The sequence below is a fragment of the Xenopus tropicalis genome, chromosome 7 (genome assembly GCF_000004195.4).
Source record: "Xenopus tropicalis strain Nigerian chromosome 7, UCB_Xtro_10.0, whole genome shotgun sequence".
NCBI lineage: Eukaryota > Metazoa > Chordata > Amphibia > Anura > Pipidae > Xenopus > Xenopus tropicalis.
In genome coordinates this window covers 26,876,599-27,020,777 of record NC_030683.2, presented here as the reverse complement: position 1 = coordinate 27,020,777, position 144,179 = coordinate 26,876,599, and the positions used below count along the sequence as shown (strand labels likewise).

The following is a 144,179-nucleotide window of genomic DNA, read 5'->3' as shown; positions in this document are numbered from 1 at the left end:
CTAAGGTAATACAATCCCACTAGTTTGTCTCCATATAAAGCCTAAGGGGGTCCTCTGGAACATCTCAGGCACCCCTTCCCTTCTTACTATCTGCCCTCTTGTCCTAGATACATGCGTGGAGATAGTTACAACTATATTTATTAATAACATTGGGGTCCATACACATACTGTGGTGCCCAACCAACCGTAACCGGCACACCCTTCAATACTTTGTCAAAAATTTAATGAAAACATATTGTTTTTAAAAACCATATGTTTTCAATAAATTTTTGACAAAGTATTGAAGGGTGTGCCGGCTACAGACGATTATTATTTTTATTTATATATATATATATATATATATATATATATATATATATAGTTAGAATTTTCTTTGGAACTTTAGGTCTCTGAGGAACATACTAATGGGATTCATAGCCTAAAAAATAGTTATGTAACTAGAAATAATTAGGCTCCATGGAAAATCAGTTTTGGGTCCCGATGCTTAGAACAATTTTCATATACTGAACTGTTAATTAGTCAGTGCCCCACTGGGCCACCTTTGTGCCCTCCAGCAGTTACAGGGTCTGCTATATCTTTAGCTCTGCCCCTGCCAACAAACTCAGTCCTACAAAGCAATCATTATGGGCCTGTAGTTACAATGATAGTAAGTCAGTTTGGTAGAAACAATACAGATTTGTTTAACCGTTATCCCTCTGCTGATTTGCATTTTACATTAATTAACTGATACTCCTATGGCAGCAGTAGGTGGTAGACAGACACCCATTTAAAGCAGAGTTTGCACATTTCATTCCCTTTCAGGAGAAGACATTAAGTCATATTGATTTCCCCATTATTCTTTCCTATAAACTGAGTGTGAGAATAAAAATAGCTGAATTGGAAGAATGCATATTTCCTAACTGGCCTTTTGTTAAACGTTGACCTTCATAAAGAATTCAATTAATACAATGAAAAATCTGGATTTATAGATGACATGGCTAGTTAGTGTTTTTTTTTTTCTTTTCTCTGCACTGATAGCCTCAGATGTTGTCATTTCCTGAAGGAAACTGTAAAAGAACATAATGTATTGTGCCAGCTAAGGCAGAGGCAACCTTCTTACTCCCTGGTACAAGACACAAGGAGCAATAAACTTGAAAATTCATGACTTGTAAAATAGATCTAGATCTTGCTTTCACGGCAGTGCCTTGCGAGTAGGTTATCTCTATCGTACGTCTCTGCTTTGAAGCCATAAGTCATAATATTTTCCCAGGATAAAGATGGCTAATTTTACAAAGAAAATACATCTTCCGTCTGAAGTTCATCATTTTCCATTAAAGTGCTGTTTCGAATGTCCCTGTGGAGAATTTATATCAGTCTTCTGTCCGTTGTGTATTAAACCTAACCAGTTCTGATTTGTATGGCTTCATGGTCTGAATATGCTCTGTTATTAAATCTCTTGCTGGGCCTTCAGCACATTGCTTTGTCCCTCTGAAGCTCATGGCGAATACGACGCCTTTTAAAAAAAGTGACTTCTAGGTTATGTTTCTTCATAGCCTGGAGCAGTTACAGTTTTTATCTTCGCCAGTCACACGAATTAGAATACATTGCTACTAGATAATTAGCTGATCTAGAAAATATATTAAAACGCTATCTGCATTGATTGCTTTGCTCGTTTTAATTTCTGACAAAATAGCATGAATGCAATTTTGTTTTACAGTTATCTTGCTCTGCGTTGGAGATAAACGAATAATATATATTTAAACAGTCATGTTTCAGATTTGCTTAAATTGGCTTCATTTAATCAAATGCAGGGAAAATAGAAGGCCGTGATTATTTTGTGGGAAAGGTCCGCCAGGTACCCTTGATGACATTTTTTCAGATGTGAAGCTGCCAAATCTTCTGATAGCCCATACACTTTCCAAGAACTGTAATCAATAGAGTACTTTGTACAGACTATCTTGTCCTTTATTAGGGCTGCCATCTTTGGACTTCTGGAAATCCAGTCGGGGGGCAGGCAGTGAAATCATAGGGGTGGTCACCGTGTCAATCAAGTAGAGTCCTGTCTGAATTGCCAAATTTGGAAAACCAGACAGGCCTTTTGAAAATCAGGCTGTCTAGGTAAAAACTGGACAGTTGGCAACCCTTATACTTATGGAAAACTGACCCCTGAAGTGATCCATATAAATATACAAATATACAATCAGATCATAACAACAGGGATAAAGGCCATCATGGCAAGGACCATATCAATGAGCCAATGTGGTCATCACTCTGATGACAACCTTTTTAAACTGGCCAGATATCGGTCAGGTAGGCCCATCAGAGTTCCCCAAATGTGGGCAGATAATCGACAGACTTGGACTGAAGAAGCTGAATCAGCAGCTAAAATCTGCCCGCTGTACGGCCACCTTTAGATTCTAATGCTTGATGAGAAGGACGCTGTCACAGATTCTTCAGAGGTACTCTGGGTACACAAAAACACTGAAAAAATAATAAAAAACTAACTGTGGTCTGATTAAGCCCCAATTCCTATGTAGATGTATACAAAAAAGATAAAATGGCTCATGTATATCTGCAAGCGTAGTGGGCAACTTTTCCCCACAGTCAGTTATACCTAAAGCCACCTACATTAAAAGTTACTCAAAATGTGCTCTTTGCACTTCTGATCTGAACCAGTGGCTGCTGTGACTACTGACACAGGGAAGCTTTAGAGCTACCAGCACCTCAAGGCCAGGTGGTAGCTCCAGGGTTCCCTCAACTCCCTGTAACAGGTGCATCACTATCGCACTGAAAGAAAAGGGTGCACACATCATAAATAATGCCAGGCAGATAATATTTGGCGCAACTGCACTTGATTTACAACGATGCACATGCACTTGTGTCCATTTTGGCAAATTGGATGCAACTGTGGTAGGAGCAGCACAATTGCATCAAGAGACTCGTCCATTTGCAGAATTTTGTGAATAAACACTGCATTGTGGGAAAAAAATTGCCCTTTGCTCACTGGGTCTAGGTAAGTGAATGTGCCCTATAGTTGACTTTCTATGGCCCTAATGAACAAACCAGATAACATTAGCCATATGAGAGAGTGCTCATCTCTGCTGATGGGTTGCACTGTCCAATCCTACAGAAGTGGCTGTAGCACATCACAACCAGCATGTCCCAGGGTAAACTACATGGATCATCAAATGGCACAACCTTGACATTGTACCTTTGGCTACCAATGGGAACTAAACTTCAACTTCACTGTGAAGTGGCTAAAGGCTGTACTTGGAGGCATATTTAGTATTAGGGATGCACCGAAGCTAGGATTCGGTACGGTATTCAGCCAGGATTTGGCCTTTTTCGAGTTTGAATTCGTCCGAATCCACAGTCCTGGCCAAACCAAATCTGAATATGCTAATTAGGATTTGGAAGGGTTAAATATTGCCACGTGAACACAGAAGTGGAAAATTTTTTGCACCTTTCAAATTTGGTTCGGTATTTGGGCGAATCCCTTACGATGGATTAGGGGGTTCGGCTGAACCTGAAAAACTGGGTTTATTATAGTGTGCAAGCCAACATCACCAGTGATGTTGGCTTACAAACTATAATAAATATGTTCACAAACATGCATAGAGCACAGCATATATTGCTTGAGATCCACACTATCTGGGTATGAAGGTCCACTGCAATCCCCTGTTCTATAAATCCCCTTTCAAATTTCCCTAACAAATCAGAATTCGAGTAGCCCTGCATAAATCAGGTTCCAATAGAAAAACACTGCTGAAGCCATTTAAAGCATCCAGCCATAGACCTTTTTAATTTAAATTCTTTTTAACAAAAATAATTTCTACAGAAATCCGCATAGAATTAATGTTGCAAGGCAGCCCATGTCAGCTGTTACCAAGCGAGGAGTCAGCTTTTCTCAGACCGCAACAGAAATCGTTAATTTTATGACTACAATGAAGTGCATTCTATCATATTTAAATTAATTACATTTTGTCGTTTGTAATGTTGTTTGAGCGATGCATCCAGTTTAATTAGCCCTTGTGCAGAAGCAAATAGAACTAGATTTCTTTAATAGGAATCTAGTCAGCTTTATTGGCAGTCCCAAAGGCAATTCCTTATAAAACAAAACAGGCATACATGGGGCTTTCTGGATAAGGGAGCACTCTTACTAAATGCATACAATTATCCAAAGCTTAGTTTATAAGGGGCTCACTGAGATAAATCTACAGACAGAGTAGGCCTTATCCAGTATGTGCCGCACTCTATAGAACACTGATCTCCAACCAGTGGCTCGAGAGCAAAATGTTGCTCATCTCCCCCTTTGATGTTGCTCCCAGCGGCCACAAAGTAGGTGTTTATTTTTACATTTGTGGCTTGGAGGCAAGTTTTGGAAGCACAGAGACACAGTTTTACTCCAAGCAGAGCCTCCTGCAGGCCAGCAGTCCAAATGGGGCTACCAAATAGCCAATCACAGTCCTTATTTGGCACCCCCAAAGAACTTCTTCATGTTAGTGTTGCTCCCCAACACTTTTTACATTTGAGTGTGGCTCACGAGTAGAAAAGGTTGGGGATCCCTGCCATAGAATGTACACGGCTGGCATATAAGTACCATCATGTTGAGAATAAATTTTATAGTTCCAGGTTTCTCATGCACTGGTGCCATGTACATATTTGCTGGCAGTATCTCGAGTGGTAAGATCAAAGATCTGTGCCACAGAAATGATTAATGGAGACATAATACTACAACAATGCTCTCTTATGTGCCACCTTCTTCTCCAAAGGAAGCAGCTTAAACGTAAATGCAGATGCTCAAATGAGAATCCTGCCTACCTAAAAAGACTCCACAGAATGGTTTTATATGTTTCTAGCAAGTCTGGGAGTTGGGAAGTAAAGCTAAAGTTGATTTATTTATTGTCTGGTAGGGATGCTCTCTTATAAGGGGATTATGGTTTCAGTTTTAAAACTGGTGTGTGCCAATATGCAAAAGTATTTAAGTATAAATAAATCCACCCCTCCCCTGGTTTGGATGTGGTTATATTGCTAGTTCTGTTGTTGGACTACTCTGCTTCTGCTACGAATGAACAGGTTTATGTCTTTCTCAAAATCATTAAATATATTAATATGTAAACCATCTATGGCAGATTTAAATTATACATGAATAGAATGTTCGGAATATTACGTGTTTGAAGAGTGTAGGATATAACGTGATACGTGCGTAATACTTCAAATAGGTTAGAATGCCACATCAAATACTTACATCAAAAGGGATTAGTTCTTGATTAGTGGTGAATGTGCTTGTTTGAGCAGGGAACGGAGGAAATATATGGTATTTAATGAAATCCAGTCTTTTAATGCTCAGCTGTCCATGTCCCTGTCTTCAAGAAATTAAACCCATTTTCTGAGTAAGAAGAAATAATCAGTTTAGTGTAAGATCATTTTTTCTCAAGCAGAAAGAACAATTGCAGAAGGCACAGACCAGGGCTAAGCGCCTAATAGGGAGAATACAAGGCAATTATTAGCTGTATTAGGCAGGTAAATCAGCACTTGATTGTTTTAGAAAAAGCAAAATGACATTTAAAAAAGAGTTTTGTATTTTGTTTACAGTGCCTCACAGAAGAAGCATTCAGAGCGGTACACGCGAATGACGCGAATAGTCATCTATTATTACTGCCCCAATTACTCCTTTTCTTCACATACAACTAAAACAGCAAACCACAAAGAGAGGAAATATGACTTCCAATATATATTTATATAAAGGCTTTTTTGTCTCTAATGTTTTTTCTATTTTAGAATGTTCTTGGGGGTGTTTAGGTAATTCCTTACATTTTAAAGAACAGTAACACCAAAAAGAAAAGTGTTTTAAATATAATGTAGTGTTGCCCTACACTGGTAAAACTGGTATTTTTTGCTTCAGAACACTACTACAGGTATGGGTTCTGTTATACAGAAACCCCTTATCCAGAATGTTACAAATTATGGGAAGGCCATCTCCCATAGACTCCATTATAACCAAATAATTCAGATTTTTAAAAATGATTTTCTTTTTCTCTGTAAAAATAAACCAGTGCCCTGTACATAAAACCAACTAAGACACAATTAATCCTTATTGGAGGCAAAACAATCCTATTGGGTTTAATTAATGTTTACGTTATTTTTTAGTAGACTTAAGGTATGGTGATCCAAATTATGGAAAGATCCCTTATCCAGAAAACCCCAGGTCCCAAGCATTCTGGATAATAAGCTGTGTGGAGCCAAAGGGGCAGTCATCTAAGCTTAAAAAAAAGACACAGGTTTCATAGCTGATAACAGATAGCTCTGTACTATACAATGGTGTTACAGAGGTTATCCTTTACCTATCCAGTGATCCTAAAGTTTTTGGATTCCACTTCACCAAAGCTAGGAAAAGTCCCCGACCACCCTGGCCAAAAGGACCATATGAAGAAAGGTTCTTCAGGCAAGTCTAGGGGGGGTTTACAAAGGGGTCAGGTTGAACCAACTGACCTCCGAAAAGCTCCCAACAATGTAATGTGCCCAGGTTTCAGTGGGGGAAGGAGCCTAATGGCCACACATTCCCTTGATCCATGCTTTTAACCCAACTATTGCACCAGATCCAAAAAGTACAAAAGTGTGTAAGTGCCGACTTAAGGATTTTTCTTTAATATCTGCTCTATATCTCCAAAATGCACTTCAGTACAAAAATAGGATTCTATAATAAAATAAATCATGAAATCTTCTGAGTAAATGAATACATTCACAGGATATTTGGCTTTTAGAGACCTCCAAATCTGCTGTCTATAAAGGGACAGGAAAGTACTGATTTCAACAGCAATTACATTTACAAACGATGCACAACTGTTAAAAAATGTTCAATAGATTTATATTGAAAAGTTGCTTCAAATCTGTTTTCATTGATTATGCAGCAAACTCTTTTGGTTGTGGTTTCCCTTTAACTCTATACAAGTGTTTTAGTAGAAAGTTTTGTAAAAATAAGCATGTTTTGTTCTGTCAACAACAGTTTTTATTTTCTATTTTTAATAACAAGATATAAAGGAGATAAAACAGAGAAAGAAAGAGAAACAAACAATTTAGTACAGAAAGTGGATGGCTTATTCAATAAAAATGGCAGGGGATTGCAATATGTTATTGAACTTTTTATGACAACCTCTGGCTAAAAATTGAATCTACTGGATGGTCCCAAACCCCACCTACACTCTCAAGATTGATCAAGTAAATCACAGTTATATAACTGTAGTCACCAGTGTATTTACTTGATCAATCTTGAGAGCGTAGGTGGGGTTTGGGCCCAGTGGAGGGCAATTGGCATTTTTAGCACAAAAATGAAGTATTTCTATGAGAGATGGGGGAGGCTTTTTTAATCAGTTTTCAAGTTTGTGAATTTTAGAGTTTTTTTTTCCAATTCGAATAAACTTGAAATTTTACCAAACTCGAATATTTGCTTACTTTAAATTTAATTAAAAAATTGTAAGATAAAAAAAGTTGCACCCCAAAAGAACAGACAGCTACTACTCTCTGTTTGGCAGGTCAAGGAACAGGAGGAATATAGAGTGATGAACTTTACCTGGAGTGAAAATAAAGATTCTTGAGTACAGTATTGTCGAGAACTAGGGCTAGAGATAAGCATCTTATCCTTTGCTGAGTAGGTATGCTTCAGTTAATAAGGCCAGTGACACATTAGGTGGTTTCTCTCCAGGTCATGTCTAATAGCATTAGAAATATCTCCCCTGGAATTTTTTCACTGGTTGATAAAACTCCTAGAGGCACATTTTCTAAAATTCATTTTTTTCTGCCCGTGAAAGTTGTATAAACTCAACATGGTATAAATTTGAATTAAACCCGATCATTGCTGTATTTATAAAATGTTACGATACTTCTTGAATCGTTCATATGAAAATTTTGAGTTTACCTTCGAAAATCCAACCAATTTTTTAGATGAAAGTATTAAGACTCTAAAAATTTTAGTTTAAATGGACGTTCGTTTCCATGAATCCTCTTTATTTTTCCAAAACAGGAATTGCTCCAGCAGCCATTTTAGTAGCATCGCACTCTTGGAAAACAATAATGTGTTTAAGTTTCACTTGAAACTGGGTGAAACTGAAATCAATGATTAACTTCCCCTTGAAAAACATGTGAAATAAAAAACAATGAAGGGAATAAGTTCCCCTTGAAGCTGGACGAAACTGAAAACAATGAGGGGATTAATTTGGCATAAAAAATGTCTCTACTATTTCAAGCCTCCATAGGACTCAATGGTACTCGACAGATCAAACCTGTTGATTTTTGTTTCTACAAAAAAAAGTTAACTAGACATTAATAAATCACAAATTATTGGAGTTATTTTCGAAAACCTCGAAACAATAACGAAAAAATCGAGTTCTGGCAAAAACCCATTCATAAATCTCAAAGTTATAGTAAATGTGCCCCCTAGTGTGACTTTGTGTTTGTTTTTAATTAGTGTGGCTACACAAATAATTCACATTTGCACAAAAACCACAGGTAGGTTCCACCGGTAGAATGCATTAGAAATGTATTAGCCATAAATACTGATTCCAGCAACTTGGTCAATAAAAGTCATCTAGGAAACATGTCCAAGCAATATTTGACATAGAACATCTAAATTTAAAAAAAAAAAAAATGCTTGCAGTTCATTAGGCAACAATAAAAGATGTTTGCTGTTACCAAAGCAGTCATAAATTCGTCACTTACATAGACGTAGGTACCAGCTGTCAAATTGTGTTGAGCAGGTTACCATGGAAACATCATTCGCAAGCAGACTTGAATTATGAACCATAGCAAGCTAAACATGAGGAAAACAGAAGGGTAATTGGCATATTTAAACCACTATAGAATATTTGTCACTTTCTGCTTCAGTGCAGACAGATATCATTTATATTTGGTCTAGTACTTATCAGCGGCCAAGGTAGCTGATTACTTTGCAACCCTAACACTTTTCTTAAAAGTTCATCGCATAATTTCTCTTTTTTGATACACTTATAAATAGTGCCGTATTCTGTAGTGTGCATAGGACTTAGATAAGCACTCATTATTAGGTAATTACTCATGCTGCTGAGCAATACCAGTCGGAACCTGATCCTACCTCAAATTTATAAATAGTCCATCTTAATCAAAAAGAGATGGAACAAAGGTTCATAACTCAAGAAATATGAAAATGTGAAGACTAATGCAACAGCCAGTTTGGTTACACTAAAATGAACCCAAATGTTGCACTTATTGATACCATTCATTAAAGGAGAAAGAAAGGTAAAAACTAAGTTAGCTTTATCAGAAAGGTCTATGTAAATACAGCCATAAGCACTCACAGAAACACTGCATTGACTTCTCCGTCAAAAGATTTATTGTGTCTGTAATTCATGTGCCAGAGACACGCAGCTCTTTGCTTTCTCCCCTCTCCTGTTCCCCCCTCCCTCAAGAATGCTAAGAACTCCCTCCCCCCCCCTTAGGAATGTGGATCTGAGCCAATCAGCAGGAAGCTGACTCATAGGGGCTGATTTACTAACCCACGAATCCGACCCGAATTGGAAAAGTTCCGACTTGAAAACGAACATTTTGCGACTTTTTCGTATTTGTTGCGATTTTTTCGGCTTCTTTACGAATTTTTCGTTACCAATACGATTTTTGCGTAAAAACGCGAGTTTTTCGTAGCCATTACGAAAGTTGCGTAAAAAGTTGCGCTTTTTGCGTAGCGTTAAAACTTACGCGAAAAGTTGCGCCTTTTTCGTAGCGTTAAAACTTAAATGGTGCAAAGTTTCACGTAAGTTTTAACGCTACGAAAAAAGCGCAACTTTTTGTGCAAGTTTTAACGCTACGAAAAATCGCCAGATTTTACGCAACTTTCGTAATGGCTACGAAAAACTCGCGTTTTTACGCAAAAATCGTATTGGTAACGAAAAATTCGTAAAGAAGCCGAAAAAATCGCAAAATACCGATCAATACGAAAAAAACGCAATCGGACTCATTTCGACCCGTTCGTGGGTTAGTAAATGTGCCCCATAGTCTTACAAACTGAGCATGTTCACTTGGTCTCGGTCTTGGTGCAGGAATGAGGCATTATGGGAACTTTCTTTACACAGCTCAGCATTTTTTCTTCCTGTTTGGATTCTGATGATCTGAACAGGTGAAATATGGAGAGACTTAAGGGCACTATTAAGACAACTGAAGGTATGCCTGCAGCTTGAGATTTATTAGCCTTTCCTCTCCTGCTCCTCCCACTTCCATTCAGTTGTGCTTCATGGCATTGTATTCATCTTGCCTCTTCTGCTGAATCATGAGCAGGTGATGGGACTTCCAATAGCATTTGAGTCCAACTTCTATTCCCATGAATTTCCAACTGAAACCTATGAAAACAAATGATTTGTCATGTAGAACAAAAACATACATGTCAGCAAATGACCCTGAAATGTTTATATTACACAACCTAATTCAATATCGTACAATGTTTACAGCTACAAATGTTTTGTACCTGCAAGTGTCCCTTTAAATTATTGGTAGCATATCATCTAGATGAAAATATGAAATTATAAAGGATGAACCTTTCTAAACCTGAAAAAAATAGCATGAAGCTAAACACAAAGGGATAATTTTAACAAAAATGACATTTTGAGAGCTGTAACTTCAAGTGGAATGCCCTAGAGTCAGACAATAAACTAGTAAACTATGCACTATCATTTATAACTCTGACAGCCTGTCCACCTAATATCATTTTGCTCATGTACCAAAATACAATCCGTCTCACTGTAGACAACCTAAGACAGTCTGTCTTATGGACATTAAAACTTTTGTCAGACAGCTGAGCCAAAGCTGCTAAAAGCTACCTTTATTAAAGCTAATAAGTAACAAATAATATAAACAGCGGTGCTTGAAAGTTTGTAAACCTTTTAAAAGTGTCTGTATTTTTCTATGAATGTGACCTAAAACATCATCTGATTTTCAAATAAGTCATCTATTTATTGAAAAAAAATGATCAAGTAACATATCTCTCTCTGAATGTGCAATGAGACAGATGTGGAGGATTAGAGGCTATGTTCACTCAGGATGAAAAGCCAGTACAGGTGCTGACACAGGAGTCATCACCTATTAAGTGGAACAATCTGGGGCCGCTTAAAGAGAGCTGTGGAGGGTAAAAAATATTTGAATTTGCTGGCCAGAATTGCCCTAATGGCAGCTGAGCAGGTTTCTTAGATATTCAGACTTCCAGAGGACAAGTCTGCTCAGGTATCAGAAGAATAAACTTTCATTTGCTTTTTGCATATCCAAGATAAAACTGAAAAGTGCCTTGTTTAGTGGAAAACCCTGCTGTGAGTAAAACACAGACACACACCCTGGTGTTATGTGCTATCTATTAAGCCTTCTGTTTGTCTTTTTGCCATCAATATGGGCAGTCATTTGTTTAATCCAGAACTGCAGGGCTGAAGTGAGGGTCATTTTTATTGAACAGGACCACACCCCCAGACAATATTGATCCAACATAAATTATATAAGAGAATACCACTAAACCAAGACATTGCCATTTTAGAGAATACAAACCTTGAACATACAAATGACTGGTCTCTACATTAAACAGACATTTTTATGGACATTTATACTGTATATGGCTGCATAATAGGTAAATTCAAATTCTTCAAGAAATCAAAGACCAACAACTCTCCAGCCTAGGGAAGGACAAGGGATACCTAGGAGCAGATCAAAGGGATGGCAGTGAGGTACTCTGCAAGAAAATTCCCTGGACCAGTTTGTTTTTTTAAAAGGAGGAGAAGCAGACCCAGTATAATAGTGTAACCAGTTTTAATTGCTTGGGTGTAACCAACAAACTGGCAACCAAACCAAGTTTTTTTTACACGTAATTTTTCCTGCTTGCAGGTATTCTTTCACATTGTACAGGTGAGGCTGCTATTCTGGTTCCCAAGAGAAAAGAGCTAGAGTATGAACATTTCTGTTGTTACGCTGAGCAGCCTTTTTTCAGTCTCCTTTAGTAAGCAGGGCAACTAATAGCTAACTCTTAGCTAACTGAACATGTTCCTGTTTGATTCTTATAGTTCAACTTGGCCTTTTCTTTATTTTACCTGTTTGGAGCCCACTCTAACCTCAACCCTTGAATTTGGGATCTCAACTTTCACTGGCTGCACAGATCTCAGCTTTAAAGGATAAGTAAACCTTTAAAAGAAGTGGATGCATTTCTTGTTGCTTCTCTTATTCCAGTTATTGAATTAGACATGACTCATTAAAACAGCCATCATTTAATACAATGTCAGTAAGACTGAAATAAAAATATCTTAATAAATATAAAAGATATTTGAAAAGTAAATGTTAAACTGATCAGAGTGCTATTCTAAGCACTTTTGCAATATACACAATTTTTTTTTAAGATTTAAAGATATTAAGGGGAACATGTACTGTTAATATGATTTAATTTTGTTACAACAGTGCCAACTTAAAGCCTGTTTCCGACTATGATGTAGTTGAGGAACTTATCAGGAGAAAGAAAGAGGGATAATCCGGTGTACTGGTTAGGAAATGTGTGAAAAAAAGTTATCTGAGGTTTCTGATTTTTTTTATAGTTCCAGCAGAACATCAGACCAGCCCTCTTTCATTTTCTTGGCAATTTCCTTGACTATATCACAGAAACAGACCAGACGGTGGCACTGGTGGCACAAGCTCTTGGCTTGTTTGATGTCATTTTTCAGTACTTCTACCCCTTGGCTCTGCTTCTAAGATGCTACTACTTGTATGAGCTCTAGGAGAGTAAAATCCTCACTTTATAGCAATAAACCTGCATACCTCCCAAATGTTCTGATTTTCACAGGACAGATCCTCTTTTGACAGCTCAGCCCACAGTCCCGGATTCTCACTAAAAAGTCCCTCATTTCCCTTTCATCTCCTGCATTAAACACTAAAAATGTGGATTTTGGCAAAGAGCCCAGAAATCCTAACAAGCTATAGCTGCACTTAGATGCATTGTTTCTCAGACTTAATTAAATAAGTGGATTTTTGGCAGAGAGTCCAGAAAGTTAACAAACCACATCTCAACTGAGATACAATTGTAACTAATAAACTAAACAGGTCTCTTGGGGGAACTGAAACTTGCAGCTTAAAGGGCAATTTCACCTGCATTAGCAAAACTGTAATAACACATAATAAAAAACCCCAAACCCCCAGAAATGTGTTCAAACAAATTTTGTAAAATGGGAGTGTTATTTAGTGGGTGTGGCTGCAAAAAAGGGCGTCCAGAGTTATTCAGCTTCCCTTCCATAGAGTATTCCATGCCTTGTCTTGTACTGTCATGTTTAAGTTACATAATGATATATCTCCAGCTTGCTTGCACTACTGACGACACTTTTCTAATATACATGCAGGTATATTCTTTTTACCCCATGTACATCATATCCTATGTAGTCAAAGATTCTGGGCTATCGTCCTGACTGATGCATTACAGACAGATGAGGAATCTATCAGATAGGTGTAATAACACTCAATTCTGAAAAAAAACTAAAACATATACTTTTCAGGGTTAGTTATCCTTGACAAAACAGAATACAATGTAAGCATACTAGTATACACTACTATGTTAATCAACAGATGGGATCTCCCCAGCCTGCCATAACACTGGCTATAAATGTAATTCTCTGACTGATAATACACCTTTATTATGGCACCTGTGTAATGTTTACATAAGAATTTTCAACAAGCACTTTCCCAAATGGCTGCACATCCCCAACTTGCTAATGCAGAACAGGCTTTTCCCTAATTGTAAATGAAGAACATTCAAAATAAACAAGCCTTCTGTTCAAACCCGGTAAAATAACTGGGTAAATATTAGGAGAGCGTTCTCTAAAATTGTAAAATAGTCATTGAAGTGAAAGAGTAATCAAATGGTTAACAGACTGATGGCTACACAACAACCGCTAAAGCTTGAGGCAAATATCTTAGCAGTTTGTTATACAGATAGCACCTTGGAGTAATGATATTTTTGATAGTTCCTGAAAAAAACATAATGAAGTAAAAATGCCTTTATGAAGATTCCACAGTGGAACAGAGATCTAATGTTATTTTGATTTAGACCAAGGTTTCAATTTACTTGTAACTTCAGCAAGAGCTGACTATTTATTGCTATAGAGGAGATAAAGATGGTGTGACTCTAGGCTGTGGCTTTATATCTTATCTGTAACCTACTAACAAATAGATGGTCTGAAATAGATATACATATATATTACAAAAGCCATTCAAATGCATAAAGATGAATAAGGTTTATTGGTATTATTTGCTTAAAGGAGAACTAAACCCCTTACACATTTTCCTAGAAAACACTATAACTACATTGGTAATAACTCTCTCAACCGATAAACAGATACCTGCTTTGTTTGTATAAAATGCTGCAGCTCTTTGGGGGCGCCATCTTTGTTGCCTTTACTACCTGTGCTCCTTGTGCCCACAATCTCCTGTACTTTTTTGTATAATAATTTGCAAAATAATCAGGAGCGGAGCTAGAGGAAGGAGAATAAGTAATGGGCAGATACTTATGACCCAGTCAGTAGCTTATTGGCTTGTGTATAGGGTCGAAATGCCAACTAATATCAATCACAAGAGGCTGTAAGATCCCATTGGTTCATGGATGCTGCCCTCATAAAACAGGTCTGTGTGGGTCCCACCTATACACCAGTCATTGGTTTGGGGGATAAATTATTGCATCAGTCCCTATTGGGCACATGTGCTTTATGGCCACATAATAAGTTTCCCTTTGTGAGTTGTGGGAAAAAGGGGTTTGCCCTTCCAACCACAGCCAATCATCAATGGCTTTGAATTGCCGAGGGGCATTTTCTGTTCATAGCATCAAATGCTTCTAACAGCTTGCTAGCTGCTTACTTTAGGTCATCATGAAGTTGTTGATTATAGTGTCATTTAATCCTACAAAAGACAATAAAATGAATTCAAAACAAAACTAAGGGGCAGATTTATCAACCTTTGTAGGTTAATTTTTGCCAGGATTTAAGTTTATTTGCACTAAAACTTACAAACTCAAATTATAACTTCAAATCAAGTATTTATTAAGTTAAAGCTCGAAAAACATAGATGTAGAAGTCAGTGGGAGCTGTGCTAGGCAAATTGTAGCAATCTTTATTTCATTTGTGGTTTTAAAGGTTTTTGTGATTTTGTAAGTGCACGAAAATTGTTACAAAAACACAAAAAAGATTTCAAGGTTTTCGTATTCGTTCTTTTTCCTACTTTTCATTTGCGTTTTTTATACGTGGTTCTTATAATAAATGAGTAGACATCCATGGTTTTTTAAAATTGAGTTTAATGATGGTAGAAAAAGGAGCACATTTACTAAGCAATTTTGAGATTAAGTCGGATTTTTTTCTTACTTAATTTCGAGATTTACGAAGGGGTTTTCACCAGAACTTGATTTTTTTCATTATTGTTCCCTGAAAAATTTCAAAAATAACTCCCATAATTCATGATTTATTAATGTTTAACTTTTTTGTAAAATGAAAATTCGATAGGTTTGATCTGTCGAGTACCATTGAGTCCTATGGAGGCTTGGAATAGTAGAGGAATAGAATAGTTAGTGACAGCCTGTCCTTAATCTTTCAAGGGGAAGTTAATCCCATCATTGTTTTCAGTTTCACCCAGTTTCAAGTGAAACTTAAACACATTATTGTTTTCCACGAATGAGTGCTAGTGTATAAATACAGCAATGATAGAGTTTAATTTGAATTAATACCATGTCGAGTTTACACGACTTTCAAGGCCAGAAAAAAAAAACACATTTTTGTAAATGTGCCCCTAAAATTACACATATTGGAACTTTGACAAATGGGCTTCTAAGGGTCCCAGAAACATTATGGGGCAGATTTACTAATCCACGAAAGGTCCGAAGGCGTCCAAATGCGTTTTTTTGTAATGATCGGTATTTTTACGACTTTTCCGTATGTTCCGCAACTTTTTCGTCACCGCCGTGAAAAAATCGGATTGGTTTTTCCGCCGTTTACAATCGCTCAATACGAAAAATCGCGACGGCGGCGAAATAGTTGCGCAAAATACAATAAAGTCACGATGGCAACGAAAAAGTCGCAACAAATACGAAAAATCGCAACGGCAACGAAAAAGTCGCAAAATCTTCGTTTCCAATACGTTTTTTTCTCTTTCGGGATTCGGATTTGTGGATTAGTAAATCTGCCCCTATGAAACCCTGAAAACTAAAAGTGGCATTTACCAACATTTGTATTTCCTTTTTTTCCTGATACTAAAACGCAATTTTTTGTGTGAAAAAAACAAACAATTTACCCCATTTATTATGTGTCAAAAATAAGAAAAACGCAAATGTAAAAATACGCCATCCAAAAGCTGTCGAGGTCCCGTGGAAGTCAATGAGAGTTATATGCAATTTGTAACAATCCTTATTTAATTTGTGGTGTTTCTTCATTTTAATTTGTTTGTGCTTTTTCAATTCAAATCTTTTAATAAATGACAAGGTATTTGTGGTTTTCATGGAAATGGGTTTCAAAACCCTCTAAAAGCACAAAAATCAGAATGTTGATAAATCTGCCCCACAGTATCACTTTATGTAGCGTTCACTATGAATGATTTTTGTCTTCTCTTTCTGTACTTCTTTGACGAGGGTTGGACTGGGCCGCTGGCCCAGACCCGATCCCTGTGGCAGCTTCCCCTGGCCTCTGATGTCCTCTCCTGACGCGATTCACTTACACACGCTCAGGGGAGGACATCGGGCATGTGGCAGGGGCCCCTGCAGGGGGTTATGGGGGCGTGTGGGTGCGGGTGACGCGTCAGGCGAGGGCACCTTGGGGGGGTGCAGGGCCCCTGGGGCTGCAGCCCCAGTGGCGCCCACACCCCCAAGTCCGACCCTGCAAGTGGAAATGACTGCAAGTATTTTAAATGCATTCTTCTTAGAATTTGAATTTATGCTTTAAGATGTCTCATTTCTGTTTTTATACATAGCCTTTCATTAGGAGGCATTGTAATTACAGTTCATTAGGAGACCGTAATAAAGTTTAATTCACATAATCAAGGCATAATTCTTGCTAGATTTGAAATACTGAGCCTATTGTAAAAGGAATATTAATGGTTTTGATACTATTATATAACTTGTAGTTTCAGGTTATAAAAACCACAGAGCTATTTATTACATTTCTATAGCACTCATAGCTCATTGGAGATTTTCATGTGTCAAATTAAATATTTGTGCATGTATTTATTATTGTTTAATTATATTTTTCTTTATTATATTTCACTGACACATTGTGCTTAAAGGAGTTGTTCACCTTTACATTAACTTTAGTATGGCGTAGACAATGATATTCTGAGAAAATTTGCAGGTGGTTTTCATTTTTTATCATTTGTGTTTTTTGTTATTTAGATTTTTGTTCAGCAGCTCTCCAGTTTGGCGTTTTAGAAGCTATCTGGTTGCTAATGTCTTGTTTACCTTAGCAACCAGGCATTGGTTTGAATGAGAGACTGAAAAATGAATAAAAGAGGGCCTGAGTAAAAAGATAAGTAATAAAAAGTAATAATAACAATAAAATTGTAGCCTTACAAAGCAACTGTTTTTTAGCTGCTGGGGTCAGTGACCCCCAGTTAAAAGTTGGAAAGATCTAGAAGGCAAATGATGTAAAAAACCCCATAAAACCTAAATATTGAAGGCCAATTGCAAAGGTATAGGACTTTCTGTAACAAATTAAAAGTTTATTTAAAGGAGAAGCGCCCCTTTACCTTGTTAGGTGCTACAGGGATGGGGGGAGTGCTTGAATAAAAAAAATCTGACATATACTGCTTTAAAGGGGTAGTTGACTTCTAAATTAACTTTTATTATGATGTAAACTATGATATTTAGTGATGAGCAAATTTTTTCGCCAGGCATGGATTTGCAGCGTATTTCCACATTTCGCCATTGGCGAATTGTTTAGAGAAAGTTCCGTGAAAATTCGTCGCGGAAAAATTCATAGCGCGTAATTTTTTTTTTTTGCGTGTCAAATTGGGCACAGTCGTGTCAAAAAAGGGTGCGGGTGACAAAAAAAAAATCACGCGACAAATGCGCTTTACGAATTTTTCGCCGTTTCGCAAATTCAGATTCACTCATCACTAATGATATTCTGAGAAAATTTGCAACTGGTCTTGATTTTTAGCTCTCCAGTTTGGTAATTCAGCAGCTATATGGTTGCTAGGAATAAAGGAGAGGTCGTTAGTAAATGCCACGTTTAGTTTTCAGGGTTTCTTAGACCATTTTGCTTGGGACCCAGAATGTTTCCCAGAATGAAGCCCATTTGTCAAAGTTCCAATTTGTGTAATTTGTGCGGCACATTTGACCCTAGCAACCATATTTCAAGCTGAATTTAGAAGTGAACCACCCCTTTAAAGAAATATATGTGTGTGGTAACTATCTACCGTATTTTTCGGACCATAAGACGCACTTTTTTTCCCCCAGAAGTGGGGGGAAAAAGTCCCTGCGTCTTATGGTCCGAATATAGCCTACAGATATACTTTAAAAAAATGTTTTTACTTGCCCGTGTGGTCTCCGTGCAGGGCCCTCCTCTATTTACCGGCGCTTAGCTCTGGCGCTGTGCGCATGCACAATGACACGCATGCGTATGGGCATGCGCGTCATTGTGCATGCGCACAGCGCCAGAGCTAAGCGCCGGTAAATAGAGGAGGGCCCTGCACGGAGACCACACGGGCAAGTAAAAAACCTTTTCTTAAAGTATATCTGTAGGCTATATGCTGGTACAGATGGGGGCAATATGTTGGGTGCTGCTGGTACAGGTGGGGGGCAATATGTTGGGTGCTGCTGGTACAGGTTGGGTTTTAATGCACATAAAATATTTTAGGACACTATTTGTTTCAGAATCTTTTTTTCTTCATTTCCCTTCTCTAAAAACTGGTGCGTCTTATTGTCCGGTGCGTCTTATGGTCTGAAAAATACGGTACATTATAAATCTATAGTAACCTGCCAGGTCCCATACATTTACAAATAACCATCACAATAGGCAAAGAATAATCATGTCAGCAGCATTCTGATTGGAGGAATTTTTTATATTTGAAATTAACTTTGGACAGCTTTTTTTGCAGAGCTAGGGGCACAAAGGGGCCACAAAGGGGCAGGTTTAGTATGGCTATATCCAATCTAAGAAGGTGATAAACTGAATTTTGGAATCAGAAATAGATTCATCAAACTGAAAAGGAATGTGGTTTCCACAAATCAAAGAATTAACTATGTTTCTATGTCACATGACAAGGGTTGCAATGATAGCAATAAAAAACTCAAACATACTGTGTATAAATACCTATAGTATTTTAGAGCCAGAGGGAAATTGTCCTCTGTCTCCCTAACAAAAACTAGAAAACACAAATCAGTGAGCGTTTAATAAACTTTAGATCTATAAATTCTTTCCTGCATCTTTGGAAAATGCTCGCTTTGCCAGGATATATTAGCACACAGTTACAGCTGCAATTACACCCTCGGCACCAGAAAATGTGCATAAGAAATGCTGGATTCATACAGTGCTAGAATGAATTGCACTAAGCACATAACAACTCTAAACCAAAATGAATTACAATGCAATGCAATGGGGTCCAACATTTAAGCACCCCCAATGAAAAAGCCTTTCCTTGTCCTTTAAAAGTGTGACTTGCCATTCAGGGGAGATGCTGACTGATACTATAGTAGGATATGAAGCCTGCCACTACGTCAAGGTAGACTCACTGAGCAGGTCCCTAACTTATCCTAGCCGGTGGAAGGGGATGCAGTCAGAGGCCGATGGAGTGAGCCAGTGGAAATTGGGCGGTGGCATACCCCAGAGATAGCAGCAGCGGGTGGAATGGGCTGCAGGCAGAGGCCGATGAAGTGGGCCAGTGGAAAGGGGCGGTGGCGTGCCCCAGAGATAGCAGCCGGTGGAATGGGCTGCAGGCAGAGGCTGATGGAGTGGGCCAGTGGAAAGGGGAGGTGGTGTGGCCCAGAGATAGCAGCAGCCGGTGGAATGGGCTGCAGGCAGAGGCCGATGAAGTGGGCCAGTGGAAAGGGGCGGTGGTGTGCCCCAGAGATAGCAGCCGGTAGAATGGGCTGCAGGCAGAGGCTGATGGAGTGGGCCAGTGGAAAGGGGAGGTGGTGTGGCCCAGAGACAGCAGCCGGTTGAATGGGCTGAAGGCAGAGGCTGATGAAATGGGCCAGTGTTGGGGGCCCACTTCAATTTAAGGCCCAAAAACATTGGTAAATTGACCTATTCTACCAAGATATATTGGAATTGCTCACTTATTATTACAGGGTACTCTACACTTCTGGGGCCCCCTGCAATTGCAGGGTCTGCTTACTCTGTAGTTACGCCCTGTAGGTAGAAGTAAAGATCTTGTATGGGAGCCCGAATATCAGATTCAACCAGCCTGAGAGGAGACACATACATTAGTGTCCTAGAAATACATGAGGGAAGCACTGCCTGGGAACCTTAAATGTGCTTTGTTTTTTGAAGCATCATTTCAATACATTGGCTGTATGCATGTAGATATGGTTAAATCAAAATCATAGAGTATTAAACAGATAATTTTCTAGTTGCTTTATTATTGAGTTGTTCCATTGCCATCACTGGCATAACAGTAATTTCTGAATAAACTGAACAACAAAAGGAAGAGTTTAGGTAGAGTTATGGCCTAGGTAAGGCCAGAGGGGCTGCTATATGATGCCATAGACAGTCACTATTTATTGGGCTGGTGCGGAGGCTGTTTGTGCATCTGTGTAGTTGAAATGCCATGGCCTATTTTGAATACCAGTCTGGACCTGGCTAAGGTAGCTTGGGTGATGCCAGCTGTAGGGCATGTGTGCAATATTGATTAATTTTGTTGTCTTCCATCTGTTTTCCATTACATAGTTTGTATGACTGCATCAGTTTGCATTATAGAGATAGTTTCTGTTATGGCTGATTTGGCACAATCCTGTTGACCACTGTTATTCTCTAATGGCAAACACAAAAACTTGTCCTTGTCCATGAATATGCAAAGTTCTAATTTTCTGTATGCTGGGAACAATGCGGATTGCTGTCACAATTTGCAAAAGGGGGGTTAAATATTTCTTGTAGACTGACAAAAGAAACAGCTTGTTGCTATGTCTCCTGCATCTATTCCTTTGTGGGCTTCTATTAATCAAGATGGCATTTTTGCAGAGGTTGGCAGTAACTCTTCAGAAGTAAATAAATCAATTATTTTAAATCTTTGGCTTCTCTGTGTAGAACTTGGAATATTCTTGAAAACATCTACTTAAGATATTGCCTAATGGGTTAGGCAGACAATTCATGAGAAGATACAGATTATTTGGTTGTCCAATAAATTAATCTCTCAAAAATGTGATTGTTTGGTGCCTAGACAAGAGCACCATCCAAGTCCTAATCAGGGCACCACCAATGAAATTCACCAACTTTCCTGACTGATATACAAATAAGCAGCAGATATTAATCAGGAAGGCCATTATTTTGGCTATAGGGGCTGCAGTAAGATGCCATAGACACTCACTATTTACTGGGCTTGTGAGGGGTTGTTTGGGCCTCTGTGTGTTTGAAATGCTAGAACCTATTCTGAATCCCATTCTATGCATGGGTCAGTTGGCTGCAAACTTTATTAAGGGTGCCAGAGACATCAGATGACCACCTTTGTATTTTTAAGAGAAAGGTCAATAGTAAATTGGGGAAAAAAACTCAACCCAAGCATACCAGCTGAATTCTAAGATGATTTATATTACAGTTGTGGACCTTTCCATTTCTCTTAATAGGAAACGGCCTCATTGGCTTAGTGTAAAACTCCTATATAAAAGGATATTGTGCAAGTGATCACATTAGGACAGATTAAAAATAAAATGAAAAAAAAAAAAATTACCTATGCGATTAATGTTATTTTTTTCCACAAAGAATCACGCCAGGTGTTAATTTGTAGGCATCTCATATTCTGACAATTTATTTTCAGGTGTAAAAATTCCCCTACAATAGGTGAGAAAATGTGACTGAAGCATGAAAAAACAAGGTGAGAAAACATTTCCTTAGCCTTAGCACATTATAAAAAAATAACTAAAAAAAGTCAAGAGTGGTTCTATAACAAGAGTAATAAGACCAATCTAAAATAACAAAAAATCTAGCATGAAGTAAAGGGGGAAAAATGAAATCATAAAACAGTAATATATAAAGCAGCAAATAAAAACCCATAATAACAAAATGAAAGATGAAGAAACAAATGGAGATGATCGATGATAAAGTCTACACACCCAAACATTACAAATATTCCCTTATTGGTGGAAAAATAAACTAAATTTCTCCTAAAAATAGGACTATTTAGAAGTAATTGAACAAAAGGCACACATTTTCATAAAATGGGGAATAAAATTCATATTTAAATGGGGAATAAAAATAAAATTAAACCAAAATTCTAAGTTCATCTTCGGGCCTGAGAAGGTTGTTGTGCTCTAGGTCATCTAGGATGTTGCGCCCATGGGAGACCCACAAATTCAACAGGATAACTTGGACCTGGTGCATTTTGAAACAACCCATCCAATAAAATATAGAACCTATAGGCCTTAAACAAACCTTGATTGTCAATATGCTTCATTACAGCATGGAACCCGTTATCCAGAATGCTTGGCACCTGGGCTTTTCTGAAAACCACAGAGCGGTTTTCAGTGACCATCATTTGAAAGTTGGAAAGAGTCACAAGAAGAAGGCAAATAATCCAAAAAACATGGTCATTCTATAACATACTAAAAGTTAACTTAAAGGTAAACCACCCCTTTAAAGGTTTGTGCCCCTCCTCCACATTTCCATTGCTTAAAACTCATAGATTCTGCATAGTCCATTGTACGCAAGAATAGCCCAGTTACATTTGATTCAGGGTATGTTCCAATCAGACAATCACATACAAGTGAATATCCACTGTTTTTATTTAATATGATGCACAAATATTTGAACTGCACATTGTTATGCCTGCCATTTATTTCCTTATTAGAACAATCAGACGGAGGATGAAATGTGAAGGTGTGGCTTTGGAGGGGGCTAGTTACACCGCTGCCCGGGCGGAACTGAACCTGGTCTACACAACAGGGGTCATTACTTTTGGGCAGTGCGCAAACTGCAAAAAAAAATATATTCTGAATAACATCATAGGGTCCTATTTAATAATGAATCAATATTTAATAATTCATTTAGTGATTAATAATAAGGCAGTGCATTTTACTTGATGGCAACCAAATTAGCATTAATTCTTGCTGGTGGCAAACCTAAGTTTACATGGGTTTTTTTTCATTATGGTGATCCAAATTACAGAAAGATCCTTTTTCTCAGGGGTCCCCAACCGCCGGGCCGCGGACCAGTTCCGGGCCGTGGACAGCAGGGCAGTGGGCCGCAGCGCACCCCCCCCTCCCCAGCGCGTCGCATGTATTACGCGGCGCGCACCGCCCCCCTCGGTCCATGGGAAAAAAAATTTGCCTCCTACCGGGCCGTGCTGCTGAAAAGGTTGGGAAGCCCTGCTTTATCTTGAAGACTCCAGACACCAAGCACTTCAGTTAATAGTTTCCATACCTGTGTATTTAACCTTTTATTTCTTGCTCTGTACAAAGTGGGTAATAAATACACAAGTACATAAGCATCGTCCTAGATTTCCTAGTCCTAGTAACGTCCTAGAATAACTCATATGGGTAGGGTTGCCACATTTTGGTCAATAGATCACTGGCCAGGGTGGGGGGGGGTCCATGCTGTAAGAAGTGAGGTTAAAGATGCAAATAAAGCGGGACCCTTGCCATCAGGATCACTATCAGAGGGTAATATGTGGGCCTGATTTATCAACACTAGGCAATTTTGCCCATGGGCAGTAACCAATAGCAACCTATCAGTGATTGGCTTTCCTCAGCCAGCTGCAGGTAGAACAATGAATGCAAGAATCTGATTGGTTGCCATGGTTGCCCAGTGTTGACTTATGACCCCCAACTTAATTGTGTAGAGGGAGTGCTTGGATAGGTGATTTTGAGTGAACTGGAGGGGATTTGGAGCAGATTAGCGACGTGCCTTGGATGGAGGACTAGTTATTACAATTTAACCGGCAAGTACATTGCCGGGTCTGAATTACTGGCCACTTAACAACCCTACATATGTGTTATATTATTCAGTAGCATAGCTATAGAAGGAGCAGGGGACAGCTGGGTCTGCTACCTCTATAGTTATAAATAAGTTCCCTTCACAACCTCTCTCCTACCTGAAAGCAGGCAGGGAATGGGGGACGGAAGAGGGCAGGAGGGTGGGTCATGCCAGGTTGGCTGTGTACAATGGCCCCTCTGCAGAGATACGCAAGTGCATGAACTGGGTTTAATATGATTTGCTACTAGATTCCCTTCAGCCCAAACGCCAAAGATAACTCCATATTGGCCAGATTTAAATTTCCTATGAATCAGGGTGCCCATAAACAGAGCGGACTTCCTTTAGCTCCTATGTGATTCCAGTGCATATAAAGAGGAGTACATGACCGCTGAAAGATTTTACCCGCATGCAAAGGTCATTTCGTTGCCATTCTTAGATTTAACTTGTTGCTTTGCCTTGAGATTTTTTCATTGCACTAAATTGTTTTCCACCGTTAGTGCATGATATAAACACAGGGTACGACGCAAGTACTACAGACTGACCACCACTGCACCTGGCTATTAAGTGCTGTTACATTCTACTATCACCTGGGCAACATCATATTTTTCTGTTAGTCATGAGCACCAGTTCAGTGTGTTTGAAGGGGGGGGGGGAGTGTAAAATAATGGGTTTTTGATTTACAGAGCCCTTTACGACAGACTTTGATGAGACAGTGTTGCTCCTTGAGCTTAGTCGAGAGGATTAAAGAAATACATAAATCAGAACCCTGTTTATAGATGCATTAAAATTCTCTCAGCCGTCCAGGAATTCAGAAAATCCATTTATCTTGTACATCCGGAAATCCGCTATTATACTGTACCTGTTCCACACTGTCCCTGAAATCATTACCTTTATGCTGCTCTAAAACCACATCATGTGTATATTTAGCCCTGAAAAAAATAGCACAGAATTCTTTTATTCAGAAAAAAAAAGGTTTCTTATTCCTACTTCAGTATTAAGACTTCATATATACATATATATACAACAGCAGCCATAGCATTGGCAATTAGACAGAATAAAAGTTACATATTCATATATCAAATGTGCAGAAAACCCACTCTTGTAGAATGTAAAAAAAAAAAAACAGAATGCATAAAAATATATTTACTTGCTATAAACCTTTACTGCCATCTGCCTGTAACACAAAGTAATGCAGTATATATGCGAGTAAAATATTAACTAAATAAAATTTTTACACTGTGGATATGAAAAATATTGTAATTTGAAACCCCAGACTTTGACATTTATTTGAAGAAAATATCATTTGTATTGATTATTTACATTTTTTAAAAGAGTCATTTTTAATAATTTTACTTTAAATAACACACCTCATATGCCTATCCCTAGGCGGGCTCTCTTGCCCCATCACCACTTGGCTGCCTCTTAGTGGAACAGCTAATTAAGGCAGGAAACTATAGGGCTCATTTACCAATTCACATTGTGCAAAGTGCAAGTTTTGCCATGTTTTTTACTCACAATACAGTGGTTTTTCCCCAAAATCCTATTGGTCACAATGGAGCTGTGTGCCTGACGCAGTTGTGGTTGATGTATTACAATAAGGGTATTTGCATGTGAGCTTTGCTGTGAATTGGACACAATTGCACTGAAAATGTTCTTCACCATCAAAATGACCTGTGCGTCAGATTTTTTGGATGCAAGTTTGCTGCACCAATTGACACAGGCCCTCAGGATCTTTTCACACAAGGACTGCAGCTAACAGTAAGACCGCAACTGTACTTGCACCTTTTATTCCATCTCAAAACCAACCATAGCACATCCAAAGTGCTTATATAAATGTGTTTGTGCACAGAAAACCCATAGCAGAAAGACTGGGTAACTAAATAAATACAAAAAAACACCATTACTCTTGCACAAATTAAAATGAAATAAAAGTTAAAAACTCTCTTATCTCTGTATCTATCAAAATCTACACTGACTTCACACAATTAATTCATGTTTACCAAGCAGTTAATCTTAAGCCCCTTACAGCATCTTACCATATCCAGCCTATAGGGTTGTCAGTGCCAATGGACTCCTCTACTTAGAGGGCCCATCTGGTAAGGGGGTGCAGTGTGACCCATGTTCTACCTGTTGTAGCTGGAAAGGCACTTTTTAGCCAAGTAAAGCCCCAACTACTACTTGCAGAATCCCCAGCCTGTTATCAAGGGTGAAAGAATGTTGGGGACATATACCTTCCCTAAAACCAGCTAGTTTTGCCCCCTAGCTCTGCAAAGTAGGTATTTTCAATATTATTACAGGTGCAAAAAAGATTCTCCAATATGAGTCATCCCTATTAGAACTATGAAATCCATTACTAAGGTGCGACAGACAGAAATAATGACCTACAGCAACAACAATAACAAAAACTCAAGGGCAGGCTTACTGACTTCTGTAATTATGAATTTTCTCATATATATGTAGGGACCCATAGGGTTAAGCTCCCTATGGTGTTATCCCTTATCTTTTCCTTATCTGTACTGTTATAGGGCAGAGCCCTTTACACTCAGGTTACAGTTCTTAGGCTACCCCTAATAGGTTTAGCCCAGGTTGACCACTCCCCTTGGAGACTATATAGTGTCTTGCAAGGAGGGGTGTCTTCCTCTCTGGCTGCTGTTGTCTCAGGCTTCACACCATTGAGCCTGGAGGCATAAGGCCCCAGTAAAGAGAACCAGCCATTTCTAAAGTCGGGGACAGGGCCCCGTGAATGAGAACGAGCCAGCACAGTCAGAAGTACTTAATAGCACCCTCTAGGAGTGGTGAGCATAGTCAGCTTATTTAGTAAGGGCAGCATTAGCCCCACCAAAGGAGACTTTAAGGGTTTAGTCTAACCCAGGCTCTGTATGCCTTGCTGTAGGGACCATAGTTAAGATGTAGGATTCAGGCAGTACCTCACCCCTGAACCACAGTTGGCTGGAAGGGATCCGTTCCAGTAAAGGGCATCCATCCTGGGCTCTAATACTCTGCACATCCTCAAAGTGGGTTATACTGTTCCTTAAGCGTCACATCTGCTATTATTCACTGTGACCATCCAATCTGCTGTGTCTGTGAGTATATACCCTGTTGCACTATTGCATAAGTGTCTTGTACAATAAACCCGTTAATAGTTCATCACCTTTCTGGCGTCCATTATTGTATCTGCAGCACACAAGCTCTATATAGTTGTAGTTCCACTACACCCTCTGCTCCATTAATACCTCCCACGTAGCGGAGGCCCACTCCTGTGTATTAAGGTCGCATGTAACACATGCTCTATACCAATTACTAGCCTGGGTTTTGCCATATCATAGCCAAACAAGTGTTACATATATATCGCCTATGATTGCATTAATGCTATGCAAGTTTATTGCCAAAATTGTTACACTAAATTGTCACCAATTTTTATCACCACCCATTTTTTAATATCAAAATATCAATATATTATGTGAAACAAAGCCAGAAATTGTATAGTGGGAGAGATATAAAGTCAGTTTTAACATGAGCAGTGGAAGGTAGTGATTGCTCTGGGGATGAATGGTACTGAGAAATATATTACTTGTGAATTCATTAAGAATAATTCATATAATATGAAAATAATTGATTTCTGGTGATATTTCATTGGCCATAATTATTTTTAATATTATATTCATAAATTGCTAATACAAACTATTTATTGGTATGGCCATTGGTGGTGGTGCCAAAAAAATCTGCGAGATTAATACTGCAGAATGTGCAGTTAAAGGAGAAGGAAAAACTAAGGAAAACTAAGTAAGCTTTATGAGAAAGGTCTATGTGAATACAGCCATAAGCACTCACAGAAACTCTGCACAGAATTCTGCAGAAACAGGATTTCTTGTCTTCTTTTTTTGTAAACATGTTCTTAGGGTATCTGACTTCCTCTCTCAGAAAAATCCTTCATTCTTGGGGCAAGAGTCTGCGCAACTATCTCCTGCTCCCCCTCCCATAAGAATTCATAAAACCCACTCCTCCCTCCCTTAGGAATGTGTAAACTGAGCTATAACGGCTAGACTGCAAGCAGGAAGCTATGAAGACCAAGCTAAAATGGCAGCTGCTATCTGCAGAATAAATATAGTGTTCTAAGTGGCACTAATGTGGCGAATCTATTGGCAGTAAAATACCAAAATGCCTTTTCTTTTCCTTTAAAATAAGAGCCAAAAAACTTGCCAAAAATAATGCTGAAACTTATTGTAAAACTAACCTGTCTCATCACACTGTAGTGAACATGGGAGTCGCCTTAATTTTATCGCAAGAACATTCACGGCGATAATGGGCTAAGGTTTACTGACAATTTTTATGGACTTTAGTAAATGGACACCTATATCAGTTCTAACAAAATGGCCTGAGCTTTGTTTGTAATAAAAACTGCAATTTGAATTCTTACAAAATAACATAATCCAATATTGTTTTTCTGTTCTATTTATAAATTCACCCGATAAAGATGTAGTTATTTAGCTATTCAGCTAGCTTGTAATGTCTCTGCCCCACAGAATATCCGTTGGTTTCATTAAATAGTTCATTTCATTAAGAGTCCCCTGCCTCTCAGTTCTGTAACGCGTTTCAACCAAAACTGTCATTTCTAACGCCAGAATACATAACATTTCTAAAATAGCACACTTCTCCACATAACCAAAGTCATTTAATTAACCCCTAGTGGAATTCTGTGTGTATTCAATACAAAAATGAAACCAGCAATAAACACCTTGTTATAACACCTTTTCTCAGCAATTCTTTTCCTTACAGATGGCACAAAATACAAAGGGGAAATATACAGAACTAAACAATATGCATATTTATTAAGCCTTCCCCTGCCTCGCATACTACACCCAACGCAGAACCCAAATTTGCCACTTTTATACACATTATTTGATGTGAGCCTGAGAACAATAGAGTTGTAGGCAAGTATGAATTTCAAGCAAATTCTTTAAACTCTAACAGTATATTTATTACCTGCCTGATGAAACACTGGATTAACTGGTAGCAATTAAATATATTAGTAAATATATGCTTCTTACTGACTTATTGGCCTTCCCTTTATTGAAATATTGATGCATTTGTTTATTGCCACAGACGGATTCACATATAGGCAAATATCTGTGTATGTATTGTGACTTTACAGTGCCACATTGTGGATGAATCAGACAGTGTATGGCATAGAGACATCTCAGTTGTGATTAAGAAATACACATTGAATACCTTGTTATCACAGTTTTCTATACAGATAAAGGACCTGTTATCCAGAATGCTCGGGAGCAAGGGTATTCCAGATAAGGGGTCTTTCCGTAATTTGGATCTCCATACCTTAAGTCTGCTAAAAAATCAATAAAACATTAATTAACCCCAATAGTATTGTTTTGCATCAAATAAGGATTATTTATATCTTAGTTGGGATCAATTACAAGGTACTGTTTTATTATTACAGAGAAAAAGGAAATCAGTTTTAAAATTCTGAATTACTTAATTAAAATGGAGTCTATGGGAGACGGGCTTTCCTTAATTAGGAGCTTTCTGGATAACGGGTCTGGATAAGGGGTCCGATACCTGTACTTGGTTTAGTCTTCATGTAAGATCAAGCCAAACTGCTGAACAAAGGATCCAAATTCTTTACACATACCCAAAAATCCCCTGCCCAGCTACCTCCTTCTGCAAATCACCCCAACAGGCATGGAAAATTCTGGGTACCCTTTGCTTCTCATAAGAGCAATTTTCGAGTGTTAAGCTGTTCATCCATAGACCAACTTTCTTGCCAATCCTGGTCAAGTTGGTTCATATACATGGCTGCTTTATAATAATAAAGAGCCCTGTAAAGCTCTATAAATTATAGCCTTATGAATGGTGCATTGTGATTTCATAAGTTATAATCGGTGCTTGGTGATATAACGTCTGTCACATGACTCACTGAAACTTGTGTATTATAATAAATAAAGTACCCTCTGTTGTGAAAGATGAGGATAAAAGACGTTACCTCAGAGTTCCATGACCTTTTTTAAAAGCACTCAGCCTTCAGCCCCATTCTTTTATCTCCTCATAAACCTCCTCAGTGACTTATAAAATCCTTATAATACAGAAAAAGACATGAATATCCTGTAAGTTATATCCATATAAATGGTGCTAAGTGATGTCATCAGGTATAATCAGTGCTTAGTGATGTCATTTATGTCACATGACACTGAAATTTGGGTATTAGAATAAATAAAGTTGAAAAATATGAGGATATTAGAAGTTACCTTGGAGTTCCGTGACCTGTATAAAGAGCGGTACTTCATTCAATATATATTCTACAATAGGGGGTACACTATTCACTATATCACTGGGGCTTGGTCAGACATCAGGAAGGCTTATCGGTCAATATCAGTAGGCTAAATGAAAACCCACTGAGGAGATTGTACAGCGCTCCGAACCCTTGTGGCGCTTTATAAATAAAGTTATACATACATAAATACTGAGAAGCAACTGCACCCAAGCATAAAAGCTGCCCTGTCCTAATGGGTCTGTATGGCACCCCATGTAATTCCGCATTAGACTGATGACCAAATTAACTGATTTGGTCAGCTACATTGATGCACTACTTTGGTGGCCAACAAGCCTCTTGTCTCAACAAGCAAACAGATTTTTCTGTGTCTGAACATATTGTTATTTATGCAAAACTAGTATTACTCAACATTTTTTGTGTGGGGGGGTGTCTCAGTTAGGATGAGATTCTGGAGCTCTTCTGAACTCCTGGAGGCTTAGCACAAAGCTCCAGTACAGTGGAATTTGGAGGTGAGCATATGTTTACTAAGGTTGCATGGCTAATACACTGTTGTTTTACTGTTTTCATATATCTACCCCTTGTTATGAGCTACGAGCAACCCTAACAAAAGGTTCAACCTTCAATGCCATAAGGCTTTGGGCAGTGGTGTAACAGCAGCATGCCAGGCCCCCCTGCAAACAAATCTTTAGAGGGGCCCGGCACACACAGCAGCCCCTACCCACTCGCCTACTTGTGTCGCTCGCGCCAGTGTAGGTAAGAGAGCAGCTGGGTAGTGGGGATTTCTAAAAACTATAGAGAAAGCAGCCCCTGTGGTCCGGGGCCCCCATTCCTCCAGTTCTTTTTCCTCTTTAGTTATGTCACTGGCTTTAGGTCACAGCAGGATATCTGTAAGGGTTTCCTACCTACCATTTTTCCATCGGCAACAAAATGCTTGGGTTGTCACCAGTCACTTCCTATTATGGACCACTGAACAATCAAAAGTAATTCAATTGCACTGTAAATCATTTTGAACCAGATATTGTTTTTGAGCACCACATGGATTCAGTTTTCTTACCCGTTTCCCTATATAAGTCTACAATGTCTGCTTAGAATATCTCAGACCACTTTATATTCTTGCACAGCCGAGCAATGGCGTACCCATGGGAATTGTTGAGGAGAGCTAGGGCACGTTCCAAAATGAAATGCCATTGTCATTGTGTCAAAACATTTTGAGAATAACACAAGAGTCAACGAGAACCTGCCAGGATAATCAGAAGCCCTGTGCTTGCATCCTTGGAAAATCTGACATCTATTGCACAAACAGAGCATCAAGTATAGCGACTCAGTCACCTTATATCATGGTTCTACGTGGTCTTATAGCTTAACTCACAAACTGACAGCCGGCAAAGGAAGACCCAGACACGACAACTGAATAAGAATTCTGAAACAATAATCATTTTAATTATGGCTATGATTGGCAATAGAGAATTATGGTAGATACAGTTGGAGAATATCTTCCTACGTTATTAAGAATGCTCAGGACCTGGGGTTTTCCAGATAAGGGGTCTTTCGATTATTTGGATCTCCGTACCTTAAGTCTATTAAATAATCATTAATTACACATTAAATAAACCCATAGGATTGTTTTGCCCCTAGTAAAGATTCATTTTATATCTTAGTTGGGGTCAAGTACAAAGGTTCTGTTTTATTAATACAGGGGGAAAAGGAAATCATTTTAATAATCTAAGTTATTTGATTAACATAGAGTCTATGGGAGATGGCCTGCCAATAGGACAGAGCTTTATGGATAATGGGCTTCTGGATAACAGATCCCATACCTGTATATGAAACCAAATAAACACACACGCTGTAAGAGAATTCCATATATAGGTCAGAGTAGGTTCCTCTCTCAGCATTAGTTTGCCCACCTTAAGACAATGAACCCTCTTGATTCAGACACGTGGTTGTTCTGCAGGACTCTTATGTGAATCCTAACAGGACATCATTTGATGGTTCACGAGGCTTTCTAGGCTAAACACATGACTAGCCTTCAGAGCCACTGTTGGTAAGGAATGCACACCTACAGAAAATTCATTATCTCTCTCTATACCCCCATCCTGGCTTTGTATGAATGGGATTAATAAGTGATTAACTCTCTCTATACCCCCATCCTGACTTTGTATAAATGGGATTAATAAGTGATTGCCTAGTAGCCCACTGATCTGCAGGCTACAACTTCTGAGGTTAGTGGCAGCTCAAAGTATTTCTGTTGGAAATAAACATTTGATGAGCTGGAAAAGAACATACCTTGCTGCTTGTTAGTGCTCTGTGCTGCACCCAAAGTAATCGACAGAATCAAGTAGGTAAGATGAAGGACTCCAGCAGTTTAACTGTAGCGAATGTATTGGGGGTAGTGGCACACTTGTTTCCATTTCTGGTAGATACCAAACTTAACTTGCCATTTTCCCAGTAGAGTCTGTGCCAATATGAAGTGCCTAGGAAACCATACTAAAAAGACAAAAGATCTGTAGAGAAGAAGTAAAAAAGTGGTTAGAGGCTGCAAAAGTTGAGATGCAAATGCATCCTAAATAGACTGCCTGCAGTATGGCAGTCGAACAGGGAAGCCAAGGAGAACGGGGTCCCACTGGAAATGAAGAGGGATCGTTTATGACATATGACATGTATGTATATCTTTATTTATAAAGCGCTACTTATGTACGCAGTGCTGTACAGTAGAATGCATGCAAAGTGCAAATCTGCCATGTTTTTCAACTGTGCAACCCTGCCCTCCATGATAGATGAATTGTGGCAGGTTCCTGCATTCCATTTCAGAGCACAGAGACCCGCAGCCTCTGTCATGAATACACCACAGGCAGCACTGTATGCATGAGGTTGGATGGGGGGCATGTAGGTAGCCCCCCTATTGGCCCCTTCCCTAACTTGTGCATCATTCATACAGAAGGAAGTGGGGGCAGACGCATGCTGCAATGGGTCCCTTTTCTTACCATGTGCCCCATGGAAGGCATTAAGGGCAGGGCTGGCCTGCACCCACCCACACTGACCTCTGCAATTCCAACTGGATTTTGTATCCAGTATAAAGTGCAGAGCAGCCAGACTACAGACAGAAGCACTCCCTGAATGAGAACTAGGGGGCCTGCTCTTCCACCTCTGCTCAGAGTCTTTGTAAATAAGGTGTTTACTTCATCTGAGTACATAGGTTCCTTAGGAAATTGTCAGTGATGAGCGAATCTGTCCTATTTTGCTTCACCCAAAAGTTCTGCTGAAAATTTTTCAAAATGTGGCTACCACATGGCTTTTTTAACACATGCAACTTTGACTCGATATTATAGATAATAGATCCTATACCTGTAATTTTATACTGAAAAAGACACCTTTTTGTCTAAATGAAGTCAAACTGCTACTCGATCAAAAGAAGGCAATTAACCCCCAACTAAAAAGATAAGAAATAACCTCAAAATTCCATTTGATATGAAAGCACAAACCACCAATCAACAGGATTCCAACCATCACATACAAATTCATAATAGTAATAAGTACTTGTTTTATTTTTCCTTGCATTGATATGTTACATAAGATTGTTCAGCAGTTGTCCAGTTTGAAGTTGCAGCAGCAATTTTGTTGCTAGTGTCAAATTTACCTAAGTAACCAAGGAGTGGTTTGAATGACAGACTGGGATATGAATAGGAGAGGGCCTTAAATAGAAAGATAAGTAATGAAAAGTAACAATACTAATAAAATTGTAGCTTCACAGAGAAATCAGAATCTATTCTAAAGGGATCCGTACGTACATCTGTAAAATAATTTGTTGTTTGATCTTTGAGCACCATCTTGTGGTTATTTTACTAACTGCAGTCATTTCATTACAAAGTCAATAGGCTTTATTTATGAACTTTAAGTACAGCTGTGGTCACGCAGTCACATGCAGTTGTTGTGCCAAAATATTGTATTTACTAAAGGTACCTGCCTCAAAATGTGCTCCTTGCACTTCCATATAATTGTGCTTGAAAAGCTCGGTCTGTCCTGCCCCTCTTCTGAACTGAGCTCAGTCTGTCTATTGATCCATAGCTTGTTGTCAATTGCCTCAGCATGCTTGTGTCTATGACTAAAGACACACTTGTACATCAATGCTACACAGAAAAGTACAAAGCTATTACTGAACTATGATATGAATATGATGCAGCACATGTAGCGTTATCATAGCTGCACATAGGATCTGGCAATACAAGGAGAGACACTTGTATCCCCACCCCCATAGGTTTGGGAGGGAGGGGAGGCCTTTGGTGGGGGACAAGGGTTGTCAGAAGGCTTTTATTCTCTCAATTTTGCTTTCAGGGTTTCCATTCCCTTTAATTCTACCCTGGTACAATTGAATCTGGGTACGGACATGACAGGTCCCCTATACTCTTTCACCTGCAAATCAAAATAGACAGTGGGAGGGAAACATTAGGTCTTTGCCTATTTTCATTTGTTTCCATGAAGTTGAGGCACCCATATCTACTCTCTTTGAAATCACCCAAACTTTCTTGGCTGGGAGAGCGTTTATTGCAGTGAGAAGATCAGGTATTATACTATATAACAGCATTTCTCCTTTGGCAGTCAGTCTGCATTTAAAGGGATACTGCCATGATTTTATGGTATACATTTTATTTCTAAATTACATTAAATTCACTCTGCCATTTAATATTTTATTGTTGAACCAACAAATGTATTTTTTAGCTGTAATATTGGTGTGTAGGGCCCATCTCAGTGCATTGTGCCCGAGTCTGTGCTTTTAGAAGGAGCCAGCGCTACACATTAGAACTGCTTTCAGGTAACCTATTGTTTCTCCTACTCCCATGTAACTGGAGGAGTCCCAAGCCGGACTTGGATTCCTTACTATTGAGTGCTATTCTGATGAGAATGAGAGCTGCTATCTTGCTCTCTTCCCATTGTTCTGCTGATCGGCTGCTGGGAGGGGGGATATCACTCCAACTTGCAGCTCAGCAGTAAAGTGTAACTGAAGTTTATCAGAGCACAGGTCACATGGCTGTGGCACCCTGGGAAATGAAGAATATGGCTAGCCCCATGTGAAGTTTCAAAATTAAAATTTGTGTTTTTGAAAAACGTATTACAATGCAGGATTGTGCTGGAGAAGCTCTATTAACTGATGTGTTTTGAAAAAAACATGTTTTCCCATGACAGTATTCCTTTAAGAAATGGTGAAGCCTAACGTATAGGACTATGTATCAAGACCATGTATGGCAGTTATATTAAGCCTTTCTCTTGCTATTTGTTCTTTATTGGTAGAGTGCAGAATAATTATGTTTTTCTCATTGGCTCCAGCTCTAGGCAAGAGATTAGGAGACCTGGGTGTATTTAACTAAAGGTATTTGATTCTTAGTTTCGACAGGCAAACTCATACGCCTACTGGCACAATCCCACTCACTTATCATGTGACCGAACTAACAATTTTGTATATTTGAACCATATTGGTTTATGTTACAATAGGATGTAAAGCTTCCATAAAACTGACCTTCATGCCCACAAAATACTAAAAATTAATATGGCTCGAAACGCTGCATATTATATACTGAACTTACTAGCACAGTGGTTCAGGCCTTCAAAGTTGCTTGTGGCACTGCACATGCTCAGTGTGCTCTGGTGTCAGGGCCCTGGATATGTTTCTCATAGGGCACAGGGATATTTACTGCTTGTGGTGCAGCTGCAGGGGCAAAGGGGCACCAGGGCTCCATAGTTCAGTGGGATTCTCACTGGAGGATTCATGGGGCTACTGGCTATGGAGACGTGGAGAAAAGTTTTATCGCATTATATTGCATAGCTCCCAACTGTCCTGATTTTCACGGGACAGTCCCTCTTTTGACAGCTCAACCCGCAGTCCCGGATTCTTACCAAAAAGTCCCTCATTTCCCTTTGATTTCCTGCACTGAAGCTAAAAAAGATACAAATTTAATTAAAAAGTAGCTTTTGGCAGAGAGCCCAGAAATCTTAACCAGCGTCACCTGCACTTAGATACATTGTTTCTCACATTTAATTAAATAAGTGGCTTTTGGCAGAGAGCCCAGAAAGGTAAACCCTCCCCCCCGCACTGAGATTCAATTGTAACTAATAAGATAAACAGATCTCTTAGGCTGATGCCACACGTGGCGTTTTTACGCTGCGTATTTTCTAATTCTCTCAGCGGCTGAAAAACGCACAATATCATCATCCATAGAAATAATAATAAGGAATCCACACAATGTGTAAATACGCTAGAAAACACCTTACCACGGATTTTTCAAGCATTTGCCGAAATACGCCAGTATTTGCACAGCAAGCTATTCCTATGTATACACAAAGGCAGCTGCCAGACCTACCGGAAATACGCGGCGTTTTTTACTGTTTCGCACTATTAGCACCATGGGAAACGGGATTTGCTACGTCACCAGTTCTAGGCTGAAAACGCCATAGTCAGCGGCTGTGTGGCTTGTGCGGCGTTTTTAGGCTGAGAAAATACGCAGCGTAAAAACGCCACGTGTGGCATCAGCCTTAGGGGAACTGAGACTTTCAGCTTAAAGGGCAATTTCACCTTTTTCAGCAAAACTGTAATAGCACATAAACAAGACCCCAAAGCCCCCAGAATTGTGTTCAAACTTAATAACCTGTCAAATTTAGTCAAATGGGAGTGGTATTTTGGGGGTGTGGTTGCAAAAATGGGCGTGGTAAAAAAAATTGCTGCCCTGCGCCCAGCATTTCTTTTTGTCCCTCTTTCCATTTTCCAAGTGTTGGGAGGTATGATATTGCCTCACATTTGTTGTTGGCCTACAGCTCCCAGCATGCTTTACCCAATTACATTATGTTGGAACTTGTAGTCCAGCTCAAATATAAACATAATAGTATAATTCAAGTTTTTGCCAGCCCTTCTATGTGTTGGTAGTAATGCTATTCCTTGCTAGGAAGGTATAAAGCTCACAGCAGCAGCCCAAACACAACACTGCCTTGAAAAGTGCCAAAGGCAACGAGAACTCGGAACGAGGCTTGGCACGCAAGGTGTGTGAGGCAGCGAGCGGCCTAACAAGTCGCGGTCACTTCCGTGTCGTGACGTCACGCTCTGGTGCGTTGCCATGGCATCGCGTAGTGGAGCGAACGCTCTGGAGATCGCAGTGCGAGAGTCGTGGATTCCTATCGCTTCCGAGGCGCAGTAAGTTGCGCTGGGTTGGAAATCACCGACACCTGTATGCCGCCGGGTACTCGGACGCCGATCGTTCCCCTTGCGGCTTGGCGTTGCTGTAGGAGCTACACGGAGCGATCCATGCAGGGCTTTGGCCGCACCGGGGCGTGCGGAGAGGCGACTTACACCTGTGGAGCAGATACCATGAGCCGCCTGTCAGCCACTGCTTAGTGACGGGCTCCGGGCTGCGCTTGGGATGGAGCCAGAGGAGCTGGATGTGCTGGGGTATTATGTGGAGGAAGAAGAGCAGGAGCAGGAGGAGGAAGATGGTGGCGGCGGCGGCAAGGAGTTCTTTGATTTCGAACCCCTTCCAACATTACTGGAAGATGAGGTGGGTGACAGCCTGGCAGCAATCAGAGGGTTCAAGGGTTAAACGTGTCGCATGGAGCCCCCCTCCCCTCTGGGTTTGTTTAGGGGCCAATAGGGCAAATGTCCATAGATTAGAGATATACAGCCTGACCCCTTGCACATAATAGTAAACTATAACTCTCTGCATTGTTGGACAGCCAGAAGTGCTGGGGAGTTATAGTTTTATCAATAGCTGTAGGGCCCCATGTTGGGGAATGTGCAACCCTCTGCCCCCCAGCTGTGCAGCCACTGGCCCCTGGTACTGGATGGGCACAGGGAGTTATAGTTTTATCAATAGCTGTAGGGCCCCATGTTGGGGAATGTGCAACCCTTTGCCCCCCAGCTGTGCAGCCACTGGCCCCTGGTACTGGATGGGCACAGGGAGTTATAGTTTTATCAATAGCTGTAGGGCCCCATGTTGGGGAATGTGCAACCCTCTGCCCCCCAGCTGTGCAGCCACTGGCCCCTGGTACTGGATGGGCACAGGGAGTTATAGTTTTATCAATAGCTGTAGGGCCCCATGTTGGGGAATGTGCAACCCTTTGCCCCCCAGCTGTGCAGCCACTGGCCCCTGGTACTGGATGGGCACAGGGAGTTATAGTTTTATCAATAGCTGTAGGGCCCCATGTTGGGGAATGTGCAACCCTCTGCCCCCCAGCTGTGCAGCCATTGGCCCCTGGTACTGGATGGGCACAGGGAGTTATAGTTTTATCAATAGCTGTAGGGCCCCATGTTGGGGAATGTGCAACCCTCTGCCCCCCAGCTGTGCAGCCATTGGCCCCTGGTACTGGATGGGCACAGGGAGTTATAGTTTTATCAATAGCTGTAGGGCCCCATGTTGGGGAATGTGCAACCCTCTGCCCCCCAGCTGTGCAGCCATTGGCCCCTGGTACTGGATGGGCACAGGGAGTTATAGTTTTATCAATAGCTGTAGGGCCCCATGTTGGGGAATGTGCAACCCTCTGCCCCCCAGCTGTGCAGCCATTGGCCCCTGGTACTGGATGGGCACAGGGAGTTATAGTTTTATCAATAGCTGTAGGGCCCCATGTTGGTACAGGAATGTGCAACCCTCTGCCCCCCAGCTGTGCAGCCACTGGCCCCTGGTACTGGATGGGCACAGGGAGTTATAGTTTTATCAATAGCTGTAGGGCCCCATGTTGGGGAATGTGCAACCCTTTGCCCCCCAGCTGTGCAGCCATTGGCCCCTGGTACTGGATGGGCACAGGGAGTTATAGTTTTATCAATAGCTGTAGGGCCCCATGTTGGGTACTGGAATGTGCAACCCTCTGCCCCCCAGCTGTGCAGCCCCTGGTACTGGATGGGCACAGGGAGTTATAGGTTTATCAGTAGCTGTAGGGCCCCATGTTGGTACAGGAATGTGCAACCCTCTGCCCCCCAGCTGTGCAGCCCCTGGTACTGGATGGGCACAGGGAGTTATAGGTTTATCAATAGCTGTAGGGCCCCATGTTGGGGAATGTGCAACCCTCTGCCCGCCAGCTGTGCAGCCACTGGCCCCTGGTACTGGATGGGCACAGAGAGTTGTAGTTCAGCCAGAGTTGGAGGGCTGCCCATGGGAAATGGAGGCTTTTCTTTATAACAACATTCATGTGGGAAAGGGAGTCTTTTCTCTGGCTTCATAATTAAAAGCAGTTGCAAAGCCTGCGCCTACAATCACTGCTGCCTGTGGCTGCCTAATAGCAGTTTTATCGTCCCTCTCCCTATAAACTGCATCTGGGGCCCCTGGGACCAGTGTCTGACCCATGCAGCACCTGCTTTATACTAGTCATGGAGAGATTATAGGGTGGGAATCTCCACCCAAGTACTTTTTTTTATATATTAACAAGAATAATGTAATTCTAAGCTTTCCAGTGTACGAGCATGATTTGTTTCCAGTTGTTAAAGTTATGTGTAAATGTAATTGCTATCGAAATCAATGTGTTTGTCCCTTTGTTGTTCTCTGGTTCTAACCCTTCTGTCCCCCTTTATATATTTAATTAAGAAGTATTGAATATGAAGTTTACGGTCTAAATTAAAGGGCATACTAGGCTTGCACTGGGATTATATAGCACTGCTTAATATGGGTTAGAATCCAAAGCTCTATATTTCCTATAAGCAATTTTGAGTTTGGATCGGAATCTGTCAGCAGTTCCTCATTGCCGTTAGAGAGAAGGGATGCCATAGGGATTGTTCTACATATTTTTAAATCCCCTAAGATTTTCAGAATTTAGTTTGCAGAACCCGCTCCGGCAAATTTATTGCGCTCATATATCATTCATACCTAGGGAGTTAGCTTGCCTCTGTGTCAGAGTCGCACCTTAGAGATTCTGAGACTGAACAGAGAACTGCAGAGCAGAGTTGGCTTTTATTAATCCTCTTGTCTTTGTCGGTACTATAAACAGTTCATATAGGGCCCTTATATGGGGGGAAGTTGGGCTGCGGGAACTGGTTTTGATATTATCCATTGTGCTTTTGTAACAGAAAGTATTGTAATAACTGTGCGCTTCCACTCCTAGGGTTAATTTGCTACACAGTCATAACTACAAGAACTGTTTGCTCTATTAATCCGTGTATTCAGGGAACAACTTGTTTGATGTGTAACAGCGACAGTGTACATGTATATACACGCATGCACACCTGATTCCAAATAGACTTTTCCTGTGATTTGAGTGTTTCCTTCTGTATCCGGCACCCTGTGTTACATTCACTGCTAATTATCCGCCTTGTTTTGTTTTACAAGTGTTTCCCATGTCTCACAATATAAGTGTAACATTAGTGTAGCTAAGGCTAATGCCACGCAGGCGTATTCTCGGCAAGCTGAAAAACGATTGCCGAGAATACACCCCGCTACTGTAAAATTAGCCTACCTGTGCCTGCACCCGAATGAATGAAATACACTTGGCTGAAGGCACATGTAGCCGATATCCAGCAAAAAAAGTGAGACCTCATATTTTCGGCGGATATCAGGTACATGTGCCTGCACCCGAGTGTATTTCATTCATTCGGGTGCAGGCACAGGTAGGAGCATATGGCGCTATCTTCGGCAAGCGTTTTTCGGCTTGCCGAAAATATACGCTAAGGGGCACATTCATTCAAGTACGACAAGTCCGAATACAAAAAATCCATAGTTTACTACTTTCTGCTATATTTTCGTTAATTTGTACTTTGCGACAATTTGGGCGACAAAACCGTATTTGTCGCAACGAGTGCGAAAGTTTCAGACTTTCGTAACTTTCCTTGGGCCAGGTTGGAGCTGCAGAGTGCCTATGGGAGGCTTCCAAAATCATGCACTGAAGGTTCAGTCAGAAAGGTTTTCCCGCCATTTACGATCATTAGGATACAAAAAATTTGTAACTATCAGATCGCCATTCGCAAACAATCACTTCAATATGAAAATTTCGTATTGTAAGTACGAAATCTTCGTATTCAAACAAACTGAATTTTCGTGACTTTTGCAAACATCTATCGGATTTTGTGATTCGGATTCGTAGTTTAATGAATCTGGCCCTAAGTGTGGCATTAGCCTAAAGGAAAGCATTACAAAGTATACACATGTATGGATTATAGTAGTAGCTCTGTGTCCTACCCAAGGGAGAGGTAGCTATTCCTTAAGGGTGAAGACACACAGAGCTGCTAGTAGCAGCTACTTGTTGTAGCTACTAAAATAGACAGTGCTGATCATTTATATAAGGGCAGTGGCTGACAGGGAGAATAGTCGCCCCAGGACAAATCTCCCCACAATGCGATCCCACTGGCAAGAATGTAAATCGCCGGTGGGATGGCATACGGGTCCCGAAGTTGCCTTGAGAGGAAACTTCGGGCGACTTCAGGAAATTGAAGCAACGCATATGCCATCCAACTGGCAATTTACATTCTTGCCGGTGGGATGGCATATCGGGGAGATTAGTCGCCCGCGGTAGTGAAGATTTATCACGGGTGGCTAATCTTCCCATGTGCCAATTAAAGACTTTTCTTATGAGTAGATCCATTTGGAGAAACGTAAAGGACTGGGAAAGCTGAATTCCCAGTGTGCCAGTATGTTAGGCGAACCCCAGTGAATCCAAATGCTATATTTTTTCTTGAGCCTGTGCTCCACTGTGGACAGTGGCATAACCTGAACAACAACCCCTCATCCTAGCAAATCTTTGGGGGGCAGATTCTGTGGACTGGGCCCACATGGCCCCTGCCCCCCTACTATGGTTTGTGGGGTCTACCGTGTAGTAGTTATACCGCTGTTTGCGGGGGAAAAAATTCACCAGCGTGAGTCTTCACTAGGGACATCAGGGAAAGGCGAGTAAATGGTAATATGGCCATGCATTACTTGGGGTGCAGAGGATATGCCCAATTGATATCTGGCTTTAAGAATCCACCTATTCAAGCTATTATTAGTTTTATTACACTACACACAGCTCACTGTTCTGTAGCATAAGGCACAATGCCAGAGGGGCAGGCTTTCCACCCACAGAATGCCACTGCCTCACCCCGGGCTCTGCCTTCAAGGACACGGCCATACACAGCCCTGGAAAGGATTTTGCACTGTTTGCTTTTGGGTGGGGATTACCAAACGTCCTGGGTATTTGATTGTCATTTTTTTTTCTCCTTTATTTATAAATGGGCCACATTGTGACCCAGAGAGCAGCTGTTCGTGGCGACTAATGGAAGTACAGCCCTATGTTGATATCATTTTTACTTAAATCAAAAAAGTTATTTCTGTCTTAAAGAGGACATAATCCCTTTGTTAGTTCCATAACTAATGATAACATGAAAAAACGTAAGATTATTTCAAAGGGCAAGTAAAGACCCCAAAATCAATATGCAAGGGAGCCCTCTACTTAATATCTGTCTTTGATGGCAATAAGTACGGGGCTTTTGTGTGCCTCGCATCCTCTAGTGCAGGGCTGCCAACTGGAAGCCCATGGGCCGTATGTAGCCCTCCAAAGGATTTTTATGGCCCCAGTCCGCTCAAAGGCTTCATACACTTCATACATAAAGGTGGTTAACCTTTAAATTAACTTTTAATACATTATATAATGGCCAATTCTAAATAACTTTTCAATTGGCCTTTGTTATTTTTTTATATAGTTTATGAATTAATTGCCTTCTTCTTCTGATTCTTTCTAGCTTTCAAATTTCTCTGAGGCTACAATTTTATTGCTATTGTTACATTTTATTACTTAACTTTCTATTCAGGACTTCTATTCATATTCCTGTGTCTCATTCAAACCACTCCATGGTTGCTAAAGTAATTGAGACCCTAGCAACCTGATAGCTTCTAAAATTTCAAACTGGAGAGTTGCTGAACGAAGAGTAAAATAATTAAAAAACTAAAAATAATAAAAAAAATTAAGACCATTTGCAAATTGTCTCAGAATAATACTCTCTTTCATACTTAAAGGTAACTCAAAAGCGAACAACCCCTTTAAAGGAAAACTTACTGGTCATGTTTTCTCTAAACTTGAAATTAACAACTGTATCCCAGTCTCAGACAAAATATTCATTCACACGCTCCTATATGAATGAAAATTTTCTCCTTTCTCCAGTTTTCCTTTAACTGCATCTTCACAAATAGAATTTATTGGGCGGTTATTCTTAAGCAGCCAGAAATAAAGTGATCTCTCAGCAGACAAGGCTTTTAGCAGAGGATTACTTTATCATTCTGTCTGCAGTAGTGTTTCTTCCGGTGGACTCTTGCATTTTGTCTGCTTTTCATTTATTTACATTTATAACAAAAAATACCTTGTAGTAAAGTAACAACATTGCTTGCTATACTATTCTGTCTTAAAGGAACTGTAACACTAAAAAAATGAAAGAGCTTTAAAGTAATAAAAATATAATGCACTGTTGCCCTGCACTGGTAAAACTGGTGTGTTTGCTACAGTAACACTACTATAATTTATATAATAAGCTGCTGTGTAGCCACGGGGGCAGCCATTCAAGCTGGAAAAAAGGAGAAAAGGCACAGGTTACATAGCAGATAACAGATAAGCCTTTTCTCCTTTGAATGGCTGCCTCCATGGCTACATAGCAGCTTATTTATATAAATTATAGTAGCCTTTCTGAAGTAAAAACACAACTTTTACCAGTGCAGGGCAGCAGCATTATATTTTAGTTACTTTTATACACTTTCATTTTTTGGTGTTACTGTTCCTTTAAGGCACAGATGGTGAAAAGCACAGATGCACTTCGATAAAGGCACAAGCATAGGTAGTAACCATTGGGCACAAACGTACACCGCCTGGTATAAAAGTTATATGCTGCATGCACTCTCCCCTGTCAGAAATTTGCCTTCCCTCCTCAGTCATGTGCCCTAGGTACCAGACGGCTGATTGGCCCCTACACTTGCCAATCGGTGCAGTATGCCCTGCACATGTGCTGATCGCAGAAGAGGAGAGTACCCCCCTTCCTCCTCACATCTATTGCCTAAATAAGCTTCAGGTGTCCGATGGTGGGCTGGAGGGAATTTTATTTAGGCACACATTGAAAGTTACTTCTTTATGCATGGGGCCCCCATGTGCCTACATAGAAATACAGCCCTGCTGATGTCAGTAGTCTGTTCTGCTAACATTTTGCTATTCCCCCTCCGCCCTCCCAGTCTGACTTCCTTTTCTGTAACCCTGCACTAGAGACCTGTGTGGGTTTGGTTGGGCAGACCCATGTCCGGCCTAGATCCGCAAACAACCACCACCTGTGTCCCCTACCAAGACCTTTCAACCTGAGGGCAAACGAAACTGACAGCACTGTGGACCGGAAGTGATGTCGCTCCAGGAGGATCAAAAATAGCAAGAGTTAAAAATAGCATTATAATCAGGGGTGGGAGGGAGGGAACACATCTGCATCTTGGCCAGGTTTCCAAGCAGGGGTACTTGTGACCCACCCACGGGATCATAGAATCGGGGACTTTCTGCCCAAACCCCAGTCGCCTTTCAGGTATTCTGTGGGCACCTGACCTGATGCCAGACTCTTCCCTGCCCACTCTACATCAGGGATCCCCAACCTTTCTTACTCGTGAGCCACAGTCAAATATAGAAAGACTTGGAGAGCAACACAAGCACCATAAAAGTTCATGGAGGTGCCAAATAAGGGCTAAGATTGGCTCTTAGCTTACAGGAGGCTTTATTTGGTAGTAAATCTTGTTTTTATTCAACCAAAATTTGCCCCCAAGTCAGGAATTTAAAAATCCAAGGGGTTGGGGAGCAACATGTTGCCCCTGAGCCACTGGTTAGGGATCACTGCTCTACATCTTCCCCCAGAAATACTCCCATCCCCTGTCCCCATCCTCCTTCCTGCACCCTCCTGCTGGAAGTACCACTGACCAGTTTTATAACCTGTGAAAATTTGGTGCCAGTTCATTTGCTTCAGGACTGTGCTGTCACTTTAATTCAGCTCCTTCCAGAGTTAGGCATGTCTTTGTGCATGCACCCAATTCAGCAGGACAGGTAGGCGTGCACGTCACTCCGGTTTCAATATATACAAGGATACCCAACATTTTCTGGCTTCTAGTTGGATATTCGGTCAGTAGTTTACCCTATATCTCCTACTTCTAGTGGTAACTGCAATCCTGTCCTTATTCACAGTCACTGAGCTCATGCAGGGCAGCTTTTGGGTACCAATGGGCTCAGTAGTGACTTATGTGAGCCTATGATTAAACTCTACTAAGTTAACTCTTAGTAAGTTATACAATGGCCAATTCTAAGAAACGTCTCAATTGGTCATCATTTTTTATAGTTTTTCTCCCTCTTTCCAGCTTTTCAAATGGGGGTCACTAAACCTGTCAGCCAAAATAAAAATTGCTCATTGAGACTACAGTTTTATTGATAATGTTAGTTTTTATTACTTATCTTTATGTTCAACCCCTCTCCAATTCATATATCAGTCTTTAAAGGAGAAGGAAAGTCATTTTAGCCTTTTACTGCCAATAGATTTTCCACATAGTGCCACCTAGAATGCTATATTTATTCTGCAGAAAGTTTTACCATACCTGAGTAAAGAGCCCTAGAAACCCAGTGTTTCTTCTTGTTACCTTTACTGTTTTATAGACTTGGGGTTCCAAACTGGATGCTTGTATTAACAACCAATGGGTTCAGGACAAAGGCCTCAATGATGGGCCCTTGTCACCCCAAGAAATTCTTTACTGAAGATTCCAAAAATCTAGATTAAAAAGTTTAGATTAAAAAAAATGGAAACCATTTTGTTGTAGAGCTTCAGTAAAAAGTTGTAACAGAGGAAACGTTTGATGGTGGGGCCAATTGCCATGGTCAGTGCCCCTTTTGTTTGTTTATTAAAACATCCCTGAGCTCATGGTGCGAGGTACTGAAGGCAACTTCTAAATGGGTTACGTTGTATAACATTGGAGTGTAGTAGAATGCGAAGTGCCAACTTCCAGGCCAACCCAGTTCTCTCTGTGAAGACCTAGCACATAGCCCATCTGGCAGAAACATTTGCCTATACATTGGGAGGACAAAGCAACTGCTCATCAAGCAAATTGCTCAGCATAAAAGACGAACTCTAAAGGGCAAGGCTCAGCTGTCTTTATACACATAAAAGACATGGGGCACTCCTTCGAAGACAGCAATGTCCAAATTTTGAACAAAGAAAACTGCTGGTTTGGTGCCGTGTTAAGGTGGAGGAACCATCTCTAAACAGCCGCGGGGGCCTTCGACACCACTTGTTTGCTACATACCATGCTGTTCTAACATCTGTACCCTGGCGGTTTCAGATCACTTCACACATCCATTCATGCAACTCTTACTAGTAACACCTGTTGTTGCACATGAGTTGCATGATACCTATGAAATCCTATCACAGTAAAGTGAAGAGTTAAAATGTGCCATTGTGATTGGATTAGTGGAAGAGTTTATATGCCAAGTACTTCCCATACCAGTCAGTTGAACCGAAGAAGCTGCTCGGATGAGTAATGAAAGTCTTCAACGATTACTCAGCAATTCCAGTTGCTCTAGATTTATACTAGCTATTTTCTCAGATTATTTTCACTTTTTGCTTCTTCTCTGCTTCTTGTACTGCACAGTTTGTGCTTTACATCCACTAAGGAAACCTATATCACTTGAACCAACATCTTCCAGGTTTTACAGCCTAACAGAAAGGTTCATTAAAAAACCCAAAACATCCAAACTAATCTAAAATGGAAAACCCAAAACCTCCTAATATGCACAAGCCTGCCATTTTTCTAATCGGTGTAGAGTTAAAGGGCCCCACTTGCTTCGGTCTGCCTGTCTCAGAGCAGCGTGGAAATGCGTAGAAGGATCCTGTGTGTGTGAAAGGTGCCTGGCCAGGGTGCAGAATATTTTGCTTTCTCCTATCAAATGTGTTTGTGCAGAAGGAACACATTGTATGCACACACCCCGCAACTCAGATGATACCGAGGCATGAACAATGCAGCTCAGAACCCTCTATAGAGGGCAACTGCACATGTGAGAAACCTCAGTATTAATACTGTTAAAATACTAGGCTAATTTGCCAAAGGGTCAGTACCTGGGCAGCAACTCTAGCAGACCTAACTTGAAACAGTAATTTTAAGATATTTTTTGACTGCAAGTGAGAATATCAACTTCCCCCTCAAATACTGTTCTAGTATGGTGAGTAGGTGAGTTTGACCACTCAAACTCATCAAAATGACCTTAGAATCCTACCTACCTAGAGGATTTAATCAAGGTACTGACATACAGTATATGTACATTATTCTGATCAGTGTCCAATGTTCTAAGCAAAACCAAACCGAAATGGATTAAAAATATAATTGGCCTGAAAAATGAAATGTGGGAAGAGTTCCCCAACTGGTTATCTTGGCAGGGGACAAGTACATTCAAATAAAGTTGCAGGGTATGTTTCATCCCACAGAGATTGGCAAGCCTTTATTATTATTATCATTATTTATATAGCACCATAAATTTACACAGCGCTTTATCAAGGGGTTTCGGACCAGTGTCCCACATGCACCGAGTTTGCACAAACTCTGAATCCTTCATTACAGATTTGGCCGAATACCGGAGCGAATTCTAATTTGCAAATGAGGCAATGGAAGGGTTAAAGAGAACTGTGCGTGCAGTGTGCAGTTAAGGGTTGTCAACTTCTTTGTTTGTATGACAACAAGTCAAGTGATTTTAAGGCTCTTGGCTGAGCCAACAACCCCAGCTAGATTGAGCACCCTTTTGATCTTCTCATCCCCAGGCTCCCCCTTCTCTCCCTCTCTATTCACACCTTTTCTTTCATATTTTCTAATCTTTCTTTATTGTTCATAATGTTTATTAGGAAAACTTTAAATAAAACTTATTTAAAAAAAAAATACCAGTTTAAGCCCTGGTATTTTGTTTTTTTTTCCATTTAAATGTGTTTTTTTACCTACAATACAGCATTATCATGGTTGCCAGGGGAGATCCGTCTAATGCATTTATGGCTGATGTGTTAACACAATTTACTCCTACACTACAACATGAATTGTATGCATTTGCCTGATCCTTTTGGTGCATCTGTACTGCGGTGCAGGCCGATCTGGGGACTCTGGAGCTACCCCTGGTTTAGAGGTAGTGGTGCGGCCAGGGTTCCTACAGGGACCTTCATCAGCAGGCACAACAACGGTTGGTTTGGAACAGAAGCGGCACAGAGTGCAACTGTAGTGCAAGGAGGTCATGTTGATGCAAGTAATTAATAAATAGGAACTTTTGTGCAACTGGCTGTAGTCCAGCTGCTGCTGTCCAGTAGGTAAATGACCCCAGGGGGTTTAAATTAATTACTATAGTAGCTACTCATGGTTGATAAAAGCTTCTGACGCCCCTGCAGACTCCAGAGTCAGCAGCAATATCTCGCCACTCATTAGTTCAGTCTGAGGCAGTGTAATGCGTATGTCCAAACTGATTTCTCTACGTACATAAGTCATAACAGGATTCTGGGAACAAATTCCTTTAGGCTCTTAGAAAAGTCCCATTTACATGGGCTTGTCCCATTTACATGGGTTTATCCTATAGACTAATGCTCACCCACTGGGTTCTCAATGCAAAAGCCAGTTTAATAACTGATCAGATTCCCAACTACAGACCGGTTTTCGCTCTTTTTGAGGCTCATCAGTGTAGTGCAGGGTTTTCTGATCAGCTTAGGTAGAGCCAAGAGTGGGGATTCCCGAACAAGCTAAAAGGGTTAAGGAGACCGCCTCATACGTATGCAAATAAGTCATAACAGGATTCTGGGAACAAATTCCTTTAGGCTCTTAGAAAAGTCCCATTTACATGGGTTTATCCTATAGACTAATGCTTACCCACTGGGTTTTCAATGCAAAGCCAGGATAATAGCTGATCAGATTCCCAACTACAGACCGGTTTCGCCCTTCTTGGGGCTCATCAGTGTAGTGCAGGGTTTTCTGATCAGCTTAGGTAAACCTGGCACTACACTGATGAGCCCCAAGAAGGGCGAAACCGGTCTGTAGTTGGGAATCTGATCAGCTATTATCCTGGCTTTTGCATTGAAAACCCAGTGGGTAAGCATTAGTCTATAGCAGAGCTGTCCAACTTCTACGGTGCCGAGGGCCGGAATTTCTCTAGCATACATGGTGGAGGGCCGCTAATGGAAGCCAGTTTTGACCACTTCCCTTTTTGAAACCACACCCACTTCAAACCACACCTATTTTATCACAATGGTGGTAGCACATCAAAATCCCAAATGCTTGGTCCTTACAGTGGGGATATCAACCATCATTCATATGTGAAAGAATTATGTCATATTAAGATATACCCTTAAATTCCATATGCCTCCTCCTCCCCTGTGGATAGCAGAGCAACCCCCAGTACATAATTACACACCTTAGGGACCATTTAATGGCTATTTCCAACTGCTAACAAACTCCCACAACAAACCCCTGCCAGGTTCACCTCCCACAAGCAGCATAGGGCAAGCAGAGTATGGCACACAGAGGCAGCATAGGGAAGGCAGAGTATGGCACACACAGGCAGAGTGCCCTATGCTGCCTATGTGTGCCATACTCTGCCTGCCCTATGCTGCCTGTGTGTGCCATACTCTGCCTGCCCTATGCTGCCTGTGTGTGCCATACTCTGCCTGCCCTACCCTGACTGTGTGTGCCATACTCTGCCTGCCCTACCCTTCCTGTGTGTGCCATACCCTCCCTGACCTATGCTGCCTGTGTGTGCCATACTCTACCTGACCTATGCTGCCTGTATGTGCCATACTCTACCTGCCCTACCCTTCCTGTGTGTGCCATACTCTGCCTGCCCTACCCTGACTGTGTGTGCCATACTCTGCCTGCCCTACCCTTCCTGTGTGTGCCATACCCTCCCTGACCTATGCTGCCTGTATGTGCCATACTCTACCTGCCCTATGCTGGCTGTATGTGCCATACTCTGCCTACAGTACCTATGTCGGAGGTGTGAAGAAGTGAACAATGGGAGTGATTACAGTCTGAGCCTGAGGTGTGAACACTGCAGGGTGGGAACAATGCAGAGATTAAAAGGTGTGAAAAACACAGGGGATTACATTTTTAAACAATACAGAGGGATTACAGCCTGAATCTGAGGTGAGAACCATGCAGGGGGCCAGTTAATCTCGGTACTGATACCATTTAATGCTTACTCAAAGGTAAGCCATCAAAGCAGCCAGACAGGTGGGGGGACAGCACTGGTCTATAGGTTAAACCCATGTAAATGGGGCTTTTCTAAGAGCCTAAAGGAATTTGTTCCCAGAATCCTGTTATGACTTATTTGCATACGTATGAGGCGGTCTCCTTAACCCTTTTAGCTTGTTCGTGAATCTACGTACATACACACCCGCAGTGTTATAACTCCCCTCTTTATTTTCACTCTATAGCTACAGACTAAAAAGTGGTCACTGAATCTGAACGGTATCTGACTAGTGACATGGATATTGACCTATATGACTGTAAACACTCCAAAGGAAATGGGTCAGTGCACAATGGAGGGATCCAACACTGACACTGCCTAAACAGCGTCTGTTCAACTATAACTGTACACTACATGTACAACTATGCAGGGAATACTGTACTGGGGGGGCATATGTTTTCCAGCATTAGTTGCCCATCAAAAGAAATGGTGCAATGTAATATGTATTCCAGTATCAGATTTTGTTTATAATATCACATAGGTCAGCACTGTCTTTCAGACATAGATTAACTGTAGCTAAGACTGTTTAATAAGCTTATGTCTGTTATGATATTATTCTGCATTATCCCTTCATTGCTGTTTCTATATTTTGCTGTTAGGGTGTTTATAAATATATTAACTTGATTAAATATAATCATATTATTAAAAATACCTGACACTTTTTAAGGTTTATTTTAAAGGACCAATGGTAAAGTTAATTTATATTATTTGCATGTAAAGCTTGTATCTGTTGATCCAGTACCTACAAATAAACTATTAATGCAGAAAGCAAGGTTTTTGCACCTTGCCCCCTGCACACAGGCCTTTGCACAAAAAAGCTAAACACAGAGACCTGAGTTTGTCCTATATAAATATTAAGCTGTTTACGTTTGCCCATTTTTGTGTTCATAAACGGGATGCGGTGGGACATAGGTGTCCTCCTTCATCCCACCCTTCCTCTAAAGCTGATGCCACACGGGGCAAATTCTCAGCCTGTGGATAAACACAAGCCAGGAATCCACCCCTAGCCATTTTTTTAGCCCCGATAGCAGGATTGCAGACGCATAAAGCGGAATTAAGTGGAATTTGACGTGAATTCCACTTTGTGTGTCTTCTCCTGGGCTAACAAAATGGCTTCAGGTACAGGCACAATATGATGTTTGATGTGTAGGGGTGAATTCTTGGCTTGTGTTTATCTGCAGACCAAGAATTCACCCCGTGTGAAGCCTAAAGCCGGCCTTACACACACTGATATTCGGTGCGTGTATGGCGGCTCGAAGAGGCGACCAGTATCATAAAAGCCTTGGATATCGGTCGACTCGGCGATCGGGCCAGGTTAAAAGATTTTGAAGGCCATTGAAGGCTCCCAAACAAAATCTACTTTCAGGGCTGAATCGGCAGGTGGAGGTAGAATTTCAATTGTTTGTACCTCCATATCTGACAATTCAGCCCTCAACGTCAGTGGAGGGTGGGAACGATCTTTCGAAATTGCTACGTGTATGGCCACACAGGGCTAATTCTCGGCCTGTAGATAAACAGCACTATCTGATTGATCATTCATGTGTTCATGAAGGATGGAAGAGGTGGGCGTGTAGGTGTTTCCCCCCCCCCCCCTGCACCCTACCCAACCCCTAAGGCTATTACCACATGGTGCTGATTCTTGGCCCGATCCGGAGAATCAGCCCCTACGCTGGCATCAGCCTTTCCTTGTGCCTTTATTAACAGAATCTGCCATCACTGGCAAGGGCATTCCCTAACCTCACTGCCCTCTCTGTGAAAAAACCCCTACACTACTGCTAATGAAACTTCTGTTCCTTAAGTCTAAAGGGCCTCTGGGTTTTTTTTTTTCTATGTTTAGTATAATAGTTTCCCTTTAAGTACCAGACCTAGACTGCAAGTTATTCTGAGGAGTGGCCTGCTGATTAAATAAATTCTGTGTAGCCCTGTGTATAGTTGTATAATAATAATAATAATAATAATAATAGAACTTATTCTGTATTAGTTGAATTTTCTATTCTGAAATGATATTATATACAGCCCGTTTATAGGATCATGTTAGCCTGACCTTCCAGATGTTGTTGAACTAGAGTTTGCAGCATCCAGCTGGCAGGACACCCATTTTGTAAACTCACTTGGACTCTTTTATAAAACATGTGGATGTGTTAGAAACCATTTAGTGTAACATTTCCTCTGTAAGTCGTCTACAAACGACGCCATGTGTTTGTGTGTATTGAATCTTCAGCTTACTAATGAATTATTGTGAAATGTCTTGGCAGGAGAATGTGTCCTTGGCTGATATTCTGTCACTACGTGACAACTGCCTTACTGAGCAGGATATTTGGGCAATCTGCCTGGAGTGCTGCTATTCCATGAAGAGTATAGCCCATTCAGCCATCTTCCAGACACTCTGCATCACTCCAGACACCCTGGCATTCAACACCAACGGCAACGTCTGCTTTATGGAGCAGCTCAGTGGTACGTACAATTTCAAACCGTTTATGTGACAACTTTTCCAAAAGTTTTTGGGCATGGAAATGGCATACACATGTATGATGGGGCTCATTTACTAAACAAATATATGGCACTATTAGCCATGTCTTTTACCCATATTGCAGCCATGTTACCCAGCATTCCAATGTAGTTGCACATATGGTGTCAGCCTGTGAGTGCACACACGGAGTGGATTTCAAGATGAAAAGTCACACTTTCATGTTTATGTGGAAAAATCTGCTAACTGTACATGCTCATAGAATGATGGTATGCCTGTGCATTTGTAAGGGAATGGGTAGGAGTGCATTGGCTGCAGGCAGAGAAAGGCTGATGAATCGCTCTGTGTGCCACTAGCCTTAAAGGAGAAGGAAAGGCTAGTAAAGAGTTAATCTCAAGCTGCAGGCTTACCTTCAGTTGTCTCAATAGCGCCCTTAAGTCTCCCCATATTTCACCTGTTCAGAAGATCAGAAGCCAAACTGGAAGAAAAACCGCTGAGCTGGGTAGAGAAGATTCCCAGAATGCATCGCTCCTGCACAGACACTATGACCAGCTACTCAGGAAGCGCATGCATATTTAACATAGACTGTGAGCGCACTTTCCATCTCACAAAGCAGGAGAGCTCAGGTAGAGTAGGTCGCGCTCGCATCTAGGGGAGGAATAAGGTTTGTGCATGCGCAGTAACTTACGCGGCGCCATGTTGGAATGATTTATATATCCAACATGGCGGCCGCAATAGAAGAAATATAGCATTTTGGAAAATCACAGACTGCAGGCAATATACAGGATATAATATGGTAAGGGGAGCACTCACCGGAGCTTCCAGCTGTATACGGCTCCCGTGCTACAACGTCTGTTGCGCCCCCGGTCCAGGCGTATTCCAACAGTCAGTAACAAAAATATTTAGATGGAGCACTGGGACCATTGCTTCATTTAAAATATCAGAAGCTGCTTCTGATGAAGTGGCACGAGGCCACTGATGTTTTTAACTCTATTAATAAAAGTGATATTTTAAATGAAGCAACGGTCCCAGTGCTCCGTCTAAATATTTTTGTTACTGAATATACAGGATATCCTAGAAAAAAAAGTAAGCGATCTGCTACAGGGACATGGGCCTTTCTGTTTAGGGGGTCGCACTTTACACCCTTTCCTTCTCCTTTAAAGGAGAAGGAACGGTTCTATCACGGGGCAGTGCCAAATGTTAGGCACCCCCATCCCCCCATGAATGTAATCACTTACCTGATACCCTAACCCCCCCCCCCCCCGTGCGATTGAACCTTTCCTTCTCATATAAAGGAATCGTATACCATAATAAAAAAAAAAAAACAGCTTTCACACTGGACTAAAAATGATTGTTATCTTTAAAATGGCCCCTGCCAGAAGCACTGTAGGAAGAGGATAGCCAATCACAGCCCTGCAGTAACAGAAGCAAATGTTTCAGTTCCCCATTAGATCAGTCCAGCTGCTGATTGGTTCCTATTCTTAGTGCAGTGTGCTGAGTGCCGCCCCTACACAGCCTGGAAAAAGAGGCAGCAGGAAGTGAAACAGATGGGGTGGACAAATAGTTGAGTGCACAGATAAGTTTGTATGTACACACATGATTTTGCACTTGCCCAATCTACCCACTGCTCTGCATCACAGATAGGGTTGCCACCTTTTACCTTGGCTAACATCAGGCTAGTGGGGGCAGATGGCATTGTGGAGGTAAACAGTGATGTATAGGGTGGGGCCATGACATGTTGGGGCAGAGCTGAGCCAAGCTGGATGCTCTAGGCAATCTGGCCGGCCACCTTTACCTCCTCTGTGAAGTAGTGTGCTTATGGGGCAGGTAAAGAAAGAAGTATGTGCCTAGCTCCCCCGCCATCGTTGTACCCTAGGCATGTGCCTCTTCTACCTTCCCCCCAGTTGTGGTGTGTTGGGGTGAATTTGTGATGTATGGGGGCGGAGTTGTGACATCAGCGGTGGGTATTGGCTAGATTTTTGTTCATTCTGGAACCCAGACAGCTGTAAACTGAACAGGACCAAGACAAACAGAACTGTTCATTTGTTCAGTTCATAAAGGAACCGGTGGCAGCCCTAATCACAGATGTTACTAAAGTTTATCCAGGTTCTTTTGTACAGAGAATTTTCCTACTTTGTATATTTGCAAGTATACATATGAGGGAGAGCCACAATATTAACTGGGTCAGTAAGCAGAGAGTTCTCAGGTTCTGAAGAGGAAGCAAGCAGCGTTGTGGCTTCTATGAGTCCTTTGCGACTGAGAGACAGGATAGCTCCATCATGCAGCTTAATTAAAGCCATAATTACAGATCAATCATTAAAACACACACACAGGAGAATTGTTGGGAAGATGTGCAATTAAGCTCTTGTTGTTGAGCAAGAGAGAGGCCATTTGTTCAGCTTGGATGTGCAGCAGGCGGTGGAAGCATTTTTTCTGCAAAGCAATAAATTATTTGCCGTGCCTTGATTTTTACGTGGGTAGAATGTACTTTAGCTTTCACCACTTTGCTTTATTTCGGTTTCTCTTAAGATTTTAGCCTGCGCAGTTCAGCTATTCTCTTCAGTCACACTAGGAGCAACAGTGAGTGGTGATTGCAGAACAGTTGGCAGTGCCACCTTCCCTTAGGCTCATTTAACATTGTCTAGATTGCATCACATTAGCAAATATTGCTGTTCCAGAAGGAGCTGTTTCTTGTCCTAAAACCCCCATGATACCCCCGCTGTCTGTCCTGACGCACTCTAAAATCTTTGGCTGTGATCTGACTATGTAGCCATCAGTGTGAGCCTTGACTTCTCTGGCTCATATCCAGTATTGGAGCTGTCTGTAATGCAAAATGCATCTCATTTTGTTTCCCTCTTACTTTTTTCTTTACCTGTCACAAGAGTTATGATATTCATTGAGTCATCCAAGTTTTTACCAGAGCTTTTTTGCAGCTGACTGAGCTAGGCCAGGCCAGTTTCCCATCAGGCTGCTGCTGCTGAAATCTGTTATACAAGTGCGCAGCAACTCCACTTCAACCACAGATAAAAAACAGTTGGGTCTATAAGTTAGGCTGCCTGTACCACCAAAAACAAATATGAAAAAAAAGTTTAAAGGTGCAAAAGGTATAATTGAATCTTAAGATTAGTCAACATAGGTCAGCGTAACTGTAACTGGGTAACTGAAACTTAAAAAAGAATATGGCTAGAAAAGCTATATCTTATATAGTGAACTCAGTGTACCCAGATATTCAGTAGCTGTATACTGGTAATAACAAAGGCCTTCTAAGTTGTGCACAGGAGCTTGCCATCTTGGATTTTGCTTGACGTTCTTTTGAGTGCCAGTGGCACTACACATGCTCAGTGTGGTCTTAGCTGCTTCTGAAGAGCTCAGTGTAGGGGTGAAGACACACTGGGCTACTAGTAGCAGCTACTTTTTCAAGGCTACTAAACTCCAGACAAAAGTGAGAGTTGCCTCTGCTAAAACACACATAGAGACAATTATCAGTAAATAATCAGCATTGTCTATTTTAGTAGCAACGACAAGTAGCTGCTACTAGCAGCTCCATGTGTCTTCACCCTAGAGGAATTTCAAAAATATTATAACATTAGCAGGAAGTGAGGTTACTTCTATCATAGTAGCCAATACTATACAGCTGATAATTCATTCATCGGCAAAATGTACTGATTTATATGCTTCCATTTAATGTGAATCATGTATCTACTAATTCTCCTGTAATCTACAACACATTTTGCCACATTAAAAAGCTGATACAGCTGTTTCCGTTGTACCTAGTAAATAGCAATAACAAGATGGAATTTGCACTGCAGAAGCAAGGGGCTCCCCTGCAAGTCATATAACAATTTTCTTTAAAATGTAATATATAAGTTGTTACTTTGCCTTTAAATGCAACCAAAAATATAAACAGGCATGTTTTCTTTTTAATGTTGGAATTTCCTTTAGTCTTTAGTCTTCACTGAAATGCCACTTATTTGGTTTAATCTGCTTTAAAACATGTGTAGTTTTAAGTTATTTTGCACTACAAAGCACTCAATGAGCCAATTACTGCAACGTCTGTGACACTTTTCCTTCCAGATGATCCAGAAGGAGCGTTTGTACCTCCAGAGTTTGATCTGACTGGCAACACATTGGAGGTAATTATATATCAGTGATGAGGCTCTTTGACTTTTTGGTTATAAATATACGTGTAATTTTGAAAGTAAAGCTACTGATATTCTCAGTGGGTCAGAACTTAGAAAATTATGTGATTGTACTTTATGTTTTTTGAGGTAAGGGCAGAGTTTGCCCATACAATTTGCTTCACTGTCACTATGTATGTATGTATGTATGTATAACTTTATTTATAAAGCGCTACTTATGTACGCAGCGCTGTACAGTAGAATACATTAATATAAACAGGGGTATAAAAATAGATAAATACAAAGTATTACAATAAGCACAAATAAATACAAGGTACAGTTGCAATAAGTTAAGAGTTAGACACAAGAGGATGGAGGTCCCTGCCCCGTAGAGCTTACAATATATATGTGAGGGTAACTTACAGACACAAATAGGCAAATATAAGTGCTGTAGGTCACAGTGGGTGACATTACAATATAAGTGCTATTTCCCAGATCAGGTGCTGGGTGAGTGCTCCAAAAGGTAGTCTTTTAGTTTGGTTTTAAAAAGACTGAGGGAGGATTCTCTCCGGAGGAAATCAGGGAGGGCATTCCCAATGTAAGGGGCAGCAAGGCAGAAAGGTTTAAGGCGGGAAACAGCAGTAGTAGTGCTGCTGCGAGGAATGAAGGAGTCGGCCAGGAACATACAGAGACACAAGGTAAGAGATGTAGTGAGGAGCAGAGGAATGGAGGGCTTTGAAGGTTAAGAGAAGGAGTTTGTAAAATATTCTTTGTTTAATAGGAAGCCACGATAAGGACTTTAGCAGGCGAAGGGCCTGAACTCTCCTGGATGAGAGGAGGAGAATTCTGGCAGCAGTGTTTAATATAGGGGGTAAAGATGGGAGTTAGGGAGGCCGATTAGTAGCAGGTTACAATAGTCAAGTCGGGATAGGATGAGTGCATGCATGAGCAGCCTAGCTTTTGCAGTAGAGAGAAAGGGACGGATTTTGGCAATATTGCGCAGGAAAAAGTGACAGGTTTTGACAGTGGTGTTAATATGGTCAGAGAAGGAGAGACAGGAGTCAAAGATCACCCCCAAACAACGCGCCGAATCGACCGGGTTGATGAGGGTGCCATCAATAGAGATAGAAAAGGGGAGGGTAGGACCAGGCTCATTAGTTCAGTTTTTGTTAGGTTCACTATAGGGATTAATCCCTAATAAATGTGGAGTAAATTATTTATTTTTCGTTTCTTGTATTCATTGTCTCTTTTTGACACTCTTATGTTATTGCAATACAAAACTATTATCACCAGAAACACTGGGGCTCATTTAGGGGCACTGTGCAAACCACCAGATTTTTTGCTGTGTGCCCCATACTTACCAAGTCAGTAGTTTGTAATGAAGATGAGGTTGCAGTAAATATAAAAAGAGATAGCAAAAACAAAAATATGGGTAGAAATATTGTATTTTATATACTAAACCTGCTGTACCAGCCTGAAGGTTTAGCAGCAATCTGGGTTTTCAAAGTTGTCCAATGGAACTCCCAGCCTGTTTAGGGTGATGTTGTGTGCCAGTGGCACTGCACATGCTCAGTATGCTCTGGGCTTTTGTTGGAAAGATAATTTCAGGGACACTGGAAATTAGCAATAGATTAGCAGCAAAGTTACAGTAGCTGACACTATAGAGTGGATTAGTAATAATTTATATGCAGAACACACTGGTTTGTATGATGCCATGTAATGTAAATCTGAAGGAATTACTAATTAGCCTTGTAGTGTATATATATTGTATATTGTGCATCAGGCCCTACACTCAGGTAACTGATAGAAGCCCAGAGCATGTGCTGTAAATCATCAGAAAAGCAGATGGGGGGCACCTATGGTGGCACAGACCTGCACTGCTAAAAGGATTTGTGTTGGGCTGGTTCAGTAACCTAAAATATAAGTGATAGCACGTCTTGACTCGTTCTTTGTTAAGCTTTAGTTTTCCTGTAGGCAACATAGCTTTGCATATAAACTGACCTATAAAACATATAGTTTAGATTTGGTGCCCACCTAAACAAGTATTTCATATTTCTCATCCATTTGCTGCTTTTATTTCAAATGAGCTTGTGTGAATATATTGCCTTGCCTTACACCAGCTTGGTTGGGTTGGCTCCGTGTTTGCGTCCCATAGCGAGACATAGTATCCAATGCCAACAAGTTGACTGAACGCATTGATCGAGCATGTTTCCTAATCGCTCTGAATTTGCCCTCAGTCCTAGAAACACTGCTGTCGTTATGAACCTGACTCAACTGGTTCCACCACATGGATTTGGCATGGTGCTTGAGTCCCTTAGTATTCCATGCTATTGTCTACATAACAATCTGTTGCCTTAATAGACTAATTACTTTATTAACACTTGTCCATTTACCTTGTGCTGTGTTTTGTTGAAGAACCCATTGAAGCTTTAAGCATTCAGTTATAAGAGACTGAGAAAGAGACATTTGCAAATAATTCAGGCAGTTCAAGGTGGAATTATTTTCTGTTTTCTAAACCTGGGCATACATTATAAGATCTGCTTGAGTCTTTCCCCAATATGCCTACCTAAGGTGGGAGATATGGGGCCGATTGGGTCAAAACAATGTGGATAAAGCCTGTCGGGGCGAGGAACACACCAATGAGCCATTGTGGTCCTCCATCCAACCAGAAAATCAAACCTGGCGATCAACATCTGGCCAATTTTTGGGCAGATATTGGTCAGGTAGGCCCTTCAGAGTGCCACATACACAGGCAAATAAGCTGCCGAATTCAGTCAAAACCTGACTCCACCTATTGCATGAAGAGAGGCAGATGCTGAGAGGGGTAGAGTGAATTGTAACTTGGTTATTTTAGAAGCAGGACAGAATTTTTCATTGGTTATATTTAGAAAGTTACTTATTTCAGTCAGATGACAGTTATACTAAATTTTCACTTTCTCAGGAGATCCCATTTAAAGGAACAGTAACACCAAAAAATGAAAGTGTATAAAAGTAGCTAAAATATAATGTGCTGCTGCCCTGCACTGGTAAAAGTTGTGTGTTTAGAGAAAGTCTACTATAATTTATATAAATTAGCTGCTGTGTAGCCATGGAGGCAGCCATTCAAAGGAGAAAGGGCACAGGCACATAGCAGATAAAACACTATTGTATTCTACAGAATTTAACTATTATCTGCTATGTAACCTGTGCCTTTTCTCCTTTTTTCCAGCTTGAATGGCTGCCCCCGTGGCTACACAGCAGCTTATTATATAAATTATAGTAGTGTTACTGTAGCAAACACACCAGTTTTACCAGTGCAGGGCAACAGTGCATTATACATTTTATTACTTTAAAGCTCTTTCATTTTTAGTGTTACTGTTCCTTTAAGTCTGCACTTGCATAGCCATCTTAACTCAACTGCCTTCTCTGTCTTCTAGAATCCCATAGCCAACCTTGAGCAAGAGTATATACATAAGGGTAACCAAACTGAATCCTAACCACATTTACTTTGCCAGTTGCTTGACTTTATTCTTTAAAATAAATATGGGCAATGACTCTGCTTCCTTTCAGTGTTTTCCTTCTAAATTTTGCAGGTTTTAAGAACATTGGCCAATGTATTAGGTCTTCTGTATCTGATTTAAATAGAGGCTCCTCCACATTATGTACATACAGGAGGAACTCTCTGCTCACATACTGGTAGTTTTTTTTAAATGAGTGAATACAATTGGATTTTAATTGACTCCTGTGAATGGTTCTGGTGTATGAGCACAGCTATTTTTACACATACTGGTAGCTACCTTAGCCATTCCAGTCATTCCAGTGGGAGATGGAGAGCCTGTAGAACTACTAGGCCAATGGATATATATGATTGTAATGCCCAATCCCAAAGAAACATAACCAGACTGTTGGAAAGTTGGAAAGTGCTGCATGACAGGGTCGAGTTCAGTTATGTCTCTGCTAGGGCCGACACTGGTATTACAAATTTACCCGCAATGTACTTGCCTGTAAATTTGTAATGACCTCTAAATACCTGGCTTCCCTGATCCGCTCTATTGACGATCATCCTTTATAACCAAGGGCCACCCCCTTGCTCCTCCTATAAACCCACCCAGAATTAGTTCTATGACCTGCACGAACATGAAGGCTGTTATTATTGACAGAAAAAGGTGGCAACCCTAGTGATATCACTGTTTTGACTGTTAAATACAGGTATAGGACCTGTTATACTGAATGCCCGGGACCTCAGGTTTTCCAGGAAAGGGATCTTCAAATTTGTCTACTAAAAAATAAATTAAACATTTAATAAGCCAAACAGGATTGTTTTGCCCCCAATAAGGATTAATTATATCTGTTGGGATCAAGTACAAGGTACTGTTTTATTATTACAGAGAAAAGGGAAATCATTTTTTAAAAAATGGACTCTATTGGACACAAAGCCTTCCTGTATTTCAGAGCTCTCTGGATAAAGTGTTTCCAGATATCGCATCCTATACCTGTACTTCCAAAAAAAATTCACTGAAATATAAATAAATACATATAAATAAAAATATATACATTTATAAATAAATATCCATTTGAAAACATTGGTGCAGTAACATCTTATACACTGCTCTGCAAGTGAAACACATTTGCTCTGCAAATAATACATTATATTCAACCCACTTGGTTAGAAGCAAATATCAAAGAAATGTGGGTGCCCTTCTACTTTCTATAAAGCTATTGATCTATATGTTGTATGTTATGATGCACTGCATTCAGTAATGATGACCACAACAAGGAATACAATATAGATCATTTAAAGTGCTAGCTATGCAGTGAATTAGGCTTCCAGCTGAATGGGAAAACAAAGAGAGCACTGATATAAATCTACAAAAACGTTAGTCAGAGGGATAAAATGCTCTGTGTAGTCCAGTACCATCTAGAGATGCACCAGTTCCACATTTTTTGTACTTATTTATTACTTTTTTGTTTTTACAAGGTGTTTGTAAAGGAATTTAAAAAATAAATTATTTGTATCTCACTAGCAAAAAAAAGTGCAAAAAACAATCCCAAATGGCAACTATTGGTATTCCTAAAATTGCATCTGCCATTGGTATGGGCATCCCTGTATGGTCACCTACAGTATACCATTGGTAAATGAGACCTTACTAGTCCAACTTACCTGTGTATGTGACTGTAAGAATGTGCAGAAATGTCTGTGTGTAACATGTAATGATTCCTTTGCCTAGGCACATGTATATTCCCTGGGCGCGACTCTGAAAGCAGCAATAGAATTTGTCATCGAGCCGGAGTTGGAAACAGAATTATGCCCAGATCTGGATTCTTTGCTGGAACTTATGCAACAGGAAAACCCAGCAGACAGACCAGATATTGAGGTATGGGACCTCTGACATTATAGACATTCCTTTATTCATTTGGAATCTACACTGTAGATTGGTATTAAAGCACCTCTGAATATATATGTGTATCTCCTACTGCTTTTAAGGTCATAAGGCACATTCACTAAAGTGGTGTCTATGAAAAGCATTTGTTTTACCCTCTGTTTTGAGTTTTACCCTGCATTCTAATCATTTTGAGCCAAAAATTGTCTACTACAAAATTTGCACTGAATATGTTAAAATGGAATCAAAATTTGCCTCTGTAAATCTGACACTAGTCACAGTGGCAGTGATGTTGGTGTGCATGCGTGTGTGGCATCAATTACAGGTATGGGACCTGTTATCCACAATGCTCAGGACCTGAGGATTTCTGGATAAGGGGTCTGTAATTTGGGTCACCATACAATAGTGTGCTAAAAAGCATTTATACATTAAACATTGTTTTGCCACCAATATGAATCCATGCAGCTTAGTTGGGGTCAAGTACAAGGTACTGTTTTATTTATTATTTAATATTATAAGGCAGGTGTAAACCATAGGGCATGATGACCCTCAGAGACATTTTCGGTGGAGTGGGAACAAGCAGGGACAAAACCAGGACCTTTGTGGGGCTCTGCAGAGCTTCAGCTGTAGGCAAAGGCAGAATCAATGCACACAACAGATTGATCTATTTTCTGGGAAGGGGCTGTAGCATGATCTCTATTGTAAGGCAAAGGAGTGTCCAAATCATGAGGGCTGCTCAACCCGCAGCCTGTTGAACTACAAGTCCCAGAAGCCCATGCCAGCCAATTCTGAGAGTTGTAGTTCTGCTGAAAGCTTGTGTACTGGATTAAAATAGTGGAACACGCATGAGTATTTTGCCCTTGGCTGCATTGCCAAATTTGTTTTTGTGACTTATGTTCCTCAAGTGTGAAGACCAATAAAATGTTTAGAGGTCAATGGGGCTCTTGGGCATATGATTATGCATGAATGAACTAAGCATTTTTCCTTCTGTATGTGTAACTCTTTCCCACGTTCAGAGCATTATATCCTTGTGTGAAACAAGACTCAACTGTTCTTCCGCTATGATTTGCCGAAGTCTTTCATCTATTGGTAGAAGAGTCCTCTCGATAGAATCAGTCAGCGCTTTCCAAGGTGAGTCTGGCTCTGTTATTCCATCCTTATTCTGAAATATAAGGTCTATACTGATGTATGAATAATAACTGGAGAGGCAGTGCAGTGTAGTTTAGTGTTATTAGTGTATTTAGTCATACAGTATTTTAAAATACAATTGTTATAGCTATATTTATACATTGAGTATTATGGTTGGCTACCAACATGGATTTATGCTCGTTAATTGGTTGTTGTTATTGTTAGTTGTAGTTTATTAGTTGTTATAAGAGGTGGGGTTTTTAAACTGTATATGGAATGTAGAAACGTCCACTTATATAGTAATAAATATATGCAGAAGTGTTCTGTGCACACAATGAACTATACCTTCATACTAGGAGGTCATTCAGGAGGACCCAGATTCTGCACAAGGCAGACCTTGCCATGTTGTTTGGGTTGTTTTCCCTAATAAAAGACAATGGCCTTTTGGTCCCAATGACAATAAAGCTTAAGGGCTCTGGTACACGGGGAGATTAGTCGCCCGCGGCAAAACTCCCTGCTCGCGGGCGACTAATCTCCCCGAGTTGCCTTCCCTCTGCCATCCCACCGGCGAACATGTAAGTCGCCGGCGGGATGGCAGACGCGGCGGCGCGATTTCGCGCAAATCGCCGAAAAAGACTCGCGAGTCTTTTTCGGCGATTTCCCGAAATCGCGCCGCCGCGTCTGCCATCCCGCCGGCGACTTACATGTTCGCCGGTGGGATGGCAGAGGGAAGGCAACTCGGGGAGATTAGTCGCCCGCGAGCAGGGAGTTTTGCCGCGGGCGACTAATCTCCCCGTGTACCAGAGCCCTAAAACTCCAAACAAAAAGCCACTGGCTGACCAATGGGTTATTGCTAATGGGGATCTTCCATGTTTATTGTGGTGCCACAGACACAACTAATCAATCAAGTTTTGAGGCAAATTCAGCTCTTTCTCAATACAGGTATGGGACATGTTTATGACCTTGGGTTTTCTGGATAAGGAATCTTTCTGTTATTTGGATCTCCATACTTTGTCTACTAAAAAATAATTTAAACATTAAATAATTTGCCTCCATTAAGGATTAATTATATCTTAGTTGGGATCAAGTACAAGGTACAGTTTTATTATTACAGAGAAAAATGCAATAATTAAAAAAAAGAAAAATTGAATTATTTGCTAATAATGGAGTCTATGGGAGCTGGTCTTTCTGTAATTTGGAGCTTTCTGGGTACATAACTGTATATTGCAAAACCATACTTCAGCTGGATCACCCTTACCCTAGTCTCAATAGAATTTTATTAACAGAATTTATTCAGACAAAATAACAGTGATTATTTATTTGCTGTAGATGGTTGGGAATCTCTTTGGAAAGGTATGGACAAACTTGGAGTGAATAGAAAACTGCAAATGACTGAAAAATGCCCAAGCAATAAATCTTCCATAATGGACAACTTGAATTCTACCAACCATCGGACTGTTAGTCACTCAATCACTACTTCCCAAAAGGAGGAGATACAAAATGGCTGCATAGAGAATGGAACACAACTGGAAACGCTGTGCCCAGCTCCACATTCGCTCCCCGGACATCCCTTTGAGAAACCCAGAAGTGAAGGTACTAAAGATTTATCTCCTGAGGAATATGATCGTTTTCTGGAGGAAAGGACTAGAAACAGCTTTAAGAAACCACAAAGAAGCAAATATATATGTGAAGCCAATAACTTGGATAAATATTCATCTTCCCATTCCCCGCCAGGTGCTGGAAGGATTACGCTGAAAAGCTGGCCATCTGTGCCTAGCTGTGCCTCGCCAGCTGACAGTACGGGCGAACAGCTTTGTACAGGTGATGCAAGCCCAAGCCAGACAAAAAAGTTTATTTGTTTTGTGAATTCAAAGATAACCGACAGCTCTTTAGTTTCATGCAACTCCATGCCAAACCACAGAAACTGCAATTCTCCCCTCAACCATCCACTGTGCCAGTCCCATGTTTCCTATGAAAACCTTGTTACAGCGCTGGCAAAAGAAAGCCGGCATTCTTTATGTACAGACAAAGAAGCCATTCCAGAAATGTGTGCTCCATCCGAGGCTCATTCAAATATTAAGCACTTAAATGCAAGTAGATGGCCCTCAGGACATGGAGAGTCTACTCCAAACCCTTCATTTTACAAAGATCAAGTGACTGCTACAAGACATGACAATTCTCCTGAGCTAGACATTAATGAAGTAAAAGGTTTAAACATTTCAAGTGATGATCAGAAGGTAAATAGAACTGTTTTTAATTGTTGTTTATAAACATAAGTCAGATTTCCCCTTTAACCAGTGTATAGTTTTTATAGGTCTTATGGCCTTGCACAATAGTTTATCTGGACATAAATGACACAGTTACCTTCTCCCTTTTTTACAAATAGATATGCCATGAATTAATACGGGAAGGACTCTACCCATAACTTGGAAGTTTACTAAAAAAGTAATTTAAACATTAAATAATTTGCCTCCATTAAGGATTGATTATATCCTAGTTGGGATCATTTTTTAAAAATGGAGTCCATGAAAGATGTCCTAGTAATTTGGAGGTTTCTGGATAACCTGTACAGGAGTAGGAATATCAGACTCCCTTAGTAGCATTGTATAACTGGAGGACCTGGCTAAACATTCAGGTTTATTGTTCTCAGTACAATGAAATAACTCCCATAACTTACATACTTTTAGAGGCCCCAATGCCTTTGTTTGGCCTTGACCTGCAAATCAGACTGACCATCCAGAGGATTGTCCAGTGGGTCTGGCCGCTCCCAGTGGACCCTTGTCTAGGAGAATTTCCATCAGAACCTATTTATTTCCACCCATGGACCATATAAAAATTTCTAACATGGACCCAGGCTGTTAGGCTAAGGTGGGCCTTAAGACACCCAGTCTTATGCTGATTGACTGTAAGCTGTCCTTTCCTGTCCTACTGCAAGACTCATTGATTGTATTCATATTTTGCTTTCTTTTTAGTGGATTTCACTTAAAGAACTTGTTCTTAAGCATGGCACTCCATTAAATGAAGAAGAGCTGTGGTCATTATGTCATGAGTGCTTATACACACTACAGACATACATTGATTATCCAGGTACTGCTGCATTTATATATTTATGCCAAGTAAAAAACAAAAAGTGAATTTACTAAAAATATGTGTTATGAGAATGACATTATATACAGTAGATTCATTGGTAGAGGCTGCAGCTGGGGGGGATGCAGCAAGCACACTCTTGGATTGCTGGGTCTGGTAAACTATTAAATTACTTTTGTACTAGACTGTTGTAGCATTTAATAATTTTATTTTATTAGGTTAAATAGGTTTTAATATATTTTTTTTCTTTTAGTTGGTCAGGGTTCTGTAAATATTTGTATTGAACTACACTACTATAAGGTCCTATCTCTTTATAAAGACTGTGAGCTGTACTCAGTACAGATGGCTGGGTAGACTATATTACATAGTTACATAGGGTTGAAAAAAGACCAGTGTCCATCAAGTTCAACCCATCCAAGTAAACCCAGCACACCTAACCCACACCTACCAATCTATACACTCACATACATAAAATATATATACAACCACTAGTACTAACTGTAGATATTAGTATCACAATAGCTTTGGATATTTTGATTGTTCAAGAACTCATCCAGGCCCCTCTTAAAGGCATTAACAGAATCTGCCATTACCCCATCACTAGGAAGGGCATTCCACAGCCTCACTGCCCTCACCGTGAAAAACCACCTACGCTGCTTCAAATGGAAGCTCTGTTCCTCTAATCTAAAGGGGGGGCCTCTGGTGCGTTGATTGTTTTTATGGGAAAAAAAAACATCCCCCATCTGCCTATAATCCCCTCTAATGTACTTGTACAGAGTAATCATGTTCCCTCGCAAGCGCCTCTTTTCCAGAGAAAACAACCTCAACCTCGACAGTCTAACCTCATAGTTTAAATCTTCCATCCCCTTTACCAGTTTAGTTGCACGTCTCTGCACTCTCTCCAGCTCATTAATATCCCTCTTAAGGACTGGAGCCCAAAACTGCACTGCATACTCAAGGTGAGGCCTTACCAGGGACCTATAAAGGGGCAAAATTATGTTCTCATCCCTTGAGTCAATGCCCTTTTTATACAAGACAGCACTTTATTTGGTTTAGTAGCCACAGAATGACACTGCCTGGAATTAGACAACTTGTTATCAACAAAAACCCCTAGATCCTCACAGTTTTCTAGATGTTATACTATATAAAGCAAGTCTTGTGGGTAGGTGTTGTTACAATATTCAGTATACTGAAGGGGGGCAATATTGAACTTGCTCAACAGCTACAGGTAGAGAAGAATTCCAAGAGGGCATAAAACTGGAAAGCAGAAAGCTGATCAGCTGGTGTGACTGTGTATGATAAAATCCATGCTTTTGAAGGCAGCAGTATAATAATTACCAGTTGTGATTCTCTCTGGGAAGCAAGAAAAATGACCCCCCCCAACCTAATTTTTTTAGAAATATACCCAATTACTCAGATTGAGAGAAAACCATAATAGTTTGCATGTGACTCACAGGGACCATTTTCAACCCTTCCCTTGTGATGGATTCTGGAACTTGAGGTCCTACTGCTTTCCAGAGAATCTGAGTCACTTCCTCCATTACACTGTATTGGCATGGGGTGAGTGGAAGTAGAGTTGAAATAGGCAGAAGGCATGGTCCTAAACTGCAAAGAGAATTGTAAAGTAGAGGAGACATAATTCTGGCAGCCTACAGAAGGCCAGGAATGGTCCTTGCGAGTCAGAGACAGACAATCATGGTTTCTTCCACCTTTTCTGCATAAGCCTGACTAAATGCTCCCACTGCCTGACACACTTGCAGCCGGATATCCTTAGTCAAACCCATAAGTAGCATTCAATTTAAGTTTTATGCACAGATCACTAGAACAGATATTTACAGTCATTGCAAAGAGCAGAAGGAAGCTTTAATGAAAAGACCAGAATGTTACATCAGTGCTGCCATCATGTTATGCGTAGAATGGAAAATCTAATTCTATAAACGCGGTCATCTCAGAGTATGAGACCCCTATCTCCTTTGTCAGGCAGTAATCTGCTGACAGAGGATGTTTGTACCATATATACAAAACAGTCTTTCTTGTGGGGCAAAAAAAAAAAAGCCTCACCAGATACAGAAGAAGCCCAGCAGTTTTACATAATTGCACGCGTGTGAAGATCATTTCAGTTGCTAGCATTATATAAAGCACTGTGATGTATTTGGCAAAGCCACTGTACTGCATTGTTCATCTACAAATCCCAGTTCCCAGCTGCTTTCTTCATATGGAATATAAAAGCTACATTGGAATCGATTGCTTCCTGGGGCTGAACCTATTTTAACTTGCATTTAATGTATTTGAGTATCAAAATTGTACCATTATTTTGCAAAGCTTGATGATAGTATAAGTGTGCGTCTTTGTACACAGACATAGTTTTCCCAAAGATTAAGCCATCACTTCCATAAAATATAGTTAAAAATCCATGCTTTATTTTTTGATATTAAAATGCATAGAAAAGGTTCAGGTATATCATTGGGTGACGTTTTTCAGACCATAGGCATCCTGCCTGTAGGTATCATTCCTATGAATGAACTGCTCAGATGGGAAAAAAAATAGGCAGATGATGATTGGGCAGGTTTAAAAATCCCATCAGGATGAGGAGCACATTGGCTCGTTGATGTGATCCTTGTCCCGATGCCCTGTATCCGATCAATGTGATCCAATTGTTTGGCCCGGGGGCCAAACATTCAGATCAATTTTATATCACCCACCTCAAGGTAGGCATATCAGGGAAGGATCCCCATTCATGGCAGCCTTTATGTGACTTTAATCTGTTTGTTCATTAAGTGTTGATTTTTTTGCAGGTATTTTATATCTGGAATCTGTGTTTGTTGATAACAGCGGAGAAGTTCTCTTCTTTCCTTATGAAGATAAAGGTAAGATATTGCAACGGTAACCTGTGGGTGTGTGAAGTACTGTATATGGCAAGCCGCAAAAAGCATCTCTTTCTTCTCTACCTGTAGAACCCTATGACAATCTTTGTGTGCCACCAGAATTTGACCCTGAAGGAGTAGGATCAGAGAAGGTAATATCATTTTCCTTCATGGTGCAGGGATATAAATCTGTGTTATTTCATTATTAATAGATGTTATTTCTGTTTATGTATAAACATTGGTCCCAAACCCAGATCAACATGGCAGCTTAAATGGGCTGCTAAACATAGTTGAGATACTTTATGTTCTTGATCTGTATCAGCACTTAAATGACCTTCAGTTTTTTTCATGTTTTACCATTCAATGTATTTGTGCACAGCCAGCCACATTGCTGGTGAGGGAAACTCATACGTAGCCAGGGATGTACTAGGGGTACTCAAGTCATGACCCTAAGAGGGGCTTGTGGGGTGGGCAGATTTTGGTTAGATCATTGGGGCTGTTTTTGGTATGATGAGGTATAGTTATAGTTATTTAGACACTATTCCAATTGGCAGGGCCCACCTCTGGGTCTAGATGGACCAACAAGCTAATATCCCAGGTCCCCCTGGGGAGGGGGCCCTGTTAACTTAGTAGAATAAGACCTTGTTAACTTAGTAGCATGGGGCCCTATACATAGCCACAGATTTGACAATTCTCAGGTCATGGACAGAGAATAGGCAGAAGTTATTGATACTGAGATAGGGTGAGCTGACCCAAAAGTGTGCATGGTATGAGTTGGCACTAGAATAAGCTGACACTGGGGAGAAAGTATAGTCTGGCATCACTGGGATACAGAGAAGGATCAGTTATTTTTCTAATTCATTAAACATTTTTTAATGATTTCATCTCTCCCATAATCCTTATTGTTCAGATTTGTCGTTGCTGGTTTATACTCTTTTATGTTATTGTGTTGCTTTCATTTTCTCTAGCGGAAATAACTAGAGTTAAGGTTTTGTGTTTTTTACAGGCCTGTGTTTATGGTATAGCAGCTATTTTATGGTCAGCTGCAAAGCTCAATTTCCCCTGTAATCATAAGCTGGCTCTGCCTAAAAGGCTAAAGCAGTTCCTTCTACAGATGGCAAAGCAGAATTGTGCTGAGAGACCAACAATAGCCGAAGCTCTGAAGGTAATCTCGGGGAGAGCAGTTTACTTTATGGTATATGGAGAAGCGTATAGTCTCTGTCAATACAAAATGTGCTAGATGAAGCAGAAGGCCTTTGTTAGACACATCTGATTTTAATAGGATTTTTAATTTGTTCACAATGTATAGAATGCATTGTAGTATTCTTACGTCTAATGAAAAGCAGGGATCTCCCATTTATGAGAGATGCTTCATGTGAAAGTTATTTTAATTCAACGGTTTGGAAAAAAACACCCACCAGCTTGCTGCAGCTGTCTCAGAGACTTTCAGTCGGATACTTACTGTGAGTTTTGTTAATAAGTTCTGCTTGGATTCAGCACTTTAACAGTTAAACTGAGCTCCACAGAGGAGGTTAGGAGAAAAAACATGTTTCTCCAACACAATGGACAGGTAGAGCAGAGTATTGCCATCACTTAATTGGCTGCTAGACTGGAGGGTGTGTTTGGTAACCTTAGTTGATAAGAACTGAACATGCTCAGTAAGGCAAAGGGGGCCAAGTGAATTAGAGGAGGAGAAAGAATCCAAAGTGATTAAGGGTGTTGCAGCCTTACTATTAACCTTTCTACAACCAGAGTGGCAGGTATTTAAAGATTTAAAAAAGTTTTAGTATGTTACAGAATGGCCAGTTCAGTTGGTCTTTATTTTGGGCTTTTGTCATATTTTTTTTTAATTATTTGCTTTCCTCTTCTGACTCTTTTCAGCTTTCAAAAGGGTTCCTCTTTATAGTTAACTTTTTATTACTTATCTTCCTATTCAGACCCTCTCCTATTCATATTCCAGTTACTCATTCATTCTACTGATTGGTTGCTAGGGAAACACTAACAACCATGTATTTGCCAAACTGAAAAGTCGCTGAATAAAAAGCTAAATAATTCAGAAACCACAAATATTAAAAAATGAGACTTGAATATCACTCTCTACAGATGACCAACCCAAAATTTGTATAAATGCCCCCCAAAAATTAACAGAACCTCAGCTGGATTGTGTCCAGCAGCGTGGAATATTCTCCAGCACCTCAACGATTTGCCGAAGCCTTCCCATGTGATCCTGAAAGATATGTCTTTTCTCAAGCGGGGGCAGAAAGTGCAGGCTGAGGCTGCTGCCAGACGGGGCTGATTCTTTGCCTATGGATAAACGCAGGTCGATACGTTAGGATCAGCCTTTCCTTGTGCCTGCACCCAGAGTCATTGCGCTAACCCTGGTGCTGGCACATGGAGCAGATTGTGGCACCGACATACATACTTGTGCGTTTTAGCCAACGCAAAGGATGGGGGTGCTGGTGTAGGGGCTGATTACACAGGACGACAATCAGTCCTATCTGGCATTAGCGTAAATCTGGCTACGCGTTACCCATTAAAATGTAAAAACTGCAGTTCTGTAATACTTTATACTGAATATTGTAGATATCAGAAAAGGGGAAATTATATATGTGTGTGTACAAGTATGGATATACACTGTAAATATATTGCCCTATTACTTAACTCAGGTATCAGATTTTCTGTTCTTGGCACACTATCACCAGTGAAGATAAAAACAAAAGATTTTCTAATAAACACACAGTAATGTGGTCTTTTTTATACACTCTTGTATTGTTTTATTCATGCGTTTAATGCTCTAGTGTCTCTCATACTGTGGAATTCTTTATCAGGAAAGAAAATGCAATGTGTCTGCTCTGTAAAACCTGATGCTTTGGGAATTCATGCAATATGTATTAGATAAAAGCTCATCATTCCTTATGATGCTCTTGAACTTTCCACACAGCAAGCATCTGATGCGCAGCCTGTTTATATTCTGCAGAGTTACTTTTAGCCATTGGGTTTAACAAGCCTTTATGTTGTTTTATAGATATGCAAAGATTTTCTGCAGCAGAGAAGTATAGACAGCAAAGGAACCTTGGCTCGCCTAAGCAGCCTTGCATATCAGGTGAGGATTTTCAGATTTTTAGGCTAGGTACAGTACTGGCCCATTTATTATTTACAGGTTGATCTTTGGCTCCAGTATTGTTTAAAGCCCTCCGTTTGGAGGATGGTGGTAGTTAGCCTTTCTCTGATTTTGTAGGGCTTTGTATTTATGTATTCTTTCTTTGGTGTTTAGATTAGCCAGAATAAAGAGATGGACCTTCCAGATAGAGTTTCTCCTGAAGATTCCAACAATTGTTACCTACCCTCAGCAGGTAATTTCTCAGATTTTGAATACCTCACTGATTTTAATTGCTTTTAGCTTCTTATAAATCATATCAGAGCTTCCTTTAGTTGAATACAGAGCTGTCATTAAGGGGATCTAAGCAGGGACCATTGCTCTTGGCCCCACATACTACAGATGCAATTAAAAGAATTTTGGAAGTTTAAATAATGTAGCTGTGGACTGTGCTTGCTTTGCATGTAACTTTAGGGATAACACCCTTTAGGTGGGGACTGTGGCTGTGGGATAGCAGGTATAGTAGCGAGAGATGGTGCCTATAGTAGCAGTGGGGATAATAGCCTCTGGGAAGGGACTGTGGGATAACAGGTATAGTAGGGTTTGACTAGTAGTTGTGTTCCACTAGTAGTTAGGGTAATAGCATGTGGGAGGGAATTGTGGCTATGGGATAGAAGAGAACAATATTAAATGGTTCTTTAGTTGCTGAAGTGCAATTCCAAGGAGCAAAAGGCTGCAGGTCCTTAGGTTGAGGCCTGCACAGAATGTATTGTTCCAAGTTCTGCCACTACTAAAGATCCCCCTGCTATAACAAACCTAATATTTAGGGATTCTTCCATATTGTGTTCAAAGGGTTTGTTCCGGTTTCAGCCAAGAGTAAGCTGATGGCAGTGAAAGGCCCAGTTCCAGTAAAAGACAAGCCAACCAATTTGCCTGCAGCTTTTACATCTCCAGCCTCGTATTTCAGACCAATAATTTTAACTCAAAATCATGATGTAAACAGGTATGTGTTCATTTGTACAAACCTCTAAGGATACCTTATTTTCTGTTCATACCATTCAGAACATTTATTTATTTATTTATTTTTAGCAATCAGAATCTATCTACAAGTACTAACATGGAAGAGGGGGACATTGTGGAAGCAGAAATTTCCATCAGTGACATTGAAAACCACACAGATGACACGATGTGCCAGAGGCCTAACCCTAGTACAAATTCTTCAAATGGCCAAAACCTAAATCTGTTGCAGTCGTCCATTTCAGACTCTTCGTCTGACTGTAAAGAAAAGACTTCTTCGAGGGCCTCTTCCATCTCCTCCAGTTCTTCGACCTTAACAAGCAGTCCAGTTATAAACAATTATATTCTTAAACAGGATCCAAAAACTGGAAATCTGAAACTGGTACGCGTGCAGCTTAGTGTACCAGAACATATACCAAGCGTTTCCCTGGAGGCTGGGCCTTCACCTCAGCAGACGAAGGCTGAGAAGACATCAACGCATACTACAGCAGCAAACTATGGCTCAGATAGGATGAGTTCAAAGAACTCTGCATCCCTTCCTGTGCCTGTTCTTGTTAAAGGGGAACATTTAGAAACCAAAGTTAATGATACCATAGGAAAATTAGCACTATCTACTTTAGGCTTGACTTCCATTTTGGAAAGCCCACAGATTCATCAGATTGCTGATGCTGGCCCAAATAAAGGGAGCAATGGGTGTATGTCCCTAGAGAACGTGGTTAATGTTGCCTCCCAAAGGACATTATGTTCACCCTTACAAAAAGTTGTCCAGATTATTCATGATGAGTTTGCATTTGATGGATATTTGGAAAACGGAGTTGAGGATATTGCTATGGGTAAGTACAGTAGCGACCGATGTTGCCCAGCTGTTTCCAAATATATCCCTTTATATAAAGCCAGAACTTGCTAGCATGGTTTTTATCACATTCACATCAAGGCATTTTTTTATTTAAGGGAAAGTAACACTGTTTATAATGTGATGATGATTTCTGGATTGGGGCAAAACCTTGTACATGTTACTACATAATCACTTCTGTTTGCTAACAGCTTATTCTCAGCATCCAAGCGCCCTATTTCATCATTGTATTGCATTTTCATGCCAGTTTTTTTTTTAATTTTCGTTATAAATGTAATTTCACAGTTGTCACACGTTGAGACAAGATTGTGCTTGTCTTTGTTTGATAGAGAAGCTTCTGAGTTTATCTCCCAATAGCAGTCTGAATCTCTAGTGATAGCTGCTTTTGTGAGCCTGTAACAAATTGCATCCCCTTCAAAATAATGGGAAGTTATCACCTGCTATTTCAACCCTGGATTGTTACAGTACTACTAGATTGAAATCCTGGCAGTCTTACAGGCATGTGTGACTGGAGGATTTAGAATGAGAAAGGGAAAACTATACGAACAAGACATGGACAAGTGGGTCAGACCCCTTCAAAGGGGATGGGGAAGCCTTGCAACAAGAATTTCTCTATCGTCCCTAGGTAGCATAGGACAGTGGGTCAATACACACCTTTCCGACTAGTAGGCAGAATGGAACTAAAAAGTAGGTTGTCCTCCAGGAACTCTCCCCTTCCCTGTATTAACCGCACCTCCATCAGTTTTTTTGCATCCTTTGAGAATGGCGGAAGTAGGAGCCATTCAAGATAAGGAGGGTGATTGGGAGGATTCCAAACCTGCTAATCCTGTTCTGGAAGTGTCATATAAATCTCAATCAGAGGCTGTCCACTCACTCCTACCCGAAATGTTTCACACACTGGACATCCAAGCGGAATGAAGAGCAACTAAATGTCCCCATACACGGGCAGATCCGCTCGCTTGTTGATGTCGCCAAGCGAGCAGATCTTCTCCCGATATCCCCCACCTACGGGTGGGCGATAACGGGGGCCCTGGGGCCAAACGATCGAATTATAATGACGGGCATAGGCAAAGTCGGTCCGGGGACCGCATCAACAAGCCGATGCGGTCCCCAATTCGACTAGATTTTCTAACCTGCCCAATCAAGATCTGGCTGATTTCAGGGCAGGCCCGTCAGGAGTGCCCATACACGGGCCTATTAGCTGCCGAATCGGTCCCCGTGTATGGGGACCTTAAGACCTTAGATAAGCTTTTCACTGCCTCTCAAAAGGAATAAGAATTTTTTCCTGAACACGAAGCAGTGTAAAATGGAAGACTGTGGATGGCAGACTGATCAAAGATAAGAGAACTGATAAACAAATTTACAGAGATAAATAGGAAAAACCATCCCCATGGTAGACTCACCAGTCATGCACAACTTACCACCATACTCCTGGAGGATGGTATTGCTTTCAAAGCTGAAAGCTTTGAAGAGTGCCTTTTCATCTTCCACAGCAAGACATGGATCACTGGGTCAGACTCCTTTATAATGGATAGGGAAGTCGTACAACAAGAATTTCTTGTACTTTATGTTCATCACATAATGGGCCAGATTTGATTAGATAAAAAAAACATAACTCTTGGATTATCTTGGTACAGGACTATGAGTAAATCTGGAACTGTGGATAAACGCAGGCTGAGAATCAGCCCCTACGCTCCAATCAGCTCCTGAATGTTCCTGCACCCAGAGCCACTGCATCAGCCCAGGTGCAGGCACACGGAGTGGGCTTTGGCACGAAATGTGCAAGTTTGCATTTGAGCGACAAAATCCGCTTTGTCTACCTGCACCGGCTTCATGTACGATAGTGGCTCCAGGTACAAGCAGATAGAAAGCTTGTTTAGAGTTTAGGGTGCTGAGAATCAGCCCTTTGTGGGTGTAGCCATATTCAAGGTTTATTGTCCAAGATATATTTTATCAAGCATTAGTTTATTATCTCTCCATTAAACAAAAGGTGTTTGACTGCTCAAAGCCATCAGGATTCCCCAGTATTATTTGATAAATTGGTCTCATAGATTTATTACTGTACATGACTACACATGAATATCCTGTAAATTAGTCATGTCATCAGTTATTATTGGTGCTTAGTGATCGTAATTTTCGTCACATGACTGAAACTTATGAGGATATAAAAAAAGTCACCTCAGAGTTCCATGATCTGTATAAAAGCACTCAGGCTTCGGTCTCATGCCTTTATAGGGTCATTGAACTCCTTGGTGACTGTTAATATTCTTATATTTTACAGTGGGGGGGGTACATTATATACTATATATCTCCCAACCATAAAACACCATTAACACAGTAGAGGATATTTAATGTAAATGCATTGTATTGATTGATGCTTTTGCAGCAGTAATATCATTGCTTCCCAGTATAAAAATTGCTCTGTTTATTGCAGTGCTTGTTTAGTTAGCCGTGTTATGTGTATACGACATAAAACAATGAACGCTGCCTTTGCCAAGGGAATACCAATCATATTTTATGGCCCTGTCAGTTTTAGTGAGAATCTGTTTCCCTGCTTAACATTCTGTGCATGAAATTTAGTTTGAAGAGAAATCGTTTAAACTTTTCGTTATCCACTGAATCCTTAACTCTTTTGGGGATATTTAGGCCGTGTTGAATTTCAATTAAATTCATATTAGCCCTTTATTATTTTTGCTGTCCCATTAATTATTAATTAAGACAATGGGCCAGATTCAATTCAGTGAAAAATTCAGTTCCACATATATGACTTTTTACATGATAAACAATGGTTTTTTCTCATAACGCTCTTGGTTCTTTTCTAGCAGAAAGGATTCATCCCTATGCTTATGAAGGGAAAGCCATACAGTTCAGTGGCTACTGTAGGTGATGCCTTGTAGTTGAGCTCTCTGAGGGATCACCCTAAAATTGAATTAATACATGTAACTTGCTTAATACTTGTAACTTGCCTTTATATTGTTCATGGAGTACTGTAAATGTTTATACCATCTGTGTTTGTGATCCTATCCCATTTAATGGTAGCTTTTCAACAATATATTGCTTATATAACATGCAAGTGTCTTCTGATTTAGCCAGAATGCTGTTTTAAAGTTTGGGGGTGTTGATAAAGCAGGCACTGTGTTTTATATCATGCAGGAGAGTATATTTTTGCCCTCCAAGGCCTCCAGTATGTCACGTTCTGTGGGGCCATTCGTGAGAAATTTTGTGACCTTTACTGGGATGACCAGCTGCTCGAAAAACTTTACAAGGTGGTCAGTGGGAAATCGCCTCCATATAACAGGTAACATAAGCCTTTATTGTACCCATGCTACTACACATTAACTCTTTTAGCTTTCTCTCTTGTGTGTTTTGTTTAGGGCCTTGTGGCTTGTATCATGCATTGGAGCATTGTCACTATGGCATTATGCCCATGTTTTTTTTTCCCACAATGCAGCGCTTTTCCCCACAATTCTAGCATCATTGCATGTGCAAGATTAAAGTACATGTAAACCCCCCCCCCCCCACAAAAATGTAATCAGTAAACAGCCTTTTTGAAATATTTTAATACCTGATGCTCCTGTTGTTCACTTGTTAATAGTAAGGCCGCAGCACCCCTTATTCACTTGGAATTCCTTCTCCCCTAATCTACTTGGCCCCCTACCTTAGGAATTGACTTTGGCTGTTGGCTACTGAGCATGCTCAGTTCTTGTCAACTCAGGTTGCCAAATACACCTTCCAGTCACATGTTTTTTCTCCTAACCTCCTCTTCTGAGCTCAGCATAACAGTTACAGTGCTGAATCCAAGAGTTTTTATTAAAGTAAGTTCTGCCTGTGTAAGCCTGCATTCTTCATTGCATGAACTTTACAGCAGACATGTGCTGTTTGCAGATGTAAATGTCACTGAAAATGTGGGGAAAATGACCGCCGTGATGTGGATGTGATGATGGAGGGGATATATGCAGTACAAAAATGTTCATATTCATGCTCTGCATTCACGTTACATGTGCACCCTATTCTTTTGGCACAACTGTGCTGCACCAATTGATGCAGTGGAACCCTGGACCTACCACCTGGTCAAGAGGTGGTGATAGCTCCAGGTTCCCCTGTATCTCTAGGTGCAGCTGCGCTCAGTTCTAAATGGGAGACAGGAAACTATACGGTAGTGCAAGGAACGCATTTTGACGCAAGTACCTTTAATGTATGTGGTTTACGGTGTAATTAATAATATAATTGATAATAATATAATTGAGCCCTAATATGATTGGCACCTTTAAAAAAAAAACTTGGTTCAGCCCCAGTCACCAGCCCCTGTGGCTAGCAGAGATGCACAAACCTCACAGCTATTGCTGACTGGGCCTCTTTAACAAATGTGCCTAACTACACCAGTGTAGAAGCAGGTAAAAAAACTCCTAGAAAACATACTCTAATTATTTTATGCACTACTAATATTGCTGGCAGCAATGTTATACAGTGGAGGAAATAATTATTTGACCCCTCACTGATTTTGTAAGTTTGTCCAATGACAAAGAAATGAAAAGTCTCAGAACAGTATCATTTCAATGGTAGGTTTATTTTAACAGTGGCAGATAGCACATCAAAAGGAAAATCGAAAAAATAACTTTAAATAAAAGATAGCAACTGATTTGCATTTCATTGAGTGAAATAAGTTTTTGAACCCCTACCAACCATTAAGAGTTCTGGCTCCCACAGAGTGGTTAGACACTTCTACTCAATTAGTCAACCTCATTAAGGACACCTGTCTTAACTAGTCACCTGTATAAAAGACACCTGTCCACAGAATCAATCAATCAAGCAGACTCCAAACTCTCCAACATGGGAAAGACCAAAGAGCTGTCCAAGGATGTCAGAGACAAAATTGTAGACCTGCACAAGGCTGGAATGGGCTACAAAACCATTAGCAAGAAGCTGGGAGAGAAGGCGACAACTGTTGGTGCGATTGTTCGAAAATGGAAGGAGCACAAAATGACCATCAATCGACCTCGCTCTGGGGCTCCACGCAAGATCTCACCTCGTGGGGTGTCAATGATTCTGAGAAAGGTGAAAAAGCATCCTAGAACTACACGGGAGGAGTTAGTTAATGACCTCAAATTAGCAGGGACCACAGTCACCAAGAAAACCATTGGAAACACATTACACCGCAATGGATTAAAATACTGCAGGGCTCGCAAGGTCCCCCTGCTCAAGAAGGCACATGTGCAGGCCCGTCTGAAGTTTGCCAATGAACACCTGAATGATTCTGTGAGTGACTGGGAGAAGGTGCTGTGGTCTGATGAGACCAAAATAGATCTCTTTGGCATTAACTCAACTCGCTGTGTTTGGAGGAAGAAAAATGCTGCCTATGACCCCCAAAACACCGTCCCCACCGTCAAGCATGGGGGTGGAAACATTTTGCTTTGGGGGTGTTTTTCTGCTAAGGGCACAGGACAACTTATTCGCATTAACGGGAAAATGGACGGAGCCATGTATCGTGAAATCCTGAACGACAACCTCCTTCCCTCTGCCAGGAAACTGAAAATGGGTCGTGGATGGGTGTTCCAGCACGACAATGACCCAAAACATACAGCAAAGGCAACAAAGGAGTGGCTCAAGAAGAAGCACATTAAGGTCATGGAGTGGCCTAGTCAGTCTCCGGACCTTAATCCAATAGAAAACCTATGGAAGGAGCTCAAGCTCAGAGTTGCACAGAGACAGCCTCGAAACCTTAGGGATTTAGAGATGATCTGCAAAGAGGAGTGGACCAACATTCCTCCTAAAATGTGCGCAAACTTGGTCATCAATTACAAGAAACGTTTGACCTCTGTGCTTGCAAACAAGGGTTTTTCCACTAAGTATTAAGTCTTTTTTTGTTAGAGGGTTCAAAAACTTATTTCACTCAATGAAATGCAAATCAGTTGCTATCTTTTATTTAAAGTTATTTTTTCGATTTTCCTTTTGATGTGCTATCTGCCACTGTTAAAATAAACCTACCATTGAAATGATACTGTTCTGAGACTTTTCATTTCTTTGTCATTGGACAAACTTACAAAATCAGTGAGGGGTCAAATAATTATTTCCTCCACTGTATATCCAGTAGCTAAGTAAGTATAAATAATGTTGTCTTATTTTTAAACCAGGTTAAACCCCCTATTGTTCTGATTGGCAGGAGACTGCAATTAATGTCATTTTGTTGTTTACCAGAAGAAAGGAGATTGAATCCTTTGATCAGTGTAATCCTGAACGCTTATTAAAGAAGAGTCAAAGGAAATCACGGAAACACAGAAAGCCGGCAGCGGTGTCAAGGAATGAGCAATCGGGTGCTACAAACGACCAAGAAACAGTATTAAACGCATCACAAGGGCTTGTGGGTACTGAACGGGAAATGTCACCCAATACTACCAGGCTAACAGTCACAGATAGAGGTAATTTTGGATGACCGTTTTTACTGAGAGTCTGAAATGCCCTTAAAGTTCTTATCTTAGTACTTGAGTTATCCACTAATAGCAATATGAGAGTGACCCAGGCCAAAATAGGGCTAGTAAATCAGACTGGTTGGGGATCTGTGGGGAAGTGTAGTAGCAGTACAGTCTCTCTTCCAGAGACAGCTGGTGCTGTTCCCTGTTTCTTTAATTGGAACTGCCTCTTCTGCCATTATTTGTGATGGCAGGGGTCCCTCATTCAAGTAAATCTACCCCTGAGTGACCATTGGCAGGTGGGTTGCCGGATTGTTTTCCTGTAACTTTACACATAACTGGGAAGGCCAAACCAGCAGTTACTACACCGCTGGAAAAAAATGTTGTGTGTGACATTTGTCTTACTGTTTAAATACTGCAAATGTAACAATAGATTAGACTAAGCCAGGCTACCTTAATACCCAGGAAACAGATACAGTTAGTGATTTTCTGACTCCCTGTGTAACCAGTTACACTGTAGATATTATTAAAGCACCATAAGTTTAACATAACCAACCCAACATTCTCTCCATCTGGCCAGGCTGATGCTCCAAACCCTCCTAGTGACACCCTCACTGGCCCCAGGTACTTATGAGCAAGCAATCCTTGCAGCACTTAGGTAGCACTGTAACAGTGAAAAGCCAAACTTAAAGGGATACTGCCATGATTTTCTTGGAGTACTGTTTATTTCTCAATTACACTGTTTACATAGCAAATAATTCACTCTACCATTTAAAATTTATTCTTGAACCAACAAATATATTTTTTTAGCTGTAATATTGGTGTGTAGGTGCCATCTCAGTGCATTGTGCCTGAGTCTGAGCTTTCAGAAGGAGCCAGCACTACACATTAGAACTGCTTTCAGGTAACCTATTGTTTCTCCTACTCCCATGTAACTGGAGGAGTCCCAAGTCAGACTTGGATTTCATACAATTGAGTGCTATTTTGATACCTACTGGGAGCTGCGATCTTTCTCCCTTCCCATTTTTCTGCTAATTGGCTGCTGGGAGGGGGGAGATATCACTCCAACTTGCAGCTCAGCAGTAAACTGTGACTGAAGTTTATCAGAGCACAGGTTACGTGGCTGTGGCACCCTGGGAAATAAAGAATATGGCTAGCCCAGTGTGAAATTTAAAAAAAATAAATATAAAGAAAAATCTGTTTGTGTTTTTGAAAAACTGATTTCAATGCAGGATTGTGCTGGAGAAACTCTATTAACTGATGTGTTTTGAAAAAAACATGTTTTCCCATGACAGTATCCTTTAAACAAAAAAGCCTTCTTTTCATTCACTGGGCATTTGTCGGTTTAAATAACAGTACATAAATAACATCTGTGGTGAGGAGAAATTACAGGTTCCTCATGTGGAATAATAGCCAATGCACTAAGGAGCTGGCAGCTTAGGGCTACTCACTCTGCTATGGGTCTGCAGAAAAATCTCACCACTTCTCAGCATATCTGGGTATCTGAGTGCAGCCTCAGCCCATGCTATGTTCTGTCAACTAATGTGTCCTAAAACACCTTTTCCCACAAGCATAATACACATCCTTGTTTGCCAAAACACCTTATGGTACAAGGATAATGCTCTGCTGTGTGGGCTCCAGAACCCCTCACTTATTAATATAGTGCAAAACTTTAAGTTTCAGAACTCCTTATCCTGCCAGATTAATTGGTCCTATCACCTACACTTCCATTAATGATTTAACTAGGTATTTAGAGCTTCATGTACATTAAAATGATGGATAATTATACATATATTAATACCTTATTAGTGAGATGCCCTGAAACACCCCATACCAAATTATTCCATGATATTATAAATTCCCTAACTGTGCGATTTTCCTTTCTGCCAATTAATGTCTGCTATGAGTTAATAAAAATATCCGTTCCATTATACAACTACTGATGAAGAAAGTAAAATTCCCTCACAACTTTCCTTTTTCCCTTTTCAGGTACTGAGACACTGGTGATAACCAGCTCTGAAAAAGACTCTTCTCTTGATGAGCCTGACATGGCTGATACACCGGAGTCCCCTGACAAGAATCCCCAGTCACATATGTCTAGCGCTCCTTCCAGTATTGAAGAAAACTGCTTGCTTACGGAATTCTCTGACACCAGTAGTTACTGTGTCCGTCCCGATTATCAAGAAGAAAGTGAAGAAAACCCCGAAGACTCTCTGCCAAACCATCGAGAGAACAATATTACTATGTCCATCTCCCCAGCTGAGCTGTACAAATGCAGCAGTGGCTGGTGTAGTGCTTTTTATGGAGCCCAGCTGTTTAATCCGGAGGTTCAGCAATATGTTAATACACTTGGAAGGCTAAAAGATGGATTTTCCAAAACTATTGAAGCCAAAAGACTGGTTAGTGTTTAACGTAGTCTAGATATCCTTTTTTCTTGAGGAAAACATGACCTTAGCAGTAAAAGCCTAGCACATTCCTCTACTGACCATTTATAAATAGACAAATTTCTACGTTAAAAGAGACATTGGCATCTACAGAATGAAATATATATTGTGTGAAAACCAAGAATGTGCCAGTGCATTGTACTCCACAAAATATAGATGGATATAGTCCCGCCCATCTGTTTCACTTCCTGCTGGCTACTTTTACCAGGATACACAGGGGGACTTGCGTCACTCAGCTCTATGTAATGTAGGATAGGAACCATTCAGCATCTAGGCTGACCTGATAACAAAAGCCTGTCTTTGCTCACGTGATTGCAGGGTGGTGATTGGTTGCCCCTCTCCTACTGTGCCTCTGGCAGGGGCTGTTAGAATACGCCCACCCATCATTTGAAACACAGACCAGAGAGGATCTATAGGGTGGTCCATGCAAGATTAAAGGGATTTTTAATTATGCTATATGTCTCTTGTAGAGCCCTGAGACTAGAGTGTGTCTCAGTAACAAAGTCATTGTTATGTCATCCTAGGGGGGCTGCCATATTAAATTACTGATCTTACATATATATAAGAAAGGCCAAGCCTTGGCAAGGAATCTGATGGGACCGGGATGATCAGAGAAGTTGGTTGTAAAAATATCTTTGGTTTCTGCTTTTAGGAACTTGAACAGCAGCTTATGATTGAAACAAAAAATTACAGAAAAACGATCAAGCTTTACCAGAATTCTCTGCTGAAAGGAAAAAGGAGCAAAGGTAATGGGAACTTTAGGTAACAGATGCCATTGCTGTTTGGAATGCAACTCATGTTGTGCTTGGGTCCTATGCCAGCACTGAGACTACACTTCCTGTTTGAGTCCTGCATTGGGGCAAGTGCCTGTAGATGGCATTCTCCTGGAATAAGCCAGAAGTGTGTAGCTGAATTTTAGGAAATACACAGGCTGAGATGTCAAATCACCTGTGTTTCCTGCAGTCTCCCTCAGATTTATATACCTGGATTTTTCATAGGAAATCACCCCAAGGAGGTTGACCTGTAAGGATAAGCAGTCGTGTCAGGGTTTGGGTCATAAAAAAAATTAAAAAAACAAATTCTGAATTCATCTTTGTTGTTTTCCTTATCTGCCACTTGGATAAGGTCGTTTCCTTGTCCTAGGTCAAAACACAGGTCCAGTTTGGGTGAAAGTTAGAGACACACAGCTAGAGACACGCAGGTCTCTATTTTCTGTTTGTTGCGTAGTAATAGGTTCAATGTGTCCTCCATGTCTAGCAACCAATCCAATGTTTTCTTTCAATAGCAGGCAGGTAAATGCTTCCTGTTAATTGGTTGCTATTGTACGTTACCAGAACTGAAGCAATCATTGCTTGTTTTGTGAAAATCCCCCACCCCCTTAATAGAAATAGGATATACAGGGCTTAACCATATAGATGGCAGTGTTTTGGTGTCAGTTGGGTGCACGTGGAACATTGGAGGTCTTGCCAAACGCACATTTCACTGGGTTGCATTTTCTGTGATACACTGTATATATTTACTCCTACCTTGTACCTGCAGGTTCGGATGTAAAGGAGCTCTTACCCAAGCTTAAAGGACATTTGGAAGAGATGAAATCAAAGGTGCAGTTCCTTGAATTGTCTAAAAAGTTACTCCAGGTAAGTCTGGTTATTGTTTCTGCCATCACCTATGTAAATAATACTCCCTCAGAGTTGCAAGTTATTCTAATTTAAAGAATAAGTAAACCTTTTTTTAAATTTCTAAAATTACTCTGTACAGTCCCCAAAACAACACACCTTTCTTCCTGCATCCAGGTTTATTTTGTTTCTTTATTACTGCCAGTTAACTACAGCGCTTTCATTGACTTCCTTCTGTAGTGTGAAGCTCCACCCCCTTTTGTTTTCTGAGACAAGAAAGTCAGCAAAAGACATACAGTTCAGCTGTTTTTAATAAAGAAATAAAATAAATGCATGCAGGGAGAAAGATATGTTATCCTGGGTGCTGTTTATGGTATTTCAAAATAAAAGGCTTAATTGTCCTTTAAAGAGCATGAAGGTGTCTCTGTTCATACTTGCATAGCTAATAAAGAGTTTGATATTGGGGCACATGCCAGAAGAATTCTGAATGTGATTTTATATCCATGTGAAGGTATCTTATGCAGAGCAATGGGCTATTGAGCCACACAGGCTTCCATATGTAGCAAATCTTACTGCAATGACTGAAATGGACTCAGAAGCCGACACATCATTTCTGCTCATCTATAATGAGAAAGGGCAGCATCGTGACCATACATCCAAAGTCCTTCAAGCAGGGACACCTCTGGGTTTAATGGCGCATCTTTATTCCAGGTAATGATTACTGTATTGTAATTGGATAAGTGATCATCTTGCTTCCAGAATTTTAGAAAGAACCTATTCCTATTAAAAAACATTATTCAGCAACATTCATGCAAGTGAGTATATGTGTAAATGCATGTGCAAATGTGTTTGTTGTCTGATTACTCCTAAGGTTTGTTTATGGTACCAATTCTGCGATTAAAATCAGTCCTTATCAGAAAGTACTGAAACTTGTGTGCAAAGACAAATCTAGGCAGCTACAAAGTTCTCCTTTTGGGTGAAGACACACAGAGCTACTAGTAGCAGCTTCTTGTTGTGGCTACTAAAAAAAAATGCTGATCATTTACTGATTAACAGTCTCTATATGCATTTTAGCAGAGGCAATTCTCAGTATTGTCTATGGCAGGGTATTTTCTGGTGTTTAGTAGCCGTGACAAGAGCTGCTACTAAGTAGCTCCGTGTGTCTTCGCCCTTATTGGGGAAAACCTTAGATTCTGTTAATGATTCCCTTGCAAGCCTTTTCTAAAAGCAATTTCACGGTTTTATTATATGATATATTTTTTGGCTTTACACAGAAATGCCTTTTTGGATGGATACGTGCAGCAATTTTTTTACACTTTCCGTTACTTCTGCACCCAGGAGGATCTCCTCCAGTTTCTTATTGACAGGATAAACTGCACAGCGGCAAGGTAATTCCACTCATTCACTGCATGGGGTATTGCTTCTAATCTGTGCTCCTTCCCGTCTGTACTCTCCATATAGGTGTATGTGTCGCCAACTGTTATCTAAACTATATCTGGCACTCAGAAAACAGAAACCTTATGGTTGTTAAGGGTGATGGCCCACATGAAGATTAGTTGCTCACAACTAATATTCATGAAATGCCTTCCGGCAGTAAATTGAACCTCTGGGGGAAAGACATACACGTCTCTCCTTTGTGTGAACTTTGGAAAACTTTGTACGACTTTGGAAAAGTGACACATATGCCTTTCCACTGGCGATTCACTTTATTGCTGGTGGAAAGGCATTTCGGGAAGATTAATCGCCTGCGATATCCAAGATTAACAGCGGGTGACTAATCTCCCTATGAACCCCATCACCCTAATGGTTCATGAATGGCTTTCTCTATTAACTAACTTCGTAAGGAAGTTACCCCATTTACAAATCCTAAATATAAGGATTGCTTCTATAAGAGATTTCACAATTTCCCTGTCATTGCGTACATGGCATTGCATACATTCCTGGAAAAAATAAAAAAGGGGTCATTTACGCCCGCAAGTGCAGTGAGCAAATTAAGGCAATTGCTAAACCGACACAGTTGCATCAAAGTCCGGTTCAGGCCCAGACTGGCAATCTGTGGATTCTGGCAAATGCCAGAGGGGCTGCTGTAAGATGCCATAAACAGTCACTTTTTATTGGGCGGGTGGGGGCTGTTTTGGCCTCTGTGTACTCGAAATGCCAGGGCCTGTTTTGAATCTCAGTCCGAACCTGTCTGGTTCCATCACCATTTCTGTCTGATGTGTGCGCCCTACTCCTCAGGCTCAGATGTGCTGCACTCATTTATGCAGGGAAGTTGGAGAACCTTGGAGCTACTATCTAGTCTGGAGGTGGCAGATTCAGGGTTCTTTTTCATCAATAGGAGTAACTGCACTTTATTTGCAACGAGAGGCAGGAAGGACTAAGCAGGGTTGAAGTGCAACTATATGGAAGCACAAATGCAAAACCATTTTGTGCATAAAAATGCAGCAAAAGTGCATAATGGTGCAACTGACTGCAGTGGGAGTTGCAGGACTGCAGTTGTGCTTGCAGTCATAAATGACCTCTAAAGTTGTGGTTTTTAAATATGAGCAAACTCAGCCTTATACCATTAATATTTAAAGTTAAAGAAAAGGAATATTATTTAGGTTGCGGGTTGTTCGACACCTTCTTGTATTTCTACCCACTACCCTGGACTGGTCACGCCTCCTCTTCAATAAATGCACCAGCCCAAACTGACCATTTTTTCCCCAGTCTTTCACTTGTCCCCCATCTGGCTTGGACAAGTACAATGTCAGTACAGAACTATTCTGAGGATTCTCTACTGCACATGTGACCTACTAGAATTGGCAGAGGACAGCTGGGAGGGTGATTAGACTCCATAAACAGTACCCCTGGCTTTATAAAGAAAAGAGGTGCCATCCCTCTGAGGCAATTAGCAGTTAGGCCACTAGAATCACCCCCAGGGATTTTACCTTTCTGTCACTTTTAATTAATTTCTCTCTTGCCTGATTTACTGTTCCTCTGTAATAATATGACTTTTTCACCACTGGGGGTTTATGCATTATGCAGATTATATTAAGGCATGGTACTCCAAAGTGCAGATATACCCATTATATAGAATCCATAGATAAAAGATGCTGTATCTGAGGTTGCAGCACTTGGTTTATTGTGTTCTGGTTATGGAATGAATTGCACTAAGGCTAGCATTACCCCATATAAAATGTTACACATTATTCTGTGTATTACTCTGCCTTTTTTTAAAAGTATTGTCACAGAAGCTACCAAAACAGTAGCGATCATTTGATGAAAATTGCACTTGGTCTTTGCCCAGGTCAGTACTTGTGAGACCAGTTATAGATGTCCCACATTCTTTAGCTTTTTCTCTGTTTCAGCAATGGGAAGATGTCTTTTCAAAAGAATCTATTGCTTATCCAAGCCATAGTCACAGCAACCCAGTTCTTCTCTGTTACATTGAATGATCTTGTTCCCTTTTATCCTATGAAAGGATTTCAAAACACAAATCTATAAATAATCTGTAATCATTCAGCAGATCAGATGTTTTCTGCAGGTTTATTTTCCCTGCAATAACATGTGTTTATTATTGATGCAGCCGAGAAGCCACTGCTTTCCCATCTGTGGATAAGAAAATCTTCCAGTGCTCACTGATCCTGCTGCAGACTTGGATAGAAAGCTGTGGTGTGGTCGATTTCTCCATGAATCCAGATGTACTGGACAGACTGGAAGAATTCAGTAATGCCCAGGTATGGGGTCACACGCGCACTCAGATTATAGATGCTTTATTGACACCAATCCCTGACCCAGTGGAGCTCGCAGTCTAAGGTCACTAGTGTATTTACACACACATAAGGAGCCAATAAATGGGAAAACAAGCAAATATGTTGTAACTAGGGCAGGCTTTTCTGGGATATTAATCGGCTGTGGTATCCAAGATTTAACCACAGGCAACTAATCCCCCAGTGGGCCATCACCCTAATGCTTGTAAGGTAGCAGAGCAGTACTAACCACTATCCGTTCATAGAAAGTATTCCTTTTGGAATGGTTTAAACCATAATTTTCATATTGACATTTTCAATACAATTTACTCAAACATATTGGTATCATTGATTGGTTGATATTAGGTAAGAGACTTGGACAACTTTTCCTATCATTATGTAAATGCTGGAGCAGTGAGTAAGGAAAAAGGTAGGTTACAGAACCCAGGATCTAACATTTTCACAGCACCAGAGCTTGCATATTGCATATCGTAGAGTAGAGTCCTGCATGGGTCTTTTTTTTTTTAATACCCATGCTCAACCCGGACCCCCATATCTGTGATCTTTGCTCCCACATTGGCTATAATGTCTTTCCATACCCAAAACCAGCAGAAAAAGTTGCTTTTCCAAACCCGCACCCCGCTAAACATCTCTACAAACCGGATGTGATGTCAGTATTTTGTGGCGGGACTGACTTGGGAACCAGAAGTGAGTTCATAAATCAGCAACATCACTGCGAAGTTCAGGTCTTTTTTTTTTTTTTTTAAAGTTGCCTGCAACCTCCCAAATTACCTCCTCTGTGTACCCACAGACCACCCACACAGTTACGACGTCTGGGATTTTCCTCCTGAAACTCTACGAAGTTGCGGGTATTCCGTGGGTACCTGATTCGCTGCAGCACTCTGCTGTAGAGGATAAATGTTTGCCTACTAGACTAGATTGCTACATATAAGAAAAAACATTTGTAACTAATGTTGCTTCCTATACCATCTCCAGGGTCCTCTCCTAATATCCCAATAGATTCTGACTCTATAGCGGTACACTCACATAAAATATCTATTGAGTCGCTTTCAAGCCAGGTTTATTAATTTCATATTTCATTATAAAGCAATTCTAGCAAACTAAGAGAGGAGGGTTTGGCCCATACCAGACGGGGCTACATACTGAATCCAGGGTTGCCATATCCAGTTTCCTAATGTTTAAGGATATATTTATTTCTAGGTTTTCCAGAAGGACGACTGGAGTGAGTACTTAATATCACTGCTGCAAGAAGTTGCCAATAAGAAGTACACCATTTCCTCTTTGACATTTACTTCTGGAGATAAGGACGATACCAAATCGCTGCATTCTCTGTGCACTAAGTTATCTGTGGATAATGTCTCCAGGAAGGTCAGTGAATCAGCTCTTATTGTCATATCAGAATTATTAAATAGAAGTAAAGGAAAATGGAAATGTGATGGATCTAGCCACACAATGCACATTGCCTTTCCTCCATTCTAGTAATTCATAGTAAGTACATATATGCTCTCATACGGCTTCCCAGCTTATAGCCATCACACAGATTATTTTCTCAGCCTACATAAAAGCACACAGGTCGAGAAACCCCCTCTGCTCCGCTCTGTATTATGGTTTGTCTGTACTGAGAGACATTTATAGTGACTGGGGGACTTTAGCTCCAAAATATTCAAGTTCTCCATTGTCATCAGAAGGGGCACTTTACAATCAACAGTGTTAAGAACCATGACAGATAGACAGGGGCATTCTGTTTACGACTGTTTTCCACTGAATGGCAGAATAGCACTCAGAGCACTCTTATAAGTCCAGTGGTGGCCAGATCAGTTGCACTTTTCATTGTAGTTTACTTCAGTTAGCCTTGGGGTGCTCCCACAACCTTTCCTTGCTGTATATCTGTGTTCCTGCCTGCAGCTCTCTTTTCAACAACTGCCACACCCAGAGCTCTGGCTAATAGTGTTCTACAGTTATTAATGATATTCAGTCCAGGTCTGGACTGGGATTCAAAATATCCCCTGGCATATCAAGCACACAGAGGCACAAACAGCCCCCCACCAGCCCAATAAATAGTGAAAGTCTATGGCATCTTACAGCATTTGTCAGAACCAACAGATTGCCAGTCTGGGCCTTTGTGGGACAGACCATGCTCATGTGATTTAGTATGCATCCATCTCTGCCAGTAATTAACAGCTCTGTTTCAGAGTAAAGATCCAATGCTCTAAGCTGGAACCAATTACTGTACGTTTGTTGTGTGCTTTGCAGAGTTTTAACTGGAAACTGTCCAAGGGAAACGGAACTGCTGAGACTCACAAGGCTCATTACTTGGTTGCATCAGCTCTGCCCCGGCCGTGTTATCCTGGCTTTAGCGAAGAATTATCCATGTCCTACATCAAAGCAGATGAGAGCGGAATATTCTCTGTATACGAGTGCACTGTTCAGCAGATTGCTACCCAGCTAACCTTGCTCCAGGAGGTACACATGTGTATAATGCTAATAACACATGCATAGAAAGGGAAATCCAGTTTATTTTTACAACTGAAAACTGATAGAAGCGCTTGGAAACATTTTCATGTCTCGGGGTTATATTTTATGTGAGGCACTTAGAGTATAACCTAGTCTGTACATAGTAGAGTATAACATGGGCATATTGCATTGTCTTTGACATTATTCTGGCCTCTATCTAACACATGCTAAATTTAAAGGTTATTAGATTAAGTGAAAAGTTTCACTGTTTGCTTGATATGACTGCTGGGGGAGCTATTTTGTCTATACAGTGTTAGTATGGCAGTTTCCAGGCCTATTAATACATGCTATTTTATATACCAATTAAAAGAAATCTTGTTTTAGGATTATTTTTTACTTATTTATTTCCTGTTATAAATAATATATATAATTAATATATATTAATTAGCACTATTAAATAATAATAGATATTATATTATAATATATAATAGTGCTGACACATTTCTACAGAACTTAACAGAGATTATTCATCATTCACATCAGTCGCTGTCCCAGAGGAGCTTACAGTCTATGGTCCCTATCGCATTTACAAACACTATGGTCAATTTAGTCAGAAGCCAATTAACCTGCCTGTATGTTTTTGGAGTGTGGGAGGAAACCAGAGTACACGGAGGAAACCCAAATAGACAAGGGGATAAAACATACAAACTCCTTGCAGATAGTGCCCTGGCTGGGATTGAATTTAGAGACCACAGTGCTGTAAAGCAGAAGTGCTATTCACTGAGCCACTATGCTGTGGGTATCCTGATTCACTCATGACGTGAGCATATTGAGTGAGGGAGATGTACATGAGTGCCCCCATCTGGAACAGGGGGAAACAAAATTGTCTGTGGTAGGGGCCCTTTAAAAAAAATAAACATATGTATCTATTCATCTATGTCACGAGGTGACATGCAGTGAAAGCTATTCTGTTTGTTTGGAGAGGCTTATTTCCTAGCCATTATGTGATCATTTCTACTCCCTTCCAATACTGCTGGTTTTATTTGCTGCTATAGTCTTTGCGGAACATTCATGTTTCTATCTGCAAAGCTATACCCGATTTATAAGAACTGTTTGCCCTTTATTTGTTTTCTGTTAAACTGACAGAAAAATACAAAAAAAAGCAAAATTGTTTTCTTGTTACCTTAATATTTATTATAATGGTATAATTCAGTTTTACCACAAGGTGGCGCTCTTCACTAGCATTCTGCTGATATTGGTACTGTCTGTGGTTAAGGTTAAGGTAAATTGTTTATTTCTCAAGGGCCACAGCTATTCACAGAGGGGCCACATATACAACAGAAGAAAAATGGCACAGTATATAATGTATAGATTTTATATAAAATGTTATATAATGTATACTCTGTTGAGTTCTGTATTGACAACTATTATATTTATAACTCAAATTATATGTTAGGTTGGTGTAACTGTTTTCAGGTTTTAATCAAAATTACATGAAACCTCAAAAAAGAATGGGGCGAGAGTGTTAACATGCAGTTATAAAGAGGCGACATAATGTGCAGTGCTGTACAATAGAGGGGTACATACATCATCTACTCATATCAATAAACATAAAGTGTTTGCAGAGACACACCTAAGGAATAATGTCATACAGTGTTGGAGTAATGTGTGTTTTTTTTTTTTAATTAGGAAATGTTTAAGAAGTGCCACCCAGTCCACTTTTTGAATTCACGGGCATTGGGGGTGACGGACAAATCATCAAATGCGCCAAAGTGAGTGTTTTACAAGAAAGAACATTTTTTTCAATAAGCATCGGATAGATGTTTGGCCACCAGGGGGCGTTGTGACTGCTGTTGCAGTTTCATGCCAGACAAAGTAGCAGTCAGAGTGCCCTGTGTGCCATAGGCCTAACTGAGATCCTGCCAGTGCCAGTGACTGCTGTTGCAGTTTCATGCCAGACAAAGCAGCAGTTAGAGTGCCCTGTGTGCCATAGGCCTAACTGAGATCCTGCCAGTGCTAGTCACTGCTGTTGCTGATTCATGCCAGACAAAGCAGCAGTTAGAGTGCCCTGTGTGCCATAGGCCTAACTGAGATCCTGCCAGTGCTAGTCACTGCTGTTGCTGATTCATGCCAGACAAAGTAGCAGTCAGAGTGCCCTGTGTGCCATAGGCCTAACTGAGATCCTGCCAGTGCTAGTCACTGCTGTTGCTGATTCATGCCAGACAAAGTAGCAGTCAGAGTGCCCTGTGTGCCATAGGCTTAACTGAGATCCTGCCAGTGCCAGTGAGAATCTTTGTGTTTTGCAGAAGTGTCGGTGTTGAGAGCCCCCCAGCTGAAGCCTGCACTCTGTTCCTGCCAAGCTGTACACAAGACAAGTATCTGCTACAGATGCTGCGATTTGCCGAAAATGTTAGTACCTGGGTATCTGGCGAGATTGTCACATGTCACACTTCCAAGGTTGGTACTGGCTGCATGAGCGCATAACTCTTAGATTAGCATTGTACAGCAAGGAGACTAGTGTTTGCTACACACATGCAGATATTTCATCACTTTGATCAACTGCCAACCGAAGTGCTTGACTGTACATGGTGTGGCTCCTTGAAAAATGTGACCACTGAATCTAAGATATTATTGCATCAAAAGTTATTTGCCAAAATGAAAAACATGGCCAACCACATTGGGCCTCATCGCCTGCAGTTCCACCAGGTGATCCTGACAGTATTTTTTTGCTGTCAACTTTTCTTGTCTTTGTAGTAGCTCAAGTGCTGCTGCTTTAAAGGGGACATATATCCACCCACACAACTTGAACGGATATTGCCATGATTTTTATGGTACTTTTTATTTCTAAATTACACTGTTTACATAGCAAATAATTCACTCTACCATTTATAATGTTATTCTTGAACAAACATTGTGCCTGAATCTGAGCTTTCAGAAGGAGCCAGCGCTACACATTAGAACTGCTTTCAGGTAACCTATTGTTTCTCCTACTCCCATGTAACTGGAGGAGTCCCAAGCCGGACTTGGATTTCTTACTATTGAGTGTTATTCTGATACTACTACTACTGGGAGCTGTTATCTTCCTTTTGGTCTGCTGGCTGCTGGGAAGAAAAATAAGGTGGGGGTGAGATCACTCCAACATGCAGCGCAGCAGTAAAGTGTGACTGAAGTTTATCACAGCACAAGTCACATGGCTGTGGCACCCTGGGAAATTAAGAATATTGATAGCCCCATGTAAAATTTCAAAATGAAAAAAGAAAAATTAATATCAATGCAGGATTCTGCTTGAGAAGCTCTATTAACTGATGCCTTTGAAAGAAACATGTTTTCCCATGACAGTATTCCTTTAATGTCCGATTGCTCAGAGTGCTCTTGGTCTTCATGATATTATTGGTGTAACACTGCCATTCTCATGAATGTGCAAAAGGATCTGTCCCGTCCCATTGCTTTGGGAATGCCCGCTCTGTGGGCTAGTTTTATGCTTTTTTTACTTTGTATTTCTGGGCAGGAGAATAAGAAAAGAAACAACTTTATTATTGTCTTTCCAAGGCTTTTCTAACAATCTTGTCACCTGTTTTAGTTGCAGGCTGGCGTGCTGACAAAGTTCCTTCTTGTTGCCAAGTTATGTTACGAACAGAGGGACTTTGCGAGCGCCATGCAGATCCTGGGAGGCCTGGAAAATCTCATTGTACGGCAGCTCCCTGTGAGTTACATTCCTTCCCTTATTCACTGGGGATTTCATATCATTCAAGGACACAGAGATTAAATGTTTCTTTTTGTTTTTGCTTCGTCAAGGCTTGGAAAAGTCTGCCCTCCAAGGTGTCTGATATTCTGGAAGAACTGAAAGCAGTAGAGGTAACTAAATGCATGTGTTTAATAGAGAGAAAGAATAAGACCGGGCCTTTAAAGCTTGTGTAAAATATCATTGGCTTATAAAGATGCAAATAATCATTTGACCTAGTTCTGGGTGGTCCTTATCCTATGTTGCTGCAGTTTTGACTGGCTACATACCCTTACCCAGGGGTCCCCAAAACTTTTCACCTGTGAGTCACACCCAGAACCCAGATGCATAAAGAGCCACATAAGCATGTAAAAAGTTCCTGGGGGTTGGCAAATAAGCGTTGTGAATCTGGTAGCCCCCATGTAGAACTCCAGCCAGCAGGAAGATCTTTTAAGAGTAAATGTGTACCTTTATGCCTCCAAAACTTACCTCCATGCCAGGCATTTAAGCATGAGCAGCTGCTTTGAGGGGTGGGGAGCAATATCACTGCTCTAACCCATGCAAGTAAGATTTACTTGTAACTCAAATGCAGCTGTAGCCTTTGGGTTGATTTGATCCCTTAGTCCTCATTTGGTAGCACCTGGCCCCCCCTGCCTGCTGGGCTCTGCACTGACCACTAGATGAAAAAAAAATCAGGAGGTGTAGCTAGTCCTGTGGAATGCACCCCAGTGTGAGCTGAGCCTCCTGTGCCTCTGAATGACATGCAAGGTACAGGGTGGAAGGGGAGGAAGCCTACATGCCGCCCCCCCAGTCCTTCAGTATTAGGGAAGGAAAGTACCCTAAGGGCTCTGGTACACGGGGAGATTAGTCACCCGCGACAAATCTCCCGTGTCGCGGGCGACTAATCTCTCCAAAATGCCATCCCACCGGCGAGAATGTAAATCGCCGGTGGGATGGCATACGCGGCGCCTCTCAAGGCAACTTCCACAATTTCGGGGAAATCTCGTCGCCGCGTATGCCATCCAACCAGAGATTTACATTCTCGCCAGTGGGATGGCATTTCGGGGAGATTAGTCGCGGGCGACTAGTCTCCCCACGTGCCAGAGCCCTAAGGGTGAAGACACACGGAGCTACTTAGAAGCAGCTACACAAACAGCTACACAAGAAAACCCCCTGCCATAGTCAATACTGAGAACTGCCTCTCCTAAAACACACGTAGCGACAATTATCAGTAAATGATCAGCATTGTCTATTTTTGTAGCCGTGACAAGTAGCTACTAAAATAGACAATGCTGATCATTTACTGATAATTGTCTGTGTTAGTGTTTTAGCAGAGGCAATTCTCAGTATTTTCTATGGCAGGGTGTTTTCTTGTAATAATTTCTCTATTCTTTAAACCATTTGGGGTTTAATCCCTCTTTTGGGTATCAACAGTACAATGTAGGTTTGCATGTAGGAATCTGTTCCATTGTGATTTTTAGATATTTTGTTACCCTGTTATTCACCAGGTGTTTTTAAAGAGTGACAGCCTGTGCCTGACTAAAGGAGACAGATTCAGAACATTACCCACAATTCCCTCAGCTTGCCTTCTAGCAATGCATGTTCAACAGCTTGAAACTGGAGGCTTTACCATGGCAAGTGGAGCCTTTAAATGGAATAAATTAAGGTGAGTATATTAAATTATTTAAAGCAATATTGAGTACAGGCTGATAGATAGATAGATAGATAGATAGATAGATAGATAGATAGATAGATAGATAGATAGATAGATAACCATTTCACTTCCCAGACTCTGGGGCTGGCTTCTCTTTCGGGGTCTGAAACAGTGGAGTGCCCAGTGAGAAGGTTGGTTGGGGTGAGATATGAAGAGAATGCTTAGATTTGTTAACAAGCCCACCTTGAAGGTTAACAAGGGTGGGATTTTGAGAGAAACAGTTATTTGATGCCCTAGATATACTTGGGACTATGACTAATACAACAATATCTGTAGTCTTGTTTTGAGCTAAGGAAGCCCAAGACCAACCATTGCAACTTAAAGATAGGGCTTGAACTGGCATTTCAAGTACACAGAGGCCCAAACAGCCCCCCACCAGCCCAATAAATAGTGAATGTCTATGGCATCTTACAGCAGCCCCTCTGGCATTTGCCAGAATCCACAGATTGGGGTAGGGTATGCTATAAATTTGCAAGTAGAAAAAGGATCAGAGCTGACCATTTCTGCAGTCACGTACTGTATACATAATCCCTATTTTATATAGTTTCTGTGGAAGCTGTTGGACTTCCTGTGTAGATAAAGGGCACCTAGCCATTAATGCTGATAAATTGCATAGGTCTTTGTATGAAGTGGAGTCCATGGAGCCTGGCAGGGGCCCGAACACATTAATGGCCAATCAAGCGATTATCAGCTAAAAGCCAGTAACACCATAATATAAAAACATTTTGTATGTATTTAGTTGTAATGTATGGGCATGCTGCACTGGTACAAACTATAGAAGATTGAATGTAGTTTAGAGAAAGAAGCAGATTAGCATACACAAGGTTTTAGTACTTAAGAGGGAACGGGGGAATTTGGATGCTTTGGCACCTAAACCTTTTTCCTGAAGACTCCCCCCCATGAGCATATTGTTGAATATCATGTTGTATTATTATTATATTGCCTTTTTGTTACACAGAAATATTGCAAAAGTTGTAAGCCAGGTCCATGCGTTCCAAGAAATCCCATACTCCTTCACTCTGGACCCAGAGCTCCAGTTCTATCTCCGACAGCGAATCGCTCATTTTTGTGACGCTGACATTTCCATCTTGGCGGCCGACAACAATGCCAATTTCCATCATGTGCCATCTGATAAGCATTCCCGAAAAATCCAGGACACCCTGCGGAGAATGAAGGCTACGTTTCAGTAACTCCCATGGAACCAAAAGTATGTTTGGCCGATAGGTTTTTATTGTCTACCTTACCAAAGACAAAGTGTAGCCCTGGGATGGCTAATGTGGGGCCCTCTGGCTGTTTGACTCAACAACTCTCACAGTTTGGCCATCCCTTTGCATGGGAAGATATAAAGAAGGTATATATTCTTCCTCAGCTGTGCCCAAATATAAGACATGAGTCAATGGTTGGAATCAGAAGACAAAAGCTACTGGAATTTTCCTATGGTTGATGGAGCTAAAGAGTAACCTTTAGGACACTACAGTCAATACCTGCAATGCGATGAGACATCTTCTACCTCTGAGGCCGTTTCTTTAGCAGCTGGAACATGAATGTGTCTTACAGCAGAAGATTATTTGGGCTGTGTTGTTACTTTACATGTATGTGTTTGTGGAACTGGGATTTGCTAATAACTGTGCACTATGGGTTTCATTTGGCTGATAAACTGTTAGGCAAAGTTGTAGGGTCCCATGGTATTGTCTGCTTACAAGCTTGTTTAGAATGATCTCTCAGGGAAGTCAGTCTAAGGCATTGGAATACTTGTTCCCATGAGTGACTGAAGCTGGCCATACAATGCTAGATCCACTTGTTTGGTGATGTCAGAAGTGGATCTGGGCCTGCCTTGGCCACCCAGGTACAGGGCCAATCCTCTGGGGCCACAAAGTGGATCATACAGTGGGTCTAATAAAGTTCCGTCAGATGAGTACCACATTAACAAGCTGATGTTACCCTGTTCCAAAAGGATTTTCAAATCTGCCCAAATGATATCTGTCTAATTTTTGGCTATATGTCTGTCAGACAGGTCCATCAGTAGGCACCATACACAGGCCAATAAAAGTCAGCAGATTGTATTGACTTGTGTATGGTCACCTGGAAGCTGGGCATACATGGCCAGATCCATTCTTTTGGTGGGAATGGCAAATTTGCACCCAAGTGGAGGTGCAATTGTTTGACCCAATGGCCAACAAACACTTAACAGTGAGGCCTGTGCAGACAGTTTGGGTAAGGATCATAACCTCAGCTTGATGTGGACCTTACCAAAAAGGGTTTTGCAGCCTTTGTGAATTATATTTGTATTCTTGTCTGTTTCAACCTTTGTATGGCAAGCTTTACCCTTGAGAATGAGAATGGAGAATGAAAAGACTGAGCACTGATAACTTTACCCTTAGGGCAAGTGTGTTCTCTGTATTTTGATAGGTTCTTGTAGTGTTTAGAATGCTTGCTCCCGGCAGTTATCATTTGAAAAATTGCACTGTGTGTCTGTGTTAGGGAGATGTGACCCACAAAACATTGCATGCCTTTTGATCATGGTTACTTAGTGGAGAGCAAATGCCCCCGGCACTTACATTCTTTTTTTTTTTTTTTTTTTTTTTGTGCCAATATATAAAACAAAGGATCTACCATTTCAAGGAGAGGTAGGATGAATTTGCACAAATCTTAACCTGTGGTGCTGTTATATTGTAACCCATCAAAAGGTTTACCCTCTTGGTAAGAAATGGTACTGCAAGTGACAAGGCTTTTATTAAAATTACAACATCTTTTGAATGAAGCATCTCCCAGGAATGGCAAGTCCCTGGTGTTAGCAACATTTGTTTGTGGGGGAGGGGAGTAATTAATTACCCCCTCCTTAATGAACTCAGAAGGAGTCTTTGCATTCCAGGTTGTTGTTATCGTTCTGTTATTATAAATGTAAGAAAAGCACCTTCCTCCCTTCATGTGATGTGATGGGCTATCTTGTGTTACATATTTATTATGGTAGGAGCTTTTAGGGTGAAGACACACAGCGCTACAAATAGCAGCTACTTGTCATGGCTTCTAAACTACAGAAAATCCCCTGCTATAGACAATACTGGGAATTACCTCTGCTAAAACACAATTATCAGTATCAATATAGCCATGACAAGTAGCTGCTACTAGTAGGTCCAGGTGTCTTTACCCTTAGAGCTTTCTAGGAATGGCTCTATTTCTCCATTTCCAGTGCACAGTCAGGCAGAGATCATTCAACAGTTTTGTTAACATCCAAATTTGGGGAGTTCCCTACTCCAATTTGCAGGCCTGGTGAGATGGGGCCTTATTTAAGCATGGATAGATTTAAACCTGATTGTGTAACTGGCTTGGTATAAATATCACAATTTATAAACTAATATATTTTGTGTGTTAGGCTAGCGGCACCCATGGCATTTTCTCCTAAAGCATAAATACAACTGGAAAAATAAACTGATTTGATTCCTTCAACCCTATCTTTACACTGACTGGCACCATCCACCTGTGAGTGCATATACGGAGTAGATTTTAGTGCAAAAATGTGGATACTTGTCTGTTAGTGCATTCATAAGATGGGGCAGTGATTTACCTATTGGTGTATTTACTATGGCGGAGAAAATGCTGTGTGTGACACTATTAGTAGGCTCGGGGCACTCTCCTGCCAATAGGACACTTAGTACCCAGAAGGCTCATTAGATTAATAGAATTATGTTGGTGAAAATGTATTTATTGGGCACTAAATAATGCACAGTTCTAGATATGTAGTATGGTACCTCATGAATGCTGCTGGTAGCTTTTCCGATTGCTATGGGCCAAACCAGGACCTGAACTCTAAAGCCCCATGGGCTCAGCCCCCTCAACACTTGTTAAGGTATGACACAGTTATGTATAGCCTGCCCTTGACTCCATCAGATAGAGCCAAACTGGGTTACTGCCAGAGGGCTGATCAGTTGGATGTGTGTAATCAACAAAAACAAACAAAAGAGGATTACGTCTCCTGCAGTGTTTATAATGAGGCGCCACCCCAAACACCAATTCAGGGAAAGGCACAGGCATTTGTGCTTATAAAAAGCAGTTCATCCACACCACTAACTTTCTGACTAAATCTCCCTGTTCATGTGTATTTAAGGTCCCAAGTGTAAAAAAGGGATAATGGCACCACAAACGAAGAGCGGTGCCGGTGCTTAGGGACAGGGGGAATCAGTAGAAACAATGGAGAGTCCATGGTTAGTGAAGCCATAACGTATCCTGGAGGGTTGTGACAGCTATCATGTAGTTCAAGGATCGGCAGCCTAGAGCTGAGATGTAAATCCACATATCCAGTTAGTTTGGGTGATACTGGGTGCTGTGGTGCAGTCACCCCAAGTCCTTCTAGCTGCCCTATATGTCCTACTTCCCACAGCCAGTCATGGTGGTAGCTGTATGCTGGGAAATATTGCTGATCCCAGGGCACAATCTCAGACCTAGCATGCTTTTCAGGTATATTTACCATGGCTGCAAATATACTGGCACTGTATGCCTGAATATGCCCTTCAGCATGAATAATACCTATGTTTGTCAGTGTGTCTCTAGCCCGTGGTCAGTGAGGCTTGTCAGGGGGGCGCTATATGTTCCCTGTGTTCTCTGTAGAACTATGCATGATCTGTGTGTATTTCATGAGTATTGCATTGGATCTGTCTAAAAATTCAAAGAATTGTGCATTCAGCCATGGTCACCTTCAGAGCTCTAGCCATCAAAAGGGGCAACTTATAAACTTATGTTATAGTAAACAGTAAGGTAGCCAAAATTACCCCTTTTTTATCTATTGTAACCTTAAAGTCCCAGCATCTTTATCCAGCCTGTGGTTGTCAAAGCATGCTGGGAGTTGTAGTTCATTGCTGGAGAATGTAAGCTGGACTTTCCTGGTTTATGGTTTTGTTACCAATGAAGACAAGCAACTGCCCTATAGCTGTGTACAGCAGAGCTGTGCTTCGTCTGTCCCTCGTGTACCACCTACATCTATACCCTCGGCGCAACACTCCCAGCACCCTTTGCCAACAAGGTCTCATTGCAGACTGTAAGCTGCACACCAACAAGAACTGTAGAGTAGACAGTTCTACACGACTGTTCTAGTTCTTTGCACGTGGCACCTTTTGTGCTATTGCTCACGTTATATATATATATGTGCGAGACTTTATGCCACTGTCCGTGTTGTGCGACTTTCTTGTCTCTTATTTTTATCATAATAATGATGTTGCACAGAAGTTAAATGCATAATAAAAATGCTTGTACCCTATCCTAAAATGAACCTAAACCCTGCTAAATACAAAAATATAAATATATTCTTTTTAACATATGTATACAGAAAATAAAATAAACATTGTTTGATATAAGGTGTCCGCTTCCTGTGTTTGTTGAATTTGTCTTATTTAATGTAAATGTAATTACAAATAATAGCACTTTTCATTTGTCTCCTTTTGTACTACTGGTTCTGACTTATATTGGGTCAGTGGAGTTTGCTCTAAGTTTAAACCCTACACTCCTTCTTGCCCCTGCTCTGCGCTGTTATTGCTTCACATGGAAGTTACGTACGTTTTTGTGCAAGTTAATGTAGAAAGCGCTCATATAATCAATAAAATGATCCCAATATAAATAACTGATGTTACTTTATAATAACAGTCTATATAAATCGTTAATAATATCGTTAATGCGCTAATACGACAGGCAGTTCATTGTGGGCAGTGGAATTTACCTTAAGTTTTTTAATTAATTGGTGGTCAGTGGAGTTTGCCCCCTGCCTGCCCACTCAAGCTTCTCTGCATTGTATTGCATTGTAAGTTTCTAGGCAGATTACGTTTTTTGAGTAAGTTTTGCCGTAACCTTATACACAAGTTACGCAAATTGCGTCACTTTCACAATGCGGCCGGGCCCCCTTTACAAGCAGAATTCACCGGCCTCACACACCAGTACCCCCCCGATGGCGGCCCTGCCTGGGGGACAAGGGGGCCCAGACCATGGGGTCTGCTTCCTCAATGGTTAAAGTTTAAAAAATTCCCCCTCCCCAGCCTCTCTCTTGCCTGTCGATGGGGAGCAGAGAATAGTGATGGGTGGGGAGCGCAGGGAAACAGGTGGTTGGGAGTTAGGCAGTGGGTGGGCTGGGCACCGGGTAACAGTTAAGGTGGCCATACACGCACCGATAATATCGTACGAAACCTCGTTTCTTACGATATTCGGTGTGTGTATGGTATGTCGGCGAGTCGACCGATATCGCAGGAAGCTGCTGATATCGGCCGACTCGCCGATCGGACCAGTTTAAAAATTTTGATCGGGCGCAATAGAAGGCGCCTGACCAAAATTTCCCTTCTGCGCTGAATTGGCAGAAGGAGGTAGAAATCCTATTGTTTCTACCTCCTTACCTGCCGATTCAGCCCTGAATGGTGTGTGGCGGATCTAACGATGTTTCGTGCGACCAGAAACATCGTCAGATCGCCACGTGTATGGCCAGCTTTACTGTGCAGGGTTGCCAGATTTATTTTTCCAAAACTAGCCGAAAGCCACTTTGAAAGTAGCACAAAATAGCCTAATATGCCTTTTTAAAGCATATAATCACTGCCCATGCCCTGCGCCCCCTCTCCAGTTACTGGGGTGACTGTTTCCCTGCCCTCTGTGCCCAGTCCATGCAGGTTATAGTTTTGCTGCTTCAGGTTCAATACAGAGGAATAGAAAAGAGAGCTTCTGGCTATAATTGCATGCTGGGTATTGTAGTTTTATATTAAGCTTAGCTGTAGGCTAATAGTAAGATACAAACTACATCACCCAGCATGCACTGGGAAAGGCTTGTCAGAAGAAAAAAAACTTTTGCTAGTTTCAAAACTACATAAGGCTCCTAAAACTAACCCAAATTTGTACCTTGGCAGGTTTGTACTTTGGAAAACCGTCTGGGCTTTAAATTAGTAGCCCAATTTAGTGGAAAACCCACCAACCTGGCAACCCTGAGGGGAAGGGAAGAGCAAAGGGTGTCCCACCCCTGTGAGCTGACAGGACGTTCTGAGAGAGAAGCAGCAGTGTGAGAGGAAAGTGTCTGTAACATTCCACATTACTGTGTGTGGAAAGTCAGTGGGAACCCCAGTGGCACAAAAGCGCTCTCTGTTTAGGGTGTGGAATGAGAGGGAGACCTTGTCAGGGCTCTGAAGTACAAAGCGTGTGCTTTTTAGAGCACAGAAAGTCAAAGGGAGTCCTTCTCAGGGATCTGAGGAGACCAAACAATCTGTATAATTATGTGAAGTTCCAAGGGAGGGGTATTAAGGCCCAATCTGCCCAGACCCTGGGTGGGGACATGCCGAATTATAGTGTACCTGCTTTCCCATATAGCAGAGACACAGGACTCCTGTAGCACCACGAGGGGGGGAATCAGTGCAGGATTGCCTAGAGCAGCAAAATAGTGCTGTATACGTCAGATGGCAAGCCAGTTTGTAGGAAGGTTCTGTGGGACCCTCTCTTCAGCTTTAAAGGCACATTATAGTTTTCTTTATGCTGTTAGAGAGTTAATGGTTTTATAAAGGTAGATATTTTAACTCTACCTATAAATATTGATATTTATATAAGAAAAAAAAATACATTCTGCCACTAGGTGGACCCTGCTGTGAAAACTAACAGTAAACATTGCTAAAAGCCTTAGAAAACAGCATTTACTCCACTCTAGATTAACCGGGAAAGTGTTGAGCTGACGGCCTCCATAATAAGCTTTATAGGTTAAAATGAGTTATATAACTCCATTTCACTTGGGGGCAAACAAACACAATTCTCTTAATAATTTGTAATGTACAACATGTGGTGTTTATATAGAACCAGCAAGTTATGCAGAACTTTACATTCATTTATAAGGATCAAGGGTTTAACAAACAAAGGTTACAGAGGAAAGTAGGACCAGAGGGCCTTACTCACAAGAGCTTACAATCTAAAGCGTTTTGGTACATATGAAACACGAGGAATATAAAAACTATTTGTGATCATAAAACAAACTGCAATTGCCCCAGTCCGGATAAACTAGGAAAGCTTTAAGCTGATTGTATAAACTTTATAGGTCAAAATAAAACTTTTGTATTTTAACTACAGATATGGGGCCTGTTATCCAGAATGTTCAGGAACTGGAGTCTTCTGGATAACGGGGTCTTTCTGTAATTTGGATCTCCATACTTTTAGTCTACTTAATGATTTAAACATGAAATAAACCTAATAGTGTTGTTTTACTTCCAATAATGACTCATGATATCTTTGTTGGGATCAAAAACAAGGTATTGTTTTATATAATAAAGTCATTTTTAAAAATTACAATTTTTTAACTAAAATGGAGATGGCCTTCCTGTAATTCTGAGCTTTCTGAATAACAGGTTTTCTAGATAACAGATCCCACACCTGTAACGTAAAGGCAAACTATTTTTTTTTCTTTTATTTTTAATCTACAACATAGGGAGAATCTTCTAGCACCCAAGCACTGATTTACTAGAATTGGGTAGAGGACATAGCCCTTCATAAATAGGCAGTTCTCAAAGAATCACCTGGTAGCTAAGAATCAAGTCAAATTCAGAAAGGTTATGACTCTATTAACAAATATTTCTTCCCATATTACTAACATATAAAATTACATACATTTTAAAACTTAATAAATCAAATTTAAGAAAGCAATTATGTGAATCAAATTTGGAATTTTAATAGTATTTTCAAATTCACACATTTTCGTCATAGAGCAAATCATTGCAATGTCTCCTCCTTGACTCTCGACTCTTCTTTCTTGGTAGGAACTGATCAGACGCAGTGCAGCTCTTTCATATATTGACATGATTGGCCTCTTTGCTGAGGTGCAGGGTAAGCTTACCCTTTACTGTAAGTTTCTCAGCTCTTACTCTTATGTTGCAAACTGGGAAGTTCACTGGTGATTTTTAGACTGCAAATTCTCCATCATTATCAGATGATTTATTCTCGCATATCCAGTCATCCTTGAGTTTTTTAGGCAATATTAGGCGTAGGTGCTGTATATTAAAAATATATATATATAAATAAGAGGCCAAAAATATAATGTAATGCTAACCATGCACAAATATGATTAGAGAAGTGTGCACAAATATTTCATCTACTAATATTATTATTCTATTATTATTACTATTTTTCTATTATTATTTTTCTACTATTATTATTCTAATAGTATTACTATTATTCTCAATATAGGAGCCTCCAGAAGGTTCCGAATGGTTAAAGAGATGAGAATCCTGAGGATTAACTTTCTAATAAATATGTATTTTGTGATCTAGTGATATATTGATATTATTAAGTTGGTCATTTTTCTCATGATACTGAAAATGGAGCATTTTAGTAAATGAATTTCCTGGCACTATATCAGGGTTTTAACAAAGAGAGCATTCAAAGTAAATAGGCCTTAAAACCATTATTAAGGGGATTAAATCATATAAGAAAATGATTATATCTTATTACTGTTTAAAAAAAATACAAAGAACATGCAAAAAACCTGACATTACATGTATGAAATGGTATAATATGCTCACACTGACCTGAAGTTCTTGGGCAAATGTCATTTTGTAGCTGTACATTGCAGCCGTTATCAGCCATTCATGGACAGCAAGAAAACTGTGCTAAAATACATAAAAAGACTGCTTTGTAACATACAAAAGCCACAAGTAATGTCATAACAATGTCATCATTTATCATCAGTGCTTTAGATGGCACTTGTGTCACATGACTTATTTAAACTTGTATATTATTAACAATAATGTTCCCCTGGTGTAACATATGAAGTTGCCTTGGAGTTCCATAACCTGTATAAATGCTGTCAGTCTGCACTCATTATAGGTTGGCCTGTATATAGGCTATTATGTGTGGGGCATTTCTAGAGCTGCTTCTTTCCCTGGGCAATAATCTATATAACAGCCACAAAGGCTTCTGGTACCATTATGCCATTACAAGGGAAAGCTGCAGGTACCACAACTGCCAGTGCCATAGTGTTCAAGCATATGGATAACACTGTACTGACACAAAGGCCTCCACTAGGCCAGGGGGTACAACCTATGTACTCCAAGTTATTGCTGAATTACTGCCCCTAATCTTTAGCTATCAGGGGATGCTGTGTCTATTTGTTATAATAACAAATATAAATATTATAGCCATAATATATATATATACTGTATATAAAATAAGATCTCACAATAAAATTGTAGTCGCATATCTTCAAAAATGGGCAACTAATCTGCTTGAATACGACGACTGGAAGTTCCACAAGTTAAGGAAAAAGACATTGCTAACGCACAAAGTGATCTCTTTTCATTACTGGACTGGTTAAATAAGTACAGGATATAGAACAGAGTAGAACATAAAACCAAAAAGGATACACATTATTGTCGGCACAGTAGTGATCAGACACAAAACAAGCCGTGCCGTGATCATGTAGCGATGATCCTTCCACATTACAGACCTGTAGTACCGGATACAGTGACAGATATTGTACACGGCTTCTAATCCAAAGGCCAAGAAGGCTGCCACTAAGTGAACGGTGGTCGATATATTTGACTAAAAAATAAACACATATGTTAGTCCCCTGATCTGTCTGTGCTTTCCTATCTAAATCATTATGCACAAGAATTGGAAGCAATGTAAAGTCACTTACTGATACGTGTGTCCCTAGAAGCAATCCCAGGCTGGACAGCAATCCCAGGATTAATACAATTATGTTGCAAACCTGACTTGATTTGGGATGGGAAATCTTCTGGTATTTATACATTGAATAATATGTCAGAACATCTAGAAGAAAAATGATTTGGTTTTATGAGAACCCACCACACATACGATTTTATCCTTTCTTCTAAAAGATTTTAAATTCGAACCAAAATGTGTGTGTATACAAAGCTACAGATTAGGATAGATAGATAGATATAGATAGATAGATAGATAGAGATAGATAGATAGATAGATAGATAGATAGATAATACTAGTAGGGAAACTTACCTAGACCAGCAGTAATAGTGAATGCAATTTTTGCAAAAATTTCCTCAGGAAGATATTTCACTATTCCACTAAACAGCAAATAGAGAGGAAATAGTATTAGTTTAATTTTTGCTGCTAGCATCTTGGAATAAGGTATTCTTTTAATGCAATATATATATATATATATATATATATATAACTGACCATTCTATAACTTACTACAAGTGAACCAGCCTATTAAAGAGTAGCCATTACTCACTGTTATCACTATAGAGAATTCTGAATAGCTCTTTTTCACAAATAGACTTTATTAGACACTAAATGGGCAAAAGAATGTGGACACCCCTTTTAATAGCAGAGGAGACCCATACAGTGGGTACAAACTCCTTACTTATAGTGCCCATGCTAGAATTGAACCCCAGCACTATAAGGCAGGAGTGCTACCAGAACACCCTCTGTATGTCAGGCCTGATCATTGTCCATCCTCACTCATGCTCTTGTGGCTGAATGGAAGCAAATATTTGAGCGGCACAACAGGTGTAATGCAAGTGGGGCTGAGCCCCTGCATGTTTTTTTCAAGCAAAAACAGCAACGTTTCGGGGGCGTACCCCTTTGTCAGGATGCCCCGCTTGTATTACACCTGTTGTGCTGGTCGAATCTTTGCTGGACTGTTTTTGGGAGTGCCGACTACCTGGGCTGTGCACCATTCTGTTGAATGGAAACAAATCCCACCAACAACAAATTCATATAGAGGAGTAAAATTCATATTCAGTTTGGCCATGTAGTGTATTTCACAACCCCTCCTAGAACCTGTAAACTATCTCAGGATACTACCATCTGCAATCACGCAGTCATACTAATACATAAAGTGACACATTCCAGATATTTACAGGAATATGTCAGTTTTAACTGGAAAAAATCTCTGTGGTACTAAATTTGTGTGTGATAATGGACACCGTCCCTACCCCCTCTCCAGTGTTGAATTCTATATCTGGTATTCTGAAGGTACCCTCACATGTCCTCTAAGTAAATAGACCAGGTCCAAGTGACCTCCTTTTATGTCTGGAGAGGGGTGATTGTGAGCAGTTCGCTGCCAGCCTAACCTGATGGTGGAACTCACCTGGGCAGCAGAATGCTGGCAATCACTTTATGTGCCATTGCCCTTAGAGTCCCATGGCCTAAACCAGGGCTGTCCAACTGGAGACCTGCGGGCCAGATGCAACACTCCATAAACTTAACTACATGACATCATCATTTTAATTGAAAATGGCCTTCCAACATGCTGTATGAGATATACTGTAATTGGCCCAATCCATGTAATAAATAGAAGAGCATTGGCCTAAACAAAACAATTACATCACAAGGGATCCAGTCAGGAACATCTAAGGCTATTTCTAATAACCATTTGGTTTTACTTTGTCCAACTCTACTCTTTATGCATAGTGCACCACCTTCTTTATATACTATTAGAACAATACCACGAGTGCCCTGTTAATTTCTTCTACTTGTGGTGGCAATTAAAGCGCATTCCTTCTGGAGCATTAAAACATTATTTTGCCGAGTCCTGCGCTTAAGGGCAAATGCCCATACCTGGTGCACTCTTACCTGCCAGTTTGTGCCTGTATGTTACCCAACCACTTAGACTGTAAGCTCTACGGGGCAGGGACCTCCTTCCTACTGTGTCTCATACCACACGGCACTTATTCCCTGTATTTATACATATTTATTGTATTTATTACAACACTTGTAAGATTGTACAGCGCTGCGTACCCTTGTGATGATTTATAAATAAAGTTATACATACATACATTCCCTGGGTCACTTCCAATTTGCTTGAATGAGCACCCACCATTAGCAAACAAACAGCTAACTTCAGGTGCCAGCTAACCTGCTGCAGAAATGTATGGGAGTCAGTCTTAGCAATTAATGGCGAGTCATAGCATGTAAGGATATTAGAACTGGCCTCAGGCCTACCATTAAACCTGAATATTTTGCAAATACCCACGTACCCTCCTGGGCCCCACTCTTCTCTGCTTAATAACACCATGCAGTGCACTATATGGAGAGTTCAGGTTCTGGGAAAAGGTCTTTGGGATGACAATGAGAAGCTCTCCTGTGGGGTAAACATCAAGAGGCCTTTCCAAGCAGGAGAGACTCCTTCAAAGCTTTTCCCTAATTGAATACTAAGTAGAGATCAGAAGAACAGATTCACATCTCATCAGGATCCTGTTGAGATGTTAAATAACTGAGTAACTACAGCAGATTATCCCAGAATTGGAACCACTGGTTGTCTTTCAAGGAAAGACGTCTGGAGAATGGAGTATCATTTAGCAAGCTCTTTTGTCTCTCAAAGAAGCAAATTATCAAACCATTAGTGAAGGAGCCATGGCTAAATGATTCTGGAATAAAAGCCATCTAAACTGACAGAGTGATAGGGAAGGCTGCGGCCATCAGTGTGTGTTGCTACAAGTAGCAGTGAAGGAAACACAGTGCACACAGCCAGCAGAGAAAGTTCTATGAGTAGCCTTGTACCCACCACTTAGGGCCATGACAGATGGGGAGATTAGTAGCCTGCAACAAATGTCCCTTTTCGCGGGCGACTAATCTCCCCGAAATGGCATCACACCGGCTAGAATGTAAATCGCTGGTGGGATGGCATACACGGCCGCAAATTACATCCTAGCCGGTGGGATGGCATTTCGGAGAGATTAGTCGCCCACGCACAAGGGAGAATTGTCGTGGGTGGATAATCTCCCTGTCTGCCACGGCCATTATGCCTATACAGACGCAGTACGTTTTCAGATAATAATGGTGGAACCCGGGCCACTCTAATTAATGTCTGTGGGAAGCTATCCTATGTGGTCCTTGCATGTTAAGCATTAGAACATAATACTTAAAACTCCTTCAGGCTCATATACTATAGTAGCAAAAGTGGTAGTTCGCCTTTAATTAAACTTTTAACATGTTATAGAATGGCTAATTTTAAGCAACTTTTCAACTGGTCTTTCATTTTTATCTTTTATAGTTTTGGAATTATTAGCCTTCTTCTTCTGACTCTTTCCAGCAAATGGGGGGGGGGTCACTGACCCCATCAGCCAAAAACTATTGCTTTGTGAGGTTACAGTTTTATTGTTATTGTTACTTTATATTACATATCTTTCTATTCATCCCCTTTACTATTTATATATCAGTCACTCTCTTAAATTGCTCCCTGGTTACTAAGGTAAATAGACCCTAGCAACCAGATAACTGATGATCTTCCAAACTGAAGAGCTGCAGAACAAAAATTAATTAATTAAAAAGAACTGAAGACTCTCAGAATCATACTAAAAGTTGATGTAAAGGTGAACAACACCTTTAAACACTATGCACAGTTTTTCCCTACAATTCCAACATAATTGCACTTGTGCAAAAAGTTCCATGCACTTGAGTCAGAATCATCACCCCAGGTGTAAAACTTGCGTTTGGGGTTTAGCCCACTATTTGTTTCCAAATATATAAATATATTCAATGCACCAAATACACAAAAGGTTTATGTATACTGGGTGCAAGATGTGGATAGCATTATCAGAGTGGGGACTGTGCCGCTTCTGTTCTGCGGCATCAAAACATTAGCATTATTCTACTGACGCAAGGCTACTGCTTGTGATGAGCGTATCTGTCCCGTTTCGCCGAAAAATTCGCAAATCTTTCAAAAGATTCGCAAAACGCCGAAAATGTTGCGCGTCAAAAAAGATTGTCGTCCGCGGCTATTCTTTTGTTGCCCGCAACTATTCTTTTTTGACGCGACTATTCTTTTGAAACGGGCGACAATTTTTGGACACGCGGCAAATTTTTCTGCTGCAAATTTTTTCATCTGTTTTGCGGAACAATCCGCCAATGGCGAAACATGGAAATTCGCTGCGGATCCATGCTTGGTGAAACATTTCACCCATCACTAGCTACTGCAGATATTGACCCAACCTGTGCACAGCACACTGGCACACAACTGGAGAACATTGCAGGGCACTTGGCCACCACATGAAAGGCCTTCTTCTGCCCCTGACCTGAGGTATATGGAAGATATAGAAGATATGGCACTTTAATGCTGGTGGCTCATGGGGAGATTAGTCGCCCATGATAAACCTTTGTTACCATGGGTGACTAATCTCCCCAAAATGCCTTGCAGCCTGCAAGAATGGCATACGCAAAGTCGCCCAAAAGTGCCTGCGACATCAGAAACCAAAGCTACAAATATGTTATCCCACCAGCAATTAGTCGCCCGCGGTAGCGAAGATTTATTGCAGACGACTAATCTCCCTGTGTGCCACCAGCCTAAATGTTATGGCCCATACTCTGTATTAAATAAATCCAGGCCATGGAGATGTGCTTTAAATTCAAGGCTCCATGAGGATCCTACTGCAGAATAAACCCCTCTGTCTGTAGCGCCGAGCCACCAACAAAGGGCAGCTTTCCTCCCATTTGCATTTTGGATTATGGGTGCTAAACTCTTTGACGTTCCTAATCTAATGTCTTTGATGTAAATGTTTAGGAAAGGAAGTTGTTTGCCCCTTTCCTTTGCAGTGATAAAATCTCTGGCTCCGACGTCCTGCTGGGAAAGGTTGGTCTATTAAAGGGATATTTGCATAGGACCCTGTGTGACACGGAGACTCCAATTGCCCAAGAGTAAACACCTGTCACCAATTATATGTCTGATCAGTAAATATAATACAGTGTCAATATTTTATATTCATTCTGCCCTGAGTTGTTGACATGGGCAAATACTGGATGGTAGCCCAGCATAAATAGGTCATTATGGATACGGGAATTATCAAGGAGTTGGGGTGGGATTTAGATGACTCTCAAGATAGACTTCAAAAAGACTCCATGCAAGTGTCTGTGATACTCCGAATGGTTTCTAACAGCTTTTTTCTATTACAGACTCTTGTTCCATCAGCTGAAGCGTAAATGAGGTCTGTGTTTTACACCAGGGCCACACAGGCAGGGGTGATACTGCCATGAGGTGATGTGAGAACTTTGCTCCAGACGCCCAGGCAAAAGGCCCCTGCATGATTGATTCCCACAAAGCAGTGCTGTGCAACATATTACATGTAGTGGGCCAATTATTTCTTGTATAGCATGTTTAAGGGCCAAATTAATATAAAATGATGATGTCATAGAGTGAAGTTTAAGGGGGGCTTTAAGCAAACTGCAGCCATAAAAATCCTTTGGAGGGCCACATTCATCCCACAAGCCTCCAGTTGGACAGCTCTGCTTAAGGGCTGTAAGTAGTGACGTTAATAGCACCCACCTGTAACTGCACACATGGGCAGATTTTGGTCCACGTGATTTCATTTTAGGGGCGGCAGATATCATCCAATAATTACAGACACAGGATGGTTTGGCGCACTATAGATATTATATATAGATTCACCATGTAGAAACAGTGGTCCTGATGCATCCTTAGCTCAGGGAGCAGATTAAACCAACAACCAGAGGGGCGTCCAGGCAAAAAAGTCAAAGTACAAAAATATTTATTGAAAATTACATTAAAAGTCCATTATCTCCAGTGGCCCACCAGCCCGGGACCCTCAGCTCAGGGAGTAGATTAAACCAACAACAAGAGGGGCACTCAAGGATTTCACAAGCGCCGCAATAGTTGAAGTAAAAAACAATGTATTGAATATTACGTTAAAAGTCCAGTATCTCCAGTGGCCCATCATGCGTCAAATTATGGATTTATTGGCCAAACAGATAATAAGGGCTTCTACAATAATACAGTTCAGCCAAAAATTGACCAGATGATATGAAAGTGAGATTTATTCAATGAAATGTGAAACATATGCCTTTGCTAGTACTGGTGCTCTTCAGCCAAAAAAGCTCACTAGAGCCCACATGTTGAAAATATATATATATTATATATACAAAGTATATATAAATATATTCCACAAAGCACTACATAAAGGTTCTATTAACATATTGTAGCTGCATTCCCTATGTCTCGGGCTTGGCACCGAGACCCAAGTTGATTTGTATGCATGGCTTTGGTGGCGCATATCATTGTCCCTAGGAGACAGACAAACGCTGTTTGGAAATCCATTGTCCCTCAGCAAAACCACAACTCTATGCGTCTGACCTCTAACTGCTGTCTCCTTGAAAATTAGTTTATAGTTTCTATTTTCAAGATCCCTTTCATGCATTTAATTGGCTAGTTATGGGTTTGGAAAGCCCCATGGCAATATAGACATCATGGAGTGTATATAGTGCACAGAGTAGATATATGCATGCCATTGTATACCATTTAATAAATATTAAATAAATATATGTAAGGTGAGCAAACAAGCCATTCTTATATGGTTCATTAATCTGCACATACAGAAGCAAGATGTAGACACCAGTGCTCCAAATTATTGTTGCCCAGCCTGTACCCCTTTATTTGTTGTTTAAGTCCCAGTGCCCACAACACCTCAGCTTACCTTAACCCCCAGTATTCCCTTTACATTTTTAAACTTCCATTTACTATATTGAACGGTTGGCGGTTATTGTGGGTAAACCCTTTTTTCTGCCAATGCCGAAAATCCATTCCAGGATTCCGGGTTCTATTTAAGTGCCAAGCAATGTACTATTCCAAAGCAGCCCCTTGCAGGAATGGGTATGATACCCATAGGAATTTATGGGGGCAACTTGTGTCAATGTGTGGTTCTTTACAATGCTTTTGCCATTGCCCTTAAATGAGCTTGTGAGTTCTAAACTCCAACTATCTCCTATGGCATATATAATGCCCACCTTAGTCATACTTTAATATGCTTTTCTATAGGAGGATGATTGTTCCAGGTACACTGAATGTCACACAGTGCTAACAATCTAGAGTTTGGTGTCCAATAGACCTCTATAATGAATCAATCCTATATTGGCTTGCTTTTGAAAATAGCAAAATAGGGAATATTTTGTCCCTATAGTCAAACTCAATACTATATGAAGTTGATTATATTTAGTTTAGGGAATTAAACTTGATTTTGCTGTATAAATGTTGGCTGAGTAGGAATGAGAGGCATCCCATAGCCAGCTGAGCACAATAAAGGATGTGCATTTAATGTAAATTGGGCTACAACTGGGTGAGCCAACTAATGGCAGACATTGTGGAGCCAGCTCTTAGTGAGGGGCAGAATGTGTGAATGCAGGGACACAATCTCTTTTCTTTGAGGTAATTGATGACAATTAGGTGGTACTGATCTCTGCCTTTGATGTGTGTTTACACAACGAGGGCCTGCATTTGCATACGGGGTATAAATAGATGGGCTCTTCCTCCCTGCTCTCATTCCAACGTCTCTGCACATAATGAACACAAGGACTACTACAGGAAAGATGACCAAAGCTTTCTCTTCAGTAGAATGGCTTGCCCAAAGCAGCCGGAGATCTCACAAAGAGCAGCCCAGCAAAGGGGATCAGCGATATTCACCGTACCCAAGCCCATCCCTGCCTTCCTGGAACAGTGATGTGTCCCCTTCTTCATGGAACAGCCAGCTGTCTCCAGTTGCAGGCAGTGCCCAAGTCTCACCGTGCCCTGGGAGTGCACAATATTCCTCAGACAGTGAATTATCTCTCTATTCCAATGAAGATGAAGACTTATTCTGTGAAAAGGACCTTAATACCCCTTCTACCCCTGGGGACAATGGATTGCTACACAGGGACACAGCCACACATGAGTACTCTGGAATGGTTTCAGTGCCAGCAAATACTCCCAGAACCACTTCCAATGAAGATGCTGCTAAGTCTGGTAAGTTTCACTTAACAAATCAGTTGTATAGCTTTTGGATTATAGCTCCTAAACAAAACTTGTTGTAGTATCTTAGTACCTTAAGTTAGTTAGTGATACCATACACACAAGCATATATATGTGTGTGTGATAGGTCCCTTAAGGCTATTTTAATGGAATTCTCTTCATATATTTGTTAAACAACAAGGGAGAGAGTTTTGCCCATCATGGTGGTTTAGTTGCTAAAAGAGCCCAGCTTGATTTGTTTTCTATTGTTAGTTTATGACACCTTAGCAGATTGTCTGTGTTTGTGCCATATGTCCCACTTCCAAGGCTAATCGCTTGCCCCCTCTCTTGTTCCTCCAGGCTACAGCACTAGCACTGACTCAGGCTATGAAAGTGAAGCAAGTCGCTCCAGCTCTACAGCCCCTGAAGGAGATGCCACCGTATCCCTGAGCCCCAATGATACTTCAGATGAAGAGGGCAAGTTGGGCCGAAGGTTGCGAACAGCTTTCACCAGTGATCAGATCTCCACTCTGGAGAAGACTTTTCAGAAACACAGATACCTTGGGGCTTCTGAGAGACGGAAACTCGCAGCCAAACTCCAGCTTTCTGAAGTCCAGGTAAATTGCCTTCCTGCTCCCTCTCTGTTTACAGGTTTTAATTTTTTAAGTTGGTATTTCAGTTTCCCTGGTTTTGTAGTATCTGCCCCAATAATAACTCTTTAGTGCATGTAATTTGGCTATTTTTGCATGATACAATTTATATTGTATAGAATCTACGCTGAAGTTGTATCTTTACTGCATGATGCTGGCCATACATATAAGACTGTATATGGGTTTAGTCTGGGGTATATTTGGAGTAAATCAATTTTTGAATATAGATGTCGGCAAGAAACTTACCTATGTTTGTTCTTTCTTTATAGATTAAAACCTGGTTCCAGAACCGCAGGATGAAATACAAACGGGAAATCCAAGATGGCAGACCTGACTCATACCACCCAGCCCAGTTCTTTGGTGTGTACGGCTATTCACAGCAGCCCACTCCTGTATTCCAACATGCAGTGCAACAACCCTACCCAGGTTATAGCCCACTAATGGAAACCCTGCCTGGCACCATGCCCTATGCCATGCACCCCCCTGCCATGGACTCTCTGAATCATTTCAACTCTCCACCTTTTCAAATGTTCTACATGCCCCAACAGCACCTTGGGCAGCCTCTGGCCTACTAAGAAGGGCCTAAGATTGGCTGTTTGTTAGCTATTAGCCTGACGCCAATTCAAAGGTCTAAACCAAACCAAAGACTGGACTTTTCCATGGGCTACTATTCTCCCATAGGACATAATAAATGCACTAGAAATCGCTATTGGCGAGATGTTTACAGAATTGCTGGCTACTATTGGGCCATGTGTAATGTTATTTACATGATTTTATTCACATTGAATAATATATTGTCTATTCTATGAGTAATAACATTTATAATAAATGTAAGTAATATTTAAACTGAATCACTTATTTTTGGGGTATGGGGGTTTATTAATCTGCATACATTTCTGCATACTGCCTTGTGCATTGTTATGCGCATGAATGTGGTTCCTTCCTATTTGCACGGCCCTATTACTTATAATCCATCATGCAATGCTACAGTTACAGCACATTTTTTCTGATGCTATTGTTTCTTACTACATACACATACACAAGTGTCAGCATATCCTGCAGCACTGTGCGCAATAAATTAGTTTATACACCAAACATACAGAAAACAACCAATAACCTATAGAAGAGGTAGAGAGGGTTAACATCATGTTGCTGTTCTATACACACTATCCCACAATAACTCCATTTTCCTTTACTCTACACACAGCAGCTATTAACAATCAGCGCAACAAACTGTAGCAATAAGTGCTGATCAGTCTAATCATTAATAATACCACATGAGGCCAAATGAGCCAAGTCAGTCAGCTTGAAGGGGGGCCACATGGGACATAACTGTTCAGTTGGTCTGCTTTCCAATATGTCCTGCTTGCTAGGATCAGAAGCACAACAAATAGGATCAGTTCTGCACCGGCAGAAATGCCATAACTGTGCATAGACATGGGCCATCTCTCACTCACACCTTACAGACACATATTATTAGCACCGCTACTGTCATAGATCCACTCCATAATACTAGGGAGATGCAGAGTCACAGTAACAGTTGTGCCACTATTTTATACAGGTATAGGACCAATTATCTATAATACTTGGGACCGGGATTTTTTAGATATGTGTTTTTTTGTAAATTGGAGCACTATGGCCTAAGGAGCCTCTAATGGTGGCCATACACGTTACAATTATGGTCATTTGTAACAGGAAAGATTGTTCGGACACTCCCACTAACATTCGGAGTGGAATTGTCAGATATACAGGTAGAAACAAAAGAAATGTAGCCCTATCTGAGGATTCAGCACAAAAGGTTTGCTGGTGTTCAGGCACCTTTAAAGGTCTAATCACAATTTTCCATCTGGCCCAATCGACCAGACAACCAATATCCAAGCCTTTTGCCGATATTGGTCACCTCGTCTCCTGCCATACACGTACCCATTATCATACGAAACTAAGTGTCCTACGATAATATTGGTGAGGGTTTGGCCACCTTAAGGCTGATGCCCCACAAGGGTTGATTTGTGGCCTGTGGGAAAATGCAGACGAGAGTCAGTGCCCTACACTGGCATCAGCCTTTTTTTATTTGCCTTCCTGGGACCATTGAATCCGGCCAGATGTGTGCCTGCATCCTGGCCAACCATTTTTTTCCAAATGTTTTTCTGCAGGCCGAAAATCAGCCCTGTTTTTCCACCAATATGGATTCATACAGCTTAGTTACCCTTAAGTATACAGTAAGCTACTGTCTGACAAAAGGGAGCAAGGGATTTAAAAAAATGTAATTATTAACTTAAAATGCACTCTTTGTGAATGGCCGTCTTTACTTTACCATTGGGTTTCCACAGAAGAGATCCCATATATGAATTTATCCTACATTAACCTACTGAGGCAATAAGGCTTTCCTTTCCTTCTCTGCTAAGATGACGTAAAGCCGTTATCATTTTTCCAAAAAGCTGCCAGATTTTAATATGAAAGGCAGATGGAACATTAAAAATGATCTAAACAGTTTGAAATTTTGTAATTTATTAATTTGATTAATAAAAGCACTCCATAGTTGCAGCATTAGTGGCAAAGGGCTTGAATAGAAAGCATTGTAATCAGCAATGAAACATAATAATAAAATTAACACTGGATAAAAATCGTCTTTAATCCTCCTCCACTTTTTCTGTAGCTTTACAGGTTTGGCTAATGGCAAATGTCCAAATACCTACAATTCGTAGGTTAAATGTGATCTAATGTGGATATTTAGGCCAAAAAAACAACAGTGTCAATGGCCAATGGTAAATTGTGAACGCAATGTGTACCAGTTTGCTGTACAACCAGATCATCACAGTCACACTTACAAAAATGTAGCAGGGTATAGCCCTACTTATGGAATAGATGATTAGCCACTATCCCATCTATCTATATCTATTTCTCCTGCAGAGGATGCACCCTGGTGCCATAGACCTACAGCTGTAGTCCCATCAGTAGAAGTTCTATAACCATCAGCCTCTGCATTAGCATGAAGTGTCTCTGGAGTGGTGTAATTCACACTATCTGCCATTGTGTTGTGTTTGTCGTGGGATTCACATGGGGATGAGGGGAAACCTCTGGCAGACAGAACGGAGCCGGCATTACATTTGCAAGCCAAGGTGATAGCTCCTAATCTAGTCCCATCTCACACTTCTTACACATTAGATCTTATTGCTCCACATTATCACTCCCTTTGATGACCAATTAGATGGCAAACAACACTAAAGGGACAGATACATTTTATTGTTATTGCAGTTTGCTCCTTGTCTCTGGCCGGCAGTTGAGGGGGCAGACAGGGCATGTGTGTCTGACTGGGATAAGAGCACTGGGCAACAAGACTAACTGGTTTTATCAGCCCCTCAGCACTTTATCCAGTTAATTACATAACCATGTCGTTTGTTGTGATCCAATATAAGTGGAGCCAGTGTCCGAGGGATTTCTCAGGCCTGTAGGGTTGGGGCAGATTAGAAATTTTAGTTGAGTTGATTTACTGGTAGTGATTAAGGACAATGACAAACAGCATTGCCCATTGTCCATTGCCCAGTGCTCACATGGGGCTTATTTTGTTTGTTGTTTCTGCACCCAAATCCACCTCGTGCGCAGCTTCAAGTGGCATAAACATATTTTGTCAGCATTGTCTATAAAGGGGAATTCCACCCAACCACAACTTAAGCCTTTTGAAAAAGTAAACATAATTTTAAGCAACTTTGCAACATACATCAATAAAAAAGTGCAGCCTTTTCACAATTTTTAATGCAATAATACAGTTGGGAACAGTTTTCTAAGCCCGGACCCTTTTCTCCTGCTGATCTGACTGACTACTTTCACATTGAAAGCAGTTCATGACCCTGCCCCACCCTACATCTCTGAACTTATCTCTAGGTACCATCCAACCCGCTTGTTACACTCCTCTACTGACCTGCTCCTCAACTCCTCTCTCATTCCCTCCTCACACACTCGCATTCAAGCCTTTGCAAGGGCTGCCCTCTTCTCCTTCGCTCCCACAAACTGTCAGACTTTCTCCCAATTTCTCTGCCTTCAAGAGATCTCTAAAAACACATTTACTGTATTTAGAGAGGCTTACCCTAATCTAGTTTAGCAATACCCTGTGCCCCACCTCTCACAACTCTGGTCATGCCCATTCCCACACCTTGTGTCTCAACCTTTTCTCCTTGTAGATTGTAAGCTCTTTTGGGCAGGGCTCTCTTCACCTCTTGTATCGGTTATTGATTGCTTTATATATTACTCTGTATGTCCAATGTATGAAACCCACTTATTGTACAGCGCTGTGGAATATGTTGGCGCTTTATAAATAAATGTTAATAATAATAATACTTTGAGACTCAAAAAAAACCCATGTGTCTGTAGTCAACTGTCCTCAGCCTGCCTTCAGCCCGCATCCTCCAAACCCCAAAATTCCCTGCACACGTGATGTCAATAAGGAAAGGGACAACACAGTGCAAAGCATTGTGGGTTTTGTAGTTCCTGCATGTTGTCTGTAAGCTGTGGAGAAGTTGTACTTTTTGAAAGGAACAGATTACAGTGATTGGTATATTAAGGGTTTCTGTTTTGTGTGGGGCTCTTTAACAGAAGCTGGAGTTCTCCTTTAAGAATTACTTGAAAACCCAAGAAGCAAGCACATGTCATATGAATGTCCCCTGAAAATGTGTCATGTGTTTTTATACATTTTATACATGCTGTGTGTTTGGCAACTGCATCTTTTGCATTTTGTCCACTGCCTACCACCACCAATTTCCAATGGATGACAGTGGCAGATTGCCCATGTGCCATTACTCCTAGCCTTCTTAAATCAGTTAGCACAAATGCACTGCCCAGCTAATTGTTGTAGCTCCCATCATTCCCAGCTTTAGCCAGGTGACCCCTATGGTGTCCAATAGATAGATCAACTATTAGGGAGTTTGTTTGTTTTTTTTTTCCTTTTAAAACATTTTATAATTATTAGGGAGTTTTAACTTTGGAAAAGTTTCTTCAGCATTGTGTTTGCGGCCTACATGAATAAGTGTTCAGACTCACATTTCACACCATTGCTGCTGGCACAAATAATGCTTCTGTGCTAGTGCAGTTAACACTTGATATTTGATTGTGCCTATCCAGATGTTCCTCAGAGACAAGAAGCGGGTCAGTGAACAAGGACAGAAGTCATAGATATTTAATAATATCCTTGTTGTAAACTACAAATCAAATATGTTCTCCATATTATTGGTGAGACCTTCCCTTTGTTTTACAAAATAGATACTAAACAGCATTGGCCTATGATTAAGTGCCCTCTTTCGGCACAAAACGCGTAAGACTTTTCATGTTTGAGACGCTTTTTCTTTTTCTGTTTGGCAGTACAGTTTTTATGCAACCAAAGTTTACCAAAATTCAAAAATAACTACCTGCTTTAGGCCACTGGGAGCAACATCCAAGGGGTTGGAAGGCAACATGTTGTGAGCCACTGGTTGGGGATCGCTGGTCTACAATAAAACAACAAAACTATTACTAAGGGTGGGGGATTGATCAGTAAAATGAATTCCTATTGTGTTTTACTAAGACCATTGCACCAGTCAAACTATTCTGTCAGTTATCGGTCAAATATATTTAGCCCCAGTTAATCTATTTGCAGGCAGCCCTGCTGGAAGGAATAGAATGAATAATTAGGTGATGATCTATCTCTGAAATAGGATAAACAATATAGACAATGGATCATTGTTTATTTAGAAGTGAATTGTCTCTGAACAGAATACTTGTCAATAAAAAATGAGAAAGTATCAGCTATGATAATAGTAAATATATTACTTTAGCCGGCCAAAGATTGAGGCATGTTACTGCCCCACAATCCTAGAGTTCAATTCTTTATTTGGTGACCCATACCATGATGAACAACCTGCGCCATTCTGACCCTTTCAGATGTATGTTGCCTGATTGACTTGGAAGCAGAACTCAGTGTTTTGAATTTTCAGGCTGTGTGATGAGAAATGTATACCCATAAGGCTTATCTCAGGTACAATAAAGGAACTGAACACAATAGACACTTGCTGGTTCTGATTTCTGTGGCTTCTTTCCATGTCTGCTTTGACTCATGAGTGGTGGGTCCATATCAATGGATTAAGCTCAGGGAGAATTTTTCTATGGACCTAAGCAAATAGTGATTGCCATATGTGTAATCCTGTTCCTTTAGGACTTTTAGTTTTCATTTTTTAAATTGGACCCTAGCTAACATTGTCTTCTAACCCAATGGTTTCCCTACAAGTTCACTTTGCACCCCCCTCCTTTCAATAAAAAAAAATTGGGACCCATCTAAGTCGCATTTCTGCTGCCCCCTGTGTCCCACGCCCACAAGTCAATGGATCTGACAGCATGGTTGTTGGCAACAGATAGCAGGTGTTTTAGGTGCTTTCTGGGCCCCCTGTTCCCCCAGGCCCATCTGCTTTCCCATGGTCTGCTAATAGGTAGATACTGAAATTTTGACCACCATAAATGTGTAATTGAAAACTATGGTGGTCTTAATACCCCTGTCCCCTCATCACTGCTGCTGATGGTATAAGATGGAAAGCATCCTGGCTGATACATATGGAGTGGTTTAAATGCAGATCTCTGTGCCAAAAATGCTTTCTTCAGGAGTGGTGACATTCAGAGAACAGCAAATTAGCCTCTACTGCCAAGTTATTGTGGATAGTATTCATATTGGATTGTTGGAAATATAAACCTAGTTTGGTATTGTTATTAGACCCAATATTTGTATTCATAACCATATTCCGCTTAATCCTACCCATAGAAAAGCCCATTGGCAAAGGCCACTGAATAAACAGATTGGCATATCAATGGGGGTGGGAGCAGAGGTACAAACAGTCATCAATTTCCTTATCAGTCATATTGAAAGAAGGCTCCTATTCAGGGAAGATAATTAGGTGCTATTCTAAATGACCCAGATAACTGCTGTCTCCTATTGTCTTCACATGGCTTGTCTAAGCTCAGACAATCAAAAGTCAAACAGGATGAGGTGAGAGTTACTCATTATAATCTCCTTTGATGGTATTGCCTATTATCCAGGGCCCTGGCTCCTACCACCTTCTGGCTCCCACCCAGACTTTCCTCAAGCAGTGACGGGAAGGGCTACTTGATTCAGCCGATACTGTCCAATATTATCCCAAAACATATACTGATACTGAAAGCCACTGAGGCCTTAGAGTGTTACCTTCTAATTATACACAGGGATACAATTCCTTTCATGAAACTTTTATACACTGTCACCACAGTAACATCATTTGACCCACACTAGAGTCAGTAGTACTACATTCCTGAGGCAGTGGTAGTAATTACCCCTTATTCACATTTGCACTGAATTGGAAAAGAGATCATATGTACATGTACGGGACCTGTTATTCAGAATGCTCAGAGATCTTTCTGTAATTCGGATCGACATACTTTAAGTCTACTAAAAATCATGCAATCATTTCGTAAACCCAATAGGATTGTTTTGCCTCCAAAATAGAGTACACGTAGCTTAGTTAAGCTACAAGGTACTGTTTTATTATTACAGACAAAAGGAAATCATTTTTAAAAATATGAATTATTTCATTAAAATGGAGTCAATGGGAGATGGGCTTTCCGTAATTCTGAGTTTTCTAAATAACGGGTTTCAGTACAGGTATGGGATCTGTTATCCAGAATGCTTGGGATCTGTGGGTCTTCTGGATAAGGGATCTTTTCATAATTTGGATCTCCATACCTTAAGTCTAATAAAACATATTTTGAACATTAATTAAACCCAATAGGATTGTTTTGCATCCAATAAGGATTGATTATATCTTAGTTGGGATCAAGAACAAGGTTCGGTTTTATTATTAAAGAGAAAAATCTTTCTAAAAATAAGAATTATTTATTTAAAATGGAGTCTATGGGAGATGGCCTTTTTTGCAATTCAGAACTTTCTGGATAACGGGTTTCCAGATAACAGGTATCTGGATGAATTATACCTGTACTGTAATACATTTAATCTCAGTGTAATGTAATTACATACAATGTGTTTATAGTGCTGTAATATAATTTAGCTATCAGTTGTGGCCACACACACACTGACTTTTCAGGTATTATCAGAATCCTTACTGTGCTCAGTCGCTCACATCAACTCCAATAGAGCTGGTTACATTTTTGTTGTCATAGCAAAACACACAAACATGTAGAGAACGTGCAAACTATACTCAACATTGTAAAGAAGCAAAGCTAGAAACCGTGATGACTATATAGGTATGACTGGTGGGCCATATGGGTGGGCAGACCCATCAGGGTACCCCATGAACAGGCCAATAAGCTTCCAACTCGGTTTGGGTCTGGAGGGGACAAGTTTCCAGCTTTTATCGCTTAGCCGTATAATCTAACCAAAATACAGCATTTACCCTCAAATTCCAGCATAACTGAATAAACCATAACATTGTATGCCCACTGCCAGACAAAAGCAATGTGCCAACTCAGACAACATTTTGTATGTCATTTTTACGGGCACAAATTTTGCTCATGTCTGAACATTTATGTGAATGTGGCTCAGTGTTGGAGTTAATATACTTTGCAATGTCTCTTGGAAGACCAGTGTCTCTATGGATCAGCAGGGAAGGTACAGTAAATGGAGCCAGCACTCACTGGGTTTCCCACCTCTCTTTCTTTCCCTTGTTTACAGTAGCCGCTGCTCTATTGTCATGTTCTTGCCTGAATTCATTGTAAGTGCAAGGCTCCCAAGTAGCCTGTTATTTGTAAAGGCGTCAGTAGAAAGTTAATGAGGTGTGAAATCTCCTCTGCTGGCACTTTGATCTGCACCCATCTCATTAGGGTGGCTGCGCTCTCTCGGCACCAAGCTCTTTCAAGGTGTCGCACAGACACTGGACTCCAGACTCACTCCTATTGAAAAACTTAGAACCCTAAACATGGTGCGAAGACGCACTGTATAACAAAATAAAGACACTTGGCTGCTCAGAGTAATTATAATGAGTCCTGTTTAGACAAAACAGTATTTGCAGACAGAGCAGGTATATAGCTATATGTTTATATCATATCCCCAAAGGAATTAGATAACATTTTACAAAGTACTCAGAGAGATTGGCAGCTTGTACTCCCCCTACAGAGAAAAGTATTGGGGGAATGGCACACGCAGGATTTATGCAATTTCCAGCTAAGTGGGACACAGACACACTAATTATACAAATCTCCCTTGTCGCGGGCGCTTAATCTCCCTGAAATGCCATCCCACCAGCGAGAATGTAAATCGCCGGTGGGATGGCATACACGGCGCTGCGGTTTCCCCGAACTCGCGTAAGTTGCCTTGAGAGACACCGCGTATGCCATCCCACCGGCGTTTTACATTCTCGCTGGTGGGATGGCATTTCGGGGAGATTAGTCGCCCGCGACAGGGGAGATTTGTCACGGGCAACTAGTCTCCCTGTGTGCCAGACCCTTAATGAGCAATGTTCCACAGAAATACATAGCTCATTAAAGCACTTAGGGCAAGGGCACACTAGACATATGCACCGGTTCAAGTGCCTTGAAATGGGCAGGCACAATGGCTGGGGCGGAGGGGAAATGCTGGTGCCAGCGTAGAGGCTTATTCTTGGCCTGAGTTTACCTGCAGAGGCTTAAGCCTAAACATTAATCAGGGCCACCTTTAGAAACTTTGAGGCCCTGTACAAGTTATTTATATGGGACCCACAATGAACACAAGCGCACACTACCAAAACTTTGGCCTATTTTGATGTTACTTTATAGTATATAGTTCATATAAATAGTTAAAACTAATAATAAATGTGCTGATACGTCAGTCAGTTCAGTTTAGTTCAGTAAATGTATTGGTTGGCAGTGGAGATTGCCCCCTGCCTGCCCCTATCAAGCTTCTCTGCATTGCTATTACTGGATAGGTTACATACATTTCTAGGCACTTTTTGCAGAAGTCACATAAATTGTGTATGTTTTTATGCAACTTTACATGTAACTTATGAATTGTGTGTAACTTTCACAACCCAGCTGGACCCACAGTACTCAGCACAACATTACCCCCTCTCCCACCCTGATGGCAGCTCTGAACTTAATGCCCAAAATAGCCCTGCGTGAAATTGCTCAAAGAAGTGCTGTGGCCTGCTTCCCATTGTCAGAAATGAGAATTATCATAAGTATAACCCTCCTGCGAGCAGGGGCGCTTCTGTCACAAGAGAACCTTGCCTTAGGAGTGGTGAAAAGTCTCTTCTGGTTACTTTGCTTCTGAGCAAGTGGCATGATGCCACAAAACGCGTAAATTGTAGGTCCTATGGATGTACATGTGGACTTTTTTACATATGACCTAATAAAGACTGTTCATTAACTCAGTTCCATTTGGTGCTACGCTGTCTCTATTTTTCTCTGGTGTAGTGGCCTCTGGGATCCGGTCTGCTTGTAGCACATTTGGAGCTATTGTGTCTATTGTGTCTTTTTGTTGTCTATTTTTTGTGTACTTGAGAGGGGTAGTTCTCCTTTTCGTTAACTCTTAATATGTTATAGAATGGCCAATTCTCATTGACTTTTTAATTGGTCTTCATTTCATCTCAAACCACTCCCTGGTTACTAAGGTAAATTGGACCCTAGGAACCAGATAACTGCTGATATTCCAAACTGGAGAGCTGTGGAACAAAAAGTAAAATAATTAGAAAACTACAAACTATAAAAAAATGAAGACCAAATGCAAATTATTTCAGAATAGCACTCTTTACATTTATGAACAACCCCTGTAGGGCAGTGGCAGATGGGGAGATTTGTCGCCCCGCGTCAAACCCTCATTGCCGCACTAATCTCCCCGCAATGCCATCTCACCGGCAATAATGTAAATCGCCAGTGGGATGGCATATGCTTTGCTACGATTTCCCGAAGACGCCTGAAGTTTCCTCTCAAGACATCAGGCAATTGCGCTCTTTGCACTATAGATTCGGCCCCCCCCCCTGGACCACCTCTGGTGCAGGAAGGTAAGCGCTGGGGGTTGAGGGAGGGCAGTAAAGCAAGAGCCGTCAGGGTGGCTCCATTGCTACAATCACTCTTGCCTGCGAGACTGGTGCCTGGAATCACAGACAGTTGGAGAAAAGTTGTGGAGGCAAAATGCCAATCTCCTGTTGTGACTTTACTTCAACATAAAAGGATAAAGGAAAAGAGGTTGTTCTTATTGGTGAGCTCAATAACATCATCAAGGAATGAAAACAAACCTACATTATCTCTGTTAAGTTGGGCCCATTGTGCATTTCTCTGCTGTCTGTCCATGGGATTCAGTGCCGGCCAATGCTAATGCCTCCAACTGAAACCTCCAATATCACAAGGTGAAATCACCAACCTGACAGACTCACTGGAGCCAGGGCCAGGGACATTTGTTGCAAGTGAGAACATAAAGTGGTTACGTTAATTAGCCCATTCTGATAGCTATTATCCATTTCTGGTTCTCCCTTTGATGTGGATCACACTTGCATATCCATTAAGCTATAAAAACAGAGGCTCAGCATGCCATAGGATTTCTGTACACACAACTCTAAAGGCTCCAACCAGAGCAGGGTTCCCTTCAGCATGGTTCAACAGGGATTCTCTATTGACCTCATTCTAGCAAGGAATAGAGAGGAGGCACCAGATGGAAAGGACTCAGTAAGCTCCAGGCCCCACATACCTTGTGCCCCACAACCACTGGCCCCAACCAAGTATGCCAAGGAGATACCAAGGAGAAAGGATGGACAAGAACAAGGAGATGCCACCAGCTTCCAGAGCTCCTTAGGGAAACATGGGGACAAGCTGCATTATTCTAGTCCTTCCTCAGCTGGTAAGTTCCATTCCAATAATTTCGAAATAAAATAATGAAGCTAAGGAGGAATTTGTTCAGTGGTTAAATACTAACTGCTAATGCATTAGGTCTTAGGTATTCTGGCCTGATAACTTGCTGATGTCTATCTATCTATCTATCTATCTATCTATCTATCTATCTATCTATCTATCTATCTATCTATCTATCTATCTATCTATCTATCTATTGTATTTATCTATCTATATATAGATAGAATATAATTATATGCATTATTTACAAGGCTGTGGAAAGCTTATCCTGATAGCCTCCTAATCTTTGTTTGTATCCTATCCATTATAATAGCTACTGAACCCCGACTGAACTACAGTTCCCATGATCCCCAGTCACTTCTGGCTAAGAATTACAATTTCCTTGAATTTCTTTTCTAACACCAGCCATTCTTATTCATTTTAGGCCATCATTACTATTTAATTGCATTTGTAGCTGTTGATTTACTAAGAGTATGTTTGCTGTTTCTCCAGCTTTGCACAGGAATTGGGGGAGCTCGGATGAATTCTCGTCGGCTGGTTCAGAAGATGACAGTACCGACGGTTTTCCCAGCCCAGTAAGAAATTCCCAAGAAACTGAGACTGACTGCAGGGGGAAAAGTCCTAAATCTGATCTCCAGCGCAGACTGAGAACGGCATTCACCCCCCAGCAGATCAGCAGACTGGAACAGGCATTCAATAAGCAGAGATACCTTGGGGCATCTGAAAGGAAGAAGCTGGCAACATCTCTCCGGCTCTCAGAAATACAGGTAGGTTCATAAACTATGGGTGTTTATATATTTAGGTCTAAAACTGGACTGGGGGGCTTGCATGTTCATGAAATAAATGCCCCAATTTGTTTCAAAGTTTTCCTTTTTAACACTACGCTGCACATTATGCCAATAAAGGACTATGGCACACACTCTGTGTATCATAACCCTTAATTAGCTAGTCAGTTAATTATCAATTCCAATTATTGGTGTGTTTTGTCCAGCAGAAAAAAAACCATTTAAAGAATCCCCAAATCCCACCCCCTTGCAACCCCCATTCATGGCAATGATAACTTACTGGGAATGCAATCATGTGAATATATTTTGGTTTAGAAGACCTTCTAAAATATAGGACAGAGGGTTAAGGCTTAAATCCATGAAGCTGAAAATCCCTACTTTATTGGAAAATACAACAAAAGCTGTAAAATTTATTCAAAGTCTATTGCCCATAACAACCAATCTGGTAAAAAAACCTATGGGTTACTAGACCTGATGCAAACTGTGCAACAGCTCACTACTGGCTGTTAATCTCAAAGTGGCAATGGTGGTTCAAGTGAATCTACTAGAGACCACTACTATGAGTTCTAAACATAGTTTAACATATGTCTTATAAATGGATTAATGGATGGCATTTTTTTTCTTTAAAGGTTAAAACCTGGTTCCAGAACCGAAGGATGAAACTGAAGAGGCAGATACAAGACCAGCAGCACAGCATGGTTCCTCCGCCAGTCTGTTACCCCCAGACCTTCTCTTATTACCCTGGTGGCCTTCCTGTCCCATTAAACAGTGGAAGTTTTTTTCAGCCCCCGGCACATCCATTCCAGACACCACAGCATTCATATATTCCAGATCCACGCTTTATTCCGCAGACACTCCCCCACCATGTTAGGATGAGCAGTTCTCTCCAGGAACAATATTCACCACTCTTTGGTGCTCAGTACATGGGAGCTATGGCTCAGTAACAGAACTCGGTTTTAGTGGGCTTTGTTGTTTAACTTATGTAGTATAACTATTTTATATACATTTGTAAATAGCTGATATATAATTTAATTAATGTAATGTAAGTAATGTATATAGTTTTGCTTGTACAGTAAATTGAAATCTTTTTTTTTTTTAAGAAAATTCAGTAAATATGAGGTATAATTTGGCAACTGCTCAGTTCTATCTACTACACTGAACACATTTCTTTTTCTTTGGGTACACAATCTATTACAACAGAGGGAGAGAGGGAGCATTGTAAGTGCTGCATTTTGGGTTGGTCCAAGTACAGGTAACAAGGCCACAGGTAAATCCATGCAGAAGCCCCCATGAAATAAATAATAAATAATATAGCTGTGGGACACATACACATAAGCTGTGTGACACTTATGAGCAGGGCAGTGAGCAAAGTGCAAAAAATTGTGCAATCTGCCATGTTTTTTTGTACTTTGCTCCCTTCCCTGCACATTGAAGAGTTGACACAAGTCTCTGTACTCTGTTTTGGCCCATTTGGCAGAGGGGAGAGGAGGCACGTGTTTTATTTTTCTAATATATCTAAGTGCAGACATTTCTAATAGACAGCACTTCAGATAAATCTTCTTTAAAAGTCTTGGGCTATGACTTGGATAGCAGCACCATTTCAGACCAATATGTCTTGTATATAGCTCGACAGAAGACCAATTGGTATGAAATGTAACTGCTATCCTGGCCATAGCTCATGTCCTAATGAAGACTTTTAGGAAGGTACATCTGGGGTGCTGTCTATTAGAAACGTTTTCTGATTCCTTTGGTGGCCATGGCCACTCTGTGATGGGCACTGAATCTTAAACCCACAATTTGTGCAGAGTGCAGCCAGACTGTGGATAAAAGTGCTCTTTAAATGAGCACCACATGACACATTTTTTGCCCCTTAGTGGTCTTGAGCCCTATAGTTGGATCTTTGAGGTCAATTAAACATGGGTCAGTTTCACTTGCTTAATCACAATGTGTTTAAATAGCCTAAAAACACTGATTTACAGCACCCCAAACAGCCCCAAAGGGTAACACTGAAATTGCCTGACACTCATCAGGTGATGCCTCTGTACACTTTTTCAGACAACTATTGCTTCACACTGATACGTGCCATTATACAATCCCCTAAAGAAACACCGCTATTGTCCATTTATGTTGCTCAGATCTGTGCCTTTAAGTGTGAAGACACATGGGATGATTAGTCGCCGCGACATTTAAAAAAGTCGGTTGCAGCCACTTTACCGTCATAGGTTACTATACAAGTCACTGTGACTAATCATGTGCTGTTTGCCCTGCGCAGATGTATGTATGTATGTATATCTTTATTTATAAAGCGCTACTTATGTACCCAGCGCTGTACAGTAGAATAGAATAATACAAACAGGGGGGTTATTAAGATAATAATAGATACATAAAAAGTATAACAATAAATAGAAATAAATACAAGATACAGTTGCAACAAGTTAAGAGTCGAGGACACAAGAGGATGGAGCTCCCTGCCCCGTAGAGCTTACAATCTATATGGGAGGGTAACTTACAGACACAAATAAGCAAATATAAGTGCTGTAGGTCACAGTGGGTGACACTATAATATAAGTGCAGATTACTCACTGCAACTTTTTAAAAAATTGCTGCTACTAATTGCTACGTATTTTTTCGCCGTAAGGGCTCTGGCACACGGGGAGATTAGTCGCCCGCAACAAATCTCCCTGTTCGCGGGCGACTAATCTCCCCAAAATGCCATCCCATTTCAAGGCAACTTCTGCGATTTCACTGGAATCGCGCCACCGCGTATGCCATCCAACCGGCGATTTACACTATCTGGCACACGGGGAGATTAGTTGCCCGCGACAAATCTCCCTGTTCGCGGGCGACTAATCTCCCCGAAATGCCATCCGCATTTCGGGGAGTTTAGTCGCCCGCGAACAGGGAGATTTGTCGCGGGCAACTAATCTCCCCGTGTGCCAGAGCCCTTAGGGTGAAGACACACAGAGCTACTAGTAGCAGCTACTTGTTGTGGCTACAGAAATAGACAATGCTGATAATTTACTGATAACTGTCTCTACCTGTGTTTTAGCTGAGGCAATTCTCAGTATTGTCTATGGCAAGGTATTTTCTAGCGTTTAGTAGCTGTGACAAGTAGCTGCTACTAGTAGCTCTGTGCCATCCCACTGGCTAGAATGTAAATCGCCGGTGGGATGGCATATGCAGCGCCAAAATTGCTGAAGTTTCCTCTCAAGGCAACTTTGGCGATTTCGGCAAATCGCCGTGCCGCGTATGCCATCCCACCGCTGATTTACATTCTAGTTGGTGGGATGGCATTTCGGGGAGATTAGTCGCCCGCGACAAGGGAGATTTGTTACGCGGCGACTAATTCCCTGCCTGTCACAGGCAGGGACAGTTAACTTTTAGTATGTTACAAAATGGCCAGTTCTTAGCAACTTTTAAATTGGTCATTTTTTATATTCTGTCATCTCTGAATTATTCCTATTCCTACTCTTTCCAGCTTTTCAAAATGGGGGTCACTGACCTCTGCAGCCACAAAACAGTTGCTCTGTGACACTACAATTGCATTGTTATTGCTACTTTGTATTACTTATCTTTCTATTCAGACCCTCTCCTATTCAAATCTCAGTTTGTTATTCAAACCACTGTCAATTTGCTAGGTTAATTTGGACCCTAGCAACCATATAGCTGCTAAAATTCCAGACTGTAGAGTTGTTGAATAAAAAGCTAAAAAATAAAAAAAAATACATATAATAAAAATGGAAGACCGAATATTACTCTCCACAACATGCTAAAAGTTAATGTAAAGGTGAACCACCCCTTTCAGTGAGCACTGTGTGGCGCACTCCTGCAAGGGTTGGGTAAATTACCCCTTTTGTTGTATTTCATATTCAAGTCATCATAAACGTTGCTACCTCTTCTGGGAAAAATATTGGCCTTATATATTAAACCTTATCCGCGCTAGTGAAAAATTTATACCCAATGAAAAATACTTGACTAAAGTGTCCCCACACCAGAAATGTGAATTACAACAAAGTGAATAGCTGCCTTCCTCCAAACTAATCCCCAATAGTAAATTCAACTGTTTAAACACAGAGGCGGCGCTCACATCAAATAAATGTGATAAATTAAACCAATGATTATTTATTAATTAATTGAAAATAAAAAACATTCATATATAGGAATACATCTTGGCATTAAAAATAAAGTACATCAATACATAAATACATAAAGAATATGATCAGAGATATATTATACAATTTGAGACTCTAGAGTGAATATGGGTCTAAAAATTCATAAAGGAGAAATATAGATAATCGAGGGATATAATCCTTATTAAAATTACATATATAAATATATATCCTATTATATTGAACTTACTATTTGTAATTTTAATAAGGATTATATCCCTCGATTATCTATATTTCTCCTTTATGAATTTTTAGACCCATATTCACTCTAGAGTCTCAAATTGTATAATATATCTCTGATCATATTCTTTATGTATTTATGTATTGATGTACTTTATTTTTAATGCCAAGATGTATTCCTATATATGAATGTTTTTTATTTTCAATTAATTAATAAATAATCATTGGTTTAATTTATCACATTGATTTGATTCGAGCGCCGCCTCTGTGTTTAAACAGTTAAAAATATTGGCCTTATATATTTATTTATATTTGTTTCCCTATTAGGAAAGCGGTATTACTATTGGCCAGCCTGGTAAAATTCTGGCCAAGTGACAACACTACTTATCAATATATTACTATACAGCTCTCTTCCCCTAAAAATATACTGTTTCCAGGATTTGAATTATACAGGAGGGGAGGGGAATGGAACAGGTTGGGGCATGTCTGATCCTAATGATGAGATTTGATTAAATAGTGCAAATAACTGCCCTCGGAAAAGATAAGTAATGAATGATGGTCACATCTCTTCATTGTATGTGAAGCATAATATTAACTGATTATATTTACCTGCTGAGAACTCTGATTAAGGCTAAAGGTGGCCATACATGTTCAGATTTTCGCCTTCCTCCGACAAATGTTGGGATATTGATCGTACATCTAAAGCTGGCCATACACACACAGATATTATCGTACGAAACCTCGCTTCATAGATATTCGGTGCATGTAGGAGGCTGGGGATACTGGTCGGCTCGCCGCTCAGGCGGGTTCAAAGATTCAAACTTCAGAAGCTTTCTGGTTGCTAAGGTCAAATTTACCTTAGTAACCAGGCAGTGGTTTAAAAGAGATACAGGAATATGAATAGAGGAGGGCCTAAATAAAAAGATAGTAATAAATAGTAACACAGAGCAATAGTTTTCTGCCTGCTGGGGTAAGTGCCCCCTATTTGAAAGCTGAAAATAAGAATAATTCAAAAACAATGAAAACTAAAAAATCAAGACCAATTGAAACGTTGCTAAAAGTTAACCTGAAGGTGAACCACCCGTTCAATACATGTGGTGCAGCATTTCGGGGGTCAATCCCCATCATCAGGCTTACAAACCAGTGCAAGTGCAGGCAATATAAATACACATCATTGGCGTATTCACACAGTGGGTTAATGAAAAAAATGTCTTTTAAAATGTCCATACAAAATCAATAATAGTCCATATAACAGTCACTCCAGTGCCAGCTGCACATTTCCCTTACATTGGCACACTCAGGGACTTAAGGCATTTAATCTGCTGAATATTTTCTATAATGAAAAAAAACCGTGGTGTCTAAATTGCTAAAATCCCCTCATGGAAGTTTCATAAAAGGAGAAGCAGCAGTGACTTTTAAGACAAGAACCATATGAATACGGCCTGTCCTGGCATGGTCATGAGTCACATCACCATTAATGCAAAAATCCTATGCACGGCTTTGCTTTTTGAAGGCCGCTTCAGATACAAACCAGATTTTACCCAACATGGGCAACATTGCTGCCTTCCCATTGGTCTTATGTGAATGTATCACTTCACTTTTGGGGCAATCCTATCATATAATACCGCCATGCTCCCTCCATACTCTGACAGCATTCCCATGGGGAAGCCATGGGGGGGGGGGGGGCATATTATCATGTTATCTAGGGAACTGTGAAAAAACTAAATTGCTGGCTCCACTATTATTTGATTTTTAATTGCAAACTGTGGGGCCATGAAATTAACAAGATAAGGTATTAGGCTAATGTCCCACGGGGAGATAAGCCGCTGCGATTTTTAAAAAGCGAGTTCCAGCAACTAGTTGTCTTTTCCCAACAAGTGATTACTAGAGATTTCAACAACAGAGCGATTCTATTTCCCACAAGTCAGTGCGTCATATTCCCCAGCGTTTCCAATGGGGAAATTGGCAAATCGCAGTGACTTCCCGCCCAATGGGTTTTTCTTTAAGCGATTCCAATAGTTGTGAATCGCAATGCTATCTTTGTAAGATAACTCAAAAAAGGGTCTTGTAGCGATTTGGAGTGATATGCGATTCAAAGTAGTATCATTGGTTTAGTTACTGGAGATTCATATAGTTCTTTATATAGAGACAAAAACGAACGACCAGTCACTTGAACTCACTTTTTAAAAATCTTAGCAACTAATCTCCCCGTGGGACATTAGCCTTAGGCAGATGCAACCAGTTATTCTTGTTGCCCAGTGCTCTTACCCCTGTCTGCCCCTTCAACTGCTGGCCAGAGACAAGGAGCAAACTGCAATAACAATAAAATGTATCTGTCTCTTTAGTGTTGTTTGCCATCTAATTGGCCATCAAAGGGAGTGATAATGTGGGGCAATAAGATCTAATGTGTAAGAAGTGTGAGATGGGACTAGATTAGGAGCTATCACCTTGGGTCGTAATTTATTACACGCCGGCTCCGTTCTGTCTGCCAGAGATTTCCCCTCACTCTCATGTGAATCTCACTACAAACTGCCGCACAATGGCTCCCCAGGAGACATACAACACACTAGTTGCTTCAGTGAAACAGCAAAAGTAACACATTATCATTATTGTCTTTCTCGGTGCCCATGTATTCTGTGCCATAGAACAAAAACAGATTATAGGAACTTGGACTATTTACAAAATAATGGTGTGTATGCAGAATGACAGAGGGCTCGGCTCCCAAGAGTTCACCATTTAGAAGCCATGGGTCTGAATACAAAATAAGAATGTACCATACGATTCCATTTTATAAGTTCCAAACACCCACATGTATGCAAACTCTATCCCTCATTGACACCCCTGATAAAAGTATGTGCGCCCGTAGCTGCCCCTAAAGCTGGCCATACACACGCCGTTATGTTTCGTAGGATTTCTGGACCGTATGTGGGCTCCCGATAATTTTCATACCATGGTGATTGGTCATTTAGTTGATCAGACAGGTTAAAAAATTTTGGTCAGATGACGATAATATCTGTGTGTGTATTGTGTATCTACCCATATCCATAGGGGACCTACAATGCATATCCAGGACGTCAGTTTCATATGTAGGGTCGGACTGGGCCTGCGGGGCACCGGGAGCAAACGCATTGGGCCCCGCTGGCCCAGACCCGATCCCTGGAGCTCCCACGGACTGCTGCCCCCCCTCCCCCGGTGCACCTTAAAGTAAATATATTGTACATGTGCTCGGGGAGGGAGTTTGGGGGGGTCAGTGAGGGGCCCAGTGGGCCCTACACCCCCTAGTCCGAACCTGTTCATAAGATGTTGTTGTCTGGCAATTATATATGGTCAGAACATCCTCCAATTTGTTATTTTTATGACTTTAATCCTACAATTTGAGTCTGAATATTAGTTTTACATTTTGCATTTAAACATATGATCGTTAGAAAGAAGACTAAAATCTGAACGAGTATGGCCACCTTAATAACTTGTGACTACACCGATGCACCCGCCCAAACGATTCTAATCAATTATGTGCAAATGCACACATTGACACAAGGGAACCCTAGAATTACTGCCAGTTTAGACATAACGCCATTCCAGGGTTAAACTAGGGGGTTGCGTGAATCTGCGCTACAGACCAGCTTCAAGTGAATCAGCCACTAATGCCATTATTTATCTTAGTTGGGATCAAGTACAAGGTACTGTTTTATTATTACAGAGAAAAGGGAATCATTTAACCATGAAATAAACCCAATAGGGCTGTTCTGCCCCCAATAAGGGGTAATTATATCTTAGTTGGGATCAAGTACAGGTACTGTTTTATTATTACAGAGAAAAGGGAATCATTTAACCATTAAATAAACCCAATAGGGCTGTTCTGCCCCCAATAAGGGGTAATTATATCTTAGTTGGGATCAAGTACAGGTACTGTTTTATTATTACAGAGAAAAGGGAATCATTTAACCATTAAATAAACCCAATAGGGCTGTTCTGCCCCCAATAAGGGGTAATTATATCTTAGTTGGGATCAAGTACAGGTACTGTTTTATTATTACAGAGAAAAGGGAATCATTTAACCATTAAATAAACCCAATAGGGCTGTTCTGCCCCCAATAAGGGGTAATTATATCTTAGTTGGGATCAAGTACAGGTACTGTTTTATTATTACAGAGAAAAGGGAATCATTTAACCATTAAATAAACCCAATAGGGCTGTTCTGCCCCCAATAAGGGGTAATTATATCTTAGTTGGGATCAAGTACAAGGTACTGTTTTATTATTACAGAGAAAAAGGAAATCATTTTCAATAATTAGATTTAATTGGCTATAATGGAGTCTATGTATGTATGTATGTATGTATATCTTTATTTATAAAGAGCTACTTATGTACGCAGCGCTGTACAGTAGAATACATTTATACAAACAGGGGGTTATTAAGGTGATAACAGATAAATACAAAGTATAACAATAAATACAAATAAATACAAGATACAGTTGCAATAAGAGTCAGAAACACAAGATGGAGGTCCCTGCCCCGTAGAGCTTACAATCTATATCTTTCTGTCTATGGGAGATAGCCTTTTTGTAATTCAGAACTTTCTGGTTATTGGGTTTCCAGATAATGGATCCCATACCTGTACCACTAATGCTTAATTTAGTTAAATGATATATGTTATATACCTAACAATGCTGTATGTGTGTATTTTAATGTGGTGCCTGTGGGACATCCAGCATTACTGTAGGCACCACACTGAGACAGTTTATGACAGGTGTCAGTCTTGTGTGTGTGAGTTGTGAGTGTGTCAGTGACGGGCTGTGTGTGGTCTGCTAATATTGTCACGCTGCTGAAAAAAAGTTTTTGTTGGTGGACAATATGTTTGTAGTGCAAAAAAAAAGCAGTGAGAAGTACAGTTGTTTATGGTACTGACACAGGGGGAGCACAGGATCTACATACTGCACCCCCCTTACCTGAGCCTGTGTGCTGGGTTTACTTGGATGGGTTGAACTTGATGGTCTTTTTTCAACCCTATGTAACTATGTGGAATTCAGGTTTTAGTTTATGACAATATCATTGTCTTTTCCTGGGCCTCACCCAGTTCTGGACTGGGAGTCAAAATAGGCCCTTGCATAACAAAGACTTCCATACAGCCCCCCAGCAGCTCAATAAATAGTGAGTGTCTATGGCATCTTACAGCAGCCCCTCTGGCATTTGCCTGAACCCACAGATTGCCAGTCCAGGCCTGGCCTCACCTTAAAGCTGGCCATACACGGGCAGATCCGCTCGCTTGGCGATGTCGCCAAGCAAGCGGATCTTCACCCGATATCCCCACCTACGGGTGGGCGATATCGGGGGGCATGTAGGTGAATTCGATCGTTTGGCCCTGGGGCCTAATGATAAAAATTCTGCATGCGGCAATGGGGCAGTCGGTTCGTGGATCGCATCAACGAGCCGATGGGGTCCCCGATCCGACTGGATTTTCACATGGGGTGATTAGTCGCCGCGGCCTTTAATTAAGACAGTCGAGGTGAGGTTATATTAGCTGTCACAGGGACTAATCGCGCGTACATTTCCACTGGTGCCTGATATGTATGTGTATAAGCTGTGTTATGTTTTATAAAGCTATATGATTTAGAAGGATGTTAGAATGTTGCAGCCTTGGGAAACAGGAGACTGGGAAGCTAGTCTGTGTGTAAGAAATAAAGATGGTCAACTGCTAACTACCTGCCGGCATTACTGTGCTGCATCACTGATATAACAGTGCCTAAGGCTGGAGCTTCTTCTTTAAACTTCTTGTACCCCCCCAAACCATGTACCCCCCACTAAGTACTTGCATCCCAGGCATAACTGGGCATTGATCCATAAAAGAGTGGTTTATTATTTTTTAGTATATTATAGAAAGGCCAATTCTAAGAATCATTTCAATTGGTCTTCATTATTATTATAAATCTTTGCAGCTTTGAAACAGGTGTCACTGGCCCCTGCGGCCAAAACACTATTGGCCTCTGCTATTCATATATATTCATTTAAACCACGCCCTGGTTGCTAAGATAATTTGGATCCTAGCAACAAAATAGCTGCTGAAATGTCAAACTGGAGAGCTGCTGAACAAAAACTGAAATCATTTAAAAAAAAAACTACAAATAATAAAAAATAAAGACCAACTGGCAATAGGCAAATTGTCTCAAAATATCACTCTCTATATTGTACTAAAAATTAACACAAAGGTGAGTTAACTCGACCAATTTAACACTGGTACTGAGGGCAGAGCTTGTGTCCATCTGAATTCATCCTTATATGTCCCTAAAAATCCCATGCAAATAAACCAAGAGCAAGGGTTTTACATTCTGGCGGACTGTGGCAAACTCTAGTTTTATTCCTTTATATATCCCTGTGTTAGAATATTTTGGGAGTTTTAGCACAGCCAGCCTAATTCAGTCACATATGTAGGGTATAATGCTGTATGGTGACTCAGTGGTTAGCTACAGCGCTGAGCAAATCTGTCCCATTTTGCGTTTTGCGAAACATTGGCAAAACAACAGTAAAATTGGCAAAACGGCAAAAAATCCCCCGTTTTTTGCGTCTTTTTTTTTGCCGCAACCAAGACTTTTTTTTTTTGACCGCAACAAATTTTTCCGCTGCAAATTTCCACAGAAGTTTTGCAAAACTATTTGCCAATGGCTTTGCAGCAAATTCCGCCATTGGTGAATTGCTTAGCGAAAGTCCCACAGAAATTTGTCGTGGAAAAATTAGTTGTGCGTAAAAATAAGGTCTCGGTTGCTGCAAAAAAAGGAGATTTTTTGCCATTTCACCAAGTTTACTGTTGTTTTGCCAATGTTTCCCGAAGCAAAATGGGACAAATTGGGCGTGTCAAAATGGACGTGGTCACGCAAAAAAAATGTGCGACAAAAAAGAAACGTGGGCAACAAAACAGTTGCGCTACAACGCACTAGTTAGCTACTCTGCTTTGCGGTGCTACAACCCTGAGTTCAGTTCTTGGCATGTGGAATTGACCCTAATACAACTAGTTTCAGTTAATTTCACTGGAGCATTTCCTGTGCAGTGTACAAAACGCAGCAATCAGCCATTTTTCCACACTTATTTTCTGCCTTTTTCTGTATTGCTGCAGGTCTGTGTGCTCTGTATTAGTGAGGGTCGGGAAGGCACATAGGCATCCTATGCCCTAAGGTACCTGCAGTAAGGACAGAGCTACAACCCGGGGGTGCTGTGAGCACTTTTGTCTCCCTTAATTATCTTACACTTGTGCCCACTGGGTTCTTTGAGCAGCCAAATGCCCTTCTGATAAAAGGAGTGAGAGTGCTCTGTGCGAATCAACAGCAGTGAGTGCTACCCCTGTGCCAATTATTGCAAATTAATTTAAAGGGGAACTCTGACTAAGAACAGGCTTTGCCTACCTGACACTATACACCAGTGATCCCCAACCAGTGGCTCAGTTGCAACATGTTGCTCCCCAACCCCTTGGATGTTGCTCTCAGTGCCCCCCAAACCAGGGAGTTATTTTTGAATTCCTGACTTGGGGGCAAGTTTTGGTTGAATAAAAACAAGATTTACTACCAAATAAAGCCCCCTGTAAGCTGATAGTGTGCATAGAGGCTGCCTAATAGCCAATCTTAGCCCTTATTTGGCCCCTCCATGAACTTTTATGGTGCTTGTGTTGCTCTCCAAGTCTTTTTACATTTGACTGTGGCTCACGAGTAAGAAAGGTTGGGGACCCCTGCTATACACCTTTCCATTATACATTGTTTAAAATTTTTTAGTGTATTTAAAGTTATTTGTATCAACATTTGGAGTATGTGTTAATCCCCTTTTTGTTTTGGTTCATGAGCTGATATAACAGTTCTAACAGGTATGTTAATTACTTGGCTTCTGCTACATTGTTTCTGGAGTCAGAGCCAGCAATGCAGACAATATAAACACCCAGACAGATACTGCTTTCAATAGCAACTACATTTACAAATAACTTGAAATGTTTTGCATTTGAATTACTTTTTTTTCTTCATTATGCAAACAAAGGGGTAGTTTGCCCTTAAATTATATTTTAGAATGATATAGATTGTAAGCTCTTTTGAATATGGCTCTCACATTTTTATCTGTAACCCTTGTTTGTTAAAATACTCTATATACTGTACTGTTATAAATGAATGTAAAGTGATGTATTAACTTGCAGTTATCTTTTTGTAAATGCTGTGCTATTTACCCTTTTGTTTAATAACTCTCTAGTCTGAAATTACAGCAGCTATATTGTTGCTAGGGGGCAGTTTACCCTAGCAACCATGCACTAAATTCAGTAAGAAACTGATAGATAAACAAGAGATGGCCTGAACAGAAAGATATGTGCAGAAACTTATTAGATGTAGTCTGAAAGAGGCAACATGTGGTAAATAATTCAAAATCTAAAGTAATAAAGATAAATATCAATTAAAAAAATGGCAGGAATAGGACATTAAGGCCAATTTAAAGAGTTCCTAAATAGATAAACTGTCTGTCCCTTACCCCCCAAAGGGTCTGCTTCGTCCATAATTACACCAGTGTTTGTGACTGTTCCTAAATGCACCAGTATGTATATATAATAACCATCACTCATGTTGATATTAAAATATAAACCACATTTATTCATAATTTGACATTAATAAATTAATTTAGTAGAATCTTTTACAATTAATTAAACATCTATAAAATGTACTATTCAATGTGAATAAAATAATATAGATACAGAAAATACTGCCCAATAAAAACAGGCTATTTTGTGGATATCTTGCCACCATTATTATTTAGTGCTAATATTCTAAACCAGAAGTCCATGGAAAATCCAGCCTTTGTTATAGCCTCAGGCTAATATCAAACAGTCTTTCTTCTTAGTAGGCCAGAGGCTGCCCAAGGTGCTGTTGGGGCATGTAGAACATTTGAAAAGGTGTAGAGTTGAAATGATTCCGAGAGTCCATGGCAGGGGGGTGCATGGCATAGGGCATGGTGCCAGGCAGGGTTTCCATTAGTGGGCTATAACCTGGGTAGGGTTGTTGGACTGCATGTTGGAATACAGGAGTGGGCTGCTGTGAATAGCCGTACACACCAAAGAACTGGGCTGGGTGGTATGAGTCTGGCCTGCCATCTTGGATTTCCCGTTTGTATTTCATCCTGCGGTTCTGGAACCAGGTTTTAATCTATAAAAAAAAAATAAAAAAACAAAGGTAAGGTCCCTGCTGACATCTGTATTAAAAACAGTCCATGTTCTCCTGATATACCCCAGGCTTTATATAATATACAGTTATATATGTACAGCCAGCATCATACAGTAAACATGCAAGCTGGATTCAAACTGAAACTAAAAATCTCCTCTAGTAAATACTGTAGCACTGTATTTTATATATTGTATATTGAATTCTACTCTGCAAGATATCCAGAATAAATGCTCTAAAGATGTAGCATTGGCCCAGATACTAGAGAACAAGGAAAACTAAAATACCAACTTAAAGAAATTAAAGCCTATAATCAGAGAAGGAGCAGGAAGGCAATTTACCTGGACTTCAGAAAGCTGGAGTTTGGCTGCGAGTTTCCGTCTCTCAGAAGCCCCAAGGTATCTGTGTTTCTGAAAAGTCTTCTCCAGAGTGGAGATCTGATCACTAGTGAAAGCTGTTCGCAACCTTCGGCCCAACTTGCCCTCTTCATCTGAAGTATCATTGGGGCTCAGGGATACGGTGGCATCTCCTTCAGGGGCTGTAGAGCTGGAGCGACTTGCTTCACTTTCATAGCCTGAGTCAGTGCTAGTGCTGTAGCCTGGAGGAACAAGAGAGGGGGCAAGCGATTAGCCTTGGAAGTGGGACATATGGCACAAACACAGACAATCTGCTAAGGTATCATAAACTAACAATAGAAAACAAATCATGGTGGGCTCTTTTAACCATGAAACCAACATAATAAAATATAAAATAAAATATTCTACAAATATATGAATAAAGGGAGAATTCCATTAACAGAGTCTTAAGGGCCATATCACACAGTACAAATTGTGTGATGGCATTTATAAAGGGGACAGAAAATACTTTTTGAGTGCTATAATACAAAAGCTATACAACTGATTTGTTAAGTGAAACTTACCAGACTTAGCAGCATCTTCATTGGAAGTGGTTCTGGGAGTATTTGCTGGCACTGAAACCATTCCAGAGTAATCATGTGTGGCTGTGTCCTTGTGTAGCAATCCATTGTCCCCAGGGGTAGAAGGGGTATTAAGGTCCTTTTCACAGAATAAGTCTTCATCTTCATTGGAATAGAGAGATGATTCACTGTCTGAGGAATATTGTGCACTCCCAGGGCACGGTGAGACTTGGGCACTGCCTGCAACTGGAGACAGCTGGCTGTTCCATGAAGAAGGGGACACATCACTGTTCCAGGAAGGCAGGGATGGGCTTGGGTACGGTGAATATCGCTGATCCCCTTTGCTGGGCTGCTCTTTGTGAGATCTCCGGCTGCTTTGGGCAAGCCATTCTACTGAAGAGAAAGCTTTGGTCATCTTTCCTGTAGTAGTCCTTGTGTTCATTATGTGCAGAGATGTTGGAATGAGAGCAGGGAGGAAGAGCCCATCTATTTATACCCCGTATGCAAATGCAGGCCCTCGTTGTGTAAACACACATCAAAGGCAGAGATCAGTACCACCTAATTGTCATCAATTACCTCAAAGAAAAGAGATTGTGTCCCTGCATTCACACATTCTGCCCCTCACTAAGAGCTGGCTCCACAATGTCTGCCATTAGTTGGCTCACCCAGTTGTAGCCCAATTTACATTAAATGCACATCCTTTACTGTGTTATGCTAAGTTGCCTCTCATATCTATGACACTAACATCTCTACAGAAATACTATAATACTATAATTTTTTGTAATACTATATGTTTTTGTAACTAAAGCATATAATGCACATTATACTGAAGTGGCATCTGTGTGGACAAATCATATTTTATGGAAGACAAAGACTGGATGTTCACTATCCATGTTGTAAATACAGCATATCTATTGGAACTAATATGTTTTTTTACCTTTGTATATGAGCCCTAAGCACCAAGCAGGTCCATAAGCCTTTACAGCAGGGGTCCCCAACCTTTTATTCCCGTGAGCCACATTCAAATGGAAAAAGTGTTGGGGAGCAACACAAGCATGAAAAATGTTCCTGGGGGTGCCAATAAGAGCTATGATCGGCTACTTAATA

At 40.7% G+C, this 144,179-nt stretch overlaps 4 protein-coding genes and 1 long non-coding RNA gene across 6 annotated transcripts; 3 read left to right on the top strand and 2 right to left on the bottom strand.

The window, feature by feature from the left end:
• Window positions 1-37,270: 37,270 nt before the first annotated feature.
• kndc1 (kinase non-catalytic C-lobe domain (KIND) containing 1) lies at window positions 37,271-102,033 on the top strand. 2 transcript variants are annotated; one of them, XM_012967752.3, is made up of 30 exons: window positions 37,271-37,934; window positions 52,842-53,040; window positions 57,128-57,186; window positions 62,379-62,525; window positions 63,548-63,662; window positions 64,989-65,896; window positions 66,632-66,746; window positions 69,542-69,613; window positions 69,701-69,762; window positions 70,617-70,775; window positions 72,636-72,713; window positions 72,885-72,963; window positions 73,560-73,710; window positions 73,797-74,557; window positions 77,731-77,875; window positions 80,776-80,993; window positions 82,974-83,383; window positions 84,081-84,174; window positions 84,968-85,065; window positions 85,556-85,755; window positions 86,319-86,432; window positions 88,613-88,763; window positions 89,997-90,164; window positions 91,050-91,259; window positions 92,940-93,022; window positions 93,557-93,707; window positions 94,831-94,953; window positions 95,046-95,105; window positions 96,480-96,637; window positions 97,644-102,033. In XM_012967752.3, exons 1-30 carry the CDS (start codon window positions 37,800-37,802, stop codon window positions 97,873-97,875), a joined length of 5,655 nt encoding a protein of 1,884 aa, XP_012823206.1. In that variant the 5' UTR covers window positions 37,271-37,799; the 3' UTR covers window positions 97,876-102,033. The 2 variants fall into 2 exon arrangements, with proteins under 2 accessions (XP_012823206.1, XP_012823205.1); XM_012967751.3 differs by having other exon boundaries at window positions 80,773-80,993.
• A 3,380-nt stretch (window positions 102,034-105,413) lies between these two features.
• LOC116412423 lies at window positions 105,414-107,459 on the bottom strand. The gene is made up of 4 exons (XR_004223686.1): window positions 107,316-107,459; window positions 107,124-107,218; window positions 106,207-106,287; window positions 105,414-105,669 (listed from the first exon to the last, which is right to left on the bottom strand). It is a non-coding gene; the product is annotated as an uncharacterized LOC116412423 (long non-coding RNA).
• A 7,484-nt stretch (window positions 107,460-114,943) lies between these two features.
• ventx2.1 (VENT homeobox 2, gene 1) lies at window positions 114,944-116,869 on the top strand. The gene is made up of 3 exons (NM_203531.1): window positions 114,944-115,388; window positions 115,734-115,990; window positions 116,293-116,869. The coding sequence occupies exons 1-3, from the start codon at window positions 114,950-114,952 to the stop codon at window positions 116,596-116,598; spliced, it is 1,002 nt and encodes a 333-aa protein (NP_988862.1). The 5' UTR covers window positions 114,944-114,949; the 3' UTR covers window positions 116,599-116,869.
• Window positions 116,870-127,551: 10,682 nt separating this feature from the next.
• On the top strand, window positions 127,552-129,761 carry ventx1.1 (VENT homeobox 1, gene 1). The gene is given in 3 exon segments (NM_001114235.1): window positions 127,552-127,835; window positions 128,339-128,613; window positions 129,261-129,761. Coding segments are annotated over 3 exon segments (837 nt in total). The 5' UTR covers window positions 127,552-127,588; the 3' UTR covers window positions 129,576-129,761.
• Window positions 129,762-141,565: 11,804 nt separating this feature from the next.
• ventx2.2 (VENT homeobox 2, gene 2) lies at window positions 141,566-143,544 on the bottom strand. Its single transcript, XM_002937132.5, has 3 exons — window positions 143,076-143,544; window positions 142,498-142,754; window positions 141,566-142,141 (listed from the first exon to the last, which is right to left on the bottom strand). The coding sequence occupies exons 1-3, from the start codon at window positions 143,512-143,514 to the stop codon at window positions 141,836-141,838; spliced, it is 1,002 nt and encodes a 333-aa protein (XP_002937178.3). The 5' UTR covers window positions 143,515-143,544; the 3' UTR covers window positions 141,566-141,835.
• Window positions 143,545-144,179: the final 635 nt, after the last annotated feature.

Bases quoted from the DNA above. Each gene is read 5' to 3' on its own strand.
- kndc1 (XM_012967751.3), top strand. From the start codon at position 37,800: ATGGAGCCAGAGGAGCTGGATGTGCTGGGGTATTATGTGGAGGAAGAA. The intron at 37,935-52,841 runs GTGGGTGACAGC...ATGTCTTGGCAG, and splicing joins CAACATTACTGGAAGATGAG to GAGAATGTGTCCTTGGCTGA. The intron at 96,638-97,643 runs GTGAGTATATTA...TTTGTTACACAG, and splicing joins TTTAAATGGAATAAATTAAG to AAATATTGCAAAAGTTGTAA.
- ventx2.1 (NM_203531.1), top strand. From the start codon at position 114,950: ATGAACACAAGGACTACTACAGGAAAGATGACCAAAGCTTTCTCTTCA. The intron at 115,389-115,733 runs GTAAGTTTCACT...TTGTTCCTCCAG, and splicing joins TGAAGATGCTGCTAAGTCTG to GCTACAGCACTAGCACTGAC. The intron at 115,991-116,292 runs GTAAATTGCCTT...CTTTCTTTATAG, and splicing joins TCCAGCTTTCTGAAGTCCAG to ATTAAAACCTGGTTCCAGAA.
- ventx2.2 (XM_002937132.5), bottom strand. From the start codon at position 143,514: ATGAACACAAGGACTACTACAGGAAAGATGACCAAAGCTTTCTCTTCA. The intron at 142,755-143,075 runs GTAAGTTTCACT...TTGTTCCTCCAG, and splicing joins TGAAGATGCTGCTAAGTCTG to GCTACAGCACTAGCACTGAC. The intron at 142,142-142,497 runs GTAAATTGCCTT...TTTTTTTTATAG, and splicing joins TCCAGCTTTCTGAAGTCCAG to ATTAAAACCTGGTTCCAGAA.